This window comes from Mus caroli, unplaced genomic scaffold (genome assembly GCF_978045245.1).
Source record: "Mus caroli unplaced genomic scaffold, Mus_caroli_1 scaffold_5, whole genome shotgun sequence".
In the NCBI taxonomy this organism is placed as follows: domain Eukaryota; kingdom Metazoa; phylum Chordata; class Mammalia; order Rodentia; family Muridae; genus Mus; species Mus caroli.
The window spans coordinates 53618922-53763100 of record NW_028227260.1 but is presented as its reverse complement, the minus strand read 5'-3'; positions in this window follow the sequence as shown (position 1 = coordinate 53763100).

Below are 144179 nucleotides of genomic sequence, written 5' to 3'. Positions count from 1 at the left end.
AATTCCTATTGCTTAGTAAATCTTGATTAGATTTTTTTTTAAAAAAAAGTATGCATCTGTCATTTGAGAAGTGGCTAGGCAATTAGAGCTGAAAGAAATTTTGTCACTGAAAACAACTAGAATAAGATATATAAACATATGTAACTGATTTCATATTGGTTAACAACAGGTGACTTGTCAATCTTAACTATATTCACGTACTATAAAAGTAAATACTATTTATGGAACACATACAGATGCACAACTAATGTTTATGTAACATTAAATTTTATCTCACTAAAACTGACATAATTTGTACCCAGAAAAATCTCTTTTAAAAGTCATAAATTGCCTGTATAGCTACAGTAAAAATATAGGTATATTGTTAACCAATATTTGGTTTTATTTGAATTAATTTCAGACTCTTCAGTAAACAAATAACTATGGAATATTTATTATTAAAATGACTACAATTATTCACAATTTCCTTCACATTAAATTAATTATGTCCAGATGTGAAAAACATAAATATTGACAATAATACAAAATAATTTATTTATTGAATATCTGACAATCCTCATAAAATTTTCCAAGAATCTCTCTAAGAATTGCTAGGAAGTGGTTAAAACTAAATATTATAACACTGTTTAATTTTCATAGTTTTAGTATATATTTGAAGACAAGAGTAATATCCATATCCTCAAATAGGACATAGTGTAACATAGGATGTTACTAGATAGTAGATTTTTCTAGCAAAATATATATCAAGCTTACTAGGCTTACACAGATTCAGGAATAAACATGGAGGCTTATTTTTGATAGTGTCCAAAGTAAATTTCTTAAATGCATGAGTGAAGAAATGTGAATGTGCTTATACTCTTAGATATCCATGTTTGTATGTGACCATAATATATTTTCTTTTATTTAAATTCATCATGACATGTTAAGGAAGTATCAGTTATTAGTAAAATGTTTATAACAGCAGAAGTTCCTTATTGGGAATATCATGCAATATTTTAAATGGAAACATAATGGTTTTAATATTAGAGTATATGCCTAGTATTTATATTTACAAAATTGTAGACATATTTAAAGAATGAGAAACATCAGAAGAAAACAAAATACAGAAAGAATATGGGCAGATTACCTTTGTCTAAGCAAAATCAGTTTTTTTTGATTTTTAATATTTTTATTACATATTTTCCTCAATTACATTTCCAATGCTATCCCAAAAGTCCCCCATAGCTCCCCCACTTCCCTAACCAACCATTCACATTCTTTTGGCCCTGGCATTCCCCTATATTGGGGCATATAAAGTTTGCAAGTCCAATGGGCCTCTCTTTCCATTGATGGCCGACTAGGTCATCTTTCCATACATATGCAGCTAGAGACAAGAGCTCCGGGGTTCTGGTTAGTATATCATGTTGTTCCAACAATAGGATTGCAGATCCCTTTAGCTCCTTGGGTACTTTCTCTAGCTTCTCCATTGGGAGCCCTGTGATACATCTAATAGCTGACTGTGAACATCCAATCCTGTGTTTGCTAGGCCCCGGCATCGTCTCACAAGAGACAGCTATATTTGGGTCCTTTCAGCAAAATCTTGCTAGTGTATGCAATGGTGTCAGCGTTTAGAAGCTGATTATGGGATGGATCCCTGGATACGGCAGTCTCTAAATGGTCCATCCTTTCATCACAGCTACGAACTTTGTCTCTGTAGCTCCTTCCCTGGGTGTTTTGTTCCCAATTCTAAGAAGGTGCACAGTGTCCACACTTTGGTCTTCATTCTTCTTGAGTTTCATGCGTTTAGCAAATTGTATCTTATATCTTGGGTATCCTAAGTTTTGGGCTAATATCCACTTATCAGTGAATACATATTGTGTGAGTTCTTTTGTGATTGTGTTACTTCACTCAAGATGATGCCCTCCAGGTCCATCCATTTGGCTAGGAATTTCATAAATTCATTCTTTTTAATAGCTGAGTAGTACTCCATTGTGTAAATGTACCATAATTTCTGTATCCATTCCTCTGTTGAGGGACATCTGGGTTCTTTCCAGCTTCTGGCTATTATAAATAGGGCTGCCATGAACATAGTGGAGCATGTGTCCTTTTTACCGGTTGGGACATCTTCTGGATATATGCCCAGGAGAGGTATTGCTGGATCCTCCGGTAGTACTATGTCCAATTTTCTGAGGAACCGCCAGACTGATTTCCAGAGTGGTTGTACAAGCTTGCAATCCCACCAACAATGGAGGAGTGTTCCTCTTTCTCCACATCCTCGCCAGCATCTGCTGTCACCTGAATGTTTGATCTTAGCCATTCTGACTGGTGTGAGGTGGAATCTCAGGGTTGTTTTGATTTGCATTTCCCTGATGATTAAGGATGTTGAACATTTTTTCAGGTGTTTCTCTGCCATTCCGTATTCCTCAGGTGAGAATTCTTTGTTCAGTTCTGAGCCCGATTTTTTAATGGGGTTATTTGACTTTCTGGAGTCCACCTTCTTGAGTTCTTTATATATATATTGGATATTAGTCCCTTATCTGATTTAGGATAGGTGAAGATCCTTTCCCAATCTGTTGGTGGTTTTTTTGTCTTATTGATGGTGTCTTTAGCCTTGCAGAAGCTTTGTAGTTTCATGAGGTCCCATTTGTCAATTCTCGATCTTACAGCACAAGCCTTTACTGTTCTATTCAGGAATTTTCCCCCTGTGCCCATATCTTCAAGGCTTTTCCCCACTTTCTCCTCTATAAGTTTCAGTGTCTCTGGTTTTATGTGAAGTTCCTTGATCCACTTAGACTTGACCTTAGTACAAAGAGATAGGAATGGATCGATTCGCATTCTTCTACATGTTAACAACGAGTTGTGCCAGCACCATTTGTTGAAAATGCTGTCTTTCTTCCACTGGATGTTTTTAGCTCCCTTGTCGAAGATCAAGTGACCGTAGGTGTGTGGGTTCATTTCTGGGTCTTCAATTCTATTCCATTGGTCTATTTGTCTGTCACTATACCAGTACCATGCAGTTTTTATCACAATTGCTCTGTAGTAGAGCTTTAGGTCCGGCATGGTGATTCCACCAGAGGTTCTTTTATCCTTGAGAAGAGTTTTTGCTATCCTAGGTTTTTTGTTATTCCAGATGAATTTGCAGATTTCACTTTCTAATTCGTTGAAGAATTTATTTGGAATTTTGATGGGGATTGCATTGAATCTGTAGATTGCTTTTGGCAAGATAGCCATTTTTACAATGTTGATCCTGCCAATCCATGAGCATGGGAGATCTTTCCATCTTCTGAGATCTTCTATAATTTCTTTCTTCAGAGACTTGAAGTTTTTATCATACAGATCTTTCACTTCCTTAGTTAGAGTCACGCCAAGATATTTTATATTATTTGTGACTATTGAGAAGGGTGTTGTTTCCCTAATTTCTTTCTCAGCCTGTTTATTCTTTGTGTAGAGAAAGGCCATTGATTTGTTTGAGTTAATTTTATATCCAGCTACTTCACCGAAGCTGTTTATCAGCCTTAGGAGTTCGCTGGTGGAATTTTTAGGGTCACTTATATATACTATCATATCATCTGCAAAGAGTGATATTTTGACTTCATCTTTTCCAATATGTATCCCTTTGATCTCCTTTTGTTGTCGAATTGCTCTGGCTAGGACTTCAAGTACAATGTTGAATAGGTATGGAGAAAGTGGACAGCCTTGTCTAGTCCCTGATTTTAGAGGGATTGCTTCAAGCTTCTGACCATTTACTTTGATGTTGGCTACTGGTTTGCTGTAGATTGCTTTTATCATGTTTAGGTATGGGCCTTGAATTCCTGATCTTTCCAAGACTTTTATCATGAATGGGTGTTGGATCTTGTCAAATGCTTTTTCCGCATATAACGAGATGACCATGTGGTTTTTGTCTTTGAGTTTGTTTATATACTGGATTAAGTTGATGGATTTCCGTATATTGAACCATCCCTGCATCCCTGGGATGAAACCTACTTGGTCAGGATGGATGATTGTTTTGATGTGTTCTTGAATTCGGTTAGCAAGAACTTTATTGAGGATTTTTGCATCAATATTCATAAGGGATATTGGTCTGAAGTTTTCTATCTTTGTTGGGTCTTTTTGTGGTTTAGGTATCAGAGTAATTGTGGCTTCATAGAATGAGCTGGGTAGAGTACCTACTGTTTCTATTTTGTGGAATAGTTTGTGAAGAACTGGGATTATATCTTCTTTGAAGGTCTGATAGAACTCTGCACTAAACCCATCTGGTCCTGGGCTTTTTTTAGTTGGGAGACTATTAATGACTGCTTCTATTTCTTTGGGGGATATAGGGCTGTTTAGATCATTAACGTGATCTTGATTCAATTTTGGTACCTAGTATCTGTCTAGGAACTTCTCCATTTCATCCAGGTTCTCCAGTTTTGTTGAGTATAGCCTTTGGTAGAAGGATCTGATGGTGTTTTGTATGTTTTCAGGATCTGTTGTTATGTCTCCTTTTTCATTTCTGATTTTGTTAATTAGGATGCTTTCCCTGTGCCCTCTAGTGAGTCTGGCTAAGGGTTTATCTATCTTGTTGATTTTCTCAAAGAACCAGCTCCTTGATTGGTTGATTCTTTAAATAGTTTTTCTTGTTTCCACTTGGTTGATTTCACCCCTGATTTTGATTATTTCCTGCCGTCTACTCCTCTTGGGTGAATTTGCTTCCTTTTGTTCTAGTGCTTTTAGGTATGTTGTCAAGCTGCTAATGTGTGCTCTCTCTAGTTTCCTTTTGGAGGCACTCAGAGCTATGAGTTTTCCTCTTAGAAATGCTTTCATTGCGTCCCATAAGTTTGGGTATGTTGTGGCTTCATTTTCAATGAACTCTAAAAAGTCCTTAATTTCTTTCTTTATTCCTTTCTTGACCAAAGTATCATTGAGAAGAGTGTTGTTCAGTTTCCACGTGAAGGTTGGCTTTCTATTATTTATTTTGTTATTGAAGATCAGCTTTAGTCCATGGTGATCTGATAGGATGCATGGGACAATTTCAATATTTTTGTATCTGTTGAGGCCTGTTTTGTGACCAATTATGTGGTCAATTTTGGAGAAGGTGCCATGAGATGCTGAGAAGAAGGTATATCCTTTTGTTTTAGGATAGAATGTTCTGTAAATATCTGCCAGATCCATTTGATTCATAATTTCTCTTAGTTTCTCTGTGTCCCTGTTTAGTTTCTGTTTCCATGATCTGTCCATTGGTGAAAGTGGTGTGTTGAAGTCTCCCACTATTATTGTATGAGGTGCAATGTGTGCTTTGAGATTTACTAAAGTTTCTTTAATGAATGTGGCTGCCTTTGTGTTTGGAACATAGATATTCAGAATTGATAGTTCCTCTTGGAGGATTTTACCTTTGATGAGTATGAAGTGTCCCTCCTTGTCTTTTTTAATGACTTTGGGTTGGAAGTCAATCTTATCAGATATTAGAATGGCTACTCCAGCTTGTTTCTTCATACCATTTGCTTGGAAAATTGTTTTCCAGCCTTTCATTCTGAGGTAGTGTCTATCTTTTTCTCTGAGATGAGTTTCCTGTAAGCAGCAAAATGTAGGGTCTTGTTTGTGTAGCCAGTTTGTTAGTCTATGTCTTTTTATAGGGGAGTTGAGTCCATTGATATTAAGAGATATTAAGGAAAAGTAACTGTTGTTTCCTGTTATTTTTGTTGTTAAAGTTGGCATTCTGTTCTTGTGGCTGTCTTCTTTTATGTTTGTTGAGGGATTACCTTCTTGTTGTTTCTAGGGCGTTGTTCCTGTCCTTGTATTGGTTTTTTTTCTGTTATTATCCTTTGAAGGGCTGGATTCGTGGAGAGATAATGTGTGAATTTGGTTTTGTCGTGGAATACTTTGGTTTCTCCATCTATGTTAATTGAGAGTTTGGCTGGGTATAGTAGCCTGGGCTGGAATTTGTGTTCTTTTAGTGTCTGTATAACATCCGTCCAGGATCTTCTGGCTTTCATAGTCTCTGGTGAAAAATCTGGTGTAATTCTGATAGGCTTGCCTTTATATGTAACTTGGCCTTTTTCTCTTACTGCTTTTAGTATTCTATCTTTATTTAGAGCATTTGTTGTTCTGATTATTATGTGTCGGGAGGTATTTCATTTCTGGTCAAGTCTATTTGGAATTCTGTAGGCTTCTTGTATGTTCATGGGCATCTCTTTCTTTAGATTTGGGAAGTTTTCTTCTATAATTTTGTTGAAGATGTTTGCTGGTCCTTTGAGTTGAAAATCTTCATTCTCATCCACTCCTATTATCCGTAGGTTTGGTCTTCTCATTGTGTCCTGTATTTCTTGGATGTTTTGAGTTAGGATCTTTTTGCATTTTACATTTTCCTTGATTGTTGTGCCGATGTTCTCTACAGAATCTTCTGCACCTGAGATTCTCTCTTCCATCTCTTGTATTCTGTTGCTGATGCTCGTATCTATGGTTCCAGATTTCTTTCCTAGGGTTTCTATCTCCAGTGTTGCCTCATTTTGGGTTTTCTTTATTGTGTCTACTTCCCTTTTTTAGGTCTAGTATGGTTTTGTTCATTTCCATCATCTGTTTGGATGTGTTTTCCTGTTTTTCTTTAAGGACTTCTACCTGTTTGTTTGTGTTATCCTGTTTTTCTTTAAGGACTTCTACCTGTTTGATTGTGTTATCCTGTTTTTCTTTAAGGACTTATAACTCTTTAGCCATGTTCTCCTGTAATTCTTTAAGTGAGTTATTAAAGGCCTTCTTGAAGTCCTCTACCATCATCATGAGATATGCTTTTAGATCCGTGTCTATCTTTTCCGGTGTGTTGGGTTGCCCTGGACTGGGCGAAGTGGGGGTGCTGTGTTCTGATGATGGTGAGTGGTCTTGGTTTCTGTTAGTAAGATTATTTTACCTTTTGCCATCTGGTAATCTTTGGGGTTAGTTGTTATCATTGTTACTGTTTAAAGATTGGAGCAGAAGCTGTGTTCCACTCACCAGCAGTCTCAAGATCCTGTGGCGGGGGGTCGTGGGTAGCTGGCGGTACCCCGGTGCTGGTCCAGCCGGAAGAGGCCTGTGGTCCTACTCAGGCCGCTTTTCTGCTTCCCTAACTAATGCAGTCTCTGGTCCCGCGCGCAATTGGATTGGAGCAGAAGCTGTGTTCCACTCTCCAGAAGTCTTAAGATCCTGTGGCGGGTGTTGTGGGTAGCTGGCGAGTGTCAGCCGACCCTGCGCCCTAGCTGCCCTGGTGCTTTTCTGACCGGAAGAGGCTTGTGGCCCTATGTAGGCCGGATTTCTCTCTCCCCAACCAGAGCAGTCTCAGGTCCCGCGTGATTGGACTGGAGCAGAAGCTGTGTTCTACTCACCAGCAGTCCCAAAATCCTGTGGCGGGGGTCGTGGGTAGCTGGAGGGTGTCAGGCAACCCTGCGCTCTAGCTACCCCGGCGCTGATCCGGCCGGATGAGGCCTGTGGCCCTACTCAGGCCGGTTTCTGCTTCCCTAACTAATGCAGTCTCAGTTCCCGCGTGCAATTGGATTGGAGCAGAAGCTGTGTTCCACTCACCAGAAGTCTTAAGATCCTGTGGCGGGTGTTGTGGGTAGCTGGCGAGTGTCAGCCGACCCTGTGCCCTAGCTGCCCAGTGCTTTTCTGACCAGAAGAGGCTTGTCCAAAATCAGTTTTGATCACAGTAGAGAAAAATACTTTTCAGTTTATCCTTTGTGCTGTATTCCTTTTATGGGCAATATGATAGAAATCAAGAAACAATAATTTATCACATATTTACAGAAGTAGTTCACTTTAGTGTAATATGGAATTGGAACATTAAATAATAATGTTAGAGATTGGGGAGAACAATGAGATATAAGAATGGTAAACAATAATATGAATTATTCTAGGACCACAGGGAAGTTGAAACTTACACACACTATTTTTGTCTATTCCCTGTATCCTGCAATGAGAAATGTCTAGAAGATTATACTCAATATTCACTATTAATTTGTGGAACATATGCTCAGAGACTTAAATAGCAAACTCTGGGAATAGGAGAAGAGGGTTTATTAAAGAGTAATTATGACTATCATGGATGAAAGGAACCAAAAAGAAGAGAAAGAATTTGGGACTACATTTTTTTTCAACACACACACACACACACACACACACACACAATCACACATAAACATAGATGCAATGAGAGAGGGAGAGAGAGAGAGAGAGAGAACAAGAGAGAGAATGAGAGAGAGAGAGAACAAGAGAGAGAGAGAGAGACTGAGAAAAAAGTATATTTAGCACCTATTATAACTTATTGATTTTTCAAGGTAATGTGATCAATAAAAGTCTCCACTTCATATATGGTCAAGGAAGTTCAGCAAAGTTCCTACAGATACCTACAAATCAGTTTCAATAAAATCAGCACTAAACAGTCTGCTGACACCTGCCAGCTACCCACTAAAACCACCTCGGGATCTTAAGACTTCTGGTGAGTGGAACACAGGGTCTGCTCCAATCCAATCGCACGGGACCTGAGACTGCATTAGTTAGGGAAGCAGAAAACCGGGCCTGAGTAGCGGCACAAGCCCCTTCCGGACCGACCAGCACCAGGGTATCTAGGGCGCAGAGTCGGCTGACACCCACCAGCTACTCACAACACCAGCCACAGGATCTTAAGACTTCAGGTGATCTGGCCACCCTCCCGGCCAGAGGACAGGTCTCCACCTGGCCCAGGAGCCCTTTGCCTCAGGATCAGAGGAAGCCATCTTGGTTCCGGGACTCCGCTGAACTTAGTCTGCACAGGTGAGAGTGTGCACCACAGAAGCTGACAGCTTCTGGGATTGGTGGGAGCCACAGAGCCTCTGAGAAAGCACCCTTTTTGGGCCCCAGACATCCGGCCACCCTCCAGACAACAGGACAGGTGTCCGCCCAGCCCGGGAGCCTTTTGCCTCAGGATCTGCGGTAGTCATCTTGGTTCCGGGATTCCACCGAACATAGTCTGCACAGGTAAGAGTGTGCACCACACAAGCTGACAACTTCAGTGACCCGCCAAAGCAACACAGTTTCTGGGAATGGTTCTGTTTTGGCCTTCATCTTCGGCCAAGAGGAGGTCCAAAGGAATATATCTGTGCACCTTCCCTGTAAGGGGAGAGCTTGCCTGCAGAGAGTGCTCTGACCACTGAAACTCAGAGGAGAGAGCCTGTCTCCAAGGTCTGCTGATAGAGGCTAACAGAATCACCAGAAGAACAATCTCTAAAAAGAGACAACTATAACAACTAACTCCAGAGATTACCAGATGGCGAAAGGTAAACGTAATAATACTACTAACAGAAACCAAGACCACTCACCATCATCAGAACCCAGCACTCCCACTTCGCCCAGTCCAGGGCATCCCAACACACCGGAAAAGCTAGAACCGGATCTAAAAGCATATCTCATGATGATGGTAGAGGACATCAAGAAGGATTTTAATAACACACTTAAAGAAATACAGGAGAACACTGCTAAGCAGGTAGAAGACATTAAAAAGGATGCACAAAAATCCCTTAAAGAATTGCAGGAAAACCAAACCAAACAGGTGATGGAATTTAATAAAACCATCCAAGACCTAAAAAGGGAAGTAGACACAATAAAGAAAACCCAAATTGAGGCAACACTGGAGATAGAAACCCTAGGAAAGAAATCTGGAACCATAGATGTGAGAATCAGCAACAGAATACAAGAGATGGAAGAGAGAATCTCAGGTGCAGAAGACTCCATAGAGAACATCGGCACAACAATCAAAGAAAATACAAAATCCAAAAAGATCCTAACTCAAAATATCCAGGAAATACAGGACACAATGAGAAGACCAAACCTACGGATAATAGGAGTAGATGAGAATGAAGATTTTCAACTCAATGGACCGGCAAATATCTTCAACAAAATTATAGAAGAAAACTTCCCATACCTAAAGAAAGAGATGCCCATGAACATACAAGAAGCCTACAGAACTCCAAATAGACTGAACCAGAAAAGAAATTCCTCCCAACACATAATAATCAGAACAACAAATGCACTAAATAAAGAGAGAATATTAAAAGCAGTAAGGGAAAAAGGTCAAGTTACATATAAAGGCAAGCCTATCAGAATTACACCAGATTTTTCACCAGAGACTATGAAAGCCAAAAGGGCCTGGACAGATGTTATACAGAAACTAAAAGAAAACAAATTCCAGCCCAGGCTACTATACCCAGCCAAACTCTCAGTTACCACAGATGGAGAAACCAAAGTATTCCATGACAAAACCAAATTCACACATTATCTTTCCACGAATCAAGCCCTTCAAAGGATAATAACAGAAAAAAAAAATACAAGGACGGAAAGCACGTCCTAGAAAAAGCAAGAAGGTAATCCCTCAACAAACCTAAAAGAAGACAGCCACAAGAACAGAATGCCAACTCTAGCAACAAAAATAAAAGGAAGCAACAATTACTTTTCCTTAATATCTCTTAATATCAATGGACTCAATTCCCCAATAAAAAGACATAGACTAACAGACTGGCTAAACAAACAGGAACCAACATTTTGCTGCTTACAGGAAACTCATCTCAGGGAAAAAGACAGACACTACCTCAGAATGAAAGGCTGGAAAACAATTTTCCAAGCAAATTGTACGAAGAAACAAGCTGGAGTAGCCATTCTAATATCTAATAAAATCGACTTCCAACCCAAAGTCATCAAAAAAGACAAGGAAGGGCACTTCATACTCATCAAAGATAAAATCCTCTAAGAGGAACTATCCATTCTGAATATCTGTCCTCCAAATACAAGGGCAGCCACATTCATTAAAGAAATTTTAGTAAATCTCAAAGCACACATTGCACCTCACACAATAATAGTGGGAGGCTTCAACACACCACTTTCACCATTGGACAGGTCATGGAAACAGAAACTAAACAGAGACACAGTGAAACTAACATAGGTTATGAAACTAATGATTCTGACAGATATCTACAGAACATTTTATCCTAAAACAAAAGGATATACCTTCTTCTCAGTACCTCAGGGTACCTTCTCCAAAATTGACCACATAGATATCAGAGTAATTGTGGCTTCATAGAATGAACTGGGTAGATTACTTTCTGTTTCTATTTTGTGGAATAGTTTGAGTAGAGTTTGAATTAGGTCTTCTTTGAAGGTCTGATAGAACTCTGCACTAAACCCATCTAGTCCTGGGCTTCCTTTGGTTGGGAGACTTTTAATGACTGCTTCTATTTCTTTAGGGGAGTTGGGACTGTTTAGATGGTTAATCTGATCTTGATTTAACTTTGGTACCTGGTATCTGTCTAGGAAGTTGTCCATTTCATCCAGGTTTTCCAGTCTTGTTGAGTATAGCCTTTTGTAGTAGGATTTGACGATGTTTTTGATTTACTTAGGATCTGTTGTTATGTCGCCGCTTTCATTTTTGATTTTGTTAATTAGGATACTGTCCCTGTGCCCTCTAGGTAGTCTAGCTAAGGGTTTATCTGTCTTGTTGACCTTCTCAAAGAACCAGCTCCTTGTTTGCTTGATTCTTTGAATAGTTCTTTTTGTTTCCACTTGGTTGATTTCAGCCCAAGTTTGATTGTTTCCTGCCATCTACTCCTCTTGTGTGAATTTGCTTCCTTTTGTTCTAGAGCTTCTAGGTGTGCTGTCAGACTGCCAGTGTATACTCTCTCCAGTTTCCTTTTGGAGGCAATCAGGGCTATGATTCTTCCTCCTAGGACAGCTTTCATTGTGTCCCATAAGTTTGGGTATGCTGTGGCTTCATTTTCACTAAACTCTAAAAAGTCTTTAATTTCTTTATTTCCTCCTTCACCAAGGTATCATTGAGAAGAGTGTTGTTCAGTTTCCACGTGCATGTTGGCTTTTTATTATTTTTGCTGTTATTGAAGATCAGTATTATTCCATGGTGATCTGAAAGGATGCATGGGATAATTTCAATATTTTTGTATCTGTTGAGGCCTGTTTTGTGACCAATTTTATGGTCAACTTTGAAGGAGGTACCATGTGGTGGTGATAAGAAGGTATATCCTTTTGTTTTAGGATAAAATGTTCTGTAGATATCTATTTAGTCCATTTGTTCCATAACTTCTGTGAGTGTCCATGTGTTTCTGTTTAGTTTCTGTTCCCAAGATCTGTCCATTGGTGAGAGTGAGGTGTTGAAGTCTCCCACTATTATTGTGTGAGGAGCAATATGTGCTTTGAGCTTACTAAAGTTACTTTAAAGAATATAGCTGCCCTTGCATTTGGAGCATAGATATTCAGAATTGAGAGCTCCTCTTGGAAGATTTTACCTTTGATTAGTATGAAGTGCCCCTGCTTGCCTTTTTTGATAACTTTGGGTTGGAAGTCAATTTTATTTGATATTAGCATGGCTACTTCAGCTTGTTTCTTCAGATCATTTGATTGGAAAATTGTTTTCAAGCCTTTTACTCTGAGGTAGTGTCTGTCTTTATCCCTGAGGTGAGTTTCCTGTAAGAAACAAAATGTTGGGTCCTGTTTGTATAGCCAGTTTATTTATCTATGTCTTTTTATTGGGGAATTGAATCCATTTTTGTTAAGAGAAATCAAAGAAAATTAATTCGTGTTTCCTGTCATTTTTGTTGTTAAAGTTGGGAATCTGATCTTGTGGCTTGTGTCTTCTTTTAGGTTTGTTAAAAGATTACTTTCTTGCTTTTTTCTAGGGTGTATTTTCCATCTTTGTGTTGGTGTTTTCCCTTAATTATCCTTTGAAGTGCTGGATTTGTGGAAAGATATTGTGTGAATTTGGTTTTATCATGGAGTACTTTGGTTTCTCCAACTATAGTAATTGAGATTTTTTTTCTGGGTATAGTAACCTGGGCTGGCATTTGTCTTCTTTTTGTGCCTGTATAACATCTATCCAGGATCTTCTGGCTTTCATAATCTCAGGTGAGAAGTCTGGAGTAATTCTAATTGGCCTGCCTTATATGTTACTTGACCTTTTCCCCTCACTGCTTTTAATATTCTGTCTTTATTTAGTGCATTTGTCATTCTGATTATTATGTGTTGGGAGGAATTTTTTTCTGGTCCAGTCTATTTGGAGTTCTGTAGGCTTCTTGGTTGTTCATGGGCATCTCTTTCTTTAGGTATGGGATGTTTTCTTCTATAATTTTTTTGAAGATATTTACTGGTCCTTTAAGTTGAAAATCTTCATTCTCATCTACTCCTGTTATCCTAAGGTTTGGTCTTCTCATTGTGTCCTGTATTTCCTCGATGTTTTGAGTTAGGATCTTTTTGCATTTTGCATTTTCTTTGATTGTTGTGTCCATGTTCCCTATTGAATCTTCTGTACCTGAAATTTTCTCTTCCATCTCTTGTATTCTGTTGCTGATGCTCACATCTATGGTTCCTGATTTCTTTTCTAGGGTTTCCATCTCCATAGTTGTATCCCTTTGGGTTTTCTTCATTGTTTCTACTTCCATTTTTAGATCTTGGATGTTTCTGTTCAATTACATCACCTGTTTGGTTGTGTTTTCCTGTATTCCTTTAAGGGATTTTTGTGTTTCTTCTACCTGTTTAGCAGTGTTTACCTGTAGTTCTTTAAGGACTTCTATCTGTTTAGCAGTGTTCTTTAATTCCTTGAGGAATTTTTGTGTTTCCTCTTTAAGGGCTTCTACTGTTTATCGGTATTTTCCTGTAATTCCTTGAGGAATTTTTGTGCTTTCTTTTTAAGGGCTTCTACCTGTTTAGCAGTATTGTCCTGTATTTCTTTATGTGAGTTCTTATTGCCCTTCTTAAAATCTTCTACCACTGTCATGAGATATGATTTTAAATCTGCATCTTGCTTTTCGGGTGTGTTGGGGTTTCCAGGACTCATTGTGGCTGGCGTACTGTGTTCTGATGATGCCCAGTGATCTTGCTTTCCATTAGTAAGACTCTTTATTTTTTCATTTTTTTAATTAGGTATTTAGCTCATTTACATTTCCAATGCTATACCAAAAGTCCCCCATACCCCCCCACTCCCCTACCCACCCACTCCCCCTTTTTGGCCCTGGTGTTCCCCTGTACTGGGGCATATAATGTTTGCAAGTCCAATGGGCCTCTCTTTCGAGTGATGGGGATCTGGAAATCTCTGTTGTTAATGTTGAAGCTGTCTCTGATTGGAGCTTGATCCTCCTGTCATTCTTTTACCCTCTGTCAGCACTCCTGGGAGTCCAACTCTCTACTGAGTTCCAGTGGTCAGCGTGCTCTCTGCAGGCAAGCTCTCCTCTTTCAGGGCAGGTGTCCAGTAGTCTGGGTCACTGATCCATCTCCTGAGTTCTGGGGTTAGAACACTCTCTGTAGGCCAACTCTGCTCTGGCAAGGAATGTGTCCAGGAGTCTGGGTCTCAGATTTGCCTCCTGACTGAGTATGAAGGCCTGAGGGGTCCCGCACCAAGAATCTCTGTTGCTTCTATCGCCCATGTGCTCTCAGGTGATCAGGAGGTCCCAGGTGTGCTAGGGGTCCTGAGGCATAGAGAGTCCTCTGGTGCCCTAGATGCCCTTAGCTGGGTTCATGCAGAAGATGGCGGGTCAGGCCATGACCTGAATGGATCCTAGCCTCTGGTCTGGTAGGGTTCTTTTGTCCCTGATCCCGTTGGCAGAAGTCCCTCCATGATCCTTTGTAGCTGAGGTTGTGTTCCACTCACCCGTGATCCCGAGGTCCTGTGGCGTGGAGAGCACTCTGGAGCCCTTAACAGCCTCTGCTGGGCTCAGAAGGAAGATGGTGGGGGTGGCCACGGCCAGAACATATCTGGGAATGGGTCTGAATAGGATAAAGATTTGTTGAACATGAGGGAAGATTGACTAGAAGGTACTTATTCTCATAATAATTAAATAAATAATTTAATAAAATACATAATTAATAATGGAACTTAGGAAAGTAAGAAAATCAATACAGTATTCTGATAAGGTGAAAAGAATGATGAATTCCATTTAGCAACATGCAATGTTCCATGGTTTACTGACTCCTAATTCAGACAATAGCCAACATTAACAGAATGTTTAAAAATTATTTTACAAATCAAACAATGAAACTTAAGATTCACAGTTACTGTGGTGTTTATTCAAATAATAAATTCTTAATAGTCATTAGCAGACTTAAGTACTGGGAGTTTTGAAAACATACAACAGGGTTTGAAAATGCTTATTATAAAATCTGGATATATATCTTCTCAACTTTGACAGTTACTGAATACTTGTTTGCCAGGTCTCTTCAGCTCAGATTTTATAGCATAAAACAGTTACAAATCATACAGAAACAAAAACATGTGTGCAAAATTTTTATGTATGTAATGTGACATTTGTTTTCCAGAAAATGTTAACAAGTCATCACAGTTTCCTTTTTATTTAAACTTTTAAAATTACAAAGAAAATCATCCTTTTTAGCTTATCACTTCTAAAATGTGATTGTTGGTGTATTATTTGGACCATGGTTTGCTGACTCATAAATCAAACAATAGCCAACATTAACAGAATGCTTACAAATTATTTTACAAATAAAACAATGAAACGTAAGATTCACAGTTACTGTGGTGTTTATTAAAGAACCTTAGTTTTCCTTTCAGAGATGTTTCTCTATTGGCTTCTTATATAAATATTTGGTGGGATAAAAATTAATATTACATTCAAGTTTTCTCATCCAAGTATATTATTCATTCCATTTTTTTTAAATACTAGAAATATTTGCTTCTCTTGTTATAATATTTGAGTTCTGAGAACACTGTAGAAACAGGACAGACTTTAATAGAAAGTTTTTTGATTGTATAAACACCTATAGAGCTTCAAATATTAATAAATGAAATATATTTGTCTTTCTTCAAAATATTAATAAATGAAATATATTTTTTTCTTTAAGTAGATTATGAGATCTGAAACTTATATGCTGAATTAATTTAAATATATTCCTATATTTATGTTTACCATTACATTAGTTTGAATGATTCCCCTTTTATTTGGTATTTATATTATTGCATATACACTGTCCCAAATAATGTTTAATTTTCTTCTGTCCAAGTGAGTATAACAACATTAACCTTGATCATATCTGTACTCCATTACTTCCTCTTGTCCTACTTTCCAATTATACTTGCATTATGTTTTCTCTATCATCTTCCCTTTATCTTCTGTGGCCATTTTAATTTAACCAAATAAGGATGGTCATTTTGATCCAAGAGGTGAACCAAGGAAAACAGTGGGTTCCCTGCCAAGTATCAAACTATCACCCATCATCTGGTAATCATTGTTGATTTCCATCTAGGAAAATGATTTTCAAATTTATGAAAAATTTCTAGAAAACCCACAATGGTATATTAATTAGAATCTGGGTCTTCAATTCTATTCCATTGGTCTATTTGTCTGTCACTATACTAGTACCACGCAGTTTTTATCACAATTGCTCTGTAGTAAAGCTTTAAGTCCGGCATGGTGATTCCACCAGAGGTTCTTTTATCCTTGAGAAGAGTTTTTGCTATCCTAGGTTTTTTGTTATTCCAGATGAATTTGCAGATTGCACTTTCTAATTCGTTGAAGAATTAAGTTGGAATTTTGATGGGGATTGCATTGAATCTGTAGATTGCTTTTGGCAAGATAGCCATTTTTACAATGATGATCCTGCCAATCCATGAGCATGGGAGATCTTTCCATCTTCTGAGATCTTCTATAATTTCTTTCTTCAGAGACTTGAAGTTTTTATTATACAGATCTTTCACTTCCTTAGTTAGAGTCACGCCAAGATATTTTATATTATTTGTGACTATTGAGAAGGGTGTTGTTTCCCTAATTTCTTTCTCAGCCTGTTTATTCTTTGTGTAGAGAAAGGCCATTGATTTGTTTGAGTTAATTTTATATCCAGCTACTTCACTGAAGCTGTTTATCAGGTTTAGGAGTTCTCTGGTGGAATTTTTAGGGTCACTTATATATACTATCATATCATCTGCAAAAAGTGATATTTTGACTTCATCTTTTCCAATTTGTATCCCTTTGATCTCCTTTTGTTGTCGAATTGCTCTGGCTAGGACTTCAAGTACAATGTTGAATAGATATGGAGAAAGAATCTGAAACTTGACCAGAAAAAAATTAACTAATGCATGTGGTAAAAAAAAATGTAGTATTTGATATGTTATACTAATAATTACAATTTATAAATCTTGTATATATTTTTCTATATATTATTTATTTACATTTCAAATATTGTCCCCTTTCCCAGTTTCCCTCCAAAAACCCTCTATTCCATCCTCCCTCCCCCTATTCCACCCACTCACTCCTGCCTCACCACCCTAGCATTTCTTTACACTGGGGTATTGAGCCTTCACAGGACCAAGGGCCTCTCCTCCCATTGATGACTGGCAAGGCCACCCTCTGCTCTGTATGCAGATGAAACCATGGGACCCTCCATATGTACTCTTTGGTTGGTGGTTTAGTCCCTGGGCTCTCTGGGGGTACTGGTTGGTTGATATAGTTGTTCTTCCTATGGGTTACAAACTAGAGACTATAAAAACCAGAAGATCCTGGGAAGATGTCATACAGACCCTAAGAAAACACAAAAGCCAGCCCAGACTACTATACCCAGCAAAACTCTCAATTAACATGGATGGTGAAACCAGGGTATTCCATGGCATGTCTTTTATATCTTAATCATACATTTCAGCAGTTAATACAAGACAGCATGCTTTACTTTTTATGAACAAATTATAGCATGTAGATTTTTTCTATTAGTAGTTATTCAGTTATTAAATATATAATACTTTACTGTAGGCAGTATTTTATGCATGCAAAATGCTATTCTGAAAAGTTTCCTAGTTTTCACCAAGCTGTCAAAGGAATATATGACTCAAAAGTGTTGAAAGTTTATAATGACAAAAATTCTAAATCATACCAAAATTGTGTTGCAGAACCATAAAAGTTAATGCATTCTAGCAGCAAATGTTCTATAATTAGAATGATGTTGAGATGATTACCATGGATTCATAGTGTTTTTATTGATTTAAAACTATTCTCAAATAGCTTCACTCTAAATCAATGAAATTCAGAAACAGTTGATTGCTAAAGATCAACACACATGAATACCAGGGTCCGTTGCACCACTCTATGTATACACAAATAATGATCTATGTCATGAAATTACTTAACTCTATCCACATCGGCAAGAAATTAAATAGCTGTTTGGGTTTCTACAACATTTAGCCTTTATTATGTTCTTGAATATTATCTCTCATTTATTATAATAGTGGATTTGAATATCTTAAAAGGGTATTTCATCTCAATAAAATTTTGACTATTTAATGAGGATATAACTGATAGGACTCTGACAATAAATCAATAAGAAAAATTTAGGTGACTTTGACTCCCTAAATTTGATGAAACTATACATGCTAGAGATGCAGTATAATGTAAAGTTGCCCTTGTTGCTCAAGTTACCAGCAATATAGAGATGCAGTTCAATTTCCAGTTTTCCTACAATGGTGGAAGATACTGTCAAGCTACAGAGGCAGACATCCTTTATGTGCACTCTCTTATAATCCCTTTGTACTGACAAGTGCTAATGAAACACTCTGGAGGGCTCCTCTTCAAGTTCTTACCAAACTAAAAATGTGCATTTCCTTGAATACTGGAGATAGGAATAAATCATCCTACAATAATTGAGAGTATTCCTACAGGAGGGAGCTGGAAGGAGGCCATTCAATTACTTTGAAAGACTACATAGGAGGAGGAAAACAGATAGAAACTACTCTTTGATAAAAATGTAAAAGACAGTTTATAAAATATACTTATACTTACCCATTAGAAGTTTTATTAAGTGATTTAAAAGACTAATTTTCTTTCTACTTAATGTATAAAAAATATAGTGTTTTGTAAATAATCTATCACTTCTAGAACATAATTATTTGACAAAAGACAAAATAAATAAATAAATAAATAAGCCCATCTTTACTTGTGTTGACAATTAATCTTCTAAAAATAAAAGAAAATACTTGCTCAGTCTGTCTGCACCTTAAATGTAGAAAATATAGAACAAATAACTTGGCTAATGTTTAGAAAGTGGGCTTGTTTTTGAATAGCATATGAAATATACTAAAACTCAAGAGTTATTAGATAGTTCATCATATTATATTATTTATCATATATTAATCTAAAGTTGGCAAATATTCAAATAAAATGACAATTATCAAAATCTAATATACTGTAGCAATTAATCAAAGGATAAAATATCTGTTGACTTAGAAATTTCTAACTAGTAAACAAAATAAGAGGGTTTTTTTTTTCATTGTCATGGTTCTACCTCTGATTCTGTGGAGAAGGAAATAGGGGATAGTAAGTCACCAGATGATTTCATATAGAAAATTCTAAACTCATAGTATGTTTAAGGATTATGATTCTAAAACCAGTGAGGACAAAAAAGTTGACTGGAATTGATTTCTACAATAAACAATCTAAGAGAGAAAACTGTTGTAAAGAAGACATTTAAACCAAAAAGATCGAGTAACTCAAAAAACGTCAAGAGCTACATTTTATTATAACTTTAAAAACAACAACAACAAAACAACAACAACTGTTTTTCTATAATATTAGAGAAAGTAGGATAACTATCTAGATAGGAAGAAAGGTAATAGTAATCAATTCAGTAAAGTTAATTTAATTTATATAAGAATGTCCTTAAAGGAAAAAGCTCACAGGGTAAGGACAGGAAACATAAATATGAAAATGGCGAAATGGTAAATGTGTAAATATATCTAGTGAAACCTGGGGGATAAAAGGTGAGAGAAGGAAGAACCCACAAAATACCAAAGACAAACTACAGACTGCTAATCTCTTTAAATATAATCCATGCTTCTCCTATAAAACTAAGTATTTAAGGAAAATGTGAGGAGAAAGTTGTGAATGGCAGTGGAGAAGGCTTTAAAAAACAAAACAAAACAAACAAACAAACAAAAAACTTCCTCACTAGGCAATGAATATATTTGCTGGGATTTTTGTCTACTGAGTAGGCCACTGACAATTCACTGTAAAGAAAGGGACCTCTTTAATTAAAATTGGATTTCATTCACACCATTAGAGAATTTTTAAATCCATACCTAATTATGTGCAATTAAGGACATTGAAGTGTATGGTAAGTGCACAATGCTGGTGACAATATTGGGGAAAATGCATAAGTGTTGAGTTACAATTGTAGACTATAGACACTTCTGTAATTATGCCAGACATTTTCTAAGTTTGTAGGGTTTCATAAAGCTCTTTACATTTTAGCCATGTTGGTATATCTAAGGAGATACTGCTGCAATACCTAGCTCAATTACTTTTCTTTTCTTTTTAACATTTTATTTTTTAAAATTTTTTATTGGTTATTTTGTTTATTTCCATTTTCAGTTTCCCTTCTGAAAACCCTGATAAAGCTGTCTCCTGAGAGGCTCTACCAGAGTCTTACAATACAGATGTAGAAGCTTGGAGCCAACCACTGGACTGAGCACAGGGACCCCAATGGAGGAATTAGAGGAATAACTGAAGGAGCAGAAGGGGTTTGCAACCACATAGGAAGCTCCACAGTACAAAACTTCCCAGTCTGTCTTCATTCACAGATGATGCACCTAACCCTCAAGAGACTTGAGGCCCCAGGGAGTTTAGAGGTCAGGTGGAGTGGGGGGTGGGAGCATTCATATGGAGATAGGGTAGGGTGGAGAGTAAGTGTGGGATGTGGGATGTGGAGCAGTTGGAGGGTGGGAGCTGGCAGGGAATGGAATATGAAGTGTAAAAAAACAAATTAAAAATAAAATTAAAATAATTATTCAATCATTTTTTACAGTCCGATTTTATACCCCTCTGGTCTCTTGAGGGGTCTCTTCTACTGTGTCTAAAAGATGTGTGAGCCTCCACCCTACAAGGCTTCCTCACACCCTGGAGTCCCATGTTTCTTGAGAGTTAGGTTCATCTTCTCTGACTGAGTCGAAACCCTGGGAGTCCTCTGCTGTGTATGTATTGGCAGACTCATATCACCTGGTGTATGCTGCCTGGTTGGTGGCCTCAGTGTCTGAGAGATCTCATGGGTCCAGGTTAGTTGAAACTGATGATCCTCCTACAGGGTCACTCTCATTCCCAGCTTCTCCCAGCTTTTCTGTAATTCAACCACAGAGGTCAGCAGCCAGGTTGGTGGCTTAGTGTGGACCCAATGTGGGCCTGTCGCTAGAACTCCTATTCACAACAGCAGGGCATTTCATCTAAGTTTCCACTTCAAATCCTGACAGTCTCACACCTCCCAGGTCTCTGGTACATTCTGGACAGTACTGCCACCTCCTATCTCCTGAGGTTGCCTGTTCCCATTCTTTCTGCTGCACCGCTCCCCTTCTCCAGTTTCACTCCTGTTCTTCCCACCCAACATGTGATCATGTTCTTGTCTTCCCTTCCCTGTCCCCTTTTAAACCTAGGTCCCTTCCTCCTGACTCCTGTGATTGCTTCCTTCTTCCTCCCAAATGGGATTGAGGCATCTGCACTTGGGTCCTTTGGCTTGTTAAACTTTTTGAGTTCTGTGGGTTGCATCCTGGATATTCTGTACTTTGGGAGGAGCTAATATCCACTTATTAGTGAGTATATACCATACATGTCCTTTTAAGTCTGAGTTACCTCATTCAGGATGATATTTTTTAGTTCTATCCATTTGTCTGCAAAACACATGATATTCTCATTCTTTCTTTTTTTCTTCAGAAAATGGTAGGTATTTTTTTAATTAGGTATTTTCTTCATGTACATTTCAAATGCTATCCCAAAAGTCCCCCATACCCTCCCCCCCACTCCCCTACCCACCCACTCCTACTTCTTGGCCCTGGCATTCCCCTGTACTGAGGCATATAAAGTTTGCAAGACCAAGGGGCCTCTTTTTCCAATGATGGCCGACTAGGCCATCTTCTGATACATATGCAGCTAGAGACACAAGCTCCGGGGGTACTGGTTAGTTCATATTGTTGTTCCACCTATAGGATTGTAGACCCCTTTAGCTCCTTGGGTACTTTCTCTAGCTCCTCCATTGGGGGCCCTGTGTTCCATCCAATAGAAGTGGATATCCTCATTCTTAATAGCAGAGTAGTATTCCTTTGTGTCAATGAATCACATTTTCTGTGTCCATTCTTCTCTTGTGGGATATCTGCATTGTTTCCAGCTTCTGGCAATCACAAACAAAGCCTCTATAAACATAGTAGAAAACGTGCCCCTGTGGTATGGTAGGACATCTTTTGGGTATATGCCAAAGAGTGATAGAGCTGGATTGGCAGATAGATCTATGTTCAAATTTCTGAGGAAACTCCAGTTTGATTTCCAGAATGATTGTACCAGTTTGCAATTCCACCAGCAATGGAGGAGTATTCCTCTTTCTCCACATCTTTGCCAGCATCTGCTGCCACCTGAGTTTTTTATCTAAGCCATTCTGACTGATGTGAGGTAGAATCTCAGGGTTGTTTTGATTTGCATTTCCCTGATGACTAAGGACTTTAAACATTTCTTTAAGTTCTTCTAAGCCACTCAAAATTCTTCTTTTGTAAATTTTCTGTTTAGTTCTATATCCCCCTTTATATTTTGATTAGGTTGTTAGGTTTATGGCTGGTAGCTTCTTGAATTCTTTGTATATTTTGGATATTAACCTTCTATCAGATGCAGGGTTACTGAAGATTTTTTCCCCAATTTCATGAGATCCCATTTATCAATTCTTTTGAGATCCAATTTATCAATTCTTAATCTTACAGCATGAGCCATTGGAGTTCTGTTTAGGAAATTTGCCCCTGTGCCAATGAGTACAAGGCTCTTTTCACACTTTATCTTCTATTAGATTTAGTGTTTCTGGTTTATGTTGACTTCCTTGATCCACTTGGTCTTGCACTTTGTTCAAGGTGACAAATATGGGTCTATTTTCATTTTTTTCTACATACAGACTGCTAGTCAGATCTTCACCATTTATTGAAGATGCTTTCTTTTTTCCATTGTAAAATTTCTGCTTCTTTGTCAAAGATCAAGTGCCCATAAGTGTGTGAATTTATTTCTGGGTCTTCTGTTGGATTCCATTGATCAATGTGTCTGTCTTTGTACCAATACCTTGCAGTTTTTATCACTGTTGTTCTGTAATATAGCTGGAGGTCAGGGATGGTAAGTTTCCTAGCAGTTCTTTTATTGTAATGAATTGATTTCACTATTCTGGGTTTTGTTTTGTTTTGTTTTGTTTTGTTTTGTTTTGTTTTGCCTTTTGATGAATTTGAGAATTGTTCTTTCCATGTTTTTGAAAACTTTTGTTGGGATTTTGATGGCTATTACATTGAACCTGTAGATTGCCTTTGGTAGAATGGCCATTTTTTACTATGTTAATTCTGACACTCTGAGAATTTGAGATTTCTCTGTTTTCTGAGATCTTCTTCAATTTCTGTCTTGAGGGACTTGAAGTTCCTGTCATACATACCTTTAGCTTGTTTAGTTAGGGTTACCACGAAATATTTTATCTTATTTGTGGCTAGTGTGAGGTTGTTTCCTTAATTATTTTCAGACAGTTTATCATGTGTATAAAGAAAGGCTACTGATACTTTGAGTTAATATTATATCTGGCCATTTTGCTGCAGTTGTTTATCAGCTTTATGAGTTCTCTGGTAGAATTTTTGTGGCCACTTACGTATAATATAATATCATCTGTAAATAGTGTTATCTTGAATTCCTCCTTCAAAACTTGTATCCCTTTGATCTCCTTTTGTTATCTAATTGCTCTGGCTAGAACTTCGAGTACTCTTGAATAGATAAGGGGAGAGTGGGCATCTTTGTCTTGCCCCTGATTTTAGTGGGATTTCTTCAAGTATCTCTACATTTTATTTGATATTCACATTTCTTTAGGTGCTTCTCAGACATTTGGTATTGCTCAGTTGAGATTTCTCGGTGCCCTTGCATTTAGAGCATGGACATTTAGAATTGAGAGTTCTTTTTTTGTAGATATTTTTACTTTGATGAGAATGAAGTGCCCATGCATATTCTTTTTGATAACTTTAGGTTGAAAGTTGATTTTATGCAATATTAGAATGACTACTCCAGGCTTTTTCTTGGGACCATTTGCTTGGGAAATTGTTTTCCAGCAGTTTACTCTGAGGTAGTATTTGCCTTTGACACTGAGGTATGTTTCCAGTAAGCAGCAAAATGCTGGGTCCTGTTTACTTATCCAGTCAGTTATTCTATGTCTTTTTATTGGGGAATTGAGTCCACTGATGTTAAGAGCTATTAAGGAGTAGTGATTATGGCTCCCTGCTATTATTGATGTTATTTTTATGTTTCTTTGGTTATCTTATATTGGATTTGTTGAAAGAATACTTTCTTGGATTTTCTAGGGTGTAGTTTCCCTCCTTGTGTTGGTGTTTTACATCTACTGTCCTTTGTAGGAGTGGATTTGTGGAAAGATATTGTGTATATTAGGGTTTGTCATGGAATATCTTGGTTTCTCCATCTACAGTAATTGAAAGTTTTGGTGGGTATAGTGGACTGAAATAGCATTTGTGTTCTCTTAGTGTCTGTATAATATCTGCCCAGGCTCTTCTAGTTTTTCATGGTCTCTGGAGAGAAGTCTGGTGTAATTCTGATAGGTCTGCTTTATATGTTACTTGATCTTTTTCCCTTACTGCACTTAATATTTGTTTTGTGCACTTGGTGTTTTGACCATTATGTGACAGGAAGAATTTCCTTTATGTCCTATTTGGAGTTTTGTAGGCTTCTTGTATGTTTATGGGCATCTCTTTTTTAGGATAGGGAAGTTTTCTTCTGTAATTTTGTTGAAGATATTTACTTGCCCTTTGAATTGGGAATCTTCACTCTCTTCTATACCTATTATCCTTAGGTTTGGTCTTTTCATTGTGTCTTGGCTTTCCTGGATGATTTGGGTTAGGAGCTTTTTGCATTTTGCATTTTCTTTAACTTTTTTGCCAATGTTTTCTATGGTATGTTCTACACCTGATATTCTCTCTTCAATCTGTTGTATTTTTTTCGTGATGCTTACATCTATGCCTCTTGGTCTCTTTCCTAGGTTTTCTTTTCTTTTTTATGGGATATTTTCTTTATTTACATTTCAAATGTTATCTCCTTTCCTAGTTTCACCTCTGAAAATCCCCTCCCCAACACCCTGCTCTCCAACCCACCCATTTTAGCTTCCTGGGCCTGGCATTCCCCTATAAAGGGGCACAGAACCTTCACAGTACCAAGGGCCTCTCCTCCCATTGTTGACCGATAAGGCCATCCTCTGTTACATATGCAGCTAGGGACAGGAGTCCCAACATGTGTTTTCTTTGATTGGTGGTTAAGTCCCAGGGAGATCTGGGGTTAATGGTTAGTTCATATTGTTGATCCTCCTAGGGGGCTTCAAACCCATTCAGCTCATTGGTTACTCTCTCTAGCTCCTTCATTTGGGGACTCTGTGCTCAGTCTAATAGATGTCTGTGAGCATATACTTCTGTATTATTCAGGCAGTGGCAAATCCTCTCAGGAGACAGCTTTATCAGGCTCTTGTCAGCAAGCACTTATTGGCATCCACAATAGTGTCTGGGTTTGGTGGTTGTTTATGGGATAGATCCCCAGATGGGGCACTCTCTGGATGGTGATGTCTTCAGGCTCTGCTCTGAACTTTGGTTCTGTACCTCCTTCCATGGGTATTTGTTCCCCCTTCTAAGAAGGATCGACGTATCCACAATTTGTTCTTCTTTCTTGAGTTTCATGTGTTTTGAAAATTGTTTTTTGGGTGTTCTAAGTTTCTAGGCTAATATCCACTTATCAGTAAGTGCACATCATGAGTGTTCTTTCGTGATTGGATTACCTCACTTAGCATGATATCATCTAGATCCATCCAATTGTCTAAGAATTCCAGGAATTCATTGTTTTTAATAGCTATGTAGTAATCCATTGAATAAATGTACCATATTTTCTGTATCTATTCATCTGTTGAAGGAAATCTGGTTTCTTTCCAGTTTCTTGCTATTATAAATAAGGCTGCTAAGAACATAGAGAAGCATGTGTCCTTATTACATTTTGAAGCACATTCTGGGTATATGCCCAGAAGTAGTAATGCTGGATCTATCGGTAGAACTATGTCCAGTTTTCTGAGGAAATGCCAAACTGATTTCCAGAGTGGTTGTACAAGCTTGAAATCCCATGAACAATGGAGGAGTGTTCCTCTTTCTCCATATCCTTGCCAGTATCTGCTGTCACCTGAGTTTTTGATCTTAGCCATTCTGACTGGAGTGAAGTGGAATCTCAGGGTTGTTTTGATTTGCATTTCCCTGATGAGTAAGGATGTTGAACATTTTTTCAGGTGCTTCTCAGCCACTGAGTATTCCTCAGTTGAGAATTCTTTGTTTAGCTCTGTACCCCATTTTTAATGGGGTTATTTGCTTTTCTGGAGTCAAACTTCTTAAGTTATTTGTATGTATTTGATATTAGCCCCCTATTGGATTGGTTACTGTTTTGCCTTATTGATAGTGTCCTTTGCCTTACAGATGTTTTCCAATTTTCTTGATCTTACAGCACAGGCCATTGCTGTTCTGTTCAGAAATTTTTCACCTGTGCCCATATCTTTGAGGATCTTCCCAACTTTCTTCTCTATAAGTTTCCTTGTCTCTGGTTTTACATGGAGTTCCTTGATCCACTTGGTCTGGAGCTTTTTTTTTTAATTTTTAATATTTTTATTACATATTTTCCTCAATTACATTTCCAATGCTATCCCAAAAGTCCCCCATAGCGCCCCCCACTTCCCTACCCACCCATTCCCATTCTTTTGGCCCTGGCATTCCCCTATATTGGGGCATATAAAGTTTGCAAGTCCAATGGGCCTCTCTTTCCAATGATGGCCGACTAGGTCATCTTTCCATACATATGCAGCTAGAGACAAGAGCTCCGGGGTTCTGGTTATTACATCATGTTGTTCCAACAATAGGGTTGCAGATCCCTTTAGCTCCTTGGGTACTTTCTCTAGCTTCTCCATTGGGAGCCCTGTGATACATCCAATAGCTGACTGTGAACATCCACTCCTGTGTTTGCTAGGCCCCGGCAAGGTCTCACAAGAGACAGCTATATTTGGGTCCTTTCAGCAAAATCTTGCTAGTGTATGCAATGGTGTCAGCGTTTAGAAGCTGATTATGGGATGGATCCCTGGATACGGCAGTCTCTAAATGATCCATCCTTTCATCACAGCTCCGAACTTTGTCTCTGTAACTCCTTCCCTGGGTGTTTTGTTCCCAATTCTAAGAAGGTGCACAGTGTCCACACTTTGGTCTTCATTCTTCTTGAGTTTCATGCGTTTAGCAAATTGTATCTTATATCTTGGGTATCCTAAGTTTTGGGCGAATATCCACTTATCAGTGAATACATATTGTGTGAGTTCTTTTGTGATTGTGTTACTTCACTCAAGATGATGCCCTCCAGGTCCATCCATTTGGCTAGGAATTTCATAAATTCATTCTTTTTAATAGCTGAGTAGTACTCCATTGTGTAAATGTACCATAATTTCTGTATCCATTCCTCTGTTGAGGGACATCTGGGTTCTTTCCAGCTTCTGGCTATTATAAATAAGGCTGCTATGAACATAGTGGAGCATGTGCCCTTCTAACCGGTTGGGACATCTTCTGGATATATGCCCAGGAGTGGTATTGCTGGATCCTCCAGTAGTACTATGTCCAATTTTCTGAGGAACCGCCAGACTGATTTCCAGAGTGGTTGTACAAGCTTGCAATCCCACCAACAATGGAGGAGTGTTCCTCTTTCTCCACATCCTCGCCAGCATCTGCTGTCACCTGAATTTTTGATCTTAGCCATTCTGACTGGTGTGAGGAGGAATCTCAGGGTTGTTTTGATTTGCATTTCCCTGATGATTAAGGATGTTGAACATTTTTTCAGGTGCTTCTCTGCCATTCGGTATTCCTCAGGTGAGAATTGTTTGTTCAGTTCTGAGCCCCATTTTTTAATGGGGTTATTTGACTTTCTGGAGTCCACCTTCTTGAGTTCTTTATATATATTGGATATTAGTCCCTTATCTGATTTAGGATAGGTGAAGATCCTTTCCCAATCTGTTGGTGTTTTTTTTGTCTTATTGATGGTGTCTTTAGCCTTGCAGAAGCTTTGTAGTTTCATGAGGTCCCACTTGTCAATTCTCGATCTTACAGCACAAGCCATTACTGTTCTATTCAGGAATTTTTCCCCTGTGCCCATATCTTCAAGGCTTTTCCCCACTTTCTCCTCTATAAGTTTCAGTGTCTCTGGTTTTATGTGAAGTTCCTTGATCCACTTAGACTTGACCTTAGTAAAAGGAGATAGGAATGGATCGATTCGCATTCTTCTACATGTTAACAACCAGTTGTGCCAGCACCATTTGTTGAAAATGCTGTCTTTCTTCTACTGGATGTTTTTAGCTCCCTTGTCGAAGATCAAGTGACCGTAGGTGTGTGGGTTCATTTCTGGGTCTTCAATTCTATTCCATTGGTCTATTTGTCTGTCACTATACCAGTACCATGCAGTTTTTATCACAATTGCTCTGTAGTAGAGCTTTAGGTCCGGCATGGTGATTCCACCAGAGGTTCTTTTATCCTTGAGAAGAGTTTTTGCTATCCTAGGTTTTTTGTTATTCCAGATGAATTTGCAGATTGCACTTTCTAATTTGTTGAAGAATTGATTTGGAATTTTGATGGGGATTGCATTGAATCTGTAGATTGCTTTTGGCAAGATAGCCATTTTTACAATGTTGATCCTGCCAATCCATGAGCATGGGAGATCTTTCCATCTTCTGAGATCTTCTATAATTTCTTTCTTCAGAGACTTGAAGTTTTTATCATACAGATCTTTCACTTCCTTGGTTAGAGTCACGCCAAGATATTTTATATTATTTGTGACTATTGAGAAGGGTGTTGTTTCCCTAATTTCTTTCTCAGCCTGTTTATTCTTTGTGTAGAGAAAGGCCATTGATTTGTTTGAGTTAATTTTAATCCAGCTACTTCACCGAAGCTGTTTATCAGGCTTAGGAGTTCTCTGGTGGAATTTTTAGGGTCACATATATATATACTATCATATCATCTGCAAAGAGTGATATTTTGACTTCATCTTTTCCAATTTGTATCCCTTTGATCTCCTTTTGTTGTCGAATTGCTCTGGCTAGGACTTCAAGTACAATGTTGAATAGGTATGGAGAAAGTGGGCAGCCTTGTCTGGTCCCTGATTTTAGAGGGATTGCTTCAAGCTTCTCACCATTTACTTTGATGTTGGCTACTGGTTTGCTGTAGATTGCTTTTATCATGTTTAGGTATGGGCCTTGAATTCCTGATCTTTCCAAGACTTTTATCATGAATGGGTGTTGGATCTTGTCAAATGCTTTTTCCGCATCTAACGAGAAGACCATGTGGTTTTTGTCTTTGAGTTTGTTTATATACTGGATTACGTTGATGGATTTCCGTATATTGAACCATCCCTGCATCCCTGGGATGAAACCTACTTGGTCAGGATGGATGATTGTTTTGATGTGTTCTTGGATTCGGTTAGTAAGATCTTTATTGAGGATTTTTGCATCAATATTCATAAGGGATATTGGTCTGAAGTTTTCTATCTTTGTTGGGTCTTTTTGTGGTTTAGGTATCAGAGTAATTGTGGCTTCATAGAATGAGTTGGGTAGAGTACCTTCTCTTTCTATTTTGTGGAATAGTTTGTGAAGAACTGGGATTAGATCTTCTTTGAAGGTCTGATAGAACTCTGCACTAAACCCATCTGGTCCTGGGCTCTTTTTAGTTGGGAGACTATTAATGACTGCTTCTATTTTTGGGGGGATATAGGGCTGTTTAGATCATTAACCTGATCTTGATTCAACTTTGGTACCTGGTATCTGTCTAGTAACTTCTCCATTTCATCCAGGTTCTCCAGTTTTGTTGAGTATAGCCTTTGGTAGAAGGATCTGATGGTGTTTTGGATGTCTTCAGGATCTGTTGTTATGTCTCCTTTTTCATTTCTGATTTTGTTAATTAGGATGCTTTCCCTGTGCCCTCTAGTGAGTCTGGCTAAGGGTTTATCTTTCTTGTTGATTTTCTCAAAGAACCAGCTCCTTGATTGGTTGATTCTTTGAATAGTTTTTCTTGTTTCCACTTGGTTGATTTCACCCCTGAGTTTGATTATTTCCTGCTGTCTACTCCTCTTGGGTGAATTTGCTTCCTTTTGTTCTAGTGCTTTTAGGTATGTTGTCAAGCTGCTAATGTGTGTTCTCTCTAGTTTCCTTTTGGGGGCACTCAGAGCTATGAGTTTTCCTCTTAGAAATGCTTTCATTGTGTCCCATAAGTTTGGGTATGTTGTGGCTTCATTTTCATTGAACTCTAAAAAGTCCTTAATTTCTTTCTTTATTCCTTCCTTGACCAAGGTATCATTGAGAAGAGTGTTGTTCAGTTTCCACGTGAAGGTTGGCTTTCTATTATTTATTTTGTTATTGAAGATCAGCCTTAGTCCATGGTGATCTGATAGGATGCATGGGACAATTTCAATATTTTTGTATCTGTTGAGGCCTGTTTTGTGACCAATTATGTGGTCAATTTTGGAGAAGGTACCATGAGGTGCTGAGAAGAAGGTATATCCTTTTGTTTTAGGATAGAATGTTCTGTAGATATCTGCCAGATCCATTTGATTCATAATTTCTCTTAGTTTCCCTGTGTCCCTGTTTAGTTTCTGTTTCCATGATCTGTCCATTGGTGAAAGTGGTGTGTTGAAGTCTCCCACTATTATTGTATGAGGTGCAATGTGTGCTTTGAGATTTACTAAAGTTTCTTTAATGAATGTGGCTGCCTTAGTATTTGGAGCATAGATATTCAGAATTGATAGTTCCTCTTGGAGGATTTTACCTTTGATGAGTATGAAGTGTCCCTCCCTGTCTTTTTTAATGACTTTGGGTTGGGAGTCAATCTTATCAGATATTAGAATGGCTACTCCAGCTTGTTTCTTCATACCATTTGCTTGGAAAATTGTTTTCCAGCCTTTCATTCTGAGGTAGTGTCTATCTTTTTCTCTGAGATGAGTTTCCTGTAAGCAGCAAAATGTTGGGTCTTGTTTGTGTAGCCAGTTTGTTAGTCTATGTCTTTTTATAGGGGAGTTGAGTCCATTGATATTAAGAGATATTAAGGAAAAGTAATTGTTGTTTCCTGTTATTTTTGTTGTTAAAGTTGGCATTCTGTTCTTGTGGCTGTCTTCTTTTAGGTTTGTTGAGGGATTACCTTCTTGTTGTTTCTAGGGCGTGGTTCCTGTCCTTGTATTGGTTTTTTTCTGTTATTATCCTTTGAAGGGCTGGATTCGTGGAGAGATAATGTGTGAATTTGATTTTGTCGTGGAATACTTTGGTTTCTCCATCTATGTTAATTGAGAGTTTTCCTGGGTATAGTAGCCTGGGCTGGAATTTGTGTTCTTTTAGTGTCTGTATAACATCCGTCCAGGATCTTCTGGCTTTCATAGTCTCTGGTGACAAATCTGGTGTAATTCTGATAGGCTTGCCTTTATATGTTACTTGGCCTTTTTCTCTTACTGCTTTTAGTATTCTATCTTTATTTAGAGCATTTGTTGTTCTGATTATTATGTGTCGGGAGGTATTTCTTTTCTGGTCCAGTCTATTTGGAGTTCTGTAGGCTTCTTGTATGTTCATGGGCATCTCTTTCTTTAGATTTGGGAAGTTTTCTTCTATAATTTTGTTGAAGATGTTTGCTGGTCCTTTGAGTTGAAAATCTTCATTCTCATCCACTCCTATTATCCGTAGGTTTGGTCTTCTCATTGTGTCCTGTATTTCTTGGATGTTTTGAGTTAGGATCTTTTTGCATTTTACATTTTCCTTGATTGTTGTGCCGATGTTCTCTATGGAATCTTCTGCACCTGAGATTCTCTCTTCCATCTCTTGTATTCTGTTGCTGATGCTCGTATCTATGGTTCCAGATTTCTTTCCTAGGGTTTCTATCTCCAGTGTTGCCTCATTTTGGGTTTTCTTTATTGTGTCTACTTCCCTTTTTATGTCTAGTATGGTTTTGTTCATTTCCATCATCTGTTTGGATGTGTTTTCCTGTTTTTCATTAAGGACTTCTACCTGTTTGATTAGGTTATCCTGTTTTTCTTTAATGATTTGTAACTCTTTAGCAGTGTTCTCCTGCAATTCTTTAAGGGATTTTTGTGCTTCCTCTCTACTGTCTTCTACCTGTTTACCAGTGTTCCTTAATATTTCTTTAAGTGTGTTATTACAGTCCTTCTTGAAGTCCTCAACCATCATCAGGAGATATGCTTTTAGATCCGTGTCTATCTTTTCCGGTGTGTTGGGGTGCCCTGGACTGGGCGAAGTGGGAGTGCTGGGTTCTGATGATGGTGAGTTGTCTTGGTTTCTGTTAGTAAGATTATTACGTTTACCTTTCGCCATCTGGTAATCTCTGGGGTTAGTTGTTGTCGTTGTCACTGCTTAAAGATTGGAGCAGAAGCTGTGTTCCACTCACCAGCAGTCTTAAAATCCTGTGGCGGGGGTCGTGGGTAGCTGGCAGGTGTCAGCCTACCCTGCGCTCTAGCTAACCCGGTGCTGATCCGGCTGGATGAGGCCCGTGGCCCTGCTCAGGCCGGTTTCTGCTTCCCTAACTAATGCAGTCTCAGGTCCCGCGCGCAATTGGATTGGAGCAGAAGCTGTGTTCCACTCACCAGAAGTCTTAAGATCCTGTAGCGGGTGTTGTGGGTAGCTGGCGAGAGTCAGCCAACCCTGCGCCCTAGCTACCCCTGTGCTTTTCTGACCAGAAGAGGCTTGTGGCCCAATGTAGGCCGGATTTCTGCCTCCCCAACCAAAGCAGTCTCAGGTCCCGCGTGATTGGACTGGAGCAGAAGCTGTGTTCCAGTCACCAGCAGTCTCAAAATCCTGTGGCGGGTTTTGTGGGTAGCTGGCCAGAGTCAGCCGACCCTGCGCCCTAGCTACCCCGGTGCTTTTTTGACCGGAAGAGGCTTGTGGTCCTATGTAGGCCAGATTTCTCTCTCCCCAACCAGAGCAGTCTCAGGTCCCGCGTGATTGGACTGGAGCAGAAGCTGTGTTCCACTCACCAGCAGTCTCAAAATCCTGTGGCGGGGGTCGTGGGTAGCTGGCGGGTGTCAGCCTACCCTGCGCTCTAGCTACCCAGGTGCTGATCTGGCTGGATGAGGCCTGTGGCCCTGCTCAGGCCTGTTTCTGCTTCCCTAACTAATGCAGTCTCAGGTCCCGCGCGCAATTGGATTGGAGCAGAAGCTGTGTTCCACTCACCAGAAGTCTTAAGATCCTGTGGTGGGTGTTGTGGGTAGCTGGCGAGTGTCAGCCGACCCTGCGCCCTAGCTACCCCGGTGCTTTTCTGACCAGAAGAGGCTTGTGGCCCAATGTAGGCCGGATTTCTGCCTCCCCAACCAAAGCAGTCTCAGGTCCCCCGTGATTGGACTGGAGCAGAAGCTGTGTTCCACTCACCAGCAGTCTCAAAATCCTGTGGCGGGAGTCGTGGGTAGCTGGCGGGTGTCAGCCGGCCCTGTGCTCTAGCTACCCAGGTGCTGATCCGGCCGGATTGGTCGGGAGCTTTTTACAAGGAGATAATAATGGATCAATTCTCATTCTTCTACATGCTAACCACCAGTTGATCTAGCACCATTTGTTGAAAATGCTGCCTTCTTTCCACTGGATGGTTTTAGCTCCTTTGTAAAAGATCAATTGACCATAGGTGTGTGGATTCATTTCTAGGTCTTCAGTTCTATTTCTTTTATCTACCTCTATGTCACTGTACCAGTACCATGCTGTTTTTACAACAATTGCTCTGTAGCACAGCTTGAGGTCAGGAATGGTGATTCCACCAGAGGGTTTTTTTTTGTTTTTTGTTTTTTTTTTTTTTTATTGTTGAGGATAGATTTTGCTACCCTTGGAATTTATTATTCCAGATTAATTTGCAAATTGCCCTTTCAAACTCTGTGAAGAATTGAGTTGGAATTTTGATTGGAATTGCATTGAATATGTAGATTGCTTTTGGCAAGATAGCAATTTTGACTATGTTAATCCTGCCAATCCATGAGCATGGGAGCTCTTTCCATCTTCTGAGATCTTCTTTGATTTCTTTCTTCAGAGTCTTGAAGTTATTATCATACAGATTTTTCACTTCCTTAGTTAGAACCACACCAAGGTATTTTATATTATTTGTGATTATTGGGAAAGGTGTTGTTTCCCTAATTTCTTTCTCAGCCTGTTTATCCTTTGTGTAAAAAAAGGCCACTGATTTTTTTTAGAGATAATTTTATATCTAGCTACTTCACTGAAGCTGTTTATCAGGTTAAGGTTTCCCTGCTGGAATTTTTATGGTCAGTTATATATACTATCATATCATCTGCAAATGGTGATATTTTGAATTCTTCCTTTCAAATTTGTACTCCCCTGATCTCCTTTTGTTTTCTAATTTCTCTGGTTAGAACTTCAAGTAATTTATTAAATAGATAGGAAGAAAGTGGGCTGCCTTGTCTAGTGCCTGATTTTAGTGGGATTGCTTCAAGTTTCCCTCCATTTAGTTTGATGTTGGCCACTGGTTTGGAGTATATTGTTTTTAGTATGTTTAGGTATGGGCCTTGAATTCCTGATCTTTCCAAGACTTTTATCATTAATGAGTGTTGTATTTTGGCATATGCTTTCTCAGCATCTATTGAGATGATCATGTGGGCTCTCTCTCTCTCTCTCTCTCTCTCTCCCTCTGTCTCTCTCTCTCCCCCTCTCTCTCTCTCTCTCTCTCTCTCTCTTTCTTTTCTCTAATTTCTCATCTATGAACCTATAATAATTTCTTTTTAAAAATGAATCTTCCTGTTAGTCTATCAGTTCTTAAGACAAAAAACCAGAATCACCGACTCAGTGGATGCTATGTGAACACTAATTACAGCATTATAACTTATGTATTAATTATACATAATTCAAGAAAGTTCCCATCCTTGTAAAAGGTATGTGGAGTAGTGGGCAGCACACAGGCAGCCTTGTGTCTAGTTGAGCAAATTTCTAGAACCCCAGGGGACCCGATGGGTGGTGTTTTCCACCTACATGGGACAGTAGATGTTCGATCTTGTCTCCTGGACCCCTGGCTTCTGTCGAAGTTACCACCCCCACAGCCCCTGTAGGATAGGTGTGTGACTATCAATCATGCAGACAATGTTCCAAACTCCTGGCATTATAGCCAGGTATGCTCTTCTCCACAGTTACCTGATTGCTCTGTCCACTATAAAAAGGGCTGCTTGGTCCCACCTCACTCTCTTTAAGCTCTCACTTTTCTTACTCTCTAGCCCTCCTTCTCTCTCCCCCCCCCCACATGGCCATGGCAGGCCCCCTCTCTCTCCTTTTACCTTATCTCTTTCTCCCTGCCTTTCTGCAATAAAGCTCTAAAACCATAGACTCTCTCTGCTCATCAAGGCCTGCCATGCTTGAATGATGGGACAGGCTTTCCCCTACAGAGCCTCATCTAACCTCCAGCTGGAAGTCCTTCCTGTACTCCAGCAATGGGCTGGACCAAGGGCTCTTGCCTGCATGGGAATCACTCACAATCCCCCTTTCCTGGTGCCCTCTCCTCCCTTCTGCCCCGGGGATGACCGAGCGGCCCCTGGGCCCCCCCCCATTCTGTTCTCAGTTCTTCCAAAAGTGTCCAGAGGTGTCTAGGATGCCCAAGACTGAGAACGTTGTACCTGAGACTGCCTCTTCCTACAGCCAGACACCCACATGGGGCAGCATGGAAAGCATGTGGCTGTCTTCCACATCCACCTGCACAGAGCACCAGAACTCTTGTGGGATGCAGGCTTTCTCCCACTCCCTTTTTCTTCCACACCCACAGCCATGCAAAGGTATATGCTTTTTTTCATCTTTGCTTAAATTTTAGACATTTATATATTCATAAATTATTCCTCAAGTGATTCTTCCAGTTAGAAAACATTTGGAAACCTCAACCAAATAATTTCCACAGAGACACAGATATAGCCATAGACACAACACCCTCCACACATAGACACAAACATAATCAACACACCACCAACATTACATCTTAATGAACAGCTGAAGTACATTACTTAAAGCAATTCAATGAGAAATAAATTTCTTTAGATCTTGATAACATTTCTCCTTAGAAATTTGCTACTTCTTTTCCTCTTTAAGGGTCTACCATCTGACACATAAGGCATTAAAAATTGCCTAGAGAAAGGATATTTTGCCTTTAGGCAAACTTCTGTCTTACTGCTGTATAAACTTTTGGAGTGAATATTGATCCTCAGTGAAAGAAAGATAAATGAGGTTTAAACCTGCTCAAGGGAAATCAATAAAATTATAGGAATATAGAACATAATCAAACACCTAGAAGGACTTAAAATATATCTGCAATATGTCTATTCCCTCAAATTAGGATAAATTAAGTGCTATTAGCAAGATAGATCTCTATATTATCTACTAGGAAACAAAATTGAAGCTGACACTACATTGTGCTTTAACTTTGTCTCACTTTCATTCATTTGTACCTGACGTTCCCTCAAGCTGTGTCAGCACAGATTAAATTTCTTGCCTTAAAGTCTTGTTAGGTCAATACTAGTGGGTAGGAGATATCACCTGTAATTCAAAAGAGAACCCCAAAAATCACAGGACAGAGATTGCTCACTTCAATTTGTTCAAAAGTAAAGGTAGAAGCAAGCTTGACAAAAGAAAGCACAAATTCAGCCAGATAGACTTTTCTGAAGCCTGATAAAATATATGTCTAATAGGTGGAATAAGCTAAAAATGTTCTTACCTTTTTAAGATAAGGTTGCATTACTCAGGGTGATTATTTCCAACTATATTAATTGCTCACAAATTTTATATTTCACAGTTGAATAATATTCCACTATGTAAATATACTACATTTTCATTATCCATTCACCAGGTTACCTTTAGACTATTTCCATTGCCTGTCTATTGTGAATACTGCAGCAATTAACATGACTGAAAAAATACCTCTGTAGTAATATATAGAGTCTTTTGAGAACATGTTCAGTAGATGTTAGCTTTGGATTAATTTTCACATTGATTTCCATGATGTCTACATATGTGTACAATACCACCAATAATGAATAAGTGTTTTTACTTCCTCACATTCACGACGATAACTCTTGCTGACCTCATTTAACATGTTTCATAGCTTCTTTAGATAATATTAGAGCTAGTACTTAGGAAGATGTCTTTAAGCTAGATCCAGAACAATTTCTCCAATTGTTCAGTGTGTGGTATCCTCAGCACCCTAATATTGTTAGTCACAGCTGCAATAGAAAAATCAACCTACCCACAAAACTTTCAACCCCAAATTTATCCCATCTACAAGAAATGTAGGCATGTGAGATGGAATAGAGAGAGTGGCTAAAAAATAACCAGCCCACCTTGAGACCCATACCAAGGACAAGCATCAGTCCCTAACACTATTAATAATACTCTGTTATACTTGCAGATAGGAGCATGTTGTCCTCCTAGAGGTTCCACATAGAAGCTAACTCAGAAAGATACAGACACCCACACTCAAAAAGTATATGGAGCATGGGGACTTGCAGGGTTGTGGGTGTAAGGGGAGAGGGGGAGGGAGAGAGACCATGTCTGGCCAGAGTTTCTGTGCTCTGGGTAGGCAGATGCAGGAGGACTGCTGGAAGCTTTCCACTAGGCCCCAGGGGGTATCTGGTTATGTGAACTCACTGACCCCACACAGCAGGGGGTGTGTGGACAAGGGGCAGCCCCCATACCAGGTTCTCAGTCTCTGGCATCCCATACTGGATATGGCAAAGTAGCTAAGAACAGAATAGCGGCCCCAGAGCAGCACCAGGCCCCAGAGATACGGGAAGAGGGCAGAGGGAGAGAGGTTCCCATGCAGGCGAGAGTCTTTAGTCTAGTCCATGGCTGGAGCACAGGAAGGCCTTCTGACAGGAGGTTAGAAGCAGCTCATTAGAAGAAAGCCTATCCCATTGTTCAAACACAGTGAACCTTGATAAACAGAGAGAGTCTAGGGTTTTAGAGCTTTATTGTAGGAAGGCAGGGGGAAAGAGAAAAGGTAGAGAGAGAGAGAGAGAGAGAGAGAGAGAGAGAGAGAGAGAGTGAGAGAGAGACCAGCCATGGCCAAGAGGACAGAAAGGGAAAGGGAAAGAAAGAAAAAGAAAAAGAGAATAAGAAAAGTGAAGGCTTAGAGACAGAGAGAGAGAGAGAGAGAGAGAGAGAGAGAGAGAGAGAGAGGTAAAAGCTTAGAGAGTAAGAGAGACAGAGAGTAAGAGGAAGCAAGGTGGGTCCAAGTAGCCCCTTATATAGTGGGATTGTTATCTTGCTGTTGCTAGGTAACTGCAAGGAGTCTATCCTGAAGGTCAGAAACTTGGGACATTGTGTAGGTGACTGATAGCCATGAGCCTCTCCTGTGGGGGTTGTGGAGACAGTAACTTCTACAGGAGCCAGGTGTCCAGGAGACACAAGGGAGCACTTTCCATCCCATGTAGGTGAAAATTATCACCACTAGGTCCTACTGGAGTTCACGACCTCAGCTGGACTGGAGACCATCCTGTCTGTGCATAGCCCATTGCCCCACAGGGACTCTTATGGAAAACTAGGAGGAAGGATTGCAGACCCAGAAGGGAATAGAAACTTCATAAGAAGACAACAGAGTCAACTAACCTGACCCCTTGGGAATTTCAGAATCTGAACCACCAATCAAAGAACATACACTGGCTGGACTTATTGCTCCCCACCAATATGTGGGAGCTTGGTCTTCATGTGGGTCCTGAACAAATGAAGCAGGGGCTATCCAAGCTGTTGCCTGCACATGGGATATATTCTAGCTGGGCTTTGTCTGACCTCAGTGTGAGAGCTACTTCCTAGCCTTGCAGAGATTAGGAAGTACCAGTCTGGGAAAATAATGGGGAAGGGGGGTATCTGAAATGGTATACCATTTCAGATGAGAAGGGAAGGAGGGAAGGATTGTGGGAGAATGTGACAAGGAGGGGGACAGCATGCAGGATATAAAGTGAGTAAGTAAGAAATAAATAAATGAAACAGAATGGAAGGAAATTTTCTATAGACTTGCCTACAGACTTACATTGTAGATTCATTTTCTGAATTAAAGTTTCCTCTTCTCTGATGACTGTAGATCTCATCAAGTTGACTAAAACTAGCCAGCACATGAAAATTGTTCATCAAATTCCTTCCAGCAAGACAAAGGGTGAATGGGGCAGGGGGGGTTGGATAGGGTTATTTTTGGAGGGGAAACCAGGAAAGGGAATAACATTTGAAATATAAATAAAGAAATTAAATAAGAAAAAAAAGAAAAAGAGAGAAAAATTGTAGGGGCCAAAGACATTGGACAAATCCAAAGACAGCATGTCTTACAGATACAACAGGACTGCACATGTGAACTCACAGAGACTGTAGCAGCATACATATAACTTATACAAGTTCAAACCAGAAAAAAAAAAAAAACTCAGAACTGACATGGATATGTAAACACAAGGTCCCACCCATAATCCAGAAGTTATTTGCAAGTGATACCTATTGGTAAAGGGAATAATCAATGCTTTCCAATGGAATATCACTGGGTATATCAACTATACTGCAAAGCTGAACCCAAAACTAGATTTCATGGGGTATTCTTTGTTTTAGTTTGTCATCAATATTTGGTGAGTTTTTCTCTTGTTTTGTTATTTTTATGTTTGTTTTGATTTTATATTTGTGGTTTTGTTTGAGATACCAAGTGAAAGAGACATAGATAAATAGATACAAACACATAGAGCAAACATGAAATTGAGAGGGAAAGGAAACAAAAAAACTGAAAAAAATTGTAAGTAGGAAAATATATTTGATATATTGTTAAAAGGCCACAGCTCTCCAAACCCGGGTCCCACAGGAAGAGAGCTGTAGCCCAGGTGTGCTGACACACCTGTGAGCATTGTTAGGACCACCACTTCTGCTCCTAGGGACTCACCCAGAGCCTCCAGGACACAGGAACTGAAGAGCAGCCTCTGACATGATCATCTAGTTTCCATCTGCACCTGGAGCAGACACTGTACTATACCTCTCCTTACCTAGATCCCAAATGGAGAGAGCATGTCTACTAGGAGTACTGATACACCTGAGAACACAATTCTCCATGCCAAGGTGAAGCCTAGAGAGAGCTGGTCTAACAAGAGTGCTGATACACCTGGGAGCACACCTAAGGCCACCAATTCTGCTCAAATTCCTGGCCAGGAGGGACCCTCTGAGAGCCATCAGGACATGTGAACCAAGGAACAGTCAGAGACCAGACCGATCTGGTTCCCATCAGCTCCAGGGAGCTGAATCTGTGCCAGAGTTTTCCATACCCAAATTCCTCCTGGAGATAACTGGTCTCCCAGGAGTGCTGACAATCAGTCTTACAGGAGGAACAAGCCACAGTCAGAGATAGCAAGACCAGCCAACACCAGAAATAACCAGATGACGAGAGGCAAGGGCAAGAACACAAGCATCAGAAACTAAGTCTACTTGACATCATCAGTACCCAGTTCTTCCAGCACAGCAAACCCTGGATACCCCAAAACACCAGAAAAACAAAACTCTGATTTAAAATCAGATCTCATGATGATGATAGAGGACTTTAATAAGGACATAAATAACTCTCTCAAAGAAATACAGGAGAACACAGGTAAACAGGAAGAAGCCTTTAAACAGGAAACACAAAACTCACTCAAAGAATTACAGGAAAACACAACCAAATAGGTGAAGGATATGAACAAAACCATTCAGGATCTAAAAATGCAAATATAACAACAAAAAATCACAAAGGTAAACAGTGCTGAAGATAGAAAACCTAGGAAAGAGACCAGGAGGCATAGATGCAAGTATCACGAACTCAATGCAAGAGATTGAAGAGAGAATCTCAGGTGCACAAGATACAATAGAAAACATTGACACAACAGTTAAATAAAATGCAAAAAGCAAAAAGCTCCTAACCCAAATATATCCAGGAAATCCAGGACACAACAAGAAGATAAAACCTAAGGATAATAGGTATAGAAGAGAGTAAAGATTCCCAACTTAGAGGGCCAGTAAATACCTTCAATAAAATTACAGGAGAAAACTTTCCTACCCTAAACAAAGAGATGCCCATAAATATACAAGAAACCTACAGAACTCCAAATAGGTTGGAAGAGAAAAGAAATTCCTCCTATTACATAATAATCAAAACACCAAATGTACAAAAAAAAAAGGATATTAAGATCAGGAAGGGAAAAAGGTCAAGTAACATATAAAGGCACATCTATCAGAATTGCACCAGACTTCTCACCAGAGACTATGAAAGCTAGAAGAGCCTGGACAAATGTCATACAGACCCTAAGAGAAGACAAAGCCAGCCCAGGCTACTATACCCAACAAAACTCTCAATTACCATAGATGGAGAAATCAAGGTATTCCATGACAACATCAAATTTATACAATATCTTTCCACAAATTCAGCCCTACAAAGGAGAATAGATGGAAAACTCCAATACAAGGAGGTAAACTACACCCTAGAAAAAGCAAGAAAGTAATCTTGTTTTAACAAACCCAAAACAAGATAACCACATGAACATAATTCCACCTCTAATAACAAAAGTAACAAGAAGTAACAATCACTATTCCTTAATATCACTTAATATCAATGGACTTAATTCCTCAATAAAAGGACATAGCCTAAACAGCCTGGCTATGTAAATAAGACCCAATATTTTGTTGCATAGAGGAAACCCATTTCAGTGACAAAGATAAACACCACCTCAGAGTAAAAGGCTGGAAAACAATTTTCCAAGCAAATCCCCCCACCCCCCCCCAAAAAAAAACAAGCTGGAGTACTCATTTGAATGTCGAATAAAATCGACATATAACTTAAAGTTATTAAAAAGACTAGGAAGGACACTTCATAGTCATCAAAGGAAAAAAATCAACCAAGATGAACTCCCAATTCTGAACATCTATTCTCCAAATGCAAGGGCACTCACATGCATACAAGAAACTTTATTAAAAGTCAAAGCAAACATTGCACCTCACACAATAATAGTAGGAGACTTCAACTCCCCACTCTCATCAATGGACAGATCATAGAAACAGAAACTAAACAGATACACAGTGAAACTAACAGAAGTTATGAACCAAATGAATTTAACAGATATCTATGGGACATACCATCCTAAAACAAAAGAATATACCTTCTTCTAAGCACCTCATGGTACCTTCTCCAAAATTGACCATATAATTGGTCACAAAACAGCATTCAACAGATACAAGGAGACTGAAATAATCCCATGTATTCTATCAGATCACCATGGACTAAGGCTAGTCTTCAGTAACAACAAAAACAACAGAAAACAGATATACATATGGAAGCTGCACAACATTACTCAATGATAACCTGGTCAAGGAAGAAATAAAGAAAGTATTAAAGACTTTTTAGAATTTAGTGAAAATGAAGGCACACCATACCTAAACTTTTAGGAGACAATGAAAGTAGTGCTAAGAGGAAAACTCATAGTTCTGAGTGCCTTCAAAAAGAACTAGAGAGAACATACACTAGCAGCTTAACAGCACACCTGAAAACTCTAAAAGACAAAAATAAGCAAACACATCCAAGAGGATTAGATATTAGATTAGATATTAGATATTAGCAAATAATCAAACTCCAGGCTGAAATTAACCAAAAAGAAACAAAATGAACTAGGCAAAGAATAAACAAAATCTGGAACTGGTTCTTTGAGAAAACCAACAAGATAGATAAACCCTTAGCCAGACTAACAAGAGGGCACAGACAGTATCCAAATTAACAAAATCAGAAATGAAAAGAGAGACATAACAGCAGAAACCTAGGAAATCAAAAAATCATTAGATCTTACTCCAAAGCCTATACTCAACAAAACTAGAAAATCTGGATGAAATGTGGAACATTTTAGTCAGGAACCAGATACCAACATTAAATCAGGATCAGAGAAACCATCTAAACGGTCCCATATCTCCTAAAGAAATAGAATCAGCCATTAAAAGTATCCCAATAACAACAAAACAAACAAACAAACAAACAAAAACCCCAAGGACCAGGTGGTTTTAGTGCAGAATTCTATCAGACTTTCAAAGGAGACCTAATACCAATACTCTTCAAACTGTTACAGAAAATATAAAGAGAAGAAACAGCTACCCAATTCATTCTATAAAGCCTCAGTTATGCTGATACCAAAACCTCACAAAGACCCAACAAAGAAAGAGAACTTCAGACCAACTTCCCTTATGAATATTGATGTAAAAATACTCAAAAATTTCTTGCAAACTGAATCCAAGAACACATCTAAAGGATAATTCACCATGGTCAAGTAGGCTCCATCTCAGGGATGTTCAGATTGTTCAATGTAAGGAAATCCATCAAGGTAATCTAAGACTTAAAAAACTCAAAGAAAAACAAAAACATAAGATCATTTCACTAGATGTTGAAAAAGCATTTGACAAAAATCTACATTCCTTCATGTTAAAATTCTTTGAAAGATCAGGAAGTCAAGGCCCATACCTAAACATAGTAAAAGCAATATACAGAAAACCAGTAGCCAACACCAAACTAAATGGAGAGAAACTGGAAGCAATCCCACTAAAATCAGGAACTAGAAAAGGCAGCCCACTCTCTCCCTACCTGCTCAGTATAGTACTTGAAGTTCTAACCAGTGCAATCAGACAACAAAAGTAGGTCAAAGGAATGCTAATTGGTAAGGAAGAAATCAAAATGTCACTATTTGCTGATAATATGTTTGTATATTTAATTGACCCCAAAATTTTCACCAGTTAACTCATAAAGCTGATAAAAAATTTCAGCAAATAGCTAGATATAAGATTCACTCAAACAATTCAGTAACCTTCCTCTACTCAGAGAACAAATAGGGTGAGAAAAAAAATTAGAGATGCAATACCCTTCATAATAGTCACAAATAGTATAAAATAACTTGGTGTGACCCCAACCAAGCAAGTGAAAGATATGTATGACAAGAACTTCAAGTCACTAAAGAAAGACATCTCAGAAGATCTTACAAGATGGAAAGATTTTCCATGTTCATGGAGAAGCATGATCATTATAGTAAAAGTGGCCATCTTGCCAAAATCAATCTACAAATTCAATGTATTTCTCATCAAAATTCCAACCCAATTCTTCTTAGAGTTACAAAGCACAATTCTCAAAGTCATTTGGAACAACAACAACAATAAAAACTCATGATAGTGAAAACTATTCTCAACACTAAAATAACTTCTGGGGGAATCACCATCCCTGACCTCAAGCTATACTACCCACTAATGGGGATAAAAACTGCATGATATTGATACAGTTACATGCAAGTAGATCAATGGAATAGAACTGAAGACCCAGAAATGAACCCTCACACCTATGGTCACTTGATCTTTGACAAAGAAGCTGAAGCAATCCAATTGGAAAATTAAAAAAAAAAAAAGACAGCATTTTCAACAAATGATGCTGGTTCAACTGGCAGTCAACATGTAGAAGAATGCAAATTGATCCTTGCTTATTTCCCTGTACAAATCTCAAATCAAAGTGGATCAAGGACTTCCACATTAAAAAAAAATACACTGAATCTAATAAAAGAGAAAGTGGGGGGAAAGCCTCAAATACACAGTGCAGGAAAAAATTCCTGAACAGAACAATAGCTTATGTTCTGAGATCATGATTTGAAAAATGGGACCTCATAAAACTGCAAACTTCTGTAAGGCAAAGGACACTGTCAATAGAACAACAGATTGGAAAAAGACCTTTACCAATCCTACATCTGATAGAGGGCTAATACCATTATATAAAAGAACTATAGAAGTTAGATTTCTGAAAAAAAAAAAACCCTAATTTAAAAAATGGAGAACAGAGCTAAACAGAGAATTCTGAACTGAGGAAAATCAAATTGTTGAGAAGCACTTAAAGAAATGTTCAACATCCTTAGTCTTCAGGGAAATGCAAATCAAATCAACCATGAGATTCACCTTACACCAGGCAGAATGCCTAAGAACAAAAACTCAGGTGTCAGCAGATGCTGGTGAGGATGTGGAGAAAGAGGAACACTCCTCCATTGCTGGTGGGATTGCACACTGTTACAACCACTCTGGAAACCAGTCTGGCAGTTCCTCAGAAAATTGGAAATAGTACTACCTTAGGCCCCAACTATATCACTCCTGGGCATATACCCAGATGATGCTCCAACATGTGGTAAGGACACATGCTCCACTATGCTCATAGCAGTCTTATTTATAATAGCCAGAAGCTGGAAGCAACACAGATGTCCCTCAACAGAAGAATGAATACAGAAAATGTAGTACATATACACAAGAGCATATTACTCAGCTATCAAAAATAATGACTTCATGAAATTCACAGGCAAATGGATAGATCTAGAAAATATCATCCTGAGTAACACAACTCAGTCACAAATGACCACACATAATATGTTCTCAGTGATAACTGGGTACTAGGCAAAGTGTGTGGAATACCCATAATACAACTTATGGAGCACAAGAAGCTCAAAAGGAAGGAAGAACAAAAACTGGATGCTTCAGTCCTATTTAAAAGGGGTACCTGGTATCTGTCTAGGAACTTCTCCATTTCATCCAGGTTCTCCAGTTTTGTTGAGTATAGCCTTTTGTAGAAGGATCTGGTGGTGTTTTAAATGTCTTCAGGATCTGTTGTTATGTCTCCTTTTTCATTTCTGATTTTGTTAATTAAAATGTTTTCCCTGTGCCCTCTAGTGAGTCTGGCTAAGGGTTTATCTATCTTGTTGATTTTCTCAAAGAACCAGCTCCTTGATTGGTTGATTCTTTGAATAGTTCTTCTTGTTTCCACTTGGTTGATTTCGCCCCTGGGTTTGATTATTTCCTGCCTTCTACTCCTCTTGGGTGAATTTGCTTCCTTTTGTTCTAGTGCTTTTAGGTGTGCTGTCAAGCTGCTAATGTGTGCTCTCTCTAGTTTCTTTTTGGAGGCACTCAGAGCTATGAGATTTCCTCTTAGAAAGGCTTTCATTGCGTCCCATAAGTTTGGGTATGTTGTGGCTTCATTTTCATTGAACTCTAAAATGTCCTTAATTTCTTTCTTTATTCCTTCCTTGACCAAGGTATCATTGAGAACAGTGTTGTTCAGTTTCCACGTGAATGTTGTCTTTCTATTATTTATTTTGTTATTGAAGATCAGCCATAGTCCATGGTGATCTGATAGGATGCATGGGACAATTTCAATATTTTTGTATCTGTTGAGGCCTGTTTTGTGACCAATTATGTGGTCAATTTTGGAGAAGGTACCATGAGGTGCTGAGAAGAAGGTATATCCTTTTGTTTTAGGATAGAATGTTCTGTAGATATCTGCCAGATCCATTTGATTCATAACTTCTGTTAGTTTCCCTGTGTCCCTGTTTAGTTTCTGTTTCCATGATCTGTCCATTGGTGAAAGTGGTGTGTTGAAGTCTCCCACTATTATTGTATGAGGTGCAATGTGTGCTTTGAGATTTACTAAAGTTTCTTTAATGAATGTGGCTGCCTTTGTATTTGGAGCATAGATATTCAGAATTGATAGTTCCTCTTGGAGGATTTTACCTTTGATGAGTATGAAGTGCCCCTCCCTGTCTTTTTTGATGACTTTGGGTTGGAAGTCAATCTTATCAGATATTAGAATGGCTACTCCAGCTTGTTTCTTCATACCATTTGCTTGGAAAATTGTTTTCCAGCCTTTCATTCTGAGGTAGTGTTTATCTTTTTCTCTGAGATGAGTTTCCTGTAAGCAGCAAAATGTTGGGTCTTGTTTGTGTAGCCAGTTTGTTAGTCTGTCTTTTTATTGGGGAGTTGAGTCCATTGATATTAAGAGATATTAAGGAAAAGTGAATGGGAATGGGTGGGTAGGGAAGTGGGGGGGTATGGGAGACTTTTGGGATAGCATTGGAAATGTAATTGAGGAAAATATGAAACAAAAAATATTAAAATTTAAAAAAAAACTGTATCACAATTTAAAAAGTTATGCAACATTGTTTTGTAATATAAAAAATATACATACTGTTACAGAAAAGTGTTAAAAAATAAAATAAAATAAAAGGGGTAACAATGTAATCAAGGGATGTAGGTAGTGGGAGGGACATTGGAGGAAGAGGAGAGGGAGAGGGGGAAAGAGCGCAAGATTCAGATATGGGAAGAGAAGGAGGAGCTCTAGAAAGGATCAGGAAATTGGACAGAGCTGTATAACAATGAGAGATGTAGAACTGGGAGTAGCAACCAGAAAGTCCCTGATGCCAGGAAAGGAAGAGATTCTCAGGACTCCTCAGGAATACCATTAGCTGAAACATCCAAGAAGTGGGAGTGAGAACCTGTTGATGCCATATCCAGAGGTTAGGCATGGCTCCTTAGTTGAGGGATGGGGCCACCCACTCATCTCCAAAATTTTATCTCTGAATAAATGAAATACAAGGACAAATTGTGGAGCAGAGACTGAACAAAAGGCCATCCTTTTTCTGTATCCATTCCTCTGTTGAGGGGCATCTGGGTTCTTTCTAGCTTCTGGCTATTATAAATAAGGCTGCTATGAACATAGTGGAGCATGTGACCTTCTTACGGGTTGGGACATGTTCTGGATATATGCCCAGGAGAGGTATTGCTGGATCCTCCGGTAGTACTATGTCCAATTTTCTGAGGAACAACCAGACTGATTTCCAGAGTGGTTGTACAAGCTTGCAATCCCACCAACAATGGAGGAATGTTCCTCTTTCTCCACATTCTCACCAGCATCTGCTGTCACCTGAATTTTTGATCTTAGCCATTCTGACTGGTGTGAGGTGGAATCTCAGGTTTGCTTTGATGTGCATTTCCCTGATGATTAAGGATGCTGAACATTTTTTCAGGTGCTTCTCAGCCATTCGGTATTCCTCAGATGAGAATGTGGTACATTTACACAATGGAGTACTACTCAGTTATTAAAAAGAATGAATTTATGAAATTCCTAGGCAAATGGATGGACCTGCAGGGCATCATCCTGAGAGATGCAACACAATCACAAAATAACTCACATGATATATACTCACTGATAAGTGGATATTAGCCTAGAAACTTAGAATACCCAAGATAAAAGATATAATCTGCAAAACACATGAAACTCAAGAAGAACAAAGACCAAAATGTGGACACTTTCCCCTTCTTAGAATTGGGAACAAAACACCCATGGAAGGAGTTACAGAGACAAAGTTTGGAGCTGAGACGAAAGGATGGACCATCTAGAGACTGCCATACCCGGGGATTCATCCCATAATCAGCCTCCAAATGCTGACACCATTGCATACACTAGCAAGACTTTGCTGAAAGGACCCAGATATAGCTGTCTCTTTTGAGACTATGCCGGGGACTAACAAACACAGAAGTGGATGCTCACAGTCAGCTATTGGATGGATCACAGGGCTCCCAATGGAGGAGCTAGAGAAAGTACCCAAGGAGCTAAATGGGTCTGCAACCTTATAGGTGGAACAACAATATGAACTAACCAGTATCCCCCAGATCTCGTGTTTCTAGCTGTATACGTATCAGAAGATGGCCTAGTAGGCCATCATTGGAAAGAAAGGCCCATCAGTCTTTCAAAGTTTATATGCCTCAGTACAGGGTAACCCCAGGGCCAAGAAGTTGGAGTGGGTGGGGAGGGGAGTGGGGGGGGAGGGTATGGGGGACTCTTTGGATAACATTGGAAATGCAAGTGAAGAAAATACCTAAAAAAAAAAAAAAAAAGGCCATGGAGAGCCTGCCCCACCTGGGGATCTAATCCACATGTAGAAACCAAATCAAGATACTATTGTGGATGCCAAGAAGTGCTTGCTGACATGAGCCTGATAGAGCTGTCTCCTTAGAGGCTCTGCCAGATCCTGAACAATACAGAGGCTCACAGCCAACCCTCCAGCTGAACAAAGGGGCCCCAATGAAGGAGTTAGGGGAATGACTGAAGGACCTGAAGGGGCCTTATATTGCATCAATGTGGGGGGAGGTCCTTGGTCATATTAAGGTTTGATGCCCTGGTGTTTAGAAATTCTATAGAGGTGAGGCAGTTTAATGGGGGAGCACTCTAATGTAAACAAGGTAAAGGGGAATGGGATAGGGGCTTTGCAGAGAGGAAAACAGGAAAGGGCATAGTATTTGAAATGAAAATTAAAAAAAAAAAAAAAGAGTGCTGAAAAAGTGATGGGATCATGTAAACTCCAAACAATCAAAATAAAACAAAGAAACAAAAAATGTATCTTGAAAAAAATTGTATTTATAATGAGGATTACTGCAAAAAAAGTAAATCAGAAAGTAGAGTCCCTCAGGTTTCATTAGTTAATTCTATTACAACTATGACAGAATTGATAGTATGCCTCAAATGTTCCTTAAGATAGTACAAAGAAGGCTTTCTAATACATTTTGGTGTTATCATTTCTCTAATATTAAAACAATGAGACATTACAGTGGAAAAAACACAACAGAATTTTACTTCTCACAGTTATCAGAAATCTGAAAAAGAAGAAAGTGATAGCAGATTTAATATTTTCTACAATTTTCTTTTCTGGTTGATGATGAATCTTAGCATGGCGGAAACATGACAACCTCCCTTAGTCTGTCTTACAATGATTTAATTCCCAGTGATAAAGATTCTGCTTTCATAAAACAATCTCTACTAAGACTCTACTTATTAATTTCAAAAGATTGATTAGATTTCAAACATGACTAGTTGAAGGGGAGTAATGATTCAAATCATGGTAGGTAATTAAAACACATTAATAAACAATGAAATGGCTAAGAAAATATTAAGAAAGCAGGATAAAGTATAGAATTTATTGAAAACAAACACATAAAAATTATTTTTTGATATTTCTATTGTTTTCTATCATTTGTCATCCTACCTCATTTGAGAACTATGTCTACATTTATTACACTTCCCTTTTATTGTTGTTTTTTTAAGTCTTCCTCATTGTAGCTTGTACCCATATTACAAATTCATAGGCAGTAACATCCAAAAAATAGACAAAAACATTTAATATCTATCTTCCCACTCATTCGAGAAGTGGTAAGGAAAAGAAAGAGAGAGAAACACAAGGCTCCAGTGATTTGAAATTTCAAAGTAATGCATTAAAACCATGAACAGGGAAAAGATGTTTATTAGTATAAGAGAAACTTCACGGTAAAGAAAACAAAATATATCCATTTTGTTGCTTTCAGATCAAAGGGAACACAGAAGGTACATTACTGCCTATTTGAGTGTGTTTATGTGTGATAGAGTGTATTTATAAGTAAAATGGATTTTATGTTTATATATTTAACTACACAGTTGGTGTTTTACAATTATTGAATTATTGTCTTACCGTCTTCACATTCAATGAAATGATCTCTTCCAGAACACAAGCAGATTCTCATTTTGGAAAAAAAAGATTAGTTGGCTTTAGCCTACATTAATTGCTTCTTTTTAAAGAGAAAGCAGAAATCTCTCTTGATAGAAAAAGAGTTTATAATCTTTGGGAGCAAGTGGTAGGAGAATGAATTCTAAAATATGTCAGGGATTATTTTACTAAAGTGTTAATTTACATGCTTTCAGGAACTCAGAAGCTGTTTTCAATACTAAATCTCATTATAAGTATTAGGATCCCTTTGGCAATGTGGCAAGAACTGATCATTGACCCCCTAGGTATACAGAAATGTTGACAGTAAAAAATGAATAGGATCAGCATTCTTTTCTCTTCATGCAGAGAAACTTTAATTGACCCTAGGCTAGTGGCTATCTCCAAAGATGTTGCACTTCACTCAAGATTATTTTCTAGCACCAACATTTCTGCTCTTCTCATTACCATGTATTTGTATTTGTCTCAGCCTGGTAAAGTTTTCATTTTGGTAGTTTCATTTTGTTTCCTTTGCGAGGATAACCCAAAATACAATTTGCAAAACACATGAAACTCAAGAAAAAGAAAGACCAAAGTGTGAATACTTCGTTCCTCCTTAGAATGGGGAACAAAATACCCATGCAAGGAGTTAACAGAGACAAAGTTTGGAGATGATACAGAAGGAAAGGCCATCCAGAGACTGCCCCACCCAGGGATCCATCCCATAATCAGCCACGAAACCCAGACACTATTGCATATGCCAGCAAGATTTTGCTGACTGGACTCTGATATAGATGTCTCTTGTGAGGCTATGCCAGTGTCTAGCAAATACAGAAGTGACTGTTCATAGTCATCTATTGGATGGATCACAGGGCCCCCAATGGAGGAGCTAGAGAAAGTACCCAAGGAGCTGAAAGGGTCTGCAACCCTATAGGAGGAACAACAATATGAACTAATAAGTACCCCCAGAGCTCGTGTCTCTAGCTGCATATGTAGCAGAAGATGGCCTAGTCAGCCATCATTAGGAAGAGAGACCCCTTGGCCTTACAAAGATTATATACCCCAGTACAGGGGAACGCCAGGGCCAGGAAGCAGGAGTGGGTGGTTTGTGGAGCTGTGGGAGGGGGTATAGGGGACTTTCGGGATAGCATTTGAAAAGTAAATGAAAAAAATATCTAATAAAAATTGTTTAAAATAAAAAATAATTCTCATATTTGTGTGGAGTATTCATTTTTGGTTAATGTTTACATGGTTTTTTGTTGTTGTTCTATACATGAAAATAAAATGTTCTATACTTATGAAAATATTTTTATTTATTCTTAAAAAATTAACTCTGTATGAAACATCTATTGCCCACATATTTAGAACTCTATTTCCAAATATCCTATTATATGTTACTTGTAAATATTTCTGGCTTTATGGCACTTCTCACCATGTATAAAGTATAGACAGCTGTGAATATAGGTAGTGTAAATTATTGGACGTTTTTCTACTTTCACATAATAAATTTGACCATTTGATGGTATTTACAGAAAATTTTAATTTAAGTTGGCATAGTTTTATAAAAAGGCCTAAAGCTGTTTGAAATGATTTTATTGTATCAGCTCAGTATAGGAGTACAATCTTATTTAAGTGTGAAGCATCTACTTTAAAAATGTGGAGAATATTATACTGATATATATATATATAGATAGATAGATAGATAGATAGATAGATAGATAGATAGATATTACTTTTTAAAGTATTAGTCCATATGTTTTTGCACATATTTTTATTATATTTACACTTACATATTTTTTATTTGTGAAGCTTTGGTAGATGTTAGTTTAGTTTCTACTTCTCTATTGAATTATTTACAAATATTACTGATACAGATTTCATTTTTTTAAGTTTCTTTGGCTGTTCTGTGGGAATTTTCCAAAAAAAGCAATCATGCCATGTCACAAGTTCCTAAAACTTAGCTTATTTTAAATATTTTATTCTTCTTGGATAGTTCATATTGCTGGGCCTTGAGTTTCCTTAGTCCTTTGATAGCACATTTCCGTTTCGATTATTTCTCTATAGTGGATCCATCTGATGATTTACATTTTTTGAGGTTTGATCATTTATTTGTTACTCTTTTTTTTTTTAGATTTTTAATATTTTTATTACATATTTTCCTCAATTACATTTCCAATGCTATCCCAAAAGTCCCCCATAGCGCCCCCCACTTCCCTACCCACCCATTCCCATTCTTTTGGCCCTGGCATTCCCCTATATTGGGGCATATAAAGTTTGCAAGTCCAATGGGCCTCTCTTTCCATTGATGGCCAACTAGGCCATCTTTCGATACATATGCAGCTAGAGACAAGAGCTCCGGGGTTCTGGTTAGTACATCATGTTGTTCCAACAATAGGGTTGCAGATCCTTTAGCTCCTTGGGTACTTTCTCTAGCTTCTCCATTGGGAGCCCTGTGATACATCCAATAGCTGACTGTGAACATCCACTCCTGTGTTTGCTAGGCCCCGGCATCGTCTCACAAGAGACAGCTAAATTTGGGTCCTTTAAGCAAAATCTTGCTAGTGTATGCAATGGTGTCAGGGTTTAGAAGCTGATTATGGGATGGATCCCTGGATACGGCAGTATCTAAATGGTCCATCCTTTCATCACAGCTACGAACTTTGTCTCTGTAACTCCTTCCCTGGGTGTTTTGTTCCCAATTCTAAGAAGGGGCACAGTGTCCACACTTTGGTCTTCATTCTTCTTGAGTTTCAAGCGTTTAGCAAATTGTATCTTATATCTTGGGTATCCTAAGTTTTGGGCTAATATCCACTTATCAATGAATACATATTTTGTGAGTTCTTTTGTGATTGTGTTACTTCACTCAAGATGATGCCCTCCAGGTCCATCCATTTGGCTAGGAATTTCATAAATTCATTCTTTTTAATAGCTGAGTAGTACTCCATTGTGTAAATGTACCATAATTTCTGTATCCATTCCTCTGTTGAGGGGCATCTGGGTTCTTTCCAGCTTCCGGCTATTATAAATAGGGCTGCTATGAACATAGTGGAGCATGTGTCCTTTTTACCGGTTGGGACATCTTCTGGATATATGCCCAGGAGAGGTATTGCTGGATCCTCCGGTAGTACTATGTCCAATTTTCTGAGGAACCACCAGACTGATTTCCAGAGTGGTTGTACAAGCTTGCAATCCCACCAACAATGGAGGAGTGTTCCTCTTTCTCCACATCCTCGCCAGCATCTCCTGTCACCTGAATTTTTGATCGTAGCCATTCTGACTGGTGTGAGGTGGAATCTCAGGGCTGTTTTGATTTGCATTTCCCTGATGATTAAGGATGTTGAACATTTTTTCAGGTGTTTCTCTGCCATTCGGTATTCCTCAGGTGAGAATTGTTTGTTCAGTTCTGAGCCCCATTTTTTAATGGGGTTATTTGACTTTCTGGAGTCCACCTTCTTGAGTTCTTTATATATATTGGATATTAGTCCCTTATCTGATTTAGGATAGGTGAAGATCCTTTCCCAATCTGTTGGTGGTTTTTTTGTCTTATTGATGGTGTCTTTAGCCTTGCAGAAGCTTTGTAGTTTCATGAGGTCCCACTTGTCAATTCTGGATCTTAGAGCACAAGCCATTACTGTTCTATTCAGGAATTTTTCCCCTGTGCCCATATCTTCAAGGCTTTTCCCCACTTTCTCCTCTATAAGTTTCAGTGTCTCTGGTTTTATGTGAAGTTCCTTGATCCACTTAGACTTGACCTTAGTACAAGGAGATAGGAATGGATCGATTCGCATTCTTCTACATGTTAACAACCAGTTGTGCCAGCACCATTTGTTGAAAATGCTGTCTTTCGAGCCGGGCGTGGTGGCGCACGCCTTTAATCCCAGCACTCGGGAGGCAGAGGCAGGCGGATTTCTGAGTTCGAGGCCAGCCTGGTCTACAAAGTGAGTTCCAGGACAGCCAGAGCTATACAGAGAAACCCTGTCTCGAGAAAAAAAAAAAAAAAAAAAAAAAAAAAAAAAAAAGAAAATGCTGTCTTTCTTCCACTGGATGTTTTTAGCTCCCTTGTCGAAGATCAAGTGACCGTAGGTGTGTGGGTTCATTTCTGGGTCTTCAATTCTATTCCATTGGTCTATTTGTCTGTCACTATACCAGTACCATGCAGTTTTTATCACAATTGCTCTGTAGTAGAGCTTTAGGTCCGGCATGGTGATTCCACCAGAGGTTCTTTTATCCTTGAGAAGAGTTTTTGCTATCCTAGGTTTTTTGTTATTCCAGATGAATTTGCAGATTGCACTTTCTAATTCGTTGAAGAATTGATTTGGAATTTTGATGGGGATTGCATTGAATCTGTAGATTGCTTTTGGCAAGATAGCCATTTTTACAATGTTGATCCTGCCAATCCATGAGCATGGGAGATCTATCCATCTTCTGAGATCTTCTATAATTTCTTTCTACAGAGACTTGAAGTTTTAATCATACAGATCTTTCACTTCCTTAGTTAGAGTCACGCCAAGATATTTAATATTATTTGTGACTATTGAGAAGGGTGTTGTTTCCCTAATTTCTTTCTCAGCCTGTTTATTCTTTGTGTAGAGAAAGGCCATTGATTTGTTTGAGTTAATTTTATATCCAGCTACTTCACCAAAGCTGTTTATTAGGCTTAGGAGTTCTCTGGTGGAATTTTTAGGGTCGCTTATATATACTATCATATCATCTGCAAAAAGTGATATTTTGACATCATCTTTTCCAATTTGTATCCCTTTGATCTCCTTTTGTTGTCGAATTGCTCTGGCTAGTACTTCAAGTACAATGTTGAATAGGTATGGAGAAAGTGGACAGCCTTGTCTAGTCCCTGATTTTAGAGGGATTGATTCAAGCTTCTCACCATTTACTTTGATGTTGGCTACTGGTTTGCTGTAGATTGCTTTTATCATGCTTAGGTATGGGCCTTGAATTCCTGATCTTTCCAAGACTTTTATCATGAATGGGTGTTGGATCTTGTCAAATGCTTTTTCCGCATCTAACAAGATTACCATGTGGTTTTTGTCTTTGAGTTTGTTTATATACTGGATTACGTTGATGGATTTCCGTATATTGAACCATCCCTGCATCCCCGGGATGAAACCTACTTGGTCAGGATGGATGATTGTTTTGATGTGTTCTTGGATTCGGTTAGCAAGAACTTTATTGAGGATTTTTGCATCAATATTCATAAGGGATATTGGTCTGAAGTTTTCTATTTTTGTTGGGACTTTTTGTGGTTTAGGTATCAGAGTAATTGTGGCTTCATAGAATGAGTTGGGTAGAGTACCTTCTGTTTCTATTTTGTGGAATAGTTTGTGAAGAACTGGGATTAGATCTTCTTTGAAGGTCTGATAGAACTCTGCACTAAACCCATCTGGTCCTGGGCTTTTTTTAGTTGGGAGACTATTAATGACTGCTTCTATTTTTGGGGGGATATAGGGCTGTTTAGATCATTAACCTGATCTTGATTCAACTTTGGTACCTGGTATCTGTCTAGGAACTTCTCCATTTCATCCAGGTTCTCCAGTTTTGTTGATTATAGCCTTTGGTAGAAGGATCTAATTATGTTTTGGATGTCTTCAGGATCTGTTGTTACGTCTCCTTTTTCATTTCTGATTTTGTTAATTAGGATGCTTTCCCTGTGCCCTCTAGTGAGTCTGGCTAAGGGTTTATCTATCTTGTTGATTTTCTCAAAGAACCAGCTCCTTGATTGGTTGATTCTTTGAATAGTTTTTCTTGTTTCCACTTGGTTGATTTCGCCCCTGAGTTTGATTATTTCCTGCTGTCTACTCCTCTTGGGTGAATTTGCTTCCTTTTGTTCTAGTGCTTTTAGGTATGTTGTCAAGCTGCTAATGTGTGTTCTCTCTAGTTTCCTTTTGGAGGCACTCAGAGCTATGAGTTTTCCTCTTAGAAATGCTTTCATTGCGTCCCATAAGTTTGGGTATGTTGTGGCTTCATTTTCATTGAACTCTAAAAAGTCCTTAATTTCTTTCTTTATTCCTTCCTTGACCAAGGTATCATTGAGAAGAGTGTTGTTCAGTTTCCACGTGAAGGTTGGCGTTCTATTATTTATTTTGTTATTGAAGATCAGCTTTAGTCCATGGTGATCTGATAGGATGCATGGGACAATTTCAATATTTTTGTATCTGTTGAGGCCTGTTTTGTGACCAATTATGTGGTCAATTTTGGAGAAGGTGCCATGAGATGCTGAGAAGAAGGTATATCCTTTTGTTTTAGGATAGAATGTTCTGTAGATATCTGCCAGATCCATTTGATTCATAATTTCTCTTAGTTTCTCTGTGTCCCTGTTTAGTTTCTGTTTCCATGATCTGTCCATTGGTGAAAGTGGTGTGTTGAAGTCTCCCACTATTATTGTATGAGGTGCAATGTGTGCTTTGAGATTTACTAAAGTTTCTTTAATGAATGTGGCTGCCTTTGTATTTGGAGCATAGATATTCAGGATTGATAGTTCCTCTTGGAGGATTTTACCTTTGATGAGTATGAAGTGTCCCTCCCTGTCTTTTTTAATGACTTTGGCTTGGAAGTCAATCTTATCAGATATTAGAATGGCTACACCAGCTTTTTTCTTCATACCATTTGCTTGGAAAATTGTTTTCCAGCCTTTCATTCTGAGGTAGTATCTATCTTTTTCTCTGAGATGAGTTTCCTGTAAGCAGCAAAATGTTGGGTCTTGTTTGTGTAGCCAGTTTGTTAGTCTATGTCTTTTTATCGGGGAGTTGAGTCCATTGATATTAAGAGATATTACGGAAAAGTAATTGTTGTTTCCTGTTATTTTTGTTGTTAAAGTTGGCATTCTGTTCTTGTGGCTGTCTTCTTTTATGTTTGTTGAGGGATTACCTTCTTGTTGTTTCTAGGGCGTGGTTCCTGTCCTTGTATTGGTTTTTTTTCTGTTATTATCCTTTGAAGGGCTGGATTCGTGGAGAGATAATGTGTGAATTTGGTTTTGTCTTGGAATACTTTGGTTTCTCCATCTATGTTAATTGAGAGTTTGGCTGGGTATAGTAGCCTGGGCTGGAATTTGTGTTCTTTTAGTGTCTGTATAACATCCGTCCAGGATCTTCTGGCTTTCATAGTCTCTGGTGAAAAATCTGGTGTAATTCTGATAGGCTTGCCTTTATATGTTACTTGGCCTTTTTCTCTTACTGCTTTTAGTATTCTATCTTTATTTAGAGCATTTGTTGTTCTGATTATTATGTGTCGGGAGGTATTTCTTTTCTGGTCCAGTCTATTTGGAGTTCTGTAGGCTTCTTGTATGTTCATGGGCATCTCTTTCTTTAGATTTGGGAAGTTTTCTTCTATAATTTTGTTGAAGATGTTTGCTGGTCCTTTGAGTTGAAAATCTTCATTCTCATCCACTCCTATTATCTGTAGGATATCTGTAGGATATCTGTAGGATATCTGGTCTTCTCATTGTGTCCTGTATTTCTTGGATGTTTTGAGTTAGGATCTTTTTGCATTTTACATTTTCCTTGATTGTTGTGCCGATGTTCTCTATGGAATCTTCTGCACCTGAGATTCTCTCTTCCATCTCTTGTATTCTGTTGCTGATGCTCACATCTATGGTTCCAGATTTCCTTCCTAGGGTTTCTATCTCCAGTGTTGCCTCATTTTGGGTTTTCTTTATTGTGTCTACTTCCCTTTTTAGGTCTAGTATGGTTTTGTTCATTTCCATCATCTGTTTGGATGTGTTTTCCTGTTTTTCTTTAAGGACTTCTACCTGTTTGATTGTGTTATCCTGTTTTTCTTTAAGGACTTCTACCTGTTTGATTGTGTTATCCTGTTTTTCTTTAAGTACTTGTAACTCTTTAGCCATGTTCTCCTGTAATTCTTTAAGTGAGTTATTAAAGTCCTTCTTGATGTCCTCTACCATCATCATGAGATATGCTTTTAGATCCGTGTCTAGCTTTTCCGGTGTGTTGGGGTGCCCTGAACTGGGCGAAGTGGGGGTGCTGGGTTCTGATGATGGTGAGTGGTGTTGGTTTCTGTTAGTAAGATTATTACATTTACCTTTCGCCATCTGGTAATCTCTGGGGTTAGTTGTTATCTTTGTCACTGTTTAAAGATTGGAGCAGAAGCTGTGTTCCACTCACCAGCAGTCTCAAAATCCTGTGGCGGGGGTCGTGAGTAGCTGGCGGTATCCCGGTGCTGGTCCAGCCGGAAGAGGCCTGTGGTCCTACTCAGGCCGGTTTTCTGCTTCCCTAACTAATGCAGTCTCTGGTCCCGCTCGCAATTGGATTGGAGCAGAAGCTGTGTTCCACTCACCAGAAGTCTTAAGATCCTGTGGCGGGTGTTGTGGGTAGCTGGCGAGTGTCAGCAGACCCTGCGCCCTAGCTGCCCCTGTGCTTTTCTGACCGGAAGAGGCTTGTGGCCCTATGTAGGCCGGATTTCTCTCTCCCCAACCAGAGCAGTCTCAGGTCCCGCATGATTGGCTATTTGTTACTCTTGACATCATATTTTTGACTGGACTCATTCTGAGAGGTACAAGCTGTCAGTGAGTACATCCAACTTCCCTTCCCAATCTGTTCTAAGCACCATTCTTTGACTTCTTGAGGCATACTCTGCATCATCCTTTTTTTTTTTTTCTTTTTTCTTTCTTCTTCCAGGTTTTAAAATATGTTTATTTATTTATTTACAAAAATATTTTTACATACTATATTCTGATCATAGTTTCTTCTCTACATATTCCCTGTCTCTGCAGCCATTCAATTCCCTGCCTTCTTTGTCTTTCTTTTGAAAACAAATAGGGAAAAATCTAATAGTAATAATGTAAAAACATGAAGATGCCTGAGAAATACATATATACAAAGGAACATACACATGAAAATAAAAGTAAAAAAAAATACAAAATTGGAAACCAGAATACACAATACAAGCTGGTAAGGTAAAAACATGCCCAAGCAAAACAATATGGGACAAAAAATACCAGTACATTTCTTTTTCTGTTAGCCTCCTTCTGCTGGGTATGGGGCCTATGTGTAAGTGTGGTTTATATACCCTGCAAGACACCATTGTGGAAAACTATTTTATTTTCTGTAAACAGTTGTCAATTGGAGATAACTTTTTGGTAAGTAATGTGAATTCATATCCACTACATCATATTGGATCCCATTTTGCTTAGACCTATGCAGGTCCAATGCATGCTGACATAGTCTATTTAAAGTTCATATGTGTACCAGTCCTGTTATGCCTAGAAAATACTGTTTCCTTGGTGTCATTTATACCTTCTGACTCTTATATGTTGGGAAAAGGTTGATAAATATATCTCAATTATTACTTAGAGGTACAAAGTCTCTCAGTCTCAGTACATTGTCTAGTTGTGAGTCCCTGTGTTAGTTCCTATCCTCTACAGTAGGAATCTTCTCTGAAAACAGATGAGTGGAACACTGATCTATGAGTAGTGGAAAATGTTCTTAGGAGTCATTTTCTCACTATGTCCCTTTAGCAGAACAAAAGTATTCTGTACTCAGCTGCTCTGCCTGAATGACAATGTTCTTTGTCATAGAGAAGTTTTTCAGTTTCTTCTTCCTTCCTTCCTTCCTTCCTTCCTTCCTTCCTTCTTTCTTTCTTTCTTTCTTTCTTTCTTTCTTTCTTTCTTTCTTTCTTTCTTTCTTTCACTTTCTTTCTTTCTTTCTTTCTTTCTTTCTTTCTTTCTTTCACTTTCTTTCTTTCTTTCTTTCTTTCTTTCTTTCTTTCTTTCTTTCTTTCTTTCTTTCTTTTGAGAGCTGAATTGTAAAAATGTATTTGTACCATGAATATTCACAGAGATTTCACATTAAACAACCATCAACAACCTGTTGACTTTGACAAATTTAAAGCTTTTAAAATTTATTAATTTTTCAGCATGTGCTCTCCTTTCCCTCCCTCCTTCTAACCATGTTTTTAAGGATATTTTCTTTATTTACATTTCAAATGGTATCCCCTTTCCTGGTTTCCTCTCTGAAAACCTCCTATTCCTCCCCCTGCTCACCCACCCACCCACTCCTGCTTCCTGCCCCTGACATCCCACTACAATGGGGCATAGAGCCTTCATAGGACCATAGGCCTCTCCTTCCATTGATGCCCAACAAGGCCATCCTCGGCTACATATGCTGCTGGAACCATGGGTTGGTGGTTTAGTCCTTGGGAGCTCTGCGGGTACTGGTTGGTTCATATTGTTGTCCCTCCTATAGGGCTGGGCCCTTTCTCTAGCTCCTTCATTGGAGACCCTGTTCTCTTTCCAATGGTTGTCTGAGAGCATCCACATTCTTTATTTGTCAGGCTTTGGCAGATAACCTCTCAAAAGACAACTATATCAGGCTCTTGTGAGCGAGCACTTGTTGGCATCCACATTAGTACCTGGGTTTAGTGACTTTTTGTGGGATGGATCCCCAGGTGGGGCAGTCTCTTGATTGCTTTTCCTTTAGTGTCTGCTCCACACTTTGTCTCTGTAACTCCCCCCATGGATATTTTTCCCCCTTCTCAGACATTATTTTCCATTTGTTAGTTGCTGTTTTTGGTGTCTGTGCTATTAGTTTTCTGTTCAGAAATCTCTTTCCTATGCAGATTAGTTCAAGGCAATTCCATTTTCTTCCATCAGGTACATGTATATGGTCTCATGACAGTGTTTATATCAATACCATGGTATTTTTATCACCACAGCTCTGGTGTACAATAGCTTCTTGTTTATTTATGTCCTTTTTTACAGCATATAGTCAAATATCCTATTCTTTTCTTAATGATCTATTTTATGTGCATTGGTATTTTGTCTGCATGTATATCTGTTATGATGTCAGATCTCCTTCAACTAGAGGTAAGGACAGTTATGAGATGTCATGTGAGTGCTGGGAATTGAATCAAGGTCCCTTGGAAAAGGAGCCAGTGATCTTAGTCACTGAGACATCTCTTCACCCCCTGAAAATGATATCCTTTAGAAAGATTGAAAAGTTTTCAGATTCTTCTAAATCTGTACAACTCCAAACACTGAGCCATAGTAGTATATATCAGTGCAGGAATATTCTGTTTTCATATTTTTCTTTAACAATGACTGAGTTGAGTATACCCCAATGAGCATGCACAATACATCATGAACAGACTTGCTCTTTCTCTCTCCAGTTCTCCTTGGTCTGTAACATGAATGATAGTTATCCAATAAAAGATGTATTCTGCTGTGTGTTGTGATCCCTTGCTTCACAAAGAACACTTGTTTGTCCTCCCTACAAAGATTCATACTGCATAATACTTTATTCTTCGACCAGTACCTCAGCAGCTACTTCTGTGACCATTTGCTTCTCTTAGAATGTATGAAACTTGCCTTCATCATGAACTTCAATGAGTTTCTGACAACCAGTGGCTGGAAAGGAGACTTTAAACTTCATCTTTACACAGCCAACACATCTGGAAAGCACCACTGAAAATAGACAAGTGATTATTTTATATTCATCATTCCCTTTTGTGTTGTGTTATAGTTTGCCTGTGGATTTTGAAGTATAAACTATATCAATAATATCTTTCTTAATATCCTCATGTGCTTATTCTATTATGTTTCCTTCCTGCATCTATATTTTTGAATAACTTGAATATTTATCAGTAATAATATTTATTGGTAATAATATTTTCTTCCTTTTTTATGAGAATTGAGTTTTTTTTAAAACCTGGTCATTGTAAAAAAAAAAATGTAGTGTTATGTGTTACATTTTGTTGTACCTCTTTACTTTATTCTGTTCTACTGTGAAATTTGTTGTAGTCAGTTCTCTTCCTGATTTATTTTTGTTTAATAGTAGATCTTTTTTAAATATTTTTTATTACGTATTTTCCTCAATTACATTTCCAATGCTATCCCAAAAGTCCCCCATACCCTCCCCCCTACTTCCCTACCCACCCATTCCCATTTTTTGGCCCTGGCATTCCCCTGTACTGGGGCATATAAAGTTTGCATGTCCAATGGGCCTCTCTATGGCTCAGCCATTAAAGGCTAGGCTCACAACCAAAAATAGTAGACCTTAATATAAAACGGTTAGTCACACTACGAAGCTTAATAATCTTTTTGAAGTCCCTATCTGCAGCCCAACTAGTTGTTATTTGTGTCCATTGTAGCAAGCAAATAATTCCTAGTCCCTTGAGATTACCAAGATACTTTCAATGCATGTTTTGTTGTTGTTCTTTTCTATTATCTGGCACTTTTACCAATTTGTTCTTTACAATCCAGGACTGCTCTAAGAAAATCCCAAATAGATTCTCTCACACTTTTATGTGTACTAAGAATTTAGTAATTCTTGAGTACTTAAACTTTGAACTTAGTAATTTTAATGGGATCATATCCTTGACCTGTGAATTTGCTCTCCATGAACTATAACTTTTAATGAAAGGTCTCTATCCAGCAAGCATAGAAAATAATACGGTTCATGTTATTTTCTTTTCTTTTTGCAGAAATTTTTTAATTTGTGCAGTCTGGTATTTAATGTTTGATCAGCATTGGCTAATGGATATTGCCCAGTTTTGTAGTTATTAATAGTAGAAAGGATTCCCTTGCTCCTGTTACACTATCATGAACAAAAGAATAAGTCTTTGTTCAGCTACTGAATGGATTCTACTTGAATTAAACATAGTTGACAGAAGGGTGCAGTCTCTTATACACAGAATCTGAGAAATTATAAACATAGATAAAACATTGATTACCTTTATAACCAGAGTGCAGTGTTTGCCATATTATTTTTAGGAACATCATAAAGATGCATTACTTTATTTAGTCAAGGAAAAGATAGACCAAAATTTCGTTGTTAATGGAAGTTTCAAACTCCTCTATAGCTATCAAATTTAAGTTGCTTAATACACACACACACACACACACACACACACACACACACACACACACACAGAGAGACACACATTGAGAAAGGTTATCCTCAAGATCAAATTCCTATGCTCTAATACAAAGGATGCATAATTTAATGACTTGAGGTTTTATTTGACAATAATTATATTCATTTTAAGTTATGAAAATTTTGATTATGGTAAAGGTGCTAAACAATGCTGTATCTATGAACCTATATTGATCTTACCTATAATTTGATTTTAAATTGGGACAGAGTCTCACACATTTGGCAGAATTTCCTTGAATTCTCCACATCCTCTATCAGACCTTAAACTTGGAATCTTTCTGTTTTGGCCTCTAACTTACTGACAGTAAAGGCTTATACCACCACATTGAACCTTCAAGTTGTTTAGTGGTCTCCATAATTGGATAGACTGAATTTGTACTATTTAGAAAAGGAAAGTAAGAAATTCTCTGTTGGTGAAGGACTAATGTAATTTAAAGTGTACATTGTACTGACCATTTGATTTTGAGAATGTGACTTTCCTGTATTCTTATATTAGTTTCATACTAATTAAATAGAATATTATTTATTCTAATAAAGGTATCTTGCACAATTTACTTTGTTCTTATTGAATTCTCAATTTTGCAATAATGTAGTATCTACTAAGTTTCTGTCCCACTAAAAACTCAAAAATGTAAATGACAGAAAATTTACAAACTTTAAATATACTATTAAATGAATAACATACGCCAGGATGTTTGCTGCTTTGAAAGCAAAGCATAATTTTCTCCTGGGTATTATTAACTTTAATTTTATTAAGAAATAAAGAATGGTCAGCATTTATACCTTCCAAGGAAATATTTGGGAGTCTAGAGTAAAGTTCTTTTCTGGGCATTTATAAGTCATCAACAATGAGAAAATATGGATTCATTTAAATTCTGTGCAACTCTACTTAATATAACATTTAATCTGCTGACATTTAAAAAATATTTATAACCTGTAACTTCAAGATTAATTATGAGGTCATGCATGTCAGAAATATATTATTACTGGAAATGAGCCATCTTGTAGATGCTGCTATAGGCTAATCATTTTCTGTGCCAATCTGTGGCAATTACAAAGACTATGAATATGATGTTGAAATCTTGTAGATATAAATGTCAGTTTTCTCCACCTGGTAAAAAAAAAGTGCTAAACATTTCCAAATTAGAGCATATAATTCAAAGGTATCAGTGAATTATATTCATTAACATATGGAAGCATCTTACATTTACCATACCCACATTATAAAGGTTTGTCATACATCAAATATTTTCTTGTTCCTATGTCTTATTGGCAATTAGGTTAAAAGACATACCTGATATTAAATTAATGGCCAGTCTTGAATAACAAAACTAGGATGGCTCTGCTACTTTAACTATCTTTTTCAAAATAATCAGAGTGAAACTTATCATTGTTTATAGAAGTTTTTAGTGTAATATGTAAATTTAGAATGGTTTGAACATGGGTTATACTAAAACAAATATGGAATAACAATCTATTCCAACTTTTCTGCTCTGGTTGCAAACAAATGAGACAAGGCAAATAAGCCCCAATTAAATGATTTTCAAACTTTTCATGCATTAATATTACCTTGAGTATTTACTACAGCACAGTTATTCAACTTCACACCTGGAGTGCTTCTATAAATATAGAGCCTGGTTATTTGTGTTTGCAACTCACTTCCAGATAGTTCTTTAGATGTTCATGTTAAGATTCCAGTTTTCTAACTTTGTCACCATTTAAAGGAAGGGCCCTGACCTTATACCATATTAAATATTATATAAAGAATATGAAAACTGAAATTTAATAAATAATATATCTTATTGGAAATTTTATGACCCTTGAGTTATCACTCATTTATTGGATATGACATTAAATACACAAGAGCCAAAAAAAATATTGAATTTTATTTCTTTAAAAGCAATTTCACTGATTGCAGGTTTTTTGATGCAAACTGAAAGACTTATGACTGAAGGAAACATTGAAAATTTCATACAGTGTATGCATTTGTAGATTGAAACTCTACTAACCAAAACCATTGTTAAGTAGAAGTAATACTTACTGATACATTTATTTCATAGTTTTAAGACAGAAAACAAATTCTTGAATGCAGAAATCAAGGGATGAAATGCAATGTACAATATCTTTACTTTTTGAATAAGCATAACTTAAAACCAAATAAAAGAAAACATTCTGTGTTGTTTTAAATGAAGCAAAATATTGAAAACTACAAAAATCAGAAAGGAAAGAATATAATGGATAAGTTATGAGTTATTGATGAGTGAAGGCAGTGAGAAATCATTTAAAAGAACACTGAATTTCTACTGGAGTGAGGAAAACTATAATGTAAATGGATGCTGATGCTTTTGCATGAATATAGGAAAATATTGCAGAATTATGAAAATGATAATGGTGAATTTTGTGTTGCATGTGCCTGATAATAAAATTAATAATAATAAAAATAATAAAAAATAAAATTATATTTACCACACAGTCTAGATATTCTCTATTAAACCTTATCCAGTAAATTAAAACCCCATAAATCATGTAACAAAACTATTCCTTATAATTGCAATTCGCTAAAGGTCTTGTCTTAGATTCTCTTATATAGGTAGCATTACTGACAATTGCTTTTGGTCATATAAAATCAAAGTTGCCTTGGAGATGATATAGTGTTGCTACTGTGTCCAGATTGATGGAGTTTCTGACTCCAGTCCCTGATCACTACCAATATTTCTTTCTTCTAACAGATGTAGGCTTCATATTCTCATTTCTAGAGAATAAAGGCATATGCCATCATGGACAGACAGGACTTAGTTAGCTGGTTTCATCCTCAATGATACAAATATTACTAGAATTATGTTAACTCATAATGCCTTACATTGTCTGGGATAAATAACTTGTAGGTAGACATAGGGTAATTTTCAAGTCTGGCAGGAGAGAATGTAAAGTTAGGTGAAAGAACTTATTTTTACCTGAAATAGAGTACACAGTTTAAGATGAAAGATTTCTAAATCATGAGGTAGAATTCAATTAATAAGAGGTGTTCCCTTTAGAAAATATTTCAATATATTTTAAAGCATTTGACAGACTAAAGAGAAAACATGTGAAGGTTCGATTAAGCTGTGTCACACAATTTGTGATTCCCAGTTTACAAATACTGTGGTAGTGATTTCCTTGAGAAAGGGGTGAAAAGACACACTGCTCTTCATTGTCACCATTTTCAATTAACATTTTTTATTGTTATGGGCACATCATAAGATGAACCAGTCATAAATGCTACTTACCTATAGATATAAAGGTTTATCTTACATAGTTTTATGAATAAAAAGATGAAGTTATAATTATATGGCATATATTTCATGAATTCATTAACAAGTTGGAAGGAGTGTAGTATAGAGACAATGCAGGAAGACTCTGGACTAGAATTCTTTTTTTTTTTTTTAATTGGCTGTTTTATTTATTTACATTTGAAATGTTTCCCCTTTCCTGGTTTCCCTTCCACAAACATCCTATCACATCCTGCCTCTATGAGAGTGCTCCTTCACCCACCCACCCACCCACTTCCACCTCACCACCCTAGCATTCCCCTACACTGGAGCATCAAGCCTCCTTAGGACCAAGGGACTTCCTTCCCATTGATGCCAGATAATGTAATCTTATGCTAAATATGCATGTGGAGACATGAGTCTCTCCATGTGTACTCTTTGGTTGGTAGTTTAGTCCATGGGAGCTCTAGTGGAGCAGGGGAAGTTCCATTTAGTTGATATTGTTGTTCTTCCTATGGGGTTGTAGTCTCCTTCAGCTCCTTCTGTTCTTCTCCTAACTCTTCCAGTGGGGTTCCTCAGGTTCAGTCCAATGGTTGGCTGTGAACATTCACAACTGTATTTGTCAGGCTCTGACACAACCTCTCAGGGGACAGTTATACCATGCTCCAGTCAGCAAGCACTTCTTGACATTAGCAATATTGTCTGAGTTTGTTGTCTGCAGATAAGATGGATCCTTAAGTGGGGTGGTCTCTGGATGGCCTTTCCTTCAGTGTCTGCTTCACCCTTTTCCCCTGTGTTTTCTTTAGACATGCCCAATCCTGGTTTAAAACTTTTGAGATGGGTGTGTGGCCCTATCACTCAACTGTGGTCTGTGTCTATCCATTGTATATGGTCTCTGCAGGTTCTATCTCCCCTTTGTTGAATATTTCTGCTAATGTTATCCTCATTGTGTCCTGAGAACCTCTTGCATCTCTGGTATTTGAGGCTTTTTAGTGGTTAGCCACCACTTCCACATCCCCCATTGCTACACACTTCTATTCAATTTCCTGACCCTCTGTACTTCTTTCCTATCCCATCCCACACCTGATCCTGGCCCCCCTTTTCCCTTTCCCTTCTCTTTCTCAACCAGATTCCCCCCTCCCTCTAACTCCTATAATTATTTTCTCCCCCCCTTCTAAGTAGAACTAAAACAGCCTCACTTTGATCTTCTTTCTTCCTGAGCATTTTATGGTCTGTGGATTGTATTCTGGGTATTTTGAGCTTTGGGGCTAATATCCATTTACCGGTGAGTGCATACCATGGTGTGTTCTTTTGTGACTGAGTTACCTCACACAGAATGATATTTTCTAATTCCATCCATTTGCCTTTGAATTTCATGAAATCATTGTTTTTATTACACTCCATTGTGTAAATGTACAATTTTTTTTTTTTTTTATCTATTCCTCCATTGAGGGACATCTGGGTTGTTTCCAGTTTCTGCATATCATAAATAAAGGGTTCCTTGAGATGTCAATGGATTTGATTTTAATTTATATTCTACATCCTGTGTGGTATTAGGATAGCTACTCAGATTTTTGAACCTCTATTACTTATACTTATAATGGGGAAAGTACTAACACCTAGTCTATATGGTTGCTGTGATGATTAAATATGTTAGTACATGTCAAGTTATCAGAAAAGGCCCAATAATTTTAGTTGCCATAATTTTTGATCACGTACTCAGCTACATATTCAATAGTAACTGACTATAAATTATATTAGATTCACTAATCTGTGGTCTTCCATATAGGAATATTGTTGAATAATCTTAGATTTTATTAGATTTAACCTCGGTACTCCTTTAATAACATTTCCAATGTCCAACAGACTATGTTCCATTAACTTATATAAATTACTCTGATGTTTAGATCCAAGGATAGCTTGTATAAGTTCATTTTGAATGAAATACTCCATTATGAGTTGTGAAAAGTTCTGAATCATTACCGCTCTTTAATGTTTCACCAATTTTAGAAATAATAGTCTTTAAACTGAAGTAACTCCACTGGACAACATATTTTTAGGAGGTCCTATCTTAGTATTAAATTTTCAACAGACAACTGCATTTGTAGAGCACTTTGGATAAGAAATTACAATTAAAAGTAACCTTAAAAGTTTTGAAACAAGTGACTTTGTCACACAGATAAAGTCACATATTCTGCTAGTGAGATCGTGACACTAGTTGAAATGTATCCTGAGAAAAGCTTTGTCAGAATATCAAACTAAACATAGAGAAAGCACAGGTAAACTACTAAAGTAAAATTTGTGAGAAAATTAAACTTAGTCCAACAGTGTTTGGGTTGGCTTTCACTGCCTAATTTCTCATCCCAATTTTCTTTTGACTACAAGGTAATATTCCCCAAGGAGAGCAATTAGGTTATTTAGTTGCAGTGATTTTTCTATTATTCTCAAAGAGATGTAATAAAAACCTTGTGAGAGGCAACAGCAAGAGGAAATCTTAGAGCATAAGGGTTTGGAGATCTTATAAAATACCAAGGAAAACATTCGAAATAATTTACCTGAAACACCTTCCCTCAGAACTGCTTAAAAAGTCATATGAATGCAAAAAATGGAGTCTGATTTGTAGGAAGACCTTTTGGTTAAGAGTGGAATAAACTGGCTGGTTTTGCCAATTAATAAATCCTCTTTAGGGGTAGATCATGACCTGTCTAGATTCTGTTTATTCTAATCATTTTGTACATTTGCAATTACATGCATGCAATGTTGAATACCAAAAGGTATGAATTAATTATATCTTTGAGTTCCAATCTTTACTTTGAGTTCACATCACTTCATTGCTTTCCTTTCTAATTTTCCTCTTGGATTAAAGATAAAGTTTGATAATAACAAATAATTAAATTGGGTTCAGTTCAGATGGTCAATGCAATATTGATTGAAAATGTCAATGGGATTCCAAAGGAAAAACATATAATTCCAAGTTTTTGCTTGGGAAATTATTGTATTAAATAGGTAGTAAGATTATATGGAATATCCTGTCTTAATGACACCCAAAGTGCTAAATTTCCTAGATTATGAATCAATAGAAGTAAAACAGACCATCCCCAAACTAGCAATTATATGTAATTTAAATATTTATATTCATTTAATTATATGGCAAGCAAATTGGAATCCTTGAGTAGTTAGTCAATTATTGCCAGATGCTATAAGACTCTATGATGCTGGCCAGGCTAGTAGAGGACTTTTCATTATGAGAATGGGTCTCCTCTATGTGTCCCTCCCTCTCTCTTTCTCTCCCTCTGTTCTTCTCTCTCTGCCTCTCTCTCTGTTCCCCTCTCATTCTGTTCCCCTCTCTCTCTGCTCCTCTCTCTCTCTCTCTCATTCTTTTTTTGTCGTGTGTGTGTGTGTGTGTGTGTGTGTGTGTGTGTGCGCGCATGTGCGAGTGTGTGCTTGTGTGTGTTCGTTTGTCCATCCTGGAGAGGAATTGGATTAGCAATAGACAGAAAATGACAGTGGTAGGTAGTTGCTTTAAGTGAGGTTTTAAGGAAAGCCAATGAAATCCTAAATTTTAAATTTACTGATTTAAGAAGTTGAAAAATTTTATAAGGGTTAGCTAAATAACAGTATGTTCTATTTTACACTTATTTTTATTTACATGTGATATTTTAAAATAACATATCACTATTAGTTTTTTTAATGAACAAATAGATAAAAACTTTCTGTTTTTGTTTATTTTTTTTAATAGAGCTTAAAATCTTGGTTCTTACTGTGGCACAAACACAAAATAAGAATAATTTTGGACATTGGAGTTCATTGTAATAAGCCTATACTTCAAGGTTCCTCACATCACCAAAGAATTTTACCTTCATTGTAGATAAGCTAAGAGTAGACAGTTCAGCTGTGCAAAGGAATGAATTGTAGGCCTGATTTTTGGATACACATTTCCTGCTATGGTCAAAGATACTTGACTTGAGTGATTGTTGTCATTCTCAGCCCACAGGGAACAGGTTACATCCATTTGAGAAATTGTGTGTGTATTAAGATGGTCTATCCAAAGAAGTCATTCATCAATTTTTTCAAAGAAGAGTGTTCTGCTTGAAGGGTGGCACAGACGAAAGGTGAGGTTAAAATTCTTGTGCATTGGCTATGATTATTTTGAAAAGCATTCATCTCAGAATAAAGTAACAAAGTCCTCTTCTTCAAAAGTGATACAATAATTATAAATATCAAGCAAAACCTTCAGTCTCGCTCTTTGCTATTCTCTTACAAGCCACCTTCCAAATTAATTGTCTAAATTTCTTTTGTATGTATAAATAATTTTGAAATATATAAGCTGTTCTGAAAACCATTACCAAATTAGAGATACCACAGGATGATAGAAGACAAACTTCTCTCTCTCTTTCTCTCTCTCTCCCTCCCTCCCTCCCTCCCCCTTCCTTCCTTCCTTCCTTCCTTCCTTCCTTCCTTCCTTCCTTCCTTCCTTCCTTCCTTCCTTCCTTCCTTTCTTTCTTATATGTAAGTACACTGTAGCTGTCTTCAGCCACACCAGAAGAGGGCATCAGAACTCAGTACAGATGGTTGTGAGCCACCATGTGGTTTCTGGGATTTGAACTCAGAACCTTCGGAAGAGCAGTCAGTGCTCTTACACTCTGAGCCATCTCCCCAGGCCCGATAGCAGATAAATTTCTAATTCCTTATATTTTTTGAATTTCAATCGACTAGGTTATGTTGGTAATAATAATTTTCATATTAAGAGATATTAAGGAAAAGTGACTGTAACTTCCTGTTAATTTTCTTGTTAAAGGTGGAATTATGTTTGTTTAGGTTTGTTGAAAGATTAATTTCTTGCTTCTTCTAGGGTGTAGTTTCAATCCTTGTGTTAGTGTTTTCCATCTAACATCCTTTGTAGGGGTGGATTTGTGGAAAGATTTCATAAATTCGGTTTTCTCCTGGAATATCTTATTTCTCTATCTATGGGGATTGAGAGTTTTGCTGGCTATAGTAGCCTGGGCTGACATTTGTATTTCTTATGGTCAGTATGAAATCTGAACAGGATCTTCTAGCTTTCATAATCTCTGGTGAGAAATCTGGTGTAATTCTGAAAGGTCTGTCTTTATATGTTACTTGACCTTTTTCCCTTACTGATTTTAATTTTTTTTCTTTTTTTAGTGTATTTGGTGTTTTGATTACTATGTGATAGGAGGAATTTCTTTTCTGTTCCAATCTATTTGAGTTCTGTGGGCTTCTTGTATGTTCATGGGCATCTCTTTCCTTAGGTTAGGGAACTTTTCTTCTATAATTTAGTTGAAGATACTTACTGACCCTTTGAGTTGGGAATCTTCACTTTCTTCTATACCCATTATCCTTAGGTTTGGTCTTCTTATTGTGTCCTGGATTTCCTGGATATTCTGGGTTAGGAGCTTTTTGCTTTTTCATTTCCTTTGACTTTGTGTCAAAGTTTTCTATGGTATCTTTTGCACCTAAGATTCTCTCTTCTATCTCTTATATTCTATTGGTGATGGTTGCATCTATGACTCCTGATCTTTTTCCTAGGTTTTCTCACTCCAGGGTTGTCTCACTTTGTGATTTCTTTATTGTTTCTAGTTCCATTTCTAGATCCTGAATGGTTTTGTTCCTTTCCTTTGCCTGTTTGATTTTGTCTTCCTGTAACTTTTTAAGGGATTTTTGTGTTTCCTCTTTAAGGTCTTCTAGCTGTTTACCTGTTTCCCCCTGTCTTTCTTTAAGGAAAATTTTTTATATCCTTCTTAATATCTTCTATCATCATCATGACAACTGATTTTAGATCTGAATCTTGCTTTTCCATAGGGTATCCAGGACTTGCTATGGTGGGAGAATTGGGTTCTCATGCTGCCAAGCAACCTTGGTTTCTGTTGCTTATGTTCTTATGCTTGTCTCCTGCCATCTGGTTATCTCTAGTGCTACTTGCCCTGGCTATGTCTGACTGGAGCCTGTCCTTCCTGTGAACCTGGTTGTCAGAACTCCTCAGAGTCATGTTGTCTCTGTGTCCCTGTGATTCTGGCATCCTGTGATCCTGAGGTCCTGGGTGTGACCAAGCTTCTGGGAGTCAAGCTGCCTTTGGGACCCTGAGATCCTATGTGACCAAGCTCCTGTGATCCTGTGATCCTGGGCCTGTTAAAGCAGTTAAAGCACCTGGAAGTTGAGCTGCCTCAGGGTGTTGTGGGGCTGGCTGCAGAGTTTGCACCCAAGGTCTGCTCAGGGCCTGGCCCAGACAGACCAGAAGGAACTCGTGCCACTGGTCTGTTGGAGTTCCTCCATGCCTGGGTCCCACTGGTCCCAGTTACTCCCGGTGTTGGGACAGATGTTGTTTCCTCCTCACCTCTGATGCTCTGATCTTGGGAACATTGGAACACCTGGGAGTGTAGCAGGCTCTGGGTATGTGGGGCTGTCTGTGAGTTTGCGCCCAAAGTCTGCTCAGGGCCAGGCCCAGACAGACCAGAAGGGACCTGTGCCACTGTTCTGGAGGAGTTTCTGCACGCCTGGGTCTCACCAGTCCCAGTTACTCCTTGTGTTGGGACAGATGTTGTGTCTTCCTCACCTCTGATCCTGGGCATGTTAGAGCCAATGTTTTTGTTCTTAATAGCAGTAGTTTTCCATTGTGTAAATGAAACACATTTTCTGCATCCATTCTTCTGTTGTGAGACATCTGGATTGTTTCTAGCTTCTGGCTATCACAAATAAGGTTGTTATGAGCATAGTGGAGCATGTGTCCCTGTGGTATGGTGGGGCATCTTTTGGGTCTATGCCCAGAAGTGATATAGCTTGTTCTTGACGTAGTATTATGTCCACTTTTCTGAGGAACCTCCAGATTTATTTCAAAGTGGTTGTAGCAGTTTGCAATAACACCAGCAATGGAGGAGTAGTCAACTTTCTCCACATTCTCACCAGCATGTGCTGTCAGCTGAAGTATTGATCTTAGCTATTCTGATTGGTGTAAGGTGAAATCACACTGTTGTATCCCAGCCCAGCCCCATGATTTTCCTTTCAGCCTATCATGTTCTGCAATTATAAGTGTGTCATCACCACATCACACTTGGCTCAAGATCAGTCTTTATAAAACAAAATCTAATTATAATTGTTAGACATTTAACAATTCATAAGTGACCAAGTGTTATAATTGTTAAAAACTTTCATAAGCACCACCATGATACAGCTTCCTTCAACTCTAAAGAATTTCCGACTTCCCAGGTTTCCAGATTCACCTATTTCCCTTGCAAGGTCTTTAGACACATTGAAAAATTAAAGGTACATTAAAAAGAGAAAGAAATTCAGGCCTTTGTTGTCAGTAACACTATCAGAAAAACTAGTGAATTTTTCCAACAGGAGAACTCATGAAATGTCCAGTGTAAACTTTTCTTCTATATTAGGTCATCTTTCTAATTACACTAGTCACTCAGCCTCAAAACCACTGATGCCATTGTTTGAGTTTCCCCCTCAGGACTGTAAGCTTTGAGGTGTGGAAATATGCACTTTTATAAGTTACCAGGTATAATGATATTATCATCCCTTAGCGAGTTCTTGATAAAAATTTAGTGAATAATATCAATATTTCTTATTTCTACTGGCTGTGTGTTTATTGACATTGCTGAATTTCAAGGACAGTGGAATGAGAAATTTTCATTTCTTAAAAGGTATGATTTTGTCTTTTTAAATCCATGAAATTAAGTTGCCTTAGTCAATTTTAGAAATGCTATGACTCATTATTATTTAAACATATTAAAGAAACTAAAGTTAATACTTTACTATAGAATATGAAATCTAGCTTGTAGCAGATATACTTAACAGTATTCATGTTTACATGTTACATCATTAAATTTTTTATTATATTTTTCTTAGCATTACTATTGCTGTGGTGTAACATCATGACCAAAATCAAGATGAATGAGAAAGGGATTATTTGGCTTATATATCCTGAATCAAATTCTATAGAAGGAAAGAAACGAATACAGGAACTCAATCCTCTAGGAATCTGTAGGCATAAACTGATACAGAGGCCATGTAGGAGTGCTTCTTACTTGTTTGTCCCTCATGGTTTCTTCAGCCTGCTATCATACGGAAGCCAGGACCACCAGTCTAGGGTTTGTACCATTGACAATGGGCTGAATACTCTCCAGTCAATCTCCCCACCACCCCCCAAAAAAGATCTACAGGAATGCCTACAACCTTCCTTTATGGAGATATCTTCTCACTTGGGGTTCCTACTTCTTGGGTGACATTAGGTTGTATCAAGTTGGCTTAAAACTAGTCAGCACAATACTTATAAATATTCTAAGGTTATATAACTAAAATTAAGTAGTAACTAATAGCCAAAACTAATTATTTTGGTATAATTTTGGATTTATGGAATAAGATATTTAACAGAACTGTTCATGAAATAGCAAATTTTCATTTTATGTCATTTATTTATACAAAGACAATATTATCTTACAATGAAGTCTAAGTCTCTTAAAATTCTCATATAAAGAACCATTATTTCTAGATAGATATTTATAGGTCTATGAATGTATTGTTTATTTACAAATGATAGTGTAACACTATCTTAATTACTTTTTTGTTTGTAGAATTCTAACAGAATTCTGCAGAGTGAGCTCTCATAAATCACAATTCCATCTCATCATTCTGGAGCCTGAAGCATATCACATTAAAGAGTTCAGATCTTCACTGTGCTGTGTCCTTACAGAGTGGAAAAGATTAGTGTAATATCCAGAGTATCAAAATCTCTCATAGAATCTCACAGGTACCCCATACCTGAGTACAAATGCTTTTGGGATTAGGGTTCTACATATGAATTTGAGAAAGTAGTAGGGAACAAATTTTCTTTCTTTCTTATTAGATATTCTCTTTATTTAAATTTCAAATGTTATCCCCTTTCCTGGTTTCCCCTCTGAAAATCCCCAATCCCATTATCCCTCATCCTGCTCACCAACCCACCCACTCATGCTTCCCTATCCTGGCATTCACCTACACTGGGGCATCAAGCCTTTCAGGACCAAAAGCCTCTCCTCCCATTGATTTTTCAATCCCTATGAAACACATGCAATATTTCATCAGTGTCTTAATCAGAATTCTACAGTTGTGAAAAGACATCATGATGACAACTCTTACAAAATAAAGCATTTGGTTGGGATTTAGTGGTTCAGTCCATCATCACTATGGTGGGAAGCATGGCACCATGCAAGTAGACATAGAGCTGGAGAATTAGCTGAAAGTTCTACCTCTGGATCCTCAGACAGGAGGAAAAGAGACAATGGGCCTGTCTTAGGCTTTTAAATTCTTATGACTACCACTAATGACACACTTCTTCCAACAAGGCCATAACTTCTAATCATTTCCAACTAGTGCCAGACCCTGATCATTAAACATTCAAATATGTGAGCCTATGGGGACCATTATTATTCAGAGCCCTGAAATAAGCCAATATATTATTGTGAAATTATTCATTATTTGGCAATTTTTCTCCATAGATTAATTTTACATTGAGAACAAGAGACAGGGGAAAGAAAAAAGTGCAGCCATTATTTTTAGGCAACTGAGATTCATTTGATGATGTTTTGAAAGTATGAAACTTTATATTTCACAAGCCCTTAGGAGACAGTAATCAATGTTAATTTAGGCCTTCACTACTGATTTTAAAAATATTTTTATTATTTTTTTAAATTATGTGTATATATTGATAGGTAAGTATGTGCATATGATTGTAAGTGTCCATGGAATCCAGAAGTGAGTGTTGATTTGACTGGCACTGAAATTACAGGCAGTTGCAATTCACCTGACATTGGATCTGTGAACTACATTCTGGTCCTCTGAAAGAGATGTTCGTACTCTTAACTGCTAAGGTCAAGAAATAGAGTTCTTAACTGGAATGGGGGCTATCCCAAAAGCTGTTGCCTGTATCTGGGAAATGTTCTTCTAGCAGGGCTGCCTTTTCTGGCCTCAGTGGGAGAGGAAGCTCCTAGCTTAGCACAGACTTGAAGTACCATGTTAGGGGGTCACCCATGGGAGCCACCAGCCACTCAGACAAGATGGAGAGGAGGCCATGGGGGAAGGATTGTGGCAGGGGAGACTGGGGGATGAACAATAAAGAAGGATGCAAAGTGAATAAGTGAAATATTAATTAAATTTAAAAAAAAGAAATAGAGTTCTTAACTAGCCATTGGAACATAAATGATGCTATAGACTAGTCCTGTTTAGAATTACTTATTGTCCTATTCTTTTAAAACATTTTTACATTTTAGTTAATTAATTGACTTTACAACACTAGCAGTTTTTCTTCCCTGCTTTCCTCCCAGTCCTTCTCACCTATGCCTCTTTCCTCCACTCCTCCTTCATTTCCCTTCATAAAAATGAGAATTTTCATGAATATCAACCACCTTTGGCATATAAAGCTGCAGTAAGACTAAGTATACCTTCTACTACTGAGGCTACATGAGGCAGCCCAAGAGGAGAAAAGTATCTGGCTGGTTACATGAAGTGATGGGTGCTGTCTATTAAGGCTTTTAAAATACCCACAATTCTGTTAAATAATATACCTAATAGTTATAGTTATATTGTCAAGGCTAACAATTAATAAACTTCCCACTGAGGTGTTTAGAAACAAAATTTGATACAACTAATGGTGAATTAGTAGACTTGTGACATAGGCCAGACCTACTGTTCTGTCTGAAGATGGATAAATATTACATATGATTTATAACTACATAAAGTTCCTAGAAGTAGTGTGCATCTCAAAATTCCATATGAAATACAAATGTGTTGGTAATAATAAATGGAGTAAAGAATAAATAATGTGGAAATTTCATTGAAATAAGAGTAATCTGTGTTATTCAGATGTAACTTTCCTACCACTTATTAAGCTCAAATATTTATAATTTTTGTTTTGTGGGCATATTTTATAATATGGGGAATTGTAATATTGTATCACTCATTTTCTCACAAAATTTGGTACTGTGGCAGAATGATATCTTTGTTTTATATTATTCAGGAAATTAAAGCCATGGATCCTGTTAAAATTTGAAAAATGTAGCTACATACATGAAATCATAATTCTTCACTTTTATTTTTTTATTTTAAGCTCTTCTACTATATTATTATAACATTCCATTTTTATGGAATTACTCAAGCATGTCACCTGTTGAATAAATTTAGTCTAAAATCTTTTTAAAAGGAGCAATAAATTTTACTGTACCTCCTTTAAAGAAGTAAATAGAGTTCCATTAATTCCTGTATCTCTCTTTTTGGAAGAACTTGTTACATTTCTCTTTGATGAATCATAAAAGAATAGATTGCAGAATCAGAAGTATCTATTAATAAGAGAAGTTACACTTATACTATTTAATATCTAAACAATTGAGAACTCAGATCATATTTGTACTGGCTGGTTTTGTGTGTCAACTTGATACAAGCTGGAGCTATCACCGGGAAAGAAGCTTCAGCTGGGAAAATGCCTCCATGAGATCCAAATGTGGGACATTTTCTCAATTAATGATCAAGGGGGAAGGGCCCCTTGTGGGTGGTACCATTCCTGGGCTGGTAATCTTGGGTTCTATAAGAGAACAGGCTGAGCAAGCCAGAGGATGCAAGCCAGTGAAGAACATCCCTCCATGGCCTCTGCATCAGCTCCAGTTTCCTAACCTGCTTGAATTCCTGTCCTGACTTCCTTTGGTGATGGACCCCAATGTGGAAGTGTAAGCTGAATAAACCCTTTCCTCCCCAACTTGCTTCCTGGTCATGATGTTTTGTCCAGGAATAGAAACACTGACTACGACAAATTGGTACCAGCATAGTGGGGTATTCCTGTGACAGCCTGACCATGTTTTCGGGAGGACTTTGGAAAGACTTTTGAAATTTGGGTTAGAAGATCTGTTCATTGTTAAGAGCTCTGTAAGATGCTGTGTAGGAGCTTGGAAGATAATGTTAAGAAGAGTGCAGAAGATGGAGACCTGGCTTGTGAAATTTCAGAGGGAAGATTCAAGACTCTTTTCAGGGCCAATTCTATTTTGATTGTGAAGATTCTGTGGTTCTGGTTAACTGGGGCTGAAGAATCAGCTGTGATTAATAAGATACAGAACTACTAAAGTGAAAACTTTTCCTTACTGGGACTATTGATGCTGGTTAGCTGGAGCTAAGAAATTAGCTGTGGTTAAGAAGAGACCAGCATCATTGAGGTGAAATCTTCTAGGAAGTGTTTTCTGCGAGCACAGAGGCTGTGTTCCAGAAATAACCAAGGTTGTACCTTGTGCCGTGGCTGGACTTGGTAATGTGTAAGAGTCACCCAGGTGGTACTGGTTTTGAAGGCATGAAGGGGTCATGAAGAGTCGCTGATGCTTGGCACTGTGAGAAGATATGGAAGGCCATTGGTGAAGGTGCAGCATCAGTTGCACATTATGGCCCAGGACTGAAGAGATCATGCAGTGTTTTCTAGATGCCAGTACCATAAGATGGACACCAAGAACAGCACCATCAGTGGAGTACAGGCAGCTGGAGCCTAGAAGACAAGCTGTGTGCTAGAAAGTACAGGGAAAGAGAAGTGGTCCAAGCCCTTGGAAGAGCCCAGAAGATTGTGAGTTGGATCTCAGATATTGGAGAGTTTCATTTTTGCTTTTGATTATGACTGTGCCCTGATATTTTTCCCTCATGAAGGAAGAAAATATTTTTGTGTAGCCCACAGTTAAGTGATTTTGAATTTTAAAAGAGATTGGATATTTTAAAGAGATTGAAACTTTAAGAATTTGCAGACTGTGGTACTTTTAAAGTTATTTAGATCTTCAGGATGAATAAGAAATTAAGGGTTGAGGCTTACTAGTGGTGTGTTTGTGTGTCAAGTTGACAAGGGGTCAATTTTACTGGCTTGTTTTGTGTGTCAACTTGACACAAGCTGGAGTTGTCACAGAGAAAGGAGCTTCAGTTGGGGAAATGCCTCTATGAGATCCAAATGTGAGACATTTTCTCAATTAGTGATCAAGGGGTGAGAGCCCCTTGTGAGTGGTGCCATCTCTGGCCTGCTAATCTTGGGTTCTAAAAGAGATCAGGCTGAGCAAGCAGAGGAAGCAACCTAGTAAGAAACATTCCTCCATGGCCTCTGCATCAGCCTCTGCTTCCTGACCTGCTTGAGTTCCAGTCCTGCATCCTTTGGTGATCAACAGCAGTGTGGAAAGTATAAGCTGAATAAGCCCTTTCCTCCCCAACTGCTTCTTGGTCATGATGTTTGTACAGGAATAGAAACCATGAATAAGACAATATTCTAACATGTGATGGTTATAAATCTCATTAAACTACCTTAAGATCCCAGTATTGGTAAAGCACTTTCTGAAGCAGTGAAAGTTACAAGAGGATAGAAAAATGAAACTTTGTTTTAGGTATACAATTCAACTTTCAAAAGACCATAGCAATTATTTCTTATTTAAATAAAACCGTGTCAGCAGGAATTCAGGAAATCCTATAATATAAAATGTTTTCTTCTCCACAATTTTCAAAGTCAGATCATTCAGAATATATTGAGAATGGTGAAAAGATTATTTTTTTTCTGTTTAATGTAGGAAGAGGGATGAATAAAACATATTTCCCATTATTGATCAGAACAAAACCAGCAAAATATTTTGTTGTGCTCACTTAGATTTGAGTCATATCTTTGTTGTAAATTCACTGCTCAGTAAGATATTCATCTTTTCTGAGTCTTAAAATGCTGTTATCAACAACACATGATAGAAATTATTATTTCTTGTAGACAGAGCAGCTGTGAAAGCAGAGGAAGTGATAATAGTTCTCATTGAATGCTGACTGGTGTAGACAATATCCTAAAGATTTTACATGGATTACTTTCTTTATTCCTGATGAGAAACAAATTAGATATTATGTACTATGTTAAAAATAATGAAATGGATTTCAAAACTCTGCTTCATATTAAAAAAAAAACTTTTCACTTGGCTTTTGAATATTACTTTGTCTAAAATTATCATCATTTTGTTGTAACCTTTAAAATCTCTTTCATCCTTCAATGCTCAATTCAAGTACTATTCTCTTCATCCAACAACCAACCAAACAAAACAAAACAAACGAACAAACAAAAAAAGGGAAAGAAAATCTCTTTAAACTGTATTAAATGAGTCCATACCTCATCCATTGTCCCTCAAAACAGTGCTTAGAAACCTTAGTGTACAACATGGTTTATGCAATATGGTAGATAGTGCATGAAAGTTTCCAAACTTTATGAACTATATAATCAAAAGAAATTATGTCTTATTTCTTGATGGAATAAACTTGCTTATTTTGACTATTGAATTCTATGTGGCTGGCAATTGAAGACATCAAAAATAGTACATCTTAATTTTTACCATGTTTATTAAATAAAACACATAATCCATCACTCTGTCTTTCTCCCAGTTTCAAATAATTATTCAAAACACATGTTCTTGATTTACAGAGGGCATGTTTTAGGATTAGCTAACCAATAAAGTAACTCACCTTAATCAAGGTATTACAGAGTTTATCTATTATTAGTTCTCTTATTACTACAAAAATATCTGACTGAAATAAAATAAAGAGAAGGGACATTTATTTGGCTTTTCTTTCAAAAAAGTTAATCCACCATAGAAGGAAAGATATGGTATAGAAGATTACATTGTGGCATAAGGTACAGAAGTACAAAAGTGACATGAAAGAGTAGAACAAAATACAGCTGAAAATGAACATGCTTTAGTGACCAATTCTTTCTTTATATATATATATATATATATATATATATATATATATATATATTTAATTAGGTATTTTCCTCATTTACATTTCCAAGGCTATCCAAAAAGTCCCCAATACACTCCCCCCCCACTCCCCTACCCACCCACTCCCACATTTTGGCCCTGGCATTCCCCTGTACTGGGGCATATAAAGTTTGCAAGTCCTATGGGCCTCTCTTTCCAGTGATGACCTACTAGGCCATCTTTTGATATATATGCAGCTAGAATCAAGAGCTCTGGTTAGTTCATAATGTTGTTCCACCTATAGGGTTGCAGTTTTCTATAGCTCCTTGGGTAATTTCTCTAGCTCCTCCATTGGGGGCTCTGTGATCCATTCAATAGCTGACTGTGAGCATGCACTTCTGTGTTTGCTAGGCCCGGCATTGTCTCACAAGAGACAGCTATATCTGGGTCCTTTCAGCAAACTCTTGCTAGTGTATGCAATGGTGTCAGCGTTTGGAAGCTGATTATGGGATGGATCCCTGGATATGGCAGTATTTAGATGGTCCATCCTTTCGTCACAGCTCCAAACTTTATCGCTGTAACTCTTTCCATGGGTGTTTTGTTCCCAATTCTAAGAAGGGGCACAGTGTCCACACTTTGGTCTTCGTTCTTCTTGAGTTTCATGTGTTTAACAAATTGTATCTTATATCTTGGGTATCCTAAGTTTTGGGGCTAATATCCACTTATCAGTGAGTACATATTGTGTGAGTTCCTTTATGATTGTGTTACCTCACTCACGATGATGCCCTCCAGGTCCATCCATTTGCCTAGGAATTTCATAAATTCATTCCTTTTAATATCTGAGTAGTACTCCATTGTGTAAATGTACCACATTTTCTGTATCCATTCCTCTGTTGAGGGGCATCTGGGTTTTTTCCAGCTTCTGGCTATTATAAATAAGGCTGCTATGAACATACTGGAGCATGTGTCCTTCTTACCGGTTGGAACATCTTCTGCATATATGCCCAGGAGAGGTTTTGCTGGATCCTCTGGTAGTATTATGTCCAATTTTCTGAGGAACCGCCAAACTGATTTCCAGAGAGGTTATACAAGCTTGCAATCCCACCAACAATGAAGGAGTGTTCCTCTTTCTCCACATCCTCGCCAGCATCTGCTGTCACCTGAATTTTTGATCTTAGCCATTCTGACTGGTGTGAGATGGAATCTCAGGGTTGTTTTGATTTGCATTTCCCTTATGATTAAGGATGTTGAACATTTTTTCATGTGCTTCTCTGCCATTCGGTATTCCTCAGGTGAGAATTCTTTGTTCAGTTCTGAGCCCCATTTTTTAATGGGGTTATTTGATTTTCTGGAGTCCACCTTCTTGAGTTCTTTATATATATTGGATATTAGTCCCCTATCTGATTTAGGACAGGTAAAGATCCTTTCCCAATCTGTTGCTGGCCTTTTTGTCTTATTGACTGTGTCTTTTGCCTTGCAGAAGCTTTGCAGTTTCATGAGGTCCCATTTGTCAATTCTCGATCTTACAGCACAAGTCATTGCTGTTCTATTCAGGAATTTTTCTCTGTACCAATATCTTCGAGGCTTTTCCCCACTCTCTCCTCTACAAGTTTCCGTGTCTCTGGTTTTATGTGGAGCTCCTTGATCCACTTAGATTTGACCTTAGTACAAGGAGATAGGAACGGATCAATTTCCATTCTTCTACATGATAACCATGAGTTGTGCCAGCACCGTTTGTTGAAAATGCTGTCTTTTTTCCACTGCATCTAGTCCCTTGTCAAAGATCAAGTGACCATAGGTGTGTGGGTTCATTTCTGGGTCTTCAATTCTTTTCCATTAGTCTACTTGTCTGTCACTGTACCAGTACCATGCAGTTTTTATCACAATTGCTCTGTAGTACAGCTTTAGGTCAGGCATGGGGATTCCACCAGAGGTTCTTTTATCCTTGAGAAGAGTTTTTGCTATCCTAGGTTTTTTGTTATTCCAGATGAAGTTGCAGATTGCTCTTTCTAATTCGTTGAAGAATTGAGTTGGAATTTTGATGGGGATTGCATTGAATCTGTAGATTGCTTTTGGCAAGATAGCCATTTTTACAATGTTGATCTTGCCAATCCATGAGCATGGGAGATATTTCCATCTTCTGAGATCTTCTTTAATTTCTTTCTTCAGAAACTTGAAGTTCTTATCATACAGATCTTTCACTTCCTTAGTTAGAGTCACCCCAAGTTATTTTATATTATGTAAATCCCTGTATTCCACAATTTAACCCAGACATCTCTTCAACATCCTGACTCTATTAATGGATTAAGCTACTATTATAGTGCATATTATCTATTTTTTTCTGGAAATATACTTACAAATGGAACAAAGAGTGTGGTTTCCTAATCTCTAAATTGATGGTTTTCAATCTCATGAAGTTGCTAACCATTCTTATTTACCAGTATAGAAGATACTGTTATCAGACATTTGATAGTTCAAGATGATACTTGGAAATAATTACAACCTAATTTTCAAGGATGAATATATATTAAAGAAATTTCAACTACCACTAGGAAAGGACATGAATGTGTGTAGAACAGAATATTTTAACTTGGTTCCTTTTGCCCCATTAAAACTGAGAAAATTGGAAACAAATAATTAAAAATCCTCATCAGAGAGAAAGAAAACAAATGAAGACATTTCCATTTATTCAAAAAAGGGACTAGTATTAGATAGTAATAAATGAAAACAAAATTAAAACCTATTATTCTTATATTTACCTTTTCTGATAGTGAACTGTTTATTCAACCTCATAAAAACAATTGCAAATTCAGTGAGTAGACCTCATAGATGACCATAAAATCATTATCCATAAAAGGATAGAAAGGAGAAAAATAGACCCATACTAAATAAAGCCAGAGAAAACAGAGGCGTTAAGAATAACAACAATGCTCATAGCCAATCATTGGAATAAGCACAGGGACCCCAATGAAGGAGTTTGGGAAAGGACTGAAGTAGCTGAAGGGGTTTTGCAGCCCCATAGCAAGAACAACAATATCAACTCACTGAACCACCCAGAACTTCCAATGACTAAACCACAGAACCAAAGAGTATGGAGCCATGGATCTCTCCATGGCTCCAAATACACATGTAGCAGAGGGTGTCCTTATCTGGTATCAATATGGGGGAGGTCCTTGGTCCTGTGAAGGACGGCTTGATGCCCCAGTGTAGGGGCATACTCGTGTGGTGAGGAGTGAGTGGGTGGGTGGGGGAACACTCTCATAGAATCAGGGGCAGAGGGGAGAGGATAGGGGTTTTGTGGAGGGGAAACCAAGAAAGAGGATAACATTTGAAATGTAAATAAATAAAATATCCAAAAAAAAGAAAATTTAATTCCCATGTGTGCGGGAAGAATAACAACAACAATAAAAATGAAAATCAAGAATAGCACTGTCATCAGGAAAATGTAATTTAAACCGCAATGATATATGCAATCTAATATCAATTAAAATCGTTGTTATGAAAATATATATTTATGAAGTTGTAGAGAAATAGTTCTCATATGCTGTGCATATGCAGATATTAAATTGAAATACTTTTCCCAGTAGGTTTATTGTTACTATGCATCATTAAAAAAATCAAAAATAAGCCCTTTAGGTCCACCAGTCCACTTGTACCCATGGCAGATTAGCACATCCATCCCTTTACCCTATATCTCAGCATGTTTCCCAGGAGGCCTGCTCTAACCCAAGACACACACCTCAACCTGCCTCCAGGAAGGACTGGTCAAATCCAAGACACCCAGGCCAGTTAACACCAGAGACAACCAGGTGATGAAACACAAGACAAGAACAAAATCAAAGGAAGCCAATATCATCTTATCCCATCTCTCCTACTACAGCAACCCCCTGAATAGCTTAACACACCTGAAGAGTAAGATTTTGATGTTAAACCCCATCTCATGAAAATGATACATGCCTTTAAAGAAGATAGATACAATTCCTTTAAAGAAATGCAGAAAAATACAGACAAACAGGTAGAAGCCTTAAAAGAGGAAAGAAATAACTCCTTTAAGGAAATAAAGTAAAATACAATCAAGCATTTGAAGGTTCACTAAAATTCCCATCAAAATTTTAACACAATTTTTTACAGACATGGAAAGAGAAATTCTAAACTTCATATGGAAAAACAAACAAACAAAAAAACCCAAAACAATAGAAAAGAAAAAAAGAAAAGAAAACAGGAGAATCTAAAGAATCTTGTACAACAAAAAGCATCTGGTCTAGTCACCATCCCTGATCTCAACCTGTAGTACAGAGCAATAGTCATAAATCCTCATGGTATTGTTACATAGATAAACACATTGATCATTGGAATAGCATCTAAGACCCAGAAACAAACCCATACACCTATGGACAAAGAAGCCAAAATTATACAGTGAAAAAGAAAGCATCTTCAACAAATGGTGCTGGTCTAATTGACATTTTGCTGTCAGAAAAATGCAAATTGATCCATATTTATCACCCTGTACAAAGCTCAAGTCCAATTGTTTTAAGGACCTCAACCTAAAACCAGATGTACTGAATATAATATATGAGAAATTAGAAAAGACCTTAAATGCACTGGCACAGGAGAAAATTTCCTCAACAGATCACCAATGACTCGGGCTCTACAATCAGTAAATATTTAATGGGACCTCATGAAACTGAAAAGTTTCTGTAAACAAAGGATAGTGTCAATAGGATAAAACATCAACTGTTAATAGATCTTCACTTACCCTCCATCTAATAGACAGCTAATATTCAAAACATATAAATTACTTAAGAAGTTATACTCCAAAACCCAAATAACCCAATTATAAAATGTGGTGCAGACCTAAACAAAGAATTCTCAGAGCAGGAATCTAGAATGGCTGAGAAGCCCATAATGAAATGTTCAACATCTGTAGCAATCAGGGAAATGCAAATCAGAATGACCCCGTGATGCCCACAAGACTAATGAGAATGGCTAAGATCAAAAATTCAAACGACAGCATATGCTGGTAAATTTGTTACGAAAAAGGAACACCCCTCCATTTCTGGTGGGGTTGCAAACTTGCAAAACCAGTCTGGAAATCAATCTGATGGTTCCAGAGAATACTGAAAATAGTTCTACCTAAAGACCCAGCTATACTACTCCTGGGCATATACCCAAACGATGCTCCAATATCTAACAAGGACACACGCAGCACTATAAGTTCATAGAAAGCATACTTGTAATAACTAAGAAGTAGAAGCAACCCAGCTATCCCTCAAACTAAGAAAAGATACAGAAAATGTTCAGTTACAAATGGAATACTATTCAGCTATTAGAAACAAGAACATCACAAAGTTTGTAGGCAAACAGTTGGAACTAGAAAATATCATCCTGAGTGAGGTAACACAGACCCAAAAGGAAATTCATGATATGTACTCACAGTTAAGTGGACATTAGCTCAAATGTACAAAATACACATGATATATCCCACAGACCCTACAAAGTTAAAAAAAGCAGGAATGCCCAAATTAGGATGCTAAAAATCCCCTTAGAAGGGGAAACCAAATTATGGATGATATATTAAGAGTGGGAACTTGGTGGGAGATGGGAGGTAGAGTGGAAAAAAGGGGCAGGATTAAGTATACGGGAAGACTAGAGAGAGGTCCAGAGGGCCAGGACAATAAATTGAAATATGTAGCTTCCAGAGGTGGAGGGTTGGTGGGAATGTCTAGAAAGTGCCATAGACCTGGGATTGTGGAGGCTCTGAGTACTCAATTTAGGTGACCTTAGCCAATAATGCCCAACTGTGGGGATACGGAACCCGAAGAGACCAACTCCATTAGTCTGACAGGACCCCCAGTGGAGGAACTGAGAGACAAACCAGATGCTGGTGAGGATGTAGAGAAAGAGGAACAATCCTCCATTGAGAAACAAACCCAATTACAATACTTTCTACCCCAAATTGCTCCTGTCTAAGAGAAATGCATGTACAAAAAAGGAGCAGAGACTGAAGGAATGCCTGACAAGTGGCAGGCACTACTAGCAATCCATCCCATTGGCCGCCACAGAACCCTGATACTATTACTAATGCCATGTCGTGCTTGTAGACAGGGGTCTATCATGGCTTTCCTCTGAGAGGCTCTACTAGCAGCTGACTAAGAAAGATGCACAGTCAACCATTGTACTGAACACTGGGATCCCTATGGAAGAGTTAGGGGATGGATTGAAAGAACTGAAGGGAATGGCAACCCCATAGGTAGGTCAACAGTGTCAACTAACCTTGACTCCTGAGGCATTCAGAGACTGAGCCACCAACCATAGAGCATACATGGCACATACGTAGCAGAGGCCTTTCTTGTCTGGCTTCAATGGAAAAGAATACACCTAATCCTATAGAGACAGGATGCTCCAGGGTGGGGGGATAGCAGGAGGGTACCCTCTCAGGGGAAGGAAGAATTCTATGAGAGAAATCCAGGAGGGGGAGATATCTGGCATGTAAATAAACAAAATTAATAATTAATAGAAAATAAAAGAAAGAAATATTTAAATGTTTCATTTTTTGCTTATCTAAGTGTGTGCTTTTGCATTTTTTCTGGGGATATTTTCATATAAGTGAAGGACAGAAGAAGGTATAAGATATCCTGGAGTTGGAGATATGGAGAATTGGAGTCATTTGGAATGAGTGCTGGGAAACAAATCCAGGTTCTGTGAAAGAGTTGTAACTCTTCTGAACTTCTGAGTTATAATTTACTTTTTGCCCATGAGCATGGGAAATCTTTTCATTTTCTGATATCTTTTTCAATTTCTTTCTTCAGAGACTTGAAGTTGTTTCACTTTCTTGGTTAGAGTTACTCCAAGATATATTATATTATTTGTGGCTATTGTGAAGCTTGTTGTTTCTCTACACTCTTTCTAAACCTGTATATTATCTGTATAAAGGAAGGCTACTATTTTTGTTGTTGTTGAGTTAATTTTACATCCATCCACTTTGCTTAAGGTGTTTATTAGCTCTAGGAGTTCTCTGATAGATTATTTGGGATCACTTATGTATACTTCCTCTATCATGAGTGAAAAGCTCATGTCTCCTTCTTCAGCATGTTCTACCTGCCTGCACCCCCACAACAAGCCTGCCATTGAATATGAGGAATCACCTTAGAAATGGGTCAAAAAAAATTAAGAGCCAGAGGTAGTGTACCTCTACAGCTAAATATTTCCTAAATACGACAGTGCTGTTGCACACATGAAGTCACAGCAGGTATGTCTATACTAACAAAATATACCTAGCTAATCAAAATCTAAGCATGGATGGGAGATTGGTCTATTATACACATGTATGTAATTCTTAAACAATGAAAATTACAAATTACCTAAAACAAATAGGCTACCATTGAGGTGTTGTCTTGCAAATAGGTGAGCATCAGCTAAAGCACCTGGAAATTGTCCTTGTGTTGATACCTTTGTTCTAAGCTCTTAGTTAGCAAGCAGAGATCTGAAATAGTTTACTCTGACAGAAATTTTGCCAGGTTTTCACTTGTTTTATAGCAGATCCAGCTATTTTACTGATGTAGCAGACAGCAGCTCTTAATTATTGAAAATGTGTGGAGGAAAAAATGGTGTTAGAAAAGAATACAGTGCAATTTAAGGAAACAAAGGAAAATACATAATATTTAAAGCATACCTAGAAACTAAACTGTGAACACAAAGTGCTCTGCTTTACAATGCATTTAGTATAAGAACTCTGTGTAAAATTCCATTCTTTTTGAAGGCACAAATAGTACACATGCAGGCTCATGCCAATTTGTTTTAATCTATACAGTGTTAAGCAGGGTATACAAACTAAATATTGATGCAATCATTATTGACTAAAATATCATTATATTTAGGGAAGCGAGGTTTCAGTCACCTGGAAGAGACTAATATAAAATCCGTGACTCTTTGATATATGTTGCTGTGCAGATTTGGATAATGGGATACAGAATCACAAAAGAATAACTTATGCCTGGAAAAACTGATCTGACAGTTATCTATATTGCTACATAGGAAAATCTGAAACCCAGCTTTGATATGGTAAGTACCATTGTAGAAATAATCCTATTTAATTCTTCAAAGAACAATATGAGGTAAAAGTTGCTAGTGGCATAATTAGGTGGATTTAAATTATTCTTTTATAAGCCACTTCAATCCATTTCACAAATATTTTTTTTGATTTTTAATATTTTTATTACATATTTTCCTCAATTACATTTCCAATGCTATCCCAAAAGTCCCCCATAGCGCCCCCCACTTCCCTACCCACCCATTCCCATTCTTTTGGCCATGGCATTCCCCTATATTGGGGCATATAAAGTTTGCAAGTCCAATGGGCCTCTCTTTCCATTGATGGCCGACTAGGCCATCTTTCCATACATATGCAGCTAGAGACAAGAGCTCCGGGGTTCTGGTTAGTACATCATGTTGTTCCAACAATAGGGTTGCAGATCCCTTTAGCTCCTTGGGTACTTTCTCAAGCTTCTCCATTGGGAGCCCTGTAATACATCCAATAGCTGACTGTGAACATCCACTCCTGTGTTTGCTAGGCCCCAGCATCGTCTCACAAGAGACAGCTATATTTGGGTCCTTTCAGCAAAATCTTGCTAGTGTATGCAGTGGTGTCAGCGTTTAGAAGCTGATTATGGGACGGATCCCTGGATACGGCAGTCTCTAAATGGTCCATCCTTTCATCACAGCTATGAACTTTGTCTCTGTAACTCCTTCCCTGGGTGTTTTGTTCCCAATTCTAAGAAAGTGCACAGTGTCCACACTTTGGTCTTCATTCTTCTTGAGTTTCATGCGTTTAGCAAATTGTATCTTATATCTTGGGTATCCTAAGTTTTGGGCTAATATCCACTTATCAGTGAATACATATTGTGTGAGTTCTTTTGTGATTGTGTTATTTCACTCAAGATGATTCCCTCCAGGTCCATCCATTTGGCTAAGAATTTCATAAATTCATTCTTTTTAATAGCTGAGTAGTACTCCATTGTGTAAATGTACCATAATTTCTGTATCCATTCCTCTATTGAGGGACATCTGGGTTCTTTCCAGCTTCTGGCTATTATAAATAGGGCTGCTATGAACATAGTGGAGCATGTGTCCTTTTTACCGGTTGGGACATCTTCTGGATATATGCCCAGGAGAGGTATTGCTGGATCCTCCGGTAGTACTATGTCCAATTTTCTGAGGAACCACCAGACTGATTTCCAGAGTGGTTGTAAAAGCTTGCAATCCCACCAACAATGGAGGAGTGTTCCTCTTTCTCCACATCCTCGCCAGCATCTCCTGTCACCTGAATTTTTGATCTTAGCCATTCTGACTGGTGTGAGGTGGAATCTCAGGGTTGTTTTGATTTGCATTTCCCTGATGATTAAGGATGTTGAACATTTTTTCAGGTGTTTCTCTGCCATTCGGTATTCCTCAGGTGAGAATTCTTTGTTCAGTTCTGAGCCCCATTTTTTAATGGGGTTATTTGACTTTCTGGAGTCCACCTTCTTGAGTTCTTTATATATATTGGATATTAGTCCCTTATCTGATTTAGGATAGGTGAAGATCCTTTCCCAATCTGTTGGTGGTTTTTTTGTCTTATTGATGGTGTCTTTAGCCTTGCAGAAGCTTTGTAGTTTCATGAGGTCCCACTTGTCAATTCTCGATCTTACAGCACAAGCCATTACTGTTCTATTCAGGAATTTTTCCCCTGTGCCCATATCTTCAAGGCTTTTCCCCACTTTCTCCTCTATAAGTTTCAGTGTCTCTGGTTTTATGTGAAGTTCCTTGATCCACTTAGACTTGATCTTAGTACAAGGAGATAGGAATGGATCGATTCGCATTCTTCTACATGTTAACAACCAGTTGTGCCAGCACCATTTGTTGAAAATGCTGTCTTTCTTCCACTGGATGTTTTTAGCTCCCTTGTCGAAGATCAAGTGACCGTAGGTGTGTGGGTTCATTTCTGGGACTTCAATTCTATTCCATTGGTCTATTTGTCTGTCACTATACCAGTACCATGCAGTTTTTATCACAATTGCTCTGTAGTAGAGCTTTAGGTCCGGCATGGTGATTCCACCAGAGGTTCTTTTATCCTTGAGAAGAGTTTTTGCTATCCTAGGTTTTTTGTTATTCCAGATGAATTTGCAGATTGCACTTTCTAATTCGTTGAAGAATTGATTTGGAATTTTGATGGGGATTGCATTGAATCTGTAGATTGCTTTTGGCAAGATAGCCATTTTTACAATGTTGATTCTGCCAATCCATGAGCATGGGAGATCTTTCCATCTTCTGAGATCTTCTATAATTTCTTTCTTCAGAGACTTGAAGTTTTTAATTATACAGATCTTTCACTTCCTTAGTTAGAGTCATGCCAAGATATTTTATATTATTTGTGACTATTGAGAAGGGTGTTGTTTCCCTAATTTCTTTCTCAGCCTGTTTATTCTTTGTGTAGAGAAAGGCCATTGATTTGTTTGAGTTAATTTTATATCCAGCTACTTCACCGAAGCTGTTTATCAGGCTTAGGAGTTCTCTGGTGGAATTTTTAGGGTCACTTATATATACTATCATATCATCTGCAAAAAGTGATATTTTGACTTCATATTTTCCAATTTGTATCCCTTTGATCTCCTTTTGTTGTCGAATTGCTCTGGCTAGGACTTCAAGTACAATGTTGAATAGGTATGGAGAAAGTGGACAGCCTTGTCTAGTCCCTGATTTTAGAGGGATTGATTCAAGCTTCTCACCATTTACTTTGATGTTGGCTACTGGTTTGCTGTAGATTGCTTTTATCAAGTTTAGGTATGGGCCTTGAATTCCTGATCTTTCCAAGACTTTTATCATGAATGGGTGTTGGATCTTGTCAAATGCTTTTTCCGCATCTAACGAGATGACCATGTGGTTTTTGTCTTTGAGTTTGTTTATATACTGGATTACGTTGATGGATTTCCGTATATTGAACCATCCCTGCATCCCTGGGATGAAACCTACTTGGTCAGGATGGATGATTGTTTTGATGTGTTCTTGGATTCGGTTAGCAAGAACTTTATTGAGGATTTTTGCATCGTTGTTCATAAGGGAAATTGGTCTGAAGTTCTCTATCTTTGTTTGGTCTTTTTGTGGTTTAGGTATCAGAGTAATTGTGGCTTCATAGAATGAGTTGGGTAGAGTACCTTCTGTTTCTATTTTGTGGAATAATTTGTGAAGAACTGGGATTAGATCTTCTTTGAAGGTCTGATAGAACTCTGCACTAAACCCATATGGTCCTGGGCTTTTTTTGGTTGGGAGACTATTAATGACTGCTTCTATTTCTTTGGGGGATATAGGGCTGTTTAGATCATTAACCTGATCTGATTCAACTTTGGTACCTGGTATCTGTCTAGGAACTTCTCCATTTCATCCAGGTTCTCCAGTTTTGTTGAGTATAGCCTTTGGTAGAAGGATCTGATGGTGTTTTGGATGTCTTCAGGATCTGTTGTTATGTCTCCTTTTTCATTTCTGATTTTGTTAATTAGGATGCTTTCCCTCTGCCCTCTAGTGAGTCTGGCTAAGGGTTTATCTATCTTGTTGATTTTCTCAAAGAACCAGCTCCTTGATTGGTTGATTCTTTGAATAGTTTTTCTTGTTTCCACTTGGTTGATTTCGCCCCTGAGTTTGATTATTTCCTGCTGTCTACTCCTCTTGGGTGAATTTGCTTCCTTTTGTTCTAGTGCTTTTAGGTGTGTTGTCAAGCTGCTAAAGTGTGCTCTCTCTAGTTTCCTTTTGGAGGCACTCAGAGCTATGAGTTTTCCTCTTAGAAATGCTTTCATTGCGTCCCATAAGTTTGGGTATGTTGTGGCTTCATTTTCATTGAACTCTAAAAAGTCCTTAATTTCTTTCTTTATTCCTTCCTTGACCAAGGTATCATTGAGAAGAGTGTTGTTCAGTTTCCACGTGAAGGTTGGCTTTCTATTATTTATTTTGTTATTGAAGATCAGCCTTAGTCCATGGTGATCTGATGGGATGCATGGGACAATTTCAACATTTTTGTATCTGTTGAGGCCTGTTTTGTGACCAATTATGTGGTCAATTTTGGAGAAGGTACCATGAGGTGCTGAGAAGAAGGTATATCCTTTTGTTTTAGGATAGAATGTTCTGTAGATATCTGCCAGATCCATTTGATTCATAATTTCTCTTAGTTTCTCTGTGTCCCTGTTTAGTTTCTGTTTCCATGATCTGTCCATTGGTGAAAGTGGTGTGTTGAAGTCTCCCACTATTATTGTATGAGGTGCAATGTGTGCTTTGAGATTTACTAAAGTTTCTTTAATGAATGTGGCTGCCTTTGTATTTGGAGCATAGATATTCAGGATTGATAGTTCCTCTTGGAGGATTTTACCTTTGATGAGTATGAAGTGTCCCTCCCTGTCTTTTTTAATGACTTTGGGTTGGAAGTCAATCTTATCAGATATTAGAATGGCTACTCCAGCTTGTTTCTTCATGCCATTTGCTTGGAAAATTGTTTTCCAGCCTTTCATTCTGAGGTAGTGTCTATCCTTTTCTCTGAGATGAGTTTCCTGTAAGCAGCAAAATGTTGGGTCTTGTTTGTGTAGCCAGTTTGTTAGTCTATGTCTTTTTATCGGGGAGTTGAGTCCATTGATATTAAGAGATATTAAGGAAAAGTAATTGTTGTTTCTTGTTATTTTTGTTGTTAAAGTTGGCATTTTGTTCTTGTGGCTGTCTTCTTTTAGGTTTGTTGAGGGATTACCTTCTTGTTGTTTCTAGTGTGTGGTTCCTGTCCTTGTATTGGTTTTTTTCTGTTATTATCCTTTGAAGGGCTGGATTCGTGGAGAGATAATGTGTGAATTTGGTTTTGTTGTGGAATACTTTGGTTTCTCCATCTATGTTAATTGAGAGTTTGGCTGGGTATAGTAGCCTGGGCTGGAATTTTTGTTCTTTTAGTGTCTGTATAACATCCGTCCAGGATCTTCTGGCTTTCATAGTCTCTGGTGACAAATCTGGTGTAATTCTGATAGGCTTGCCTTTATATGTTACTTGGCCTTTTTCTCTTACTGCTTTTAGTATTCTATCTTTATTTAGAGCATTTGTTGTTCTGATTATTATGTGTCGGGAGGTATTTCTTTTCTGGTCCAGTCTATTTGGAGTTCTGTAGGCTTCTTGTATGTTCATGGGCATCTCTTTCTTTAGATTTGGGAAGTTTTCTTCTATAATTTTGTTGAAGATGTTTGCTGGTCCTTTGAGTTGAAAATCTTCATTCTCATCCACTCCTATTATCTGTAGGTTTGGTCTTCTCATTGTGTCCTGTATTTCTTGGATGTTTTGAGTTAGGATCTTTTTGCATTTTACATTTTCCTTGATTGTTGTGCCGATGTTCTCTATGGAATCTTCTGCACCTGAGATTCTCTCTTCCATCTCTTGTATTCTGTTGCTGATGCTGGTATCAATGGTTCCAGATTTCTTTCCTAGGTTTTCTATCTCCAGTGTTGCCTCATTTTGGGTTTTCTTTATTGTGTCTACTTCCCTTTTTAGGTCTAGTATGGTTTTGTTCATTTCCATCATCTGTTTGGATGTGTTTTCCTGTTTTTCTGTAAGGACTTCTACCTGTTTGATTATGTTATCCTGTTTTTCTTTAAGGATTTGTAGCTCTTTAGCAGTGTTCTCCTGCAATTCTTTAAGGGATTTTTGTGCTTCCTCTTTAGTGTCTTCTGCCTGTTTAGCATTGTTCTCCTGTATTTCTTTAAGTGTGTTATTAAAGTCCTTCTTGAAGTCCTCTACCATCATCAGGAGATATGCTTTCAGATCCATGTCTAGCTTTTCCGGTGTGTTGGGGTGCCCTGGACTGGGCGAAGTGGGGGTGCTGGGTTCTGATGATGGTGAGTGGTCTTGGTTTCTGTTAGTAAGATTATTACGTTTACCTTTCGCCATCTGGCAATCTCTGGGGTTAGTTGTTGTTGTTGTCACTGTTTAAAGATTGGAGCAGAAGCTGTGTTCCACTCACCAGCAGTCTCAAAATCCTGTGGCCGGGGTCGTGGGTAGCTGGCGGGTGTCAGGCAACCCTGCGCTCCAGCTACCCCGGTGCTGATCTGGCCGGATGAGGCCTGTGGCCCTACTCAGGCCGGTTTCTGCTTCCCTAACTAATGCAGTCTCAGGTCCTGTGCGCAATTGGATTGGAGCAGAAGCTGTGTTCCACTCACCAGTAGTCTTAAGATCCTGTGGTGGGTGTTGTGGGTAGCTGGGGAGTGTCAGCCGACCCTGCGCCCCAGCTGCCCCGGTGCTTTTCTGACTGGATGAGGCTTGTGGCCCTATGTAGGCCGGATTTCTCTCTCCCCAACCAGAGCAGTCTCAGGTCCCGCGTGATTGGACTGGAGCAGAAGCTGTGTTCCACTCACCAGCAGTCCCAAAATCCTGTGGCGGGGGTCGTGGGTAGCTGGCGGGTGTCAGGCAACCCTGTGCTCCAGCTACCCCGGCGCTGATCCGGCCGGATGAGGCCTGTGGCCCTACTCAGGCCGGTTTCTGCTTCCCTAACTAATGCAGTCTCAGGTCCCGCGCGCAATTGGATTGGAGCAGAAGCTCCATTTCACAAATATTAATGCATCAATACATTTGTCACTGGTCATTTTTTGATTTCTTTTGGTTTCTAGTGCAGTGTTTCTCTTTAACCCAATAGTTTTTGAGCCTCACAGATCTCCTCATCAGATCATCAGCCTTAGTATGTTACTACAAAATGGTTATTTAACATTTTTTAAATAAATAAAACATCACTCCCTCCTCCCTCATGATTATGTAGGTATAAAATACTCCCTTAGACAGTTTCAGTGCCTTTTGAGGGAAGATTTTAGAGCCTTCAGTATGCACACACACACACACACACACACACACACAGACACACATATACATATATGTATGTATATATTCTGAGATCTGTGGGCATGCATAAATGTGGTTCTAAGTTCCACCATTGACAACTACAGCAAATTTGGGTAAGAATTTCATACTTAAGCTACATACTAAACATCTTGTCATCAAATCTGCATATTAAAGTCATGTGTGCTAGCATAGATCTATGTGGAAATGTAGTTTTTAAGAAAATAATTAAGCTAAAGTTACATCATCAGTGTGACAGCATATTTGATCCTCAATACCTTTATAAGAAATTTTAATGAGAGAATTAATTTATGTGCTATGTCTTTCCTCTATTATTTGTTGTCTCAATCTTTTACTTGTTGTTCTACCTCTCTCTTTCTCGCACTTTTAATAAGTCTTGATAAGAAAGTGAAAAAACAGCTATCAATAATTTAGAAATAAATCCTTCACCATAAATGGAATTTCTTAGGAACTTGATCTTTCTCCCTCTCTCTCCACTGCTAGACAGATATATAAAGGTGAGGTCAATCTCCAACATTCTTCTCATGAAAACACAAGGACTTAGAGCTAATCTCAAGCACCTGGTTTAAAAAAAAACAAAAACAAAAACAAAACAAATCTTAGTTTAGTATATGAATCACATACCTCTGGGGAATTGACACTTAGCTGTTATGTGAGGCTCTCTGGCCAGCCAATATGCTCTATTTGTCCAATTCCAGGCCAGTGAAATACCCTGTCTCAAAATTATAGAGTGCCTGTGCCTACGTAATGATATCCTAAGCCTTTCTCTACAATCCACATTCATGCATGAACTCGTTTCCTGCAAACAAGTATAAGAGATGTATATGTATATATAAATTGTGAAAAAGAAATCCTAGAAAAGTTTCTGGGTTTTAGGTGTTGTCAATATCAAATTCATTCAAAGATCTTTGGAGTCTATTGCTAATGATATTACCTTAAATGTAGATAATTCACCAATTGAAAGAGTATTCATTTTAATAAGGCATACTTTTTCTAGGTTTAGGGTCAGATAAATGAAAATTTCATGGAGATTACAGCATCTAAACATTGCAATTGACTAGAGATAACAAGTAAAGATAGCTTATTAAGAAATAGCAATTAATAGCAAACAGTTATTTTTCTTTTAGACATGATGTAACTTAGTTTATATTTTCAGTGCTGTGAACCTTCAGTTCTGAGAGGAAAATGAGAACAGAGAATTATAGCAACTTCTTCAAAACCCCACTGGCAGACTACCTGAATTTGGTGTTTGTGCTCTCAAACATTATGATGTTCTATTTGTAATAACTTGGAGTCTGTAGTTAAAGAAAATCCTCTGATGAAATTGAAGTTCCTCTATGTCAACTGGTTCTATAGCACCTTCTGCATTTTCTTTTACTTAATTTTGGCAACAGTATTTTTTTTAAAGTCATGAAATAATCCAATTACTTCTAGCATCATTTCCAATTCCAGACTAAAGAGAAAATATCACAACAGTGCTTACACCAGGGAAATCAGCTTTACTCTGGGATTTACTTTCAAGTCATGACACATTATCTATAAAATTCTATGAGAAGATGAGATTCTGAAAAAACACTTTAAAAGAAACATGAAGATTTAAAAATTGACAAATAAGGCCGGGCAGTGGTGGCACATGCCTTTAATCCCAGCACTTGGGAGGCAGAGGAAAGCAGATTTCTGTGTTCGAGGCCAGCGTGGTCTACAGAATGAGTTCCAGGACAGCCAAGGCTACACAGAGAAACCCTGTCTTGAAAAACAAAAACAAAAACAAAAACAAACAAATAAATTGACAAATAGGTATCATTATCTACTTAAACTTTGGGGGCACCTCCTATTCCTCGATTAAGCTTTTGGTCATTTGTTGGCTGTCGTAATTTGAATATGCTTGGCCTATGGGAATTGCTCATATTAGGAGGTTTGACCTTGTTGGAAGAAATGTATGACTGTATAGGTGGGCTTTGAGGGTTCCTAGTGCTCAAGCTCTGCCCAGTGCAGAAAAGTCAGTCTTCTCCTAAATGCCATTGGATCGAGTTGTGAAACTTTCAATTCTTCCATGTACCTCTGCCTGTATGATGCTGTGCTTTTCACCATGGTGGTAATTCTGGAACTGTAAGCCAGTCCAATTCAATATAATTTCCTCGGTCATGGTGTCTCTTCACAACAATAGAATCCTAAGTAAGACATGGGCTCATTTCCTATTTACTCTTTTAATTGTTCTCTTAAAATAATATCACAAGTAAAATATGTGCATATAACTTTGTGACAAGTAAAAAAATAACTGTTTAAGAAAGCCAGCATGGTGAGGCAGGAGTAGGTGTGTGTGTGTATGGGGAACACCCTCATAGAAGCTGAGAGTGGAAGGATGGATAGGGGGAAAGGGGGTGACATTTGAAATGTAAATATAGAAAATATACAATGAAAGAAAAGAAAAAAAATGACACAGAGACAAATTTTTCTTCACTAATCATCTGTTATTTTTTTTTAAACTATTTTATCAAAGTGTAGATACCCGAGTTTAAATTTCAGCTGCATTTAGAACATACCATATTCCTGATATACCCAATAATATTCAGTAAATATATTTATTGTACCCTTACGTCTCTACATATTCACAAATGGTTTAAAATTACTGATTCTTATAAAATTAAATACACAAATATGTTTAGCAACTTTAGCTACAATGAAATTTTTCTTTATTTTCTTATTATGAAACAGTAACATCTTATACACTTCACTTGCTTAAATTTTCAGATACTTAATGATACAATCTACAGTCAGGATGCACAACAACATAATACAGATTCTTCTTAAGTTAAAATGAGAGTATATTTCAATAAGCACATTTTATTTTGAAGACATCATAAGCTGAAAATGTGTTTGTTACACCTAACCTACCAAGCAAATGTAACTTATCAAGTCAGTGCTCTGTGGAATACCAGTTGTTTACCTTCATCTCCATATGGTTGTCTAGTATCTGTGACTCACTGCTTCTGCTGTGCATTGCAAAAGACTATGGTATCACATTTTACTAGCCAAGAAGATAATCACAATGTAAAATGTGAAATAGAATTTATACTCAGTGTTGATAGCTTTCACACCTTCATATGAATGTGATGCTCCAGAGCTATGTACCAGTCCTGAGTCTTTGAAATCTGCTCTCTGTACATAGACCAATCTGACCTTCAACTCAATAATATAGACCATATGCACATTAAATTTAGGGGGTCCTCTTGTCTCAGTTTCTTCCTAAGTAATAACATTGGAGTCATCCACCACCACTCCTGGCTAAAAATCGTAAATTTAATTATAAGTACAGAAATATGAAATCTTTTTTAGTATGTGTTTTCTATTTCATGAGTTCCATGTAGTCCATCTTTAAAAAAATATTTTGTGATGATTTATCTAACCGATCATTGTGTCCGCTAAAGATTTTTATAGGATTTTTCTTTACTTTTATAATTATTTTATAATATTTACTGTTCAAATGTTGTCCCCCTTTCTGGTTCCCACTCCATGAGCTCCACATTACATACCCCCTTCCCTTCAGCTCTAAAAGGGTGATACCCTACCAATCCACACACTCCTACCTCACTCCTCTAATACCCCCCTTCTCTGGGGCATCACACATCCACAGGAACAAGAACATCCCCTCCCTCTGATACCGGAGAAGGCATTTGTCTGCTATATATGGAGTGGGAGCAACATCCCAGGCCATGTATACTCTTTGGTTAGTGGCTAAGTCCCTGGGAGTTCTGAGGGATCTGGTTACTTGATAGTGTTCTTCTTCCTATGAGTTTGCAATAACCTACAGATCCTTTAGTCCTTCCCCTAACTCTTCCTTAGGGGTCCCTGGGCTCAGTACAATAGTTGAATATATGTATATGCATCTGTCAAAGTCACATGCTGGTAGAGTCTCTCAGAGGACAGGCATGCCAGGCTCCTGTATATCTTGGCATCAGCAATAGTGTCAGGCTTTGGTGCCTGTGCATGGCATGGATCCCAAGTTGAGGTAGTCTCTGCATGGCCTTTCCTTCAGTCTCTAATCCATTTTACTTGTTCCTGCATTTCCATTAGACAGGAACAATTATGGGTCAAAAATTTTGAGATGTGTGGGTAGCTGCATCCCTCATCTGGGGGCATTGTCTATCTACTGAAAGTGGTCTCTTCAGGTTCCATCTATCCACCATTGGGCATTTTGGGTAATGTCATCACCCTTGGGTCCTTGAAGCCCCTCAGATCTCTGATGTGTGGGACATCCCCTTCCCCCAAACTGCTATCTTATTTCCATTCATTCTCCTGGCCCTCTGGGTCTCTCTCCTGTCTTCCCCCATACCAGATACTGCCTCTCTTTTTTCTCTCCCCCTCTCCTCTACCACCTAGGTTCTCCCTTAACTGCTTCCCTTGATTATTTTGTTCAGCTTTCTATGTAGGATTGAAGCATCCATACTTGGGCCTTATTTATTGGTAACTTAATACAGTCTATGAGTTGTATCATGGCTATTTTGAACTTTTTTAGTATGTTCTTTAGGGTCTGGATTATCTCACTCAGGATGTTATTTTCTAGTTCCATCGAATTGCCTACAAAATTCATGATGTCCTTATTTTTAGTAGCTGAATAGTATTCCATTATATAAATAAACCACATTATCTGTATCCATTATTCGGTTGAGGGGCATCTGGATTGTCTCCAGATGCTGTCTATCACAAATAAAGCTGTTATGAACATAGTGGATCATGCGAATTTATATGATTTGGTGGAGCATCTTTTGGGTATATGCCCAGGAGTGGTATAACTTGGTATTCAGGTAGAACTATTTTCAATTTTCTGAGGAACTACCATAATGATTTCCAGAGTGGTTGTACCAGCATGCAATCCCACCATCAATAGGGGAGTGTTCCTCTTACTTTATATCCTCACCACTATGTGCTGTGGCCTGAGGGTTTTTTGTTTGTTTGTTTGTTTTTTGTTTTGTTTTGTTTTGTTTTTGTGTTTTGTTTGTTTTGGTTTTTCGAGACAGGGTTTCTCTGTATAGTCCTGGCTGTCCTGGAACTCACTTTGTAGACCAGGCTGGCCTCACACTCAGAAATCCACCTGCCTCTGCCTCCAAAGTGCTGGGGTAAAAGGCATTGACTGAGTTTTTATTATAAACATTTTGATTGGTATAAGAGAATCTCAGGGTCATTTTGACTTGCATTTCCCTGATGACTAAGGATATTGAACATTTCTTTAGGTGCTTCTTGGCAATTTATAATCCACAGTTGAGAATTCTTTGTTTAGCTCTGTAGCACATTTTTAAAATTGGGTTATTTGTCTTTTTGGAGTTCAACTTCTTAAATTTGTATATTTTAGCATTCTACTGGATGTAGGGTTGGGAAAGATCTTTTATCAATCTGTAGGTTGTAGTTTTGTCGTCTTGGCAGTGTCTTGTCTTACAAAAGCTTTTCAGTTTCATGAGGTTCCACGTGTCAATTGTTAGAACCTGAGCTCTAACACATGGTCATCGGCTCAGGAAATTTTCCCCTGTGTCGATGTTTTCAAGGCTCTTTCCCTCTTTTCCTTCTATTAGATTCAGTGTTTATGGTTTTATGTTGAGATTCTTGATCCAATTGGATTTGTACTTTGTACACAGGTGGGACCCCTGCCCTAGTACCTGTATCAGCTGGGACCCACACAGAGCCCAGAGTGGACCTATCCGCTCAGCTTGATCCCCATCTTCTTTCCTATCTGCAATTCCACCTAGGGAAAATCAGATGCTTCTGAGCCTCTCCCATACCCCAGAGATTTTCTTTCTATCAGTAGGTCTGCTGTAACCAGGAACACAAGAGGCCTGCCCTAACCAAGGACCCAGGAAGGCTTTCTAACCAGACACAGCAATGTTTACCTTCCAGGAGGCTTGCTCTAATCCAGGTCACAGAGGTCTACCTGCTGAAAAGGAGGGACAGAATCCAGTCAGAAGGGCAAGCAGGGCAGTTAACACCAGAGATAAAAAGATGGTGAGAGACAAGCACCAGAACATAAGAAATGGAAACCATTGTAATTCTGCCCCATCAGAATACAGTTCTAGCACAGTAAGCCCTGGATACCCTAACACACCTGAAAATCAAGATTCTGACTTTAAAACCGATCTCATAAAGATGATAGAGGCCAATAAGTAGGACAAAACATCTCCCCTAAAGAAATGCAGAAGAGCATAGGAAACAGGTACAAGTCCTTAAAGAGAAAACAAATAAATCCTTCAAAGAAATACAGAAAATGAAATCAAAGAAGTGAAGAAAATGAACAAAACTGAACAAAACCTAAAAATGGAAGTAGAGACAATAAAGAAATCACAAATGGAGGGAACCCTGGAGATAGAAAACCTAGGAAAGAGACCAGTAATTACAGATACCAGCATCACCAACTGAACTTTTAGTAAACTCAATAATTTTCTATTATTTGAATGCTACCCCTACCATTTATTTTGTGTTAGATATTAAATAAAAAAGAAAAATAAAAAGTAGTACATGGCTGCTACTAGGTAGAGTGGAGGAGAAGGTTTAGTGTAGACGGGAGTGTACATTCCAGAGGTAGAAGCATCTGGAAGGATGTGGAGACATGAGGGGTCAACTGGGCTAGACCATGTTGAGGAGACAGGGTGGGGAAGAGATGAGATGGGAGAGGGTAGAGCCATGATCCAAGATGACAGGAGTCTAAGAGACCATAAGGCCATAGTTGTCAAAAGAACTGGAAAGCAAAATATCTGCATTATATAGGCAGCAGAAAAGCTGAAGGAAGCAAAAGCCCAGCTCAATTCCTGTTCTGGAGAAGTTTCAGGAAGAGGTCAGGGTATGGCAACCAGGAGGGCCCTGTAACAGGTAGGGATTGAGACATATCAGGAGAACTTGTTAGCCATTGTGAGAGTAAATATTCATCTCAGCCATTTATACTGGTTTTTAAACCTATGAGATACTTAAATGTATTGAGAAGTTGGAGATTTAAAATGTGTCTGGATGATTCTGGTCTGCCTTCAAAAATGAATTAACATTATTAACACTGGTGTTGGTTAACTATATAGGAACAAGCATAAGTTTGTCTTTTTCTCATACATCATGAACTTTGCTATGGCCCAATGCAATACAAATTCCATTAGAAGATCCTGGCAATATGATGTGAAGTTGTCATCATCTAAAAGTAAGAGAAGTACATTTCAGTACTTTATAAATGTCTCACAACCAGGACTTATTATATAGTAAGTTGCAAAGTATAGACAAGGAGACTTAAATTAGTTGAACTGGCCTATTTTAAGATATAATAATAAAAATATTATAAATCCACAGAACTCATATACTATATGCTCAAGGACAAATAAAATTTCAATATATGTTTATTTAATCCCTTACTTGAGCATATGTCTCAGAAAGTTCTCAGAAAGTATGGAGTGTGCTTTTTTTTTTTTTTCTGCTTGAGTGAGAGAGTGTTGTACCTCAACTAAATAAGGGGAAGCAACTGATTTGCAATATTAAGCTTAATTCATAATGATTTTAAAAATTACTGTCACTTTTTGAAATAAAGTTTCTTCACAATAATTTGAGATATTATCTTGTTTTGCAACACACACACACACACACACACACACACACACACACACGCATACATGCACACACAGCTGAAAATTAAACTTTGAGCTTTGATCAGAAAGTCTTTACCTTGGCTTCATTCTTCTCTAGCCCACACATCCTATTTCATTCCCAGCCTCCCTTTCAGGTATACCCAGTTCTCCTTGGCCACTGGATGGCTACAAGCTCTCAAATATGGACAGGAACACTCCAAAGGAATAGTGTGTCTTTGTGTCTCAAAACACTAACAGGTAACACTTGACCAATATCTTGACCAATATTGTTCATCCATTTATCATTAGATGACTTTCCTCCTGAGACAAAAAAACAAGACACTCTTAAAGATCTGTGAATTGCATAAAAATAAATATTTTGAATGAGCATAATGAATGCCATGTTCTGTGTTCATGATCAATAAATACTCTTTACAATATGTCTTGAATTTTCATTATGACATTAACTGAACTGTTCTTACATGCTATTTGAAAATCCTCAGCAAACGAGAGAAAAGCCTGGCTAGGGGATCTACTTTTGCTTAATTTTGTGTGTATAGACTACAGTAAGAAGATTTTATGAATACATAGTTTATCTTTGTGGTATCAGAGTTGAGAACAGCCTTCACTGTATCCCAGGATGGCCTTATTCTCATATGTAGCAAAGGCTGGTCTTGAAAAATTGATTCTCCTGCCTCCAGCTACAAATGATAAACCATGTGCCCAGTAGTTAATAGCCTCATAAAATTGTATCTTAAAATGTGTAGCAAGTATTGTAGGAGAGAACATGGATAACTAGATTAACATACTCAGTATCATTGAAAATAGAAATACATAAAAAATTTTAAGTATTTTTAAAATGCAATCAGTGTTGTCAAATATAAATATTATATCTTACCTAGCTCTAATAATATGCATAGAATATCAGGCACAGAGTTTCATGTATATTATGTCCTTACTTATTCAGTAAAAAAAGGAATATATTAAAACAATCCCAAAATAATTGCCAAAACATGCCTCAATTAATATATAATGAATTTGCCATTAATTGGGGAGTTAAATTTTTGCCTCTAATGTATGTTTATTCTCTGAGTTATAAACTATTAATTTCTTAAATAATTAACATGCTCCCTAAACAATTCATATCTAATTTATATTTTACATTTGGGGAAGAAAATTCATCATTACAATCTGTTTAAGGTACCACAAGTTCCACCTTAGAAAAGCTGAAGAGTGACTAAAGTTATCTACTCATAATTACAGCAGACAAAAATAAGAATCTGTTATTCTTTCTTTAATGCATTCTAATAATACAATATTTTCATTCTCAACTACCCACTCTTGAAGAAATTGGAGTGTAGTAAATCTACCCATAGAAAACCATGTATTTTAGCTTTGGGGAAAAAGATGTTAAAATTGTATGGATAGGGAGATAAAGACTGTGTGCTATTACTGTCTGGTTTCTCCATTCACAAAAGTTGTAACTCAAATATCTCTTCCATTTGTATCTATTTGCCTTGCTCTTCTCAGAGGAAGTTAATATTATAGTATTGTTACAAGACTGTAGTAATTAATGTTGTGGAGGAAAAAGTATAACACTTCAGTTAGTGATCAAAGTGCTTACTTACTTAAGATGCCTGAAAGAGATTACTTTTTAGTCAGCAATCAGTGTAACAGGATTTATTTACCTGAGTTACTGATTTCCCTTTAATTAGAATGACTATTTTCAACAGTACCATTTGCTCTGTTTCAGTTTCTTTTAAAGTATATTATTAAAATGAAATTCATTTTATATTTACTCCACTTTTATTCTCTTTCTCAGGGGTTAAATCCACACTGAACTTTTGATGAGATATAGTTTATTGGAAGCTTTCACATGTATACAATGAACTTTCATGATATGCATTCAACAACACCATCATCCAACTCCCTGCCTTCTTTCCAACTTTATGTACTCTTTTTCTAAAATATGATTCATACCACTTTGAATGCAATGGTTGTTGACCATATTAAAAGGAGTGTGGAATAAATCCAATTAGTGCTGCAAGTATGCAAAGAAGTATGGAGTATTCAACAAAAGCATGAGCACCATACCAGTGGGCATGTCCTCCAAGGAGAGATGGAACCTTTTCACAGCATCCTTCAGCTGAGTGTCATTCCTCAGATGGGGGTTAGACTTCCTGACGTCCTCTTACATCTATGCTGGAATTTTTGACTGATTAGATCCTGTGCAAGTCATGTAGAAGTAACACTTGTACTTTATGGCTAATGTCTACTTAAAAGTGAATATACAATATACATGTCCTTTTGGTTCTGGACTACCTCACTCGGAATATTTCCTACTTCTATCCATAACGTCCAGGATAACCATACTATAATCATCAGACCAAAAGAAGTCAAATAACAAGGTGAGCACAAGGAGGATGTTTGACCCTTTCTCAGAAGGGAGGACAAAGTAAATATGAGAGGTCTTTGGAATGAGGGAACTGGGTAGAAGAGGGTATGGCAATGGGAGCAAGAGGGAAGATTACATGTAGGGGGAGCAGACAAGAGAAAAGAGACATCAGCTAGCAGGCATAGGCAATGGCTGGGATGAGCCAGATACCTTGCTTAGGTAGAGGCCACAGAGGGTCTATCGGGGAGACTCTAGTGGAGACTTCTAGCAATGGGGGATATTGACCCTGAAGTGGCCAATCCTTGAAGTCACGTAGGACTCCCAGTGGAAGAATAAGGACAGTAATCTACTCACAAACCTTCAACTCAAAATGTGTCCTGCCTACAAGATATGCAGGGACAAAGGTAGAGCAGAGACTGAGGGAATGGCCAATCAGTGACTGCCCCAAATTGAGACCCATCCCATGGGCAAGGATCAACCTTTGACATTATTAATGACACTTTATTATGTTTGCAGACAGGAACCTAGTAAAACTTTCCTCAGAGAGGTTCCACCCAATAGCAAGAGGAAAGTGATGCAAAAACTCAGAGTATAACACTAGATGGAGCTTGGGGAGTCTTATGGGAAAGTTGGCAGAAGGACTGATATACCTGAAGAGGACAGGAACTACACAGGATGACCAACAGAGTGAACTAAGCTGGACCTTTAGAAGTACCCAGAGACTGTGTCACCAACATACAGGCATATACAAGAGCTGTACCTTGTCCTCCAGCACATATGTAGCAGATGAACAGATTGTTCTTCATTCAGGTCACCCAAACAACTGGAACATGGGCTGTTCCTGAGTCTGTTGTCTGTCTGTCTGTGAACACCATACCCCTAAATGAACAGCTTTGTCTGGCCTTAGTGGCAGAGGATGTGCCTAGTCCAGCAGCAACATGATGTGCAGTGGGGAGGGGCGACACCCAGGGTGTTGCTTCACCTTCTAAGCTGAATGGGTAGAGGACTTTTGTGAGGGGGGTACTGGGAGGAGATGAAGGGCTGATATTGGGTTGTAAAGTAAATATAAAAATACATTTAATTAAAAAGTAAATACAAAAGGGAAGTAAATCTTACATGAATTTATGTGGAAAAAACTATTGTCCACATTAACTTCTATGGGTTAAAAGTTCACAATTCTCCTTCCTGGGTACTCATATTTTTTCCCATCTTTCTCCCACAAAGTTCCAAGAACCTTGAATAGTGAGGGATTGGTATAGAGGACAAATCATCAGCTAAGCATTCAGATTTGCTTATTTTTGGTACTTTGACCAGTTATAGGAGTCTCTGCATTATCTATCAGCTATTGCAAAAGTGTCTTCTCAGTACATTGTTGAGAGTAGCTCTAATCTATGGGTATAGACATAAATATTTAGAAGCCAGTTTAGCATTATGACTAATACAGCAGCAGCAAAAAAAGCAGAATGCTCTCAATTAGGAACTATGTTCAAACTTGTTTTGGGATTTTAACTGTAAGTACAGAACCAGGAATAATATGTGTCCACTGTTGCAGGTCTCAAATCAAACAGGAAGTGGTTGGTTATGGCCACAATCATTATGCCACTATTATACCAATGGGACCATCTTGTGGGACAGGGTGTTATTGCATCATGAAAAGTCTAACACTAAGTAAGACAAATATCTTTTTTCCAAAAAAATCAAAAAGCATCTTCTAGCTAAGTATGATAACCAGCATGGTGAAGGTTTTAAAACCATTTAAGAGTTGAAATTTCGTCCTTCCGGTCCAACCAGCACCAGGGTAGCTAGGGCACAGAGTTGGCTGACACCTGCCAGCTATACAGGACACCCGCCATGGGATCTTAAGACTTCTGGTGAGTGGAAAACAGTGTCTGCTCCAATCCAATCACACGGGACCTGAGACTGCATTAGTTAGGGAAGCAGAAAACCGGCTTAGGTAGGGACACAAGCCCCTTCTGGTCCGACCAGCACCTAGGGAGCTAGGGCGAAGAGTCAGCTGACACCCACCAGCTACCCACGACACCCTCCACAGGATCTTAAGACTTCTGGTGAGTGGAACACAGCATCTGCTCCAATCTCTAAACAAAGAAAACTATAACAACTAACTCCAGAGATTACCAGATGGCGAAAGGTAAACATAATAATATTACTAACAGAAACCAAGACCACTCACCATCATCAGAACCCACCACTCCCACTTCGCCCATTCCAGGGCATCCCAACACACGGGAAAAGCTAGAAGTGGATCTAAAAGCATATCTCATTGATGATGGTAGAGGACATCAAGAAGGATTTTAATAACACACTTAAAGAAATACAGGAGAACACTGCTAAACAGGTAGAAGACATTAAAGAGGAAGCACAAAAATCCCTTAAAGAAATACAGGAGAACACTGCTAAACAGGTAGAAGACATTAAAGAGGAAGCACAAAAATCCCTTAAAGAATTGCAGGAAAACCAGACCAAACAGGTGATGGAATTAAATAAAACCATCCAAGACCTAAAATGGGAAGTAGACACAATAAAGAAAACCTAAATTGAGGCAACACTGGAGATAGAAACCCTAGGAAAGAAATCTGGAACCATAGATACGAGCATCAGCAACAGAATACAAGAGATGGAAGAATCTCAGGTGCAGAAGACTCCATAGAGAACATCAGCACAACAATCAAAGAAAATACAAAATCCAAAAACATCCTAACTCAAAACATCCAGGATATCCAGGACACAATGAGAAGACTAAACCTACAGATAATAGGAGTAGATGAGAATGAAGATTTCCAACTCAAAGGACCGGCAAATATATTCAACAAAATTATAGAAGAAAACTTCCCAAACCTAAAGAAAGAGATGCCCATTAACATACAAGAAGCCTACAGAACTCCAAATAGACTGGACCAGAAAAGAAATTCCTTCCGACACATAATAATCAGAACAACAAATACACTAAATAAAGATAGAATACTAAAAGCAGTAAGGGAAAAAGGTCAAGTAACATATAAAGGCAAGCCTATCAGAATTACACCAGATTTTTCACCAGAGACTATGAAAGCCAGAAGGGCCTAGACAGATGTTATACAGAAACTAAGAGAACACAAATTCCAGCCCAGGCTACTATACCCAGCCAAACGCTCAATTACCATAGAAGGAGAAACCAAAGTATTCCAAGACAAAACCAAATTCACACATTATCTTTCCACGAATCAAGCCCTTCAAAGGATAATAACAGAAAAAAACCAATACAAGGATGGAAACCACGTCCTAGAAAAAGCAAGAAGGTAATCCCTCAACAAACCTAAAAGAAGACTGCCACAAGAACAGAATGCCAACTCTAACAACAAAAATAAAAGGAAGCAACAATTACTTCTCCCTAATATCTCTTAATATCAATGGATTCAAATCCCCAATAAGAAGACATAGACTAAGAGACTGGCTAGACAAACAGGACCCAACATTTTGCTGCTTACAGGAAACTCATTATCAGAGAAAAAGATAGACACTACTTCATAATGAGAGGCTGGAAAACAACTTTCCAAGCAAATGGTAGGAAGAAACAAGCTGGAGTAGCCATCCTAATATCTAATAAAATCAGCTTCCAACCCAAAGTCATCAAAAAAGACAAGGAAGGGCACTTCATACTCATCAAAGATAAAATCCTCCAAGAGGAGCTATCAATTCTGAATATCTATGCTCCAAATACAAGGGCAGCCACATTCATTAAAGATACTTTAGTAAAGCTCAAAGCACACATTGTACCTCACACAATAATAGTGGGAGACTTCAACATATCACTTTCACCAATGGACAGATCATGGAAGCAGAAACTAAACAGAGACACAGTGAAACTAACAGAGGTTATGAAACAAATGGATCTGACAGATATCTACAGAACATTTTATCCTAAAACAAAAGGATATATCTTCTTCTCAGCACCTAACTGTACCTTCTCCAAAAAAGACCACATAATTGGTCACAAAACAAGCCTCATCATATAGAAAAATACTGAAATTGTCCCATGCATCCTATCAGATCACCATGGACTAAGGCTGATCTTCAATAACAAAATAAATAATAGAAAGCCAACACACATGTGGAAACTAAACATCACTCTTTCTCAATGATGCCTTGGTCAAGGAAGGAATAAAGAAAGAAATTAAGGACTTTTTGGAGTTTAATGAAAATGCAGCTACAACATACCCAAACTTATGGGACAAAATGAAAGCATTTCTAAGAGGAAAATTCATAGCTCTGAGTGCCTCCAAAAAGAAACTAGAGAGAGCACACATTAGCACCTTGACAACACACCTAAAAGCTCTAGAACGAAAGGAAGCAAATTCACCCAAGAGGAGTAGATGGCAGGAAATTATCAAACTCAGGGGCAAAATCAACCAAGTGGAAACAAGAAGAACTATTCAAAGAATCAACCAATCAAGGAGCTGGTTCTTTGAGAAAATCAACAAGATAGATAAACCCTTAGCCAGACTCACAAGAGGGCATAGGGAAAGTATTCTAATGAACAAAATCAGAAATGAAAAGGGAGACATAACAACAGATCCTGAAGAAATCCAAAACACTATCAGATTCTTCTACAAAAGGCTATACTCAATAAAAACTGGAGAACCTGGATGAAATGGACTAGTTTCTAGACATATACCAGGACCAAAGTTAAATCAAGATCAGGTTAATGATCTAAACAGTCCCATATCCCCTAAAGAAATAGAAGCAGTCATTAATAGTCTCCCAACCAAAAAAGCCCAGGACAAGATGGGTTTAGTGCAGAGTTTTATCAGACCTTCAAAGAAGATCTAATCCCAGTTCTTCACAAACTATTCCACAAAATAGAAACAGAAGGTACTCTACCCAACTCATTCTATGAAGCCACAATTACTCTGATACCTAAACCACAAAAAGACCAAACAAAGATAGAGAACTTCAGACCAATTTCCCTTATGAACAACGATGCAAAAATCCTCAATAAAGTTCTTGCTAACCGAATCCAAGAACACATCAAAACAATCATCCATCCTGACCAAGTAGGTTTCATCCCAGGGATGCAGGGATGGTTCAATATATGGAAATCCATCAACGTAATCCAGTATATAAACAAACTCAAAGACAAAAACCACATGATCATCTCGTTAGATGCTGAAAAAGCATTTGACAAAATCCAACACCCATTCATGATAAAAGTCTTGGAAAGATCAGGAATTCAAGGCCCATACCTAACCATGATAAAAGCAATCTACAGCAAACCAGTAGCCAACATCAAAGTAAATAGTGAGAAGCTGGAAGAAATCCCACTAAAATCAGGGACTAGACAAGGCTGTCTGTCCACAGTCTCCCTACCTATTCAACATTGTACTTGAAGTCCTAGCCAGAGCACTTAGACAACAAAGGGAGATCAAGGCGATACAAATTGGAAAAGAAGAAGTCAAAATATCACTCTTTGCAGATGACATGATAGTATATATAAGTGACCCTAAAAATTCCACCAGAGAACTCCTAAGCCCGATAAACAGCTTCAATGAAGTAGCTGGATATAAAATTAACTCAAGGTAGTCAATGGCCTTTCTGTACACAAAGGATATACAAGCAGAGAAGGAAATTAGGGAAACAACACCCTTCTCAATAGTCACAAAAAATATAAAATACCTTGGCGTGACTCTAACTAAGGAAGTGAAAGATCTGTATGACAAGAACTTCAAGTCTCTGAAGAAAGAAATTAAAGAAGATCTCAGAAGATGGAAATACCTCCCATGCTCATGGATTGGCAGGATCAACATTGTAAAAATGGTTATCTTACCAAAAGCAATCTACAGATTCAATGCAATCCCCATCAAAATTCCAGCTAAATTCTTCAAGGAATTAGAAAGGGCAATGTGCAAATTCATCTGGAACAACAAAAAAACTAGGATAGCAAAAACTCTTCTCAAGGACAAAAGATCCTTTGGTGGAAACACCATGCCGGACCTAAGCTGTACTACAGAGCAATTGTGATTAAAAACTGCATGGTACTGGTATAAAGAGAGACAAGTAGACCAATGGAACAGAATTGAAGACCCTGAGATGAACCCACACACCTATGGTCACTTGATCTTCGACAAGGGAGCTAAAACCATCCAGTGGAAAAAAGACAGCATTTTCAACAAATGGTGCTGGCACAACTGGCTGTCATCATGTAGAAGAATGCGAATTGATCCATTCCTATCTCCTTGTACTAAGGTCAAATCTAAGTGGATTAAAGAACTCCACATAAAACCAGAAACACTGAAACTTATAGAGGATAAAGTAGGGAAAAGCCTTGAAGATATGGGTACAGGGAAAAAATTCCTGAATAGAACAGCAAAGGCTTGTGCTGTAAGATCTAGAATCGATAAATGGGACCTCATAAAGTTGCAAAGCTTCTGCAAGGAAAAAGCTACCGTCAATAAGACAAAAAGACCACCAACAGATTGGGAAAGGATCTTTACCTATCCTAAATCAGATAGGGGACTAATATCCAATATATTTAAAGAACTCAAGAAGGTAGACTCCAGAAAATCAAATAACCCCATTAAAAAATGGGGCTCAGAACTGAACAAAGAATTCTCACTTGAGGAATACCGAATGGCAGAGAAGCACCTGAAAAAATGTTCAACATCCTTAATCATCAGGGAAATGCAAATCAAAACAACCCTGAGATTCCACCTCACACCAGTCAGAATGGCTAAGATCAAAAATTCAGGTGACAGCAGATGCTGGCGAGAATGTGGATAAAGAGGAACACTCCTCCATTGTTGGTGGGATTTCAAGCTTGTACAACCACTCTGGAAATCAGTCTGGCGGTTCCTCAGAAAATTGGACATAGTACTACCGGAGGATCCAGCAATACCTCTCCTGGACATATATCCAGAAGATGTCCCAACCGGTAAAAAGGACACATGCTCCACTATGTTCATAGCAGCCTTATTTATAATAGCCAGAACCTGGAAAGAACCCAGATGCCCCTCAACAGAGGAATGGATACAGAAAATGTGGTACATTTACACAATGGAGTACTACTCAGATATTAAAAAAATGAATTTATGAAATTCCTAGGCAAATGGATGGACCTGGAGGGCATCATCGTGAGTGAGGTAACACAATCACAAAGGAACTCACACAATATGTACTCACTGATAAGTGGATGTTAGCCCAAAAACTTAAGATACCCAAGATATAAGATACAATTTGTTAAACACATGAAACTCAAGAAGAAGGAAGACCAAAGTGCCCCTTCTTAGAATTAGGAACAAAACACCCATGGAAAGAGTTACAGAGATAAAGTTTGGAGCTGTGAAGAAAGGATGGACCATCTAAAGACTGCCATATCCAGGGATCCATCCCATAATCAGCTTCCAAACGCTGACACCATTGCATACACTAGCAAGATTTTGCTGAAAGGACGCAGATATAGCTGTCTCTTGTGAGACAATGCCGGACCTAGCAAACACAGAAGTGGATGCTCACAGTCAGCTATTGAATGGATCACAGGGCCCCCAATGGAGGAGCTAGAGAAAGTACCTAAGGAGCTAAAGGGAACTGCAACCCTATAGGTGGAACAACATTATGAACTAACCAGTACCCCTGAGCTCTTGACTCCAGCTGCATATGTATCAAAAGATGGCCTAGTAAGTCATCACTGGAAAGAGAGGCCCATAGGACTTGCAAACTTTATATGCCCCAGTATAGGGGAATGCCATGGCCAAAATGTGGGAGTCGGTGGGTAGGGGGGAGTGTATTGGGGACTTTTTGGATAGCATTGGAAATGTAAATGAAGAAAATACCTAATAAAAAAATTAATTAAAAAAATAGATTTGAAATTTCCCCTCCTGTAACTGATGTGTCTTTTCTGGCCTTTGCCCTGCAGAGGCTTGATGTGTCAGTGATGCGGGATTCCCAACAGGGAGGGGAGCACTTCTACTCTCTCAGAGGAGAAGGGGAGGGGGAGATTGGTAAAGTGACTATGTGAAGGAGGAACTGGGAGAGGGCAGAAACCAGGATGTAAAGTGAACAAATATATAAATTAATGGGAAATAGTAGGAATTGATATTTCTAAGTACAATATCCAAAATTTGATGTCTTCATAGTTTCTTTCCTCCAACTTATGATGAACAACCAAGTACAATAGTAAGAGCCATTTTTTTTTGTTTGTTTGTTTTAGGTGCCTCTGGGGAATTACCTACCCAATGCGTTAGACACATGCTTAATCCATCCATTAGTTTTCAATAGTCATAGTATCAGATAACAGGAAGAGTTCATTCTATTGCTGATACTTAGAAATTTAAATTATGTATTTCAAGAATTGCTACAGTAAAGAAAAATAGATCATCAATTAAATTTTTCATTTTAATTTTAAAAGATATGTAGTAATAAATGTAGTGATTTATTTTAATAAATATACAATCTGGCAAGTTCAATGAAGTTATAGAATATAGATCTTCTGCAAAACAAATGGGAAGCAGATCTCTTCGTAATAGTTGTAATTTGACTAAAACAGTATTTACTATGCCCATAAGTAATAAAACGTAATTTAATAGTATAAAGGGTAAATTTACTCAAGCCTTGAGTATTTCATAAAGCAGTGCACCAAATACAATGATGTGAATGTGATACTGTAAAGTCTCCAAATTAGCCTTCAAGCCATTTCAGAAAAGAAAATAAAGAACGTTAAGTGCACAGTGTAACAAAAGTCAATAATCCCTTGCTCTTTATTGAAGGATTTTAATGTTTGATACATTAACATAGAGAAATTTAACAGCAAGGAGAAATGATACTGAAGATTTCATGATTCCACCATTATCCCTGCTCTTTTACTGCATCATAAATCTCCATCTATTTACAAAACATTTATGGGTTATTTCAGGTAGGAGTTATTAACTAAATAAAATACAACTTCTTGTTACATCAAGATAGTATGCAAAACTAAAATGATCACAAGGAGCACCAGAGTTTTAAATGAACTCATTTAGTGAGGCAATATTTGAAAAAAAATCATGTCATTAAATGATAAGAGGCATAAGGGGAGGTGATGATGATGCATCTTACATAGTCAGAATACTATTGGTGAGGAGAGTTCAATATTCTTTAAAGACCTTTTATCATTTACAAAATAGTTACATTTTTGTGTCTCATTTAACTAGGGAAAAATTGTTGTCAAGACTAGCAGAAGCCACCCTTCTAGACTCAATTGGAGGCTTTAGATATGATACAGACTACATTATGGTACATTAGGATGAGCTAAAATTTAAAAGCCTGAGGGTTTTGTATTTACTGTCATCTCTAAATTTAGCTATGTCATATTTTTCCTCTCTTTGTTGTTATTGTTTCCCTTAGAGTGGTTATTTTTTTTAAATAAAATGATTGTACATACCAAACCATCTCTGAAGAAAATACTTTTCAATGGTATTCTTTGATGAGATTAAGCATATCTTGTGGGCAACACTGTAGGTAGAATTGTATTATACCTCTAAAATAAATAGTTTGAATAGTTTGGTAATAACAAATGCATGATCCAATCCTCTGAATAATACTCTATGAAAAGTTGAGGTCTTCCAGGAACAGCTTTTACAAAAATCACAACGGGTGAATAGATATGCTGCTTGTAGATTATTTCAGGAATGTGAATCATTGAAGAGACAAGAGGGAAAAATAAATGAAATGAAGTAAAGGTCATGAAATGACATAAACACGAAGCTAAAGTCCTGAGATGAGATATGAAGGTCAAATGCCAGAGTAGGATGGCGTGAGGTACAAAGCTCCAGAGCTAAAGTAATTTGAAAAATTCAGTTTTCATTTACCTAAGTGCCTTTCCTGAAAGCTGTTGTGTTGTGTTAGAAAAAGCAATATAATGCACTAGGAGAGTTAGGAATATAGCTCTAATGTTAGAGTCTCAGCTAAAATCCCCCCAAATCTGCCTTACTTTTCTGATGGTTTGTTTTCTAACTAACTAGCATGTGTAATAGAGAATCATAGGATGTGAGGTTTCTTATCATTACTTACAATTACAATAAAAGATAGCGTGGCAATAATGGTTATCAATCTTTAAAGAAAAGGCAGAAGGGAGTCATGTTATTTCATTTTTCTAATTATCCAGAACAGTATGTGGATATTATAGTAGGGAATCTAGTCACTTTTATTCATGAAGCATATCTGTTTTTATTAGAAATTAAACTTCATTTTGTTTTTGTATTCCTGCTGACTAACAGCAAATTTCGTTACCAGGAGAACACCATTTTTCAACTCATCTTCAAATTAGGACACTGCAAGTTAAGTAGAAATATTTGGCTGGAATAGATAAGACTTTTGTTGTTGTTGTTGTTGTTTAAAAAAAATGTGGTGTTGTTTAAGAGTTCATGACATAGGATTTTGTTCTTTATTTTTTACATAATACATATTTACAAAAACATAGGCTATTTTAAAAATAGTATTGTTTCTTTTAAAAGGTAAATTAAAATGTTATTATTTCAAGTTTGCTAATAAAGCATTTTATCAATTAAATTGCTGAACCACAGTGGAACTGAAGAGTTAACATAAATTAATATAAGAGGAAATATTTAAGGGGCAATGTACCTAACACAAGGCTACAGATTACCAAACACTCATTTTATTACAATACCCTCATCAAGACAAAGTGGATTAGCGTTCAAGACACTAATGAAGATAATTTTGTCAAGTTCATTAGACACTTAATAGTGTTTGGAGGAGCTGTAAAAGAATTGCACCTGGCTGCTCTCATAATGGTTTGTATATCAGGAAGTGGGAAATGGTGTGCAGATTGGTTACCAATTATTTTAGAAGATTAGTTACAGCAGTCACCAATACATTTGATGCATAATATCAGGCAAAGAACAGGTTCACAATCATCTGTTATAAATTCTACATTTATAACAGACAGAGGCCCATCAATTTGTGTCTAATTATGCTCTTCCATGTGAAGCATAAAATACTTCAGGGTTTCTATAATAAAGCCTTATTAAAGTGGATAAAAAAATCATTGTGAAGCTCTTCCTGTTAGTGCTAATGATAATACAGATGCTAATTGCTATTCTACAACTTTGAGGGCTGCATCTACCAAAATGTCCTTCTTGTCTTCCCTTACTTCCTAACAATGAAACTCATATTAGAAACACGTTTGTTTAACTTTGTGAATTTGAAATTCAAACACAATTATGCAAAATAAGAATCATTATTTGAGATACATGGTTTACATGAAAAAGAGAAAATATGACACCATTTAGAAAAATGCTAAAATAAATCTAATTTTATATTCATCAGTAAATTTAAACAATTGGAGACCCTGAGAGATATTACTATTTATTTTAATAATTATGACCTTGCTATTTCATAGTCTTCAGTTAAAGTAATATTTTATACTCTCTATTAAGTATAACCTTCTTTGATTTAAAAATTTAAAAGATGAAAATAATATATATTTCCTCCTCCTCTTATCCTAAGAACTTCTAAATAGGTTAAAGAGGCAGATAGGTATAATGTGACCATTAAAAGACAGATTATGCTCACCCTCATATCCTAGAAAAATAAAGATGTTAAAAGTAGAACAAGATGTAGACAACAAATGTAGAAAAGTCTCATGGAGATATTTTGTATTTAAACACTTCTTTGGGTACATGTGAACATGTAATTGTGTTTCCTGTATTCCCTTGAGGAAGAATCTCTCACTGAATCTAAAGCTAGAGTAGAGGACAGCAAACCCAAGTAAACATTCTATATATAAGGGCACTTGGGTAACAGGAATATGCATTCATTACTGCATATGTATGTGGTTGCTAAGAACTTAACCTCAGTTCTTCATGCTTGCTCAACCAGGAATCTTATGCACTGGCCCTTGACCTCAGCCACAGAAAATATTTTAAAACGTAAAATCTGGTTCTGTAATTCTATATCCTTTGATAATTACATTCTTATTTAATTAATTTAATATTTTGTCCACATGACTATTTTTCTTGCTTTTTAAGTATATATGTGCATGAGTGTATGTATGTATGTGGGGGTGAACATGCACAGATTTGTATGCATGTAGTGGTCAGAGGTTAATATCAGTTGTCTTTACTCAATCACTCTCCACATTGTCTTCTTACACAGGCCTGATCTAGGAGCTCACCAGTTTGACTAGAATGTCAGATTCTACTTACCTTCTACTAAAGCTACAATTCTGTAGTTCAATACTCTTTAGTAATTATATTTTTTTCCACATCCCAGGCTCACATACACCAGAATTTTAACACTTGGCCTGATTCTTACACCTTATTTGCAACCAGACACCCACTTTTCCTATTATGTAGGTCTTCTTTCTTCATACAGAGTTTTAAATTGCATTGAGATTTTGACTACTAACTGTTCATGTGTTACACATTAGACATTATCTGCATGTACTTGGTATGTTTCTATCTAAAGAAAGACTTTTCAATTACATCCAAATTATCTAACTGAAGCCAGAAGTGGCACATGCCAGTAGTTTCAGCACTCAAGGGAGGATGGTGGTTAGGAAGAAGAATGTGGATTTCAAAATCAAGCTCAGCTACCCAAGGACTATGAGGCTATCATGGTCTATAGAAGTCTTGTCTCAAAAAATCAAAATATTTTACTAGATGTTTCCTTTTATGTATCATTCTTTTAATTAGACATCTTTGGGCCAAGTCACTTTGGGAATTGAGATCACAAGCCTCTTTCAGATGATCTTCCTATAACACCTAACATCAAAAGTATGCTAGTGTAAAAAGCATAATTATGCTTATCTCCTGTTGGGATACTTTTTCGAAAGATTCATGGTAATGTCAATTTAATTTTTACTTCAAACGTTGAAATTTGGAGGGCCAGAGTAGAGTAAATGTTTCCAGTTCACTAGAAATTGTATGCTTAGAGTGAGTCACAGGCATTTTGAGTGGCTTATGCTATCACAAAAAGTAAAAGCCCTTCTGGGCATATAATAAAAGAATCCCAGTCCACTTGCAACAATATATGTTTGATATACTTGGTGAAAGCATTTTTATTTTCAGTAAATCCTTATTTCCTGTCTGTCTTGTGATTTTTAAAATAAATAACAGGAAATTTCTGAGAAGGAGTGTCCTTTACTTTCTTCTTTTGACTGACTTTCAAAAAATGGTTATGTTTAAGAGAAATTTCATTTTTGTAGCAAATGGGATTTGTTGAAGGGATAAAATAAACCACTATTCTCAAATAGTTTTTTAAAGATTTCATTTAAAATTTAATTGTGTAGATATGTGTGAATGTGAGAGTACAGGCACACACAGAGGCCATATGCCCATGTCATACTATACTTTCTACTGCTGTGCTAAAGACCATACAATTGGAAAGGAAATTTCCTACTACATGTTCCTATCACACTCCAAAATCTGGGATTCAGAGAACTCAAAAAGGGTACTTGTACCTGGAGGCAAGTACAGAAACAGAGGCTATTGCAAAGCTATAATTAGTGACTTGCTCTCTATCAATTGCTCAGCCTGGTTTCTTACACAAGAAGGAATTACCTTCCAGGGCTCTGTATACTGTAGCACTGGGAACTGCCCACAGTGAACAAGACCCTCTTATATCAATCTTTAATAACAACAACAACAACAAAAATCCTTCACATCCTTGTCTACAGGCCAACCTCTTGGAGGCACTTTCTCAATTAAGGGCACCCTTTCTCAGATGATTCTAGATTGTGTCCATTAGTAAAATAAAAAGTTCAGAGCTGAGACAGAAGGAAGAACCATCCAGAGACTGCCCCACCTGGAGATCCATCTCATATACAACCACCAAACTCAGACATGATTGCATATGCCAGAAAGATTTTGCTGACAGGACCCTGATATAGCTATCTCTTATGAGGTTATGCCAGTGCCTGGCAAATACAAAAGTGGATGCTCACAGTCATCTATTGGATGGAACACAGGGCTCCTAATGAAGGAACTAGAGGAAGTACCTAAGGAGCTATAGGGGTCTGCAACCCTATAGGAGGAACAACAATATGAACTAACCAGTACCCGCCAGAGCTGGGTCTCTAGTTGCATATGTAGCAGAAGATGGCCTAGTCGGCCATCATTGGAAGGCGAGGCCCTAGGTCTTGTAACGATTATATGCCCCAGTACAGGGGAATGCCAAGGCCAGGAAGCAGGAGTGGGTGGGTAAGGGAGGAGGGCGGGGGAGGGTACAGGGGACTTTGGGGATAGCATTTGAAATGTAAATGAGGAAAATATCCAATAAAAAGGCAATGAAACAAACAAACAAACAAACAAAAACATCAATCAGCCTACCCTGGAACTACAGTTTGCTGACCATGAGTCATCTGTAGTGGATGCTAGAAGCTGAACTAGATACACAAGAAAACCATTTGTTATCTTTCTAGTCCCACATCAATTGGCACTATCAAGAACCATGCTTAACTAATTCAGATCATCAAATATTTCTTGCATGTCACAATGTAGGCCAGGAGAAGGATTATACACAAAAGGCAGTTCTTCAGGACAAATGATTAAGAAAATCTGGTGCCTTATAGCAGAGGACATAAGGGAAATTGAAATTTTGCAACACATATAGGTAGATTTAGAGATATAATATTTCAGGATGATGGCTCTCACTAAATATTCATCTTGAATAGTCTAGAATCCATGGAGAATGCAGCATCAAAGTACCCATTCTTGTTCAAACAATAGTAATGGTCATGGGATAAATGTTATACAAGCAAATTTCAATTTAATTTAAAATGTTAAAAAGTTATTTGCATCACTTTTTACTACTGTGAACTAGATTGACCTTACCATAGTATAGTGAAATTATTATATAGACACCAATTATAGAACTCAGAGAAGCATCTTATTTGCTTTATAAGAATATCAATGAGTTAATCATGAGTTAAGTGTATTTCATCATTAATGTGTAATGTGTTTGTATGCATCATTATGTTTGCAGTTTTGAGACCTAGTTGAAAAAGGCTTAGGTTAAATATTTCCTGATCCAGAACAGAGAATACAGTGTAGAAGCATCCTGAAGTGATAGCAAGAAACACAAAAGACTGCACTTTCATTACCAATGAAAGAGTATATATAATAGTCACCATCACCTGAATCGATTTCTTTTTTTAAGGAAAGGGGGCAGCAAATTGTTCTCAGTAGAAACTGCAGAACTCCCCAATCCTCTTGCTAGTATCAATCATATGGCAAGGCATATGATTTAATTTTGGAAGTAAATATTGTTGATATAGAAAGGATTGTTTTATTACTTTTGTTATAGGACAGTGAGAAAGATGTATTTTTCAGCACACATAACTGGCTTTAAACTATTTCTTTGGTACTCATCTTAAGTAGTTGTTTCTAAAATACATAATGGAGTCTTTTCTATGTGCTCAGAACTTTGCTTAAGGAAGCGTAAGATCTTAGAGACACATTAACTAATTACCTCAAGGTTCTCAGTGTGCAAGAATAAAGTTAAAGTTATTTCACTCTTTTAAAAAATGTCAACTTGGATATCAAATTATGTATCACTACTATTACAGAAACTTCATTTCCAAGAAGGTATCTTTAAAAAACCAAGTTACTCAATTCAATATACTTTAAAAAACATCCTCTGGTGATGATCCTAATGCCCAGGAAGAAATGAGAAACTTCTACCCTGTAAAAGCATATCTATTAATTTCGTTTTCTTTTTTGTTCCAAATTGTAATGAATCATCTATTTTCTTACCACCTGAATTTTAGTGTATCAATGTAAACTATTATCATCATTATTGTAGTATATATCTTACAAAGTATTGTTCAAATGAAACTCAAACTGCATTCCTTATATCTCCCTATTTCCTAGCTGTGAAATCTTTTTCTCTGTTGATAACTAAATGTCAGTTCTGAGACTCCCATTCTCCAGTCCTTACTGATTATAAATTAAGATGTCATGAAACTGCCTTTGAGTGATAGATTTACTATCACAGTTTATTCATTGTTTCTCAGATGCTTCAATATTTTTAACTCATCAGAATAAATCAAGATCTGTGATGTCAGAGACTTTTAGTAAACTAGAAGGTGGAAAGACTGTTCATTTGTATATAGAAAAAAATGTTAGTGACAGCAATTGTGGGGTTAGTCAAAGTTAAGGAAGGATAAAACCAGGAAGACTGGGATATCTAGAGGAATAAAATTCTAACATAAGACTACTAAGAGTGATCATCCTAAGGATGACAATACCATCTTGTTAAAAGAACAGGAGGGTCAACATCCCTAGAGTGATATGAGTAGGTACCGAAGTGTGAAGCATAGAGAGTGAATAGAGACTTTGATCTTAATTTTTACTCATTTTATTAGTTGTTAGTTTCGTTCCAGGTGCTTTGACCATTTTTATCACCCTTCCACTAACTCCTTCCAGATTCATCCCCTCTTCAATATCCATCTAAATTTAACAAACAAACAAACAAACAAACAGAAACCAACCAGCCAAACAAACAAAAACACACAAAAACACCTCTCAAGTCCAGTCTGTGCTGCCCATATAATCTTGGATATGTGTCCTTCCACTGGAGTGTGCATACTTATCAGGATCTGTATATAAAAGAAAGTTACTTCTTTCCCAGAAGCTAAGCCTTTTACCAGCTATGTGAATAGTGGAGGAATTTCAGGATATGTACTTTGAAGATTTTTGCTTTTTAAAATCTGAGAAAAAAGATGAAGGTTACATGTACAGGCAAAAAATTCATTTCTAACAAAATATAAATTTGCATATCTAACATAAGGATTTCACAATAGCTTACTGTTTCACTGCTTTTGGGTAGTTTGAGAAATTAGATGACTTAAGCATTGAATAAAGAATAATAATCTTAAGGATCATCATGTTATATATCTAACTTCTATTTTAACAAAGCATGGAAGTCACCTCTTTATACTACCAGGTAAGTAGTAAAACTCCTTGCAAATGGAGTTGGGTATACAACTACAGTGCCTCAATCACTAGCAATACTTAGTTCAATCACATTCAAATATATCCTGGTATAAGAAAAAAATTAAAATTTGTGAAATAGAACAACTAACAGGATTTGGGAATAAGATTTTCTGTCTTCCACTCTCATGAAACAAATCTGTAATTAACTCATTTATATAACAATCTTTTATGTTTACTTGAGTGTGTGTGTGTGTGTGTGTGTGTGTTTTGCATGTCTGCATGTGTACCACACACTTGCCTGGTAATATCTCAAGTCAGAAAATGGCATCAAGTCTCCTGGAAATATAATTAATTGGGTGGTTGTGAACCATGTGATTTCTGTAGGTTAAACCTGAGTCCTCTGCCAACTCTGCCATTTCTTCAGAATACCTAAATTCATTTTCAATACTCCATTAATTTTTGCTATGATTCCTTTTTATTGCATCTGGGTTGGTTTATTTATTTATTTTTATTTTGAATGTGATAGATATTTCTGACTAAATATGTAAATAGGATATAACCTATACCAAGATTTTTAGTCTAAATCATCAAATAGTGAATATTTACCAATGAAATGGGCCCCCATCTAGCCCCTCTTCCCACTGAGAGTCATTGCTTAGAGGCACTGAAGACAATTGAGGCCTATGCATAAATGACTTCAATATTTTGCAGCAACTTTGACTTTTGACAAACAATATGTGACCTCCTGATAGAGAAGATTATGAAAAAGTAACAAATATTTTACATTACTCATTGCTTAAGTAAAGTAAGTATTACTAAATAAAGGAAGAATTAAGGTTTCCTTAAAAAACATTACTTATTATACTCTCTACTTCAAGTGTCTGTGAGTTAAAAATAAGAGTAAGTACATAATAAAAAGTTTTATGAAAAATATGATGCATAAGTCTATATATAATAAAATGTTAAATTGTAAATAAGAGTAAAACTTAGTGTTTGCTAAATTTTAAAAATTAGGATGGGAATTTTAGACTCCATCTTCTATGGAACATAAAAGCTTGATCATATATCCTTAGCACATGCTTTACAAAATCTACCTTAAATTACAAAAACATTAATAAGTTTACATATAGGATGAATCTATATCAGACACAAGGAGTCATGACATGGAATTTTGTCACATTTTCAGAGCAATGCGATTGAACAATAACAACTGATTTATCAGGAAAATATGTATTGCTGTCTCAGACATTGTAAAGTAGGAGATAAGAGTAAATGAAAATGTAAGAGTAGATTGGTTTTAGGTGAATTTTTATGAGTGTTTATGGGAAGTTTGTCTACTATAGCACATAGATTGAAATATTCCACGTGCATACTTCTATTAGAAAACTAAGACATGAAGGTACAACACAATAAAAATAACAAGTGACAACATGTGTGGATCATACAGATCACATTTCTGAGACATTCTCAGATGTGTTATTTACTCCATGATGAAATTGAAATTTTAAGAGGAGGAATGAAGAGACTATACTGGAAAGAGATCTACAATACGACTACTTTAAATGAAGTTTTTATCAACAGCATGCCTATTTCAAGCTCATTAGTCCACCAAATACGAACAGTTATTTTTATTATTTTTACATATTGAAATGTTTAACATTTTTGTGGTAGAAATACCTAAAATACTTAAATTTTTAATTAAATTTATTTTTTATACTTTAATTTTGCTTTAATTATATACTTTGTTATATACTTTAATTTTGTTTTTTTCAAGACCATATTGAGTCACAGTATGTGACTCTGGTTGTCCTGAAACTCATTATTTAGACCAGACTAACCTCAAAATCACAGAGATCCATCTGCCTTTGCCTCTCAAGTATTTAGATTAAAACATATTCCAATATGCTAGGCTTGCATTAAATTTATCTTTGGCATAATGTACTCTTATTGGTCTTTAATGTCTGCTTTTGCTGTTTAAGTATTCTATGTATTACTTAAAAATTCTCTGCTAAAATAAATAAAAAAGATTTTTTGAATCACAGATATTTTACTATGGAACTTTGCAAGAGCCAGTTTGAAAATAATTCCATTTTTACTTACCTGTGTTTAATTAAAATTTCTGATCAGTTTTATAATAAGTCTGAGGATTTGGTAAATAGTATGAGAATTTCTGATTCTAACATTCTGTATTGCAAACAATGTTTACATGGTATCTGTGAGTGTTCGCACATAAGAAAATTGTAGTCTGTTGTTGACACACAATATCATAACTCAGAGCCATTTGAAACTTTAAACATTTAAATATTAACATTTAACTCTGAAATCAACTACTTTTGATATTACAGTGGAACATTTTCTTCAAAAGATAAGAAAATACTGTTTGTTTTTACTAGAAACATTCTACAGCAAGATAATATTTCATATTTTACACCATGTAGGTCATGAGGTTTGAAATTTATTACTTTTCAAGCTGGTTTTGGTCATAAAATTATAACTCTAAAATTCCATTTGCCTGAGGGTTATAGACTACTTCTATGATCCACTCAAGTGGCCCTAAGAGACAAGGTAATAATAACTTGAACCCATAGAGGTTAGCTGATTCGTTTTCTTCAACTTATGCCAGCCATTTAGTCTCTGCAAATGGTCTGAAAACTAGCATTGTCTTTTTAGCTCAGAAATAAAACTATGGCTATTTGAACTATAAAAAATATATTTGAATAGATGCTGTAAAGTAAATCATATTTAGTCAGACAGGTACTGAAGGAAAAGAAGTTTTGCGAGCTATTATAGTCATGTGATATTGAGACAGTTTTAGCATTAGAGATTAAATTTATGACAGGAAGAATTTCAGGTCCATTTGTGGTTAGCAACCTCCTTATATATAAACTACAAGTTATCAAAGAAGTACATAAATATGTTTTCCAGGTGCAAGTATAGACCTTTCAGGGCAGAGGTCTGAAAGATTTGTAAGGAACCTAAAGATATTATATTCATAAGCTACATAGTATAGTATATTCATGAATATCAGAGGAAAATGTCTGAAATCATGCAGAAATGTATTAAACAAAGATACTAATTAAACTCCTGAAGAAAGAATCCAAAAAATCATATCAATATCCAGAAAAAGGTATCTTGGCTGTAAACTTAAGAAACATGGACTTGGAATGGCCTGGTGCAGATAACTATAATCTTAGTACTGAGGACCAAATATAGGAAGATCACAAGCTTTAAACCAACCAGCATTACAAGACAAACTTTGTCCAAAAAACAAAAACAAACAAAACAAAACATGGACTTATTAATTATGTATTATGGATAGTATTCACACCACACTAATTAATGTTTTAACTAATCAATACTATCAATGACACATTAGCATAATAAATGGGATAATAACAATCATATGCTAGTGATTATACTTCTTCACTGTTTAAAAGGTACTTTATTTTTTGTTGTGAGCCTAGCCTTTAATGGCTGAGCCATATGCCCCAGTACAGGGGAATGCCAGGGCCAGGAAGTGGGAGTGCACGGGTTGGGGAGCAGGGCAGATGAAGGGTATAGGGGGTTTGGGGATAGCATTTGAAATGTTAATAAAGAAAGTATCTAATAAAAATTGTTTTTTTAAAAGGGTACTTTATTTTAACATTATAAAAACACACTTGAGAGATTTCAAACTTCTTTTTAAATTTAGAATAACCTATTAATTTCATCTATATGACGTGGGTTTCTACTGCTGAGCAATTCCATGAAAACAAGATATGTCTACCACCCAAAGCAGTCCTTTCAGAGAAAGAGTTACAATTCTCTTCTGATGGCAGGAATCAAGAGGGGTCTTGGCTGGCACATTGCTGGTGACTGGAGCCAGAGGTTGTGTCTGGGTACCCTTGGGCCTCCTTTCCAGGAGAAGCCTAGGCCTCGGCCAGCCCAGCATGGACATCACCTAAGGTAGCAGTAGCACTTGAAGTGGAATCAAAGCTGGAAGATGCAATTGGCAAACTGGCACAGCAGTACGAGTACTCTGACTTGCAACTAACAAACTTGAAGGCCATGTCCTCATAGGGCAGACCAGCATCAAAGCCTAGGGTGCAAAAGTCCTGGTTTACCAGGTAGGCCTCCAGGAAATACTCCGGTGTGGCGTGATTGCAGATGAGTTCGTCTAGCAGATGTTGAACTTGTAGGCCTGAACATTATTAGACAGGCGGTTGTTCAAATCATAGTGCTTTTACTTATACTTGTTCCACTTGACACAGATGTGTACACAGTTGAAGAAGCTAGGCTTGCATGCAGCTAGCATTTGTACAGGTAGACGCGGCTGCCCGGTGGCATCTCCAGTCTGAACTGCTCTTAGTCCTGACCTTTGCCCTTGGTGCTCTTGCTAATGTTGTCTGTGGCATGGAGTTGCTGACACTCCATCTGTAGGGTCAGAAGGGCCTATTGAGGCTCCACAAGGTATGCATGCAGCAGCACCTCCTGTGCCTTGCGCAGCCATTGGCTGTGTTACCTGGTGTTATAGACTGACAAGCTCTGCTGGATCAGGTCCTCCTCAATCAGCATGTCTTTGCCTTCTGCCTTGGCTTCTGCTTCTACATCTCCAGTTACCAGAACCCCCCTCAGGTTCCTTGGGGTCCATTGAAGGCCCAGGGCCCTGGGTCAGTTCTTCAGGCTCAGATTTAAGGATTGAGAACATCACAGCCGGCTCCTGCTTGAGTTTGAACTGCTTCTGCAAAAGAGCATACTGGAAGGGGCTCACATAGCCTGGCCCTGACCATGTGTGCAGGCAACTATTGCAGCATGTTCTCCCAATAGTCCATGAGTTTGAGGCTGACAGCATGTATCTTGCCATTGATGCCCTGGAAGATGACATGCAGATGGTTGTATGTCTTCTCCTTGAACACTGTATTAGTCAGGGTTCTCTAGAGTCACAAAACTTATGGAATATATGTATATATTTAGGTAAATTATTGTAATAACTTATGGTCTGTAGTCCAACTAATCAAACAATGGGCAGCTGTGAATGGGAAGTCCAAGAATCGTGTAGTTACACAGTCCTATGAGGCTAGGCGTTTTAGTTGTTTTTCAGTTAGGTTGTATAAACTGGAGTCCTGAAGAAGTAGGTTCCAGCAGATATGCTGGCAAATAAAGGCAAGCAGGCAAAGAAGAAAACCTTCCTTCTTCAATTAATCTTATGTAGGTATCCAGCAGAAGGCATTACCTAGATTAATGGTGTGGAGCACCACGACTAGATGTGGAACTTGCTAACTCAGAGATCTGCTTTCCTATGTTTCCAGAGATTAAAGGTGTGTGTTACCCCACATCAAGATCTGGGTCAGAAGCCTGTGTCTTCCAGTTTCAAGATCTGGATAACATGTCTGCCCCTCATTTCTAGATTGTAGTTAATTCCAGATACAGTCAAGTTGACTAATAGGAACAGCCATCACAAAGACTGCACATTGAAGCTGACAGAGATGTTGATCACCTCAAAGAATTATTCTGGGCCTTTGCCAGAGGCCTCCATCTTGGCACTTTAGTTTGTTGTGATGTTTGTCATGCCCATCAGAAGTACAAGTTCTTCCCTATTCTAGCTCCATGTAGCCTGGGTGTCCTGTAGCTGGTCCTCCATATCCACCACTGTGAAGCTGGTGTGGAAGGCATAGGGTTTCTGCATCTTTACCACCAGGTCTGATCCTCTGTACTGATATACTTGGTCAGCAGGTTGATGGTCTTAGCCCACTTGTCTCAGATTCAGATTGTGAAGTGAAGCTTGGCCTAGCCTGCCACAGGCTTCAGTTGCCCTAGAGCTCTGGGAGCATCATGGATATTCTGACCTAGACACAGATGACTCTGAGGACAATGAGTGCTTGTGACTCTGCTGGGCCCACAAGCCCTGTGCTTACTTCTCACCTGAGTCAGAGTATGAGGACTAGTCCTGTGTGTGCCATTGGTGTGGACAAGGGCTTGAGTTTTGCCTCCCAGACCTCTGATACCTGTCTCCTTATAATGCCTGTTTCCCCAGCTGTGCTGACTGCATTCTTGAAGTCTCTCTTCCTTCTGTAGCCCTGGACTGCTCAGCTCATGTCTCCTGCTAATACCCAATGGTGGATTCAGCTGGCCTGGCCTAAACACAGTGGTTTGTGAAAATGTAACATTCTCTGGGGCTTACTCCCTCACTCTGCTAACCTAGGACTAGTCCTGGAAGCTTCTAGTCTCAATACAATCTCATTTAGACCTAAACATTTTTTTTAGCCTCTAAGACTTGCTGCTGATAAGCTCAAACTTTCTTGTTCTTTCTGAACTCTTGCTGGCTGTTTTAACTCAGCTGTTCTGGCTCAAATTCCTCTTCAAGCTGACTGATTCTGACTTCTCTCTCTTGGCCTCTATTGAATTGCTGTGCTTTGTCTCATAGTAACTTTGGCAATATGTTCTAATCTTCTGGCTCCTTCTCTTTCTCTGGCTTATTTTAAAACACAAAAATCCCAGCTGTTTGATTTTACCAATGAAGACTCAGGGAGCCTAAGGTTCAGAGAAGAGAGTACCCAGCTGACCTTCCTACAGAAAGTATCAGAAGTATCAGAAGGAAAAACCTCCTTTCCCCTTCTCCACACTGTGCTAAATACCCTTCAAACCAATGAACTTCCTTTTTGTATATTTATGTTCATTCCCTGTCAAGTAGTTGCTTGTTCTGCCTTTTGACTTATGGTTGACTTTATGTAGCTCCTGAGTTAAACACCTACTTGCTTAAAGTAAACAAAAATCTCTGGGACCAAAGACCAAGCTACAATTAGAAACAAATTCTTACAGTTCATAAATCAGATGGTTCATAATGTAATTAAACAACCTGGAACACTGACTTGTTCATCTTTGCCTGTTTCTAGCTTGTTCTTTCTTTACAACTTCTCTCTATATTTTGTAGGAAAAAAAAAGTTGTTCAATGCTTTGGATGAAGTTTTCGGTAAGTATAACATAAAACTATTTTATAAACAACAGAATTGGGTGACACCTATTTTTGGCTATGTAAATTTCCTAACCCTTTATAGTGTAAATTGGCATTACTTTATTAACTATTCAAGACATACTGGTGTGGTTCATGGAAAATTTGATTGCTTCTAATGGTATATGTCACTAAGATACATCTACTGTAAAACTGAATATAGCTACTTTTGATTAGGTTGGAAGTGTAAAAGATGGTAGTTATCATACCATACTGTACATTTCTCATTTAACTTCCTTGACTAAGCAGTTTCATTTATAAATTTTCTTAATTATTCCTCATTTTAAAAACTTATAGAAATTACCAATAGTAGGCCATCTTTAAATGACAAGCAATTATCTCATGTACTTTAATTCATAAGACTGCTTGTGCTGGTTATGGTGGTTCTAATGCAGCACCCTAAGAAAGTGATGTTGAAAATTTGTAACTGATTGTGTCAGACTCTGGATATCATCATAAACAAGTGAACAATATAGCATAGCAATAACACCATGAGAAGAGAGGTAATATACATATTCCTGTATCACATATATCAAACATTACTGGTATCATAATGGCACATACAACTTTTATGTTTTCATGTGACAATTTAAAATAGATTATCTGTTTCATTCAAAATCAATAGCATAGAAGCCCTGTGTACTGGTTAGTTTTCTGTCAACTTGACACAGCTGGAGTTATCACAGAGAAAGGAACTTCAGTTGAGGAAATGCCTCCATGAGATCCAACTGTAAGGCATTTTCTCAATTAGTGATCAAGGGGGAAAGGCCCCTTGTGGGTGGGACCATCTCTGGGCTGGTATTCTTGGGTTCTATAAGAGAGCAGGCTGAGCAAGCCAGGGGAGGCAAGGCAGTAAAGAACATCCCTCCATGGCCTCTGCATCAGCTCCTGCTTCCTGACCTGCTTGAGTTCCAGTCCTGACTTCCTTTGGTGATGAACAGCAGTATGGAAGTGTAAGCCGAATAAACCCTTTCCTCCCCAACTTGCTTCTTGTTCATGATGTTTGTGCAGGAATAGAAACCCTGACTAAGACACCCTGTGAGAACTCCTCTGGCATTTTTAATAACAGAACCCAATTTTACTAAGAACTTTGTTTCTCCAAGGCAGTTTATAGACAATATTTTACTTAATTTTAAATGAGTATAGGATACCATGGGGTACAATAATCACTTACCTTTTTTCTTAAATTGCATTCCATTTACCATTAAATCATGTCAGTTTCAACTGCAAAATCTATCCCTTATTCATGTATTTCTTTCATGTTTCCCTTATTTGTCTAGTTTAAAGCTATTAAAGTCTTTCTCTTGAACTACAATAACAATTGATTATTATTTATCCATATTTGATGTCAGGGCATCAAGTAAAGTGGTATGGTAAGGTGGGATAAAAGATTCTAATGTGACTCTCATCAATATTAACTTAAACCATATTTGATATAATAACATGTCTTACAGCGATTACTCTGATATTCAAATTCTATTCTAGTATGAAGATGTGGGCAGATTATTATCTTTTTAGGTACAGAAAAAGATAGCAAATATGTTTTTGGTTTAAATACATGCTGTCTCAGAAGAAACTGAGAACAATGATCCATTGCCATTGTCTCAAACTTATTTGCTGCCAGGGCCTATTAAATTGTGAAAGCTTTGTCAGAGGTAGGTATTGATACTTATGATAATATGTTTTGACCTATCCAATCTTTATTTCATTTACTACACAGATCAACATGTAAAATGTTTGCATTAAATAATCATAATAATAATAACCTCACTAATCTCTTAGACCAACAACAAAACATATAATCCACTATGTGTATAAATATCCCTGCTTGGAGTAAGAGGATTTGTATTATTGTTATTATTCTTTCTTTTTTAAAATACTTTTTTCCTGGTCTTGTTTTCTTCTTCTACCTCCCTGAGGAGCTGATCTGAGTATGGGTTTCTTTTGAAGTTAATGGGAATTGTAGGCTTGGCTCAGCTCCAGAGTGTAAAAGCAAGATGAAAATCAGAGTCTTAGTTTCACGGCAGAAAGCACCATCACAACACTTGCTGTGCTATTAAAGACTGTTTTCATTTTTTTGTTGTTTATTTTGAAGTAATGACACAAAACTGTCAATGAAGACATTCTGTTACCAGCAACTATTCAACATGGAAACTAAAAGAGGAAATAATTATAGGTATAAGGTTTGTCTGAACTAACCCATAATATTTTGAAGTTTTTTTTTTTCTTAAAGATCTATACAATGTTTCAACTAATTTAGATATCATGTTATGTGCTAAAGATCTAAAAGTACATGCTAATTAAGTCTTTAAAGCATTTTTGCCTTCACTAACCTTTTACATTCTGTATTTCAAAATGTTCTTTTTGGAACAAAGAACTTTTTTTGTGGTGATAAAGAATTAAATACAGGTCTGTCTATACAGTTAGCAAACACTCTTACCACTACTCTAAACACCTAGCAATATATATAACTGAGAACAATGATCCATTGCCATTGTCGCAAACTTATTTGCTGCTAGGGCATATTAAATTGTGAAAGCTTTATATGTGTATATATATATACATATATATATGTATACACACATATATATATGTATATATGTATGTATGTATAAATTTCAAACTATTAGATTAACAAATGGATCTGTATAGGATCAAGATAAATCACAAGAGATCCATATACATTGTGATGTGATTAACATGTTTAATTTAATTAAAAATGTCCTGCCCTCTGTGTTTTAATTTTAATCACTGTAAGTATTCCTCTGGACTAGAGGATCAAGACCATAGCAACAACGCATTAATTCTTGTAAGAGGAATCTTGAAATTTTTAATCCCTTTCCACAACCACGTTTTATTTTTAACCTCTCCTCTTATATTAGCCAGATGATATTTCATATTATTTCCCAAGAATACCTGTAAATTTTGGTTAATATTTTTTCACTTTCCCCTACTACTCTTCCATTTCAAACCAGCATGTCATACACCATCAAGAGATATTTTCTATTTTTTTAACTGAATACAGTATTTGATGACATAATGAACATGAACACTTGCTCAAGTATTCAATATTTACTTATGCTGCAAGTTTAACAAAAGCAAGATGATAGCACAGCTGAGGGTGCAGTGTATTCTTTAACATTAATTACTACAAGTTTACCTCAACTAATCTTACAGGAAAAGAAACAAGAAATTCCTGAAATGCATTATAATTTCAAGAAGTTGGAGTTGGCTATATTATGAGGTAATACGTTGTTTAATACATTCTTATTTCTAAACACATGAAATTAAATATTGTGTATTTCAAACAGAAAATATTTCTTTTAATTTCATTTATCATGTATTGAGTCATACATCTTTCTTCAAGCCTTCTTGAAACTTGTGACAATGATTTTTTTTTCTTTTCCTAGTTTGTATTCCAAAATTATAAGGGGAGAAATGACATTCTATCCTGAACCTTAAACCTCAAAAAGAAAGAGAAGTTCAAGAAGGAGAGAGAGGGAGAGAGAGAAAGAGAGAGAGAGAGAGAGAGAGAGAGAGAGAGAGAGAGAGAGAGAGAGAGAGAGAGAGAGAGAGAACAAAGGATTGTTTGCAGTGAAGCTTATGTCATAGCAAGCAAAGGATCTGATCCAAATCTTTCATACTTCAGGAATCCTAACAGTTTTGTAGTTTCCTTTTAAGTGGCACTTGCTTCATCATATTATACTTAAGATTCTCATAACAAAATGGTTGTATGATAATTAAATAAATGTTTTCTGTTAAGTATTATTAAATGAAGCTTGAAAAATAAATGAGATGATACTTAATATATGCCTTGTTGAAATTTTGGCTAAAGCTAATGTTCTAGTAATTCTGAAAATCCTAACACTGCCCTAGTTAAAGTTATAAAAAACACAGTGTACCAGGAAAACAATGTGTAATATAAATAAGTCAAAAAAGTAGACTGTATCAGAGGTTTTTCCTTATATGGATGTGTTATGTTTTAACATTTCTCATAACCTTAACTCAAAAATGAGTTGTCTGATCAACAAAATATGATATATGACTTGAAATAGCTAAAATCGTAGAAATAAATTAATCACATTTATGCCTCTCAGATGTTCTAACAATGATGAATGGCAGTGCATAGAGTGCTGCTGAATCATGCCGTACATCGTTTACGATATGGTAAGTCTCATCCACAGACACGCTGACCTGCACTGTGCTCCTGACAGGTTTGGTTATCGAATTCTAGCTTTTGAACATTCATTTTAATCTTTCAAAGCCATTACTTAACTTTTAAAGAAGAAAAAAAAAAAAAAACAAGCTGAACTTGCCAACAATTTTGTTGGTTCTTCGCCTGTCATGATTCATGAAACACAGAAAAGAATCATGATCTTAAATATTAATTAAATTATAAACAGAATTTCTTCTTTCAATGTAAAATGTGTAAAACATTTGTATGGAGATTTTTAAAGCAATGAGAAAGCATTGATGTATTTATTTATGTACTTATTAACTCATGAATTATTTTTCCTGTATTTTAAAACAAAGTAGCTTCACAGTGGTAAACAAAATAGGTACAAGACCAATACTCTAGTGAATATGACTTGTCTCAGATACAAAAGCCGTACATTAGTGAATATGACATGTTTCCATGGATATGAGAACATTGCTTTGGGTATAGAATACAGCAATGGTTAGTGTTAATATTTAACTCACCAAAATCTAGAATCACCTGGGAGATGGACCTCTTAGTATGTCTATGGGAGCTATCTTAATTACTTAAAATGAGGCAGGTAGACTCACCAACTGCCAGTGGCACTACTCTACAGAAATGAAACTAAGCAGTAATCTGAATATATTTCTTTGCTTCTTGACTAATGACACCATGTGAGCAGCTCCTAGTGACTTCCCCAGCATGATAGACTATAACCTGGGACTATGAACCAAAATAGAAGCTTTTTTCCTTAAGCTTCCTTAGAATATTTTTTTCACAGCAACAGGAAAATAAACTAAGATGAGCACTGTTAGAATAAAAGTTAAAGAAAGAATAATGTTTTGAGATACTCTTAATAGATGCAAAAATGTTTTGGGACACTTAGAAGGAAAAATGTCTTTGGGCACTTAGAATAGAAGGAAAAAATATCTTCAGGCACCAAGAATGGATCACATCATCCTTCCCTAAGAAATAGAGTTGGGGAATTATGAAGACTAGATCTTCTCCACGTGCAATATCTGCCTATAATGTAAGCTCTTACTAACATTTCAATCAGAAGTCACAGGCAGATATGAAAGATATTTGAAAAAGTGAGTGTCCCACTTATGTGTCAGACACTTTGCTGATTCTTAACTCTGCATCTAATCTAGTTTCTGTCATCTAATCAGAATATCTCCATTCTATAGTTGGCTTAGAGATGTGTCCTATATCCCATACAATATATTTCAAATATAATTTGAAACTCACAGCAGCTACCGTGCTCTACTACATGCCATGTAGTGGCTAACTTTTCTTTGTGAAGAAGTTACAGTCATTATTGCTAATAATAGTAATACTATTCAATACAATTGATTTTCATTATTCCTTACTAATGATTACCTATAAATGATACTTGCAATTTGTTGAACTTAATTTGATGGAAACAATATGCATATGGAAATTATATGGCATAATAAACAATTTTGAATTAATGAATGAACTAATAATACAAAAAGTTATTGTATCAACTATTAATTTTATGCTGTATTATTTTTTAAGTTTAGTGCTGCTAGCGATTGAAAGCTAAATAAGGATTATGTTACTGGGAGATCTATGCCACCTTATTATCAACCAGTATCTCACACAGCTCTTTTTGAGATGACTATTTTTAATAGTTAGGTTTAGAACAAGTTGTATTTTATTTTTAGTTGAGTAGAAGTTTCCTTTAAAAAGATGGTAAGTCATTTTTCTTGGAAGGCTAATTTTACATGGGGACTATGTACTGCTCTTCCAGTAAGAAGGGAAATGTTATATAAAATATTTTCAAAGCATTGGGTTTATTATTACTTATATCTTTCAATAGACCTTCAGTTTGCTCATACTGATTCTCCTCCATATTTTGCTACAAGATATTTTCCACTATCAGAATCATGTTGCATTGAATATAAACTCATTCCTGGCATAGGATGTTAAGAACATCATTCTAGTTCTATGCCCCAGTATAGGGGAATGCCAGGGCTAGGAAGCAGGAGTGGGTGGGTTGGGGAGCAGGACAAGGGGGGCAGGATAGGGGGTTTTCAGAGGGGAAACCAGGAAAGGGGATAACATTTGAAATGTAAATAAAGAAAATGTCTAATTTTTTTTAAACAAAGAACATCCTTCTCTTTATCTTCTTGATAGAATGAGAATGACTCAAGACCTTGATGAACTCATATATCTTCCTGTTTTCATTCATAAAGAGGAGTGGAATGTTATTCCATTGTTATTTTAGAAAGAAAGTTTTGAGAACTAGACAAAAGTTGCTCTGGCTAGAAGGAAAAAAAAGACAAAAAAGATTAAAATAAGCTTAGTGTGTATGAACAGAAGAAGGCAAATGGACTTTTTTGTATGGCTTTATTTTCACAAATCCTTGCCAAGCACAAGCTGTGCATGACCTGCAGCTTTGTGTTATTGCTGCCTGAAAGCATGGAGAGAGCAAGCAGTAGATGATTCTGGGAAAAAAAATAGCATTTTGTTCTAGGAGGACCCAAGCAATATTTTGGCATACAATGTTATTTAATCCTGAGTGAACATTAGCATTTCTTCTCAGCTTTCTAGTGGTCTGTCTTGTTAAAGTCACTAAACTTGTTTTGGTAAGTGCATAAAATTAAGAGAACTTAAAGCAGTGAAAGTAAACCACCCCTCTCTGTCTGTCTCTGTCTCTGTCTCTCTGTCTCTGCTTCTCCCTCCCTACCTCCCTCCTTTCCTCCCTCCCTCCCTCCCTCCCTCCCTCTCTCTCTCTGTCTCTCTGTCTCTGTCTCTCTCTGTCTGTCTCTCTCGTCTCTCTCTCTCTCTTTCTCTCTCTCTCTGTTTTTAGTTTACATCTGTTGATAGATCACATATATCTGTGAGATCCTGACAGAAATTGATGAACAATTCTCTCCAACTCTAGGCAGAAGAAAACACAAATGACACATTTTACACATCCTTGATGCAGGTTACAAACATTAGTTATTAAAGGGGATATAAAACTAATTGGTTCTCTAGTAATACTGTCAAGGATTTTTGTGTTTGCTGTTAGATAATTTTAGACTGAAAGACTAAAATTGAGTTTGAAGCTCCACCCACAGTTTTCATTCTGCATGCCTAGCTTATTTGTATAAAAGTTTATTGAGTTATATAGACTTTGGGTCTGGCTAAATTTTAGTATATGTGCTTTTATTTATTTGCAAGGTTTTAAAATAAAGTTTATGGAGAGAGAGAGAGAGAGAGAGAGAGAGAGAGAGAGAGAGAGAGAGAGAGATTGATTATACAAACTTAAGCTATTTTTAACTCCTTTAAAAGTTATTCATGGGCTTACTAGGACTATCAACTCAGGTCAAGAAAGCCTAAGCCCTGAATTCTCAGAAATTACAGCACAGACTCAAGTTAAATATGCAGGTGTTGAGTTTCTTTTTTTCTGAAATCCACTTCCTAAAACTACCCATGCCAGGAAAGCTCTTCTACTTCTATATTAGCTTTTCAGTCTTTTATTTTTATTTTTTGTTGTTCATTCCAAAGATCTGAGGTCTTAGGATATTCTAAATTGTGCACTCAGAAAAACAGCAATAAAGCTCCTTCCTGCCTGCTTTTTCTTCTTGAATTTCACAATCTGATTTCTCCTTTATTGTTCCTTTGTTGTGTTGGCTTTGTGGGTGCTAAGTGTTCTTTCACTGAGCTAAATCCTTAGTCCTAGAAAAGGTTTTATGAATTATTTTGTTATTTTAAAATATAGTCATGGAAAGTTATTTTGATGGGATATAAAACATTTTTTGTCCAATATGGGAACAAAAATGTGTAAGTTTCTCTCTAAAAGTCATCTTAATACTATTCCCATTAAGAGGATTTTTGTGATTTTTCTTTAAGGAATCAGTTGAATAAATGGTTGCAAAGTACTGGGAAGTATTAGAAGGGCAGGGGAGGGGCATAGATTCATGACCTGCAGCAATTATTCTTAAAATGTACCTGGCACATGTTAACTTGTCTGCACTGATCTCAGATGTCTACTTTGTAAAAGCACCTCAGGTGGTTCTAAGACTGCACTGAGAAACAGTGGGCATAACATTCCATCCTTTGGCAACAAAATGTGAAAACCCATGTTCTAATAGGGGCAATGTTTTTCTCAGTATAGATAAAGAGAATCAGTTTCCAACTTGTTAATGTTGGAAAAAAATGTAGAGTTTTCTGTGGAAAATACTTCATTGTCAACAGTGAAAATTATACTGATATTGTCACAGGATCTTCCTAAAATTCCTAGTTGGCCTTCATCTGAATAAGGTATTCAGTTTTGATAGCCCATCTATTGTAATATGATTATTTACGCAGTTGTAAAATCATATTCGCCTCACATAAAGCATCAGTTTACTCTTTAATAGACATTATCACTGCATTCTAATTACAATGATTATTCCACTGAATCTGTTAAGTAACTTCAACGGTAATAAGAAATTGAATTAAGGTTGAATAAAATGTGTTACATTACTCAAAGTTTTACTTTTACATTAATGATTGTATGTATTTTCAACTATTAAAGATGTTTAAGACACTATAAGACAAATTGTATGTCTTTTATAATTTGAAAGGGTTATTGTGAGTCAGTGTCCTTCTTTGTCTATTTTTTCATAACCTAGCTGTCTGACAAGAAAAAGGGAGCTCTCTTTCAGTAAAACCAATGTTGTTTATTAATAAATTCTAGTGGTTCTAATGTGTATTCTACTTTCGTCATGAGAAAGCAGATCCAGTGCCCATTCTTATGCACTCTTACACAAAACTTTGCTCTGTCAAGCCAGAAAGAGAATAGCATCCCAAAATACTGTGCCTTTCCTTCAAAGTGAAATAAATGGCCAGAAAAAAGGGAAACATCCTGTTGTGACAGGCTCACTATTGTCCTGGAATATAAACTATTGTTGTTGTTTTAATCTGAATAGATAACAGGTGGCTATGAATTTATGCTGGACAGAAATTTGAAGATGGCATATTTTATGTATGATTTCTACTTCTTTAGAAGCTTTATTGGGCATGTCAAGACAGAGGATACATAACATTTGCTTCAGCAGGTCTCTTCTAGTGCTGTTCCAGAATTCCTAAATTCTTATACTTTCTAATATTTATTAATGCTTAAGACCCACCAGTAAAATGAAATAATTCCCTAGGACATTGGCAGCTATTTGTTTTACATTATTAAGAAGAAGGATTAATTATGTCCTGTAATTTTTTTCAACTCTGTGACTCATTTTCTTTCTTTCCAAGAAATTATGTGTATTATATACTCACCATAAAGTATGTTTCAACATATGGATTTTCAAGAATTTTTGATATTGATTATCTTTAAATTTTGTACCATAAAACTGTATAAGAAGATAAAAGACTATTGATGATAATAGAATGAAAAATTTTCAAATATTAAAGATGAGTATTCTTAATTTTTAATTCACTAATTTAAATAATATGAAGATTAGGTTTTGGTTCCTATTAAATATGCAGACATTCATTAAGACAGATAGGTAAACATATTGCTTAGTTGTATAAAAACTTCTTTTTACATTCAAATATTGATGCTGCATTTAGTTGTCAGTTAAGTATAAATATTTGAGAATTTGCATATATATTTGATTTTTATTCATTCTTGAGTATTTCATATACATACAAAATGAAACATATAATTATACCTAATCCCAAGATCCATTCTTTTGGTCTTCCCAATATTTCCACCTGCTAACTTTATGACTTTTTTATAGCCCTGAAAGTTCAATTAATGTTGTCTAGATGTTCACTGATATGCGAATATCTACTAGAGCATGAGAGTTTTACAAGTGGGAACACTGTCATAAAGGAATGATTTTCCTTCTCACAGCAGAAATCAGTTACTAATTTTTCCTTGATAAGGGGTGAGGCCTTTAGATAATATATATCAAAATTCAGATCAGCTTGATCTTGTACAGGTAAACAGAGTTGCTGTGATTTCATGACTTTTTTTTTATCTATATCATATCTATAAGAAAGCATTTCATAGTTTTTGGAGCCCAGAATATTCCTCTCTTATTTTAATTAAAAATAGATTTTTATCTCATACAATACATCCAAACCCCATTTTACCCTCCTTCCACTTCTGCCAGCTCCCTATACACTTCACCTTCCCCCCAATACACTCCTCCTCTCCTGTTTCCACTCAGAAAAAAGCAGGATTCCATGACACAACAAACAAACATGATAAAGCATGATAGAATATGAAAAGGCAAATGTCCTACTATCAAGACTAGAAAAGGCAGTCTAGTAGGAATAAAGGAGTTCCAAGAACAAGTAAGAGAGTCAGAGACACAGCTGTTCCCTCTTTTAGGAGTTCCACAAAAGCACCAAGCTAAATAGCCATACCATATGCACAGGACCTGGTGCACATCTCTGTTGGCCTTGTGCTTTCCTCTTCAGTCACTTTAAGCCTATATAGGCCCTGATTAGTTTATTCAGTGGGCCATAATCTCATGGTGTCCTCCATCACCTCTCACTCCTAAAATTTTTCCTCCTCCTCTTCCACAGTGTTTAATGAGTTCCAAGGAAGGAACCTGGTGGAGACCTCCAATTTATTTACTCTCTACATAATGTCTGGCTGAGTCTATGCACTAGCTCCCAACTGCTGCCTGAGGAAGCCTCTCTGAAGATGACTGTACAATACACCAATTTCATTTACTTCAGATTTATGAAAACAAACTAAATGAAATACTGGTACTTTCTGCTGAACTGTAAGAGGCTAAGTTTTAGTTTTACCCAATGGAATACTTCTGAACTTTAGCCTCGCTTTCTTCCTTCTAATATACATCATTAAAAGAAATATCATAATTCATCTGAACTTATTTCCTCAGTTACAAGATGGTAAAAACAACTAGTCAATATTACATGATTTGTAGTTTACATGAGATAAAAATATGAAACTGCTACATTTTAAGTCTTCATTTTACATGAAAATATTGTCAATTAGAATAAATTCAAACAGATCAATTTACTTATGTAAACTATTTAAAAAAGACATAGAGTGCATCTAGATTTTATATACCATGTTTAAATTGCTTTGCTTAAAAGGAAAAAAAGATTATCATTAATGAAATATTACAGTAAATTGTAATGAAATTAACTTGGTGAATGAATATGACAGTTTAACTGTGAAAAGTACTAAAATAAGGTACAAAATGTAAAGAATTCACAAAAAGGGGATTAGATTTAGGTCAGTAAGTTTCCTTAAATTAGTAATGAAATAATATTTAAAGGATCAATAGGTGGTAAGCTGGTTTAAAATATGGAAAATATTCAAAGCAGAAGAAATTATTTGTCTGCATTACCCACATAGGGAACTATCATGGTAAATATGAGAGTTTTAAAACCAGTGTAGTGATAATTTTGGTTACTTTGAAAACACAGAATAATTATGGGACTTTGTTTTTATTTTAATCCCCGGTGTGGGATACAGGACTGCCTCAGATTGTTTATAGCAGATGACTATGAACTGCATCCTGTGCTATCAGGCACATAATTTTAATAGCAGCAGTTTCTGCAATTGTGTGACATTTGCAATTTTGGGGAGTCTTCAAAGGGTATATAAATGCTAAGACCCCAAGAGAGAGAGGGTGGGTTCTTGGATTGGAGGCTGGTTTTCGTTGGTTGTGGTTTGCTAAGTAGTCCTGTGCAAAGAAGAAGCAATAGCAAGATGAAATTAGACACTGATGGTGAAGATCAAACTTGCTTCCAAGGAAGTCAACATCTCTAATCAACAGGTAGTAATCTGACAATAATGTGGCCCCTTTCCCTCCCATCTTTTTTTCTCCCCCTTCTAGTTTTGGAGAATGAAAAATTATAAGAAAAGGGGTGGAGAAGGGGGGAAGAAAAAAAGAACCTATAAAGTAGTCATAAGACAGGCTACAGACCTGGACAAGGGAAGAAAAAACGTATATATTAGTATATTTAACTGAGGAAGAAGAAAAGCAAAAACTATCATGAAAGGTTTATTAGTTGTTTTTCTGCTACTCCCACAAGCAAGCAACAACTTTTGGGATAGCCCCCACTCCAGTTGTTCAGGACCCACATGAAGACCAAGCTGTTACATGCCTGTATTTAGGCCTATGTTGAGCGCATTTATTCTTTTTGGTTGGTGGCTCAGTCTCTTCGAGCTCCAAAGGTCTAAAATAGTTGCTTCTGTTGGGATTCGTGTGTAGTTCTTATCCCTTTAGGTACTGCTATTCTTTCACCTATTCTTACATAAGCATCTCCAAGTTCCAACAACTGTTTGGTTGTGGGTGTATGACTCTGTCAGTTGGATGGTGGGCCTCTCAGAGGACAGCAATGCTGGACTCCTGTTTACAAGTATAACAAAGTATCATCAATAGTGTCAAAGATTGGTGCTGTGTAATTTAAGCTTTAGTAATATCTTTTTTTTTTTTTTTTTTTTTGAATTCTGTAAGTGATTTCACATTGGGTAAGAGTTCCCATTAAAACTCCCTCAGCTACAAGAATCATTTTCAAAACAAACAAATTAACAAAACCAAAATTTGTAAATACTAAATATGTCTGGTAATTTTTATTGTACACAACTCTCAATTATTTTTAGAGGGATTTTAAAAATTGAACAGGGGAGAAGGGGGCAGTTTGTCTGTCTTCCTTTTCTTTTTTTTTTATTCTTTTTTTTATTCCGAATTTTCCTCAATTATATTTCCAATGCTATCCCAAAAGTTCCCCATACCCTCCCCCCCACTCCCCTACCCACCCATTCCCACTTTTTGGCCCTGGCATTCCCCTGTACTGGGGCATATAAAGTTTGCAAGTCCAATGGGCCTCTCTTTCCAGTGATGGCCGACTAGGTCATCTTTCGATACATATGCAGCTAGAGACAAGAGCTCCGGGGTACTGGTTAGTTCATAATGTTGTTCCACCTATAGGGTTGCAGATCCCTTTAGCTCCTTGGGTATTTTCTCTAGCTCCTCCATTGGGGGCCCTGTGATCCATCCAATAGCTGACTGTGAGCTTCCACTTATGTGTTTGCTAGGCCCCGGCGTATTTCTTTTACGTCTTTTACAGATGTGTCTGCCCTTCCATTTGGGCACATTTGTATAAATGGTCAAAATTGAGATGTCCTCTTGGTGGACATTTCCTTTGTTGAGTATGAAATGTCCTTCTCTGTCTATTTTGATTGCTGTTTGAAGTCTATTTTGTTAGATATTAGAATGGATACTACAGTTTTTTTCCTTGGGTCCTTTACTTGGAAAACAATTTTCCAACTCTTTATATTGAGATAATGACTATCTTTGTTGCTGAGATGGGTTTCTTCTATATAGCTGAATGATGGATTCTGTTTACAAATCCATTCTGTTAGCCTGTGACTTTTTACTGGGGGAAATGTGTCCATTGGTGTTGTGACATATTAATGACCAATGATTGTTACTTCCTGTTATTTTGATGTTGGTGATGGTTGAGTGCATGTGTATATTTCTCTTCTATTGATTTTAATAGTGTGAAATTATTTACTTCTTGTTCTTTCCTAAGTATAGTTACTGTTTTAGTCAGGGTTTCTATTCCTGCACAAACATCATGACCAGGAAGCAAGCTGGGGAGGAAAGGGTTTATTCAGCTTATATTTCCACATTGCTGTTCTTCACTAAAGGAAGTCAGGACAGGAACTCAAGCAGGTGAGGACGCAGGAGCTGAGGCAGAGGCCATGGAGGGATGTTTCTTACTGGTTTGCTTCCCCTGGCTTGCTCAGCTTGCTTTCTTACAGAATCCAAGACTACCACCACCCACAATGAGCCCTCTCCTCTTAATCACTAATCAAGAAAATGCCTTACAGCTGGATCTCATGGAGGCATTTCCTCAACTGAAGCTCCTTTCTCTGTGATAACTCCAACCTGTGTCAAGTTGACACACAAAAACCGTCCAGAACAGTTACCCTCATTGGCTTGTAGATTTCCTTTTATTAACCTCTGGAGTGCTTGATTAGTAGAAAGATA